General features: G+C 38.7%; 3 protein-coding genes, 2 long non-coding RNA genes and 2 pseudogenes across 7 annotated transcripts; 3 read left to right on the plus strand and 4 right to left on the minus strand.

Moving 5' to 3' along the window:
* Positions 1-34,909: 34,909 nt before the first annotated feature.
* Positions 34,910-36,122, plus strand: LOC149397969 (uncharacterized). Of its 2 annotated transcripts, none has more exons than XM_089613965.1 (2): positions 34,910-35,196; positions 35,597-36,122. In XM_089613965.1, the coding sequence occupies exon 2, from the start codon at positions 35,606-35,608 to the stop codon at positions 35,879-35,881; it is 276 nt and encodes a 91-aa protein (XP_089470091.1). In that variant the 5' UTR covers positions 34,910-35,196; positions 35,597-35,605; the 3' UTR covers positions 35,882-36,122. The 2 variants fall into 2 exon arrangements, with proteins under 2 accessions (XP_089470091.1, XP_089470092.1); XM_089613966.1 differs by having other exon boundaries at positions 35,602-36,122.
* A 2,872-nt stretch (positions 36,123-38,994) lies between these two features.
* Positions 38,995-39,944, minus strand: LOC149397970 (uncharacterized). The gene is made up of 2 exons (XR_016296921.1): positions 39,553-39,944; positions 38,995-39,468 (listed from the first exon to the last, which is right to left on the minus strand). It is a non-coding gene; the product is annotated as an uncharacterized LOC149397970 (long non-coding RNA).
* A 1,688-nt stretch (positions 39,945-41,632) lies between these two features.
* Positions 41,633-41,981, plus strand: LOC149397971 (uncharacterized). Its single transcript, XR_016297226.1, has 2 exons — positions 41,633-41,704; positions 41,806-41,981. It is a non-coding gene; the product is annotated as an uncharacterized LOC149397971 (long non-coding RNA).
* Positions 41,982-48,628: 6,647 nt separating this feature from the next.
* LOC149397972 (uncharacterized) lies at positions 48,629-50,182 on the minus strand. The gene is made up of 2 exons (XM_089614415.1): positions 50,178-50,182; positions 48,629-49,007 (listed from the first exon to the last, which is right to left on the minus strand). The coding sequence occupies exons 1-2, from the start codon at positions 50,180-50,182 to the stop codon at positions 48,629-48,631; spliced, it is 384 nt and encodes a 127-aa protein (XP_089470541.1).
* Positions 49,345-63,135, minus strand: LOC149397973 (protein RECOGNITION OF PERONOSPORA PARASITICA 7-like; annotated as a pseudogene). The gene is made up of 13 exons (XR_016296969.1): positions 61,698-63,135; positions 56,080-56,803; positions 54,937-55,105; positions 54,502-54,642; positions 54,320-54,401; positions 54,119-54,138; positions 53,585-53,645; positions 52,296-52,357; positions 52,162-52,184; positions 51,520-51,813; positions 50,299-51,125; positions 50,178-50,214; positions 49,345-49,888 (listed from the first exon to the last, which is right to left on the minus strand). The product of XR_016296969.1 is annotated as a protein RECOGNITION OF PERONOSPORA PARASITICA 7-like (transcript).
* Positions 63,136-65,267: 2,132 nt separating this feature from the next.
* Positions 65,268-86,676, minus strand: LOC149397974 (disease resistance protein RPM1-like). The gene is made up of 3 exons (XM_089613963.1): positions 83,834-86,676; positions 83,715-83,751; positions 65,268-65,330 (listed from the first exon to the last, which is right to left on the minus strand). Exon 1 carries the CDS (start codon positions 86,622-86,624, stop codon positions 83,835-83,837), a length of 2,790 nt encoding a protein of 929 aa, XP_089470089.1. The 5' UTR covers positions 86,625-86,676; the 3' UTR covers positions 65,268-65,330; positions 83,715-83,751; position 83,834.
* Positions 86,677-86,980: 304 nt separating this feature from the next.
* On the plus strand, positions 86,981-89,651 carry LOC149397975 (putative sugar phosphate/phosphate translocator At2g25520 pseudogene; annotated as a pseudogene).
* The last annotated feature ends 54,528 nt before the right edge of the window (positions 89,652-144,179 follow it).

Here is a 144,179-nt window from a genome sequence, read left to right on the forward strand (position 1 = left end):
TTAAGTTTTGTTTTTCATTTTTAAATAGATTTAACTCAAATTTTGTTGAAATTTTTTGCATATTTGAAATTAGTATATGAATATCTTTCAGATCCCCAACTTTTTTTTAAGTTCCGGCGAGTTTTTCATTTTTCCGGCCACCCGAAAAAATGGTGGTGGTGGTAGTACTGCTAGTGGTAGTACTCACAGGGGTAGTACTTATGGTGGTAGTACTCACGGGGGTAGTACTTATGGTGGTAGTTCACATGGCGGAGGTGTCGAATATGCTGGTGGTGGATATGGATTCAGTAGTGATTACTGGGGAAGTGATTACGGGGATGGATATGGTCGGGGTAGTGTTGACCCAAGGGGCCAAAGAGATGGACATGACTTTGGTACTCGAGGTGATGTCGGCGGTTTTGGCCGAGGAGGTGAAGATACTGGTCCAACTGACAGGTCAGATCAGCTATCCACATTTGATTATTTTTTTGGCACTCAGCCGGCTTATCCAGTTCCCATGTCTCGTGCGTCAACTACTGATATTGATCAAATTTCTTCTCAATTTGATTCAATGTCGGTCTCGGGATCTGAGGCTCAAGCTCAACCTCAATTCTCAACAACCAGAATGGAAAATATTTATGAACAGTTTCCTGTCCTCAACTTATTCATCGGTCTGGATCAGTACAACTATGAAATGCACATCAAAACCTACATCGACTATTATTCATCATACATGTCGTGGCCCGAATACTGTCAAGGTCAGATGGTACAACCCCACACATTTCAACCTCCTCGACACTCAACCTACAACTGATTCGGACTTTCAAAGGTTGTAGTCTTCTACTCTTCTTTCATTTTAAGCATTTGAGAAAAGTTTCTTATGTTTTGCAATGTCTACTTTGTGTTTAGTTGTTGTCATGAACTTTGTAGTATTTGATTTTGTATTTTCATAATTTGGATTCCAAGACATATATATATATATATATATATATATATATATATATATATATATATAGTTGTTTAAAAATATTTATTTGTTATAGGATTTCTGGCGATATATCTGTCGGTAACCGATATATCACCGATATAATCGGTAGTCGGTATTTAAATTGTTATAGAATATCCGTCGATATATCCGTCGATACTCGATATATCCGTAAAATCAGAACCTCGGTATGGATATCGGTAACGAGATTTTATTTTCAAAGTTCAGGTGATAATAGTTATTTTCAAAATCCCAAAAATTTGATTGAATATTCGTTTTAACATTTGATACAAATTATTATTGAGAATTCTTTTCAAAATCAATTAGATAACTTTATAAGTTATTGTTAGTTCTTATTGAAAACTAATAAATAATAACTTAATGCCATATAATGTTTTACCAACGAGATAATATAATAAGAAATTAGAGATATAAAAATGAAAATAAATGGCACCGAATAACAATCTTAATATTAGGGGTGGCAATTTGGGTTACGTGTCGTATTCGTGCCGTGTCTTATTCGTTTTCATGTATTTTTTGACAAACCCAGACATGACCCATTTATTAATCGTGTCTAGGAGCAAAACCCAAACACGATCCACTATTTTTTTGTCAAACCCAGACCCAAACCACTAAAATCCATTTATTAATCGTGTCTCAATGGACCATGTAACCCACGAACCCACTTAGACCCACAGACCCATTTAGACCACTAAACCCATTTGAACACGCGAATCGGTTTAGGCCCTTAGACATGTTTACTTCAAAATAGTGAAATTCTCTAAATCAAATCAAATAACAAATTAGTCAGAATAAGTAATTAATAAAAATACTCCATATAAGCAACTAAGCCACCAACATAATATTTTTACTACAAAAAAGAAGTTCAAACACAATCCATTGGGTCATTATGGATCTTTATCGTGTTTACCCATTAACAACTCATTTAATATTCGTGTCTAATTGGGTCCCAATGAGTTGTCGTGTTCGTGTCGTGTTCACCTGTTATTTAATCGTGTTAATCGTGTTCGACACGGATGGACCCAGATCTATTTTAGGTCGACCCAAACTCATTTACACCGTGTCGTAACCTTGTCGTGTGTCGTGTACGGTCCCAAATTGTCACCCCTACTTAATATGCATCGTGATTACCATTTCTCATATCGACCAATGTCTGAATTAAACTTAACAAAAAATCGTGGATACAAGTCCAATTTTTAACGTGTACTAAAGTAAATAATCACAGATTTATATATTAAGTAAATGTGTAATTCGTGATTTGAACCTTTATTTTTTTTTTATTGAATTTAGTACAAATGTGAATATTTAGACGAGATGATTATTTTGACACCGATAAAAATCTATGTATAATATACTGTATATTTTTAATTGATCATGATTGATAAAAATAAAAAAATAAAAAATAAAAAAAAATCAACTACATACAAATTTTAAAAGAATAAAAACAAGTTATTTATTCAATTTTTAAAACGAGCCCCTAATTTTTTGAATCCTTAAATTAAACATATATCCAACTAGTGCGTGACATTCAATGTGCTCCTTAGAAAATCATCGATGAGTACCTAAACATGTGCCATTAAATAGGGTTATCAAATGAGATGAATTGGTGGTAAAATACTTTTGGTAGCATGTTTTAGAATTGAATAAATGATATTGTTGCCCTAAACTATGACTCTTTAAGTGACTCTTAAAATTTTCTTATTACTCATTTTGTTAGTATTGTCGTAAAAAAATAGCCAGAAAAAGGTCACGTGCATGTCATGTGATGGCTAAAAGAAAGGAAATTAGTATAAGGGTCTATCAGGAAAATAACTAATTAAACGTTTGATAATTTTAAGCACTCAACGTTTGGTAAATCTTAGATAAATAACTATTTTCATGTATTTACAAACGTAAATCTTAGATAAGTAGTCACCTCATTTATTAAGTCACGTCATTATTTACGGCTATTTATCTAAGATTTACCAAACGTTGGCTATTTAGCAATATCAAACGTTTATGTTGGCTATTTTTTTTTAATTTTTATATTATTATAATGCCCTCTCTCTCAATTATGCAATATAGAAGGCTTGGAAGTTGGTGTCCTCCGTCGACGAGAAAAATTGCAAACGAGTCACGGAATTTTCCGATCGATTTCCTCTCCTCATGCTAATGCGGTGATTGACGAGCTTGGAATCCGAGTCGCAGAGCATTGAGTCTGTTTCGTCGGCCATTGCGGAATATTTGGGCTCGAGTCTTATAAAAAAACGAAGTTGGAAGAATAAGGGAATCAGTGATTGTTTTATTTTTGTTTTATAATGGGCTTTTCCTTCGCTGCCGATGAATGTTTGTATGTGGAGAGAGAGAGAGAGAGGGCTCATTTTGAATTTTTTATTTTTTTTATTTTTTTAGCATGAGAGATAAAATATTTACTTATAATCATTTTTCTTTTTTAATATAAGATTACGATTTTGTCCTTGTTTAATTCAGCACGTGATCAACACATACTAATAGAAGGAGTAAAAGAAAATTGGGTCTAACTTAAAGGGGCGAAATGGTAACTTTTAAAATTTCAAGAGTAACTTGTTAAAATCGCCATAGCTTAGAGGGTCAAAATGTCATTAATTTTTTAAAATTATATATGGAATAAATAAATACAGTCTAATCATTTCCCCTAATCTAGTTTTAAATTTCCTTTAAATAGAAAATGCAATAATGACAAAGTTGAGAAACTGTCACATCTCGGAAGAAGAAATCTGTATACAGCCTAAATCAAGGGAAATATTTGACAGCTCAAAAATCTCTGATTTCAGAAAGTCCACATGGCACATGGTTAGAGCCTAGAGGGGACAATACATTTTAGGGTAGCTCTAACTCTACTACTCTTTTGTACTATTTTGCTTTTCTGATATCAGAGATATTTTTCTTTTGTCACCAGTGGTTAATTTAATTTTTTTTTTTTTAAGACAGTTTAGCTGTAGTGGGGATTGAACTCACAACCTCCACACAGGAGGTGCTGTGAAATTATCACTAGGCTATCTTAGGTACCACAGTGGTTAATTTAATTGTCAATCAATATACATCACACTCTTACCTTATTTTTATATTTTAATTAATTCTATATACGCGGATTTTAAGATATATAAATTAAGGTTCGAAATGTCGTTGTAAATGCCGTTTCGAGCATCTTAAATTACGAAAAATCGGTATGTCTATGAAAAAATTAAATGAAAAAAATGTGAAAAAGAGCAATCGATATGTTATTTTCAAATACCATTTTTCATGAAAACTGACATACCGATGAAAACTGACATACCGATGAAAATCGAACATAAATAATGTTATATAATATGTTATGTATATCTTTTAATTTTTAAACATGAGATTTATTCCAATTATATTTGATAATCTTCAATACCTAATTCTTTTTGCATCAATATAATATCAAATACTCTCGTTCATTTCAATTTCAACGTATTTATACCTAATACATATATATAGTTGTATAAATGTCTATATACATTTGCATATATATATATATATATATATATATCTGTATAATTTATATGTGACTCATTTTTAATAACTTAATTCATAATATTTATAAATTTAATATCTTATTTTTCTTTTATATTAATTTTTATTTTAAATTCTTCATTTACATCTTATATTAAAACTGTATAAAATATAACAAGTTTGCAACTTGGTCTAGTGGTAAGCTCTTGCGCGCTAAATTTCTCAGGTACATCAACTTCTCTCTAATTTTTAACAGAACGACATATTTTAGAAGAAGAAAAAAGACTAAAATTTGAAGAATGAAAACAGTCGGCGAAAAATGACGACAAAAAATCGATAAGCGACAACATTCGGTAAAAAGCGACAAAAAAATAAAAAATGATGATGAAACAAAAATATGCTCTTCGTCAGCCGTTGAGGATCCAGCAGAAGTACCACCCCCAAATTCCGACGAAAATCCCCAATATTTAGAACCTTGATATAAGTAAACGGGGATTATACAGTTATGGAAAAGGCAAATAATTGTGTAAATACGTGGATGATAATGTAATAAGAAATAAATGAGGAGATCTATATATACTCTATAAAAAATTTCATATTAATATAAAAAAAAATTAGAAAAATAGCCAACTTAAACGTTTGATATTGCTAAATAGTCAATGTTTGGTAAATATTAAGTAAATAGCTATAAATGATGACGTGGCTTAATATGACAGTGGCTATTTACTTGATATTTACGTTTGTAAATATATAAAAATGGCTATTTACCTACTATTTACAAAACCTTGGCTATTTAACAATTCTCAACGTTTAAGTTGGCTATTTTGCTAAATTACCCTTAATATAATTTAACGCGTGGAAGCTAAATAAACGTTTAAAATACTGAAAATAATCATTAAAAGCTTCGCACATAATATTATTGTCAATTTATAGACTCAATTATTTAAAAACTGGAACTTTTCTTTTTATATCATCACACTACTTTAAGTTTTGTTATATTCAACATTTTAACAGTATACTTAAAATTCTACATTTATGACTAATAGATCGGGAAAACAAAAGTATACTTAAAATTCTACATGTATGACTAATAGAAGGGAAAACAAAAGTATACATAAAATTCTACATGCTAATAGAAGGAAAAAAAAAATAAATAAATAAAACGAATTATACATGAAGTATGAATTTCTGAGATATCCTATGTATTCTGTAGTGTAAAAAACTGCACGGGATTTACGTATAAAAAGTAGTTTTTAGAGAAATCTGTTTCATATATCACTAAGAAATCAGGATTTAACTGTTTGAATATAATCTAAAAATGGATTCTTAAAAGAGCTTGCTTAAAAATAAAAATAAAATAAATAAATAAAACTATTTCGGTTAATTGAATGCAGTTAAATAAGAAATCAGTAAGAGTTAATCATTTATATTTACATTCTTAAGTGAAAAATATAGCTCAACTAATATGAAAAAAAAAAAATATGAAAACTATTGCCTAGAGAATCCGTAACGTATATCATATTATTCGCTCCGTCTCATGCATTTGTTTGTTTCAGAATTATGTATGGCCTATAGTGATCTCTCTCTTACCTAGAAATCGTAACACTATCCCTTCAAAAAATAAAAATTAAATCGTAACACTATTTTTGTTCTGGAAATGCAGAAGTTATAATGTCGTTTTGTAAAAAACAAAAAAATGATTTATCACGCGAGACGAGACATGGAGAGGTCATTCCACGTTTGATTATAAACACTGGTTTCAGCAATTCACATTCTTTCTAACAACTCCAATCTTTTCACCTGAAATCTGCATAGTTGACTAATCTTTTTTATATTCTGTTTTTGAATGGAAGAAAAAAAAAAATGGAAATCAAAATACAATTTTACCGAAAGTACACAAATCATTAAAATAATATATATTACGTATAATAATACCCAAGATCCAGCAGCTTGGAGGGGTAGCAATTCGGGTCACGTGTCGTGTTCGTGCCGTGTCTTATTCGTTTTCATGTATTTTTTGACGGACCCAGACACGACCCATTTATTAATCGTGTCTAAGAGCAAAACCCAAACACGACCCACTACTTTTTTGACAAACCCAGACCCAACCCACTGAGACCCATTTATTGATCGTGTCTTAATGGACTATGTAACACACGTACCCATTTAGACCAATAAACTCATTTGAACGCGCGAATCAGTTTAGACCCTTAGACATGTTTACTTCAAAATATTGAAATTCTCTATATCAAATTAAATAACAAATTAGTCAGAATAAGTAATTAATAAAAAAATACTCCATATAATCTAGCCACCAACATAATATTTTTAATACAAAAGAGAAGTTCAAACACAATCCATTGGGTCATTATGGGTCTTGATCGTGTTTACCCATTAACAACTCATTTAATATTCGTGTCTAATTGGGTCCCAATGGGTTGTCGTGTTCGTGTCGTGTTCACCCGTTATTTAATCGTGTTAATCGTGTTCAACACGGATGGACCCAGATCCATTTAAGGTCGACTCAAACATATTTACACCGTGTCGTTATCGTGCCGTGTCTCGTGTACGGCCCCAAATTGCCACCCCTAAGCTTGGTAATAAGTCGAGTTTGAAGTTTAATGTTTAAATTTTCATTCATCATTTGTAATTAGTAAAATATGGTCAAATCACAGATCCAGCTTTGCATATATAAGAAATTTATTATCAATATTAAAAAAAATCCGACATAGATGGTCAACTATAGAAAGAAAAAAAAAGAACTTGGAGACCAAGTATATATATGGTTAAAGATCAGTTGTAAATGTCCGGAATAATAAGGATTTATAGATACATAATATATATATATATATATATATATATATATATATATATGAGATTAATTAAATAATTTTAAAAAAAGAAAAGGGATTGATTGTGAATGATGTTTTATTCATTCATCTTTTATACACATACGGTTGAAAACAAAAAAGAAACCTGGCTATGACATATATTCATCATAATATGGTGATATTATAATTAGCAATATTTATGATTGATTATACGGTTTGGTGACAACTTTATTTTGCTGATTTGGTGCTGATATAGTAGACTTTGCTGATTTAGTGGGATCAATATTTATTTCTTTCTATGTCAAATGTGGAAGCCGCTCATACCCCCTGTCAAGTTGGAGCTGGGGTTGAGAGATCAAGCACACCCAACTTGCTAAAAAATCGTCGAAAAATATATGCTCCAAGTGGTTTAGTAAAAAAGTCCGCTAATTGGTCGTGGGAGCATATAAATGATGGTGCAAGAAGACCAACTTGTATCTTTTCATGAATAAAGTGACAATCAAGTTTAATGTGTTTGGTACGTTCATGAAAGACCGGATTAAAAGCAATATGGAGTGCGACTTGATTGTCACAATGGATAGGAATTGGATGTGAATGAGCCATACCAAGGTTATGGAGAATGTAACGAAGCCATTATAATTTTGACGTTAAAGCCGCAAGAGCTCGATACTACGTTTCGGTAGATGATCGAGAAACAGTAGGTTGTTTCTTGGATTTCCATGAGATTGGACTCGAGCCGAGGATGACAAAATAACCGGTGGTTGATCGTCGAGTTGTGAGACAACCAGTCTAATCCGAGTCAGCATAGCCAACGAGAGAGAGAGAGAGAGAGAGAGAGAGAGAGAGAGAGAGAGAGAGAGAGAGAACTAGATGCAGAAAGGTAAAGGCCATGACCGACGGTGCCTTTAAGATAACAAAGAACACGATGAGTAGCATCCAAGTGTGTGGAATGTGGATTATGCACGAATTGACTTAAAGTATTGACCGAGTAATGAATATCAAGATGTGTGACTGTCAAGTATAGAATACGTCCAACTAGACGACAATAAATAGATGGGTCTGGTAGGGGAGTCTTGTCAAAGGGACCAAGACTAAGGTGTTGCTCCATAGGAAACGCAGATGAGCGAGAACCAAGCAATCCCGAGTTAGAAAAAATGTCAAGAATGTATTTCCTTTGACATAAAAAAATTTCACGCTTGAAACGAGAGACTTCAATACCTAAAAAATATCAGAGAGCTCCAAGGTCCTTGATAGAAAATGATTGAGCTAAGAATTCTTTTACTTTTGAAATAATAGCATCATCGTTGCCTGTGATAATAATATCATCAACATAAACGAGTATGAATATTGAAATAGGATTGTGTACATATGTGAAAGGACTGTAATAAGAAATTAGTTGATGGAATCCTTTTTGTATAAGAATTGAAGAGAACTTGGAGAACCATTAACGAGAAGCTTGTTTCAAGCTATATATGGATTTTTTTTAGTTTGCAGACAAGTTAACCACCTTTGATTGAAAATCTTGGAGGAAGTTTCATGTAAACCTCTTCATCAAAGTCTCCTTGTAAGAATGCATTATTTACATGAAGTTGGTGTAAAGACCAGTTATGAATGGCAGCCAAGGAAAGAAGAAGCGTAACATTGACAAATTTGGCCACATGAGCAAATGCGATGTGATAATCAATGCCTTCAACTTGAGTATAACCTTTGGCAACTAAACGTGCTTTATAACATTCAATTGAACCATCAGATTGATATTTAATTTTATATACCCATGTACAACCGATAGGTGCTTTGTTAAGGAGAATTGAGCAAAGAGACCAAGTATTATTGGATTGAAGTGCCTTGATTTCATTCTCCATATCGTCATGCCAGTGTGCATGTTTCATAGCCTAGGAAAAAGAATGAGGCTCCTCATTTGTAATGATTTTGGTAAGAAATGTGGAATGAGACAGACTAAAATGTGATAAGGAAAAATAACAACCAAGAGGAAAATTAATGCAAGTAGAAACTTGGTTGCAAATGTAATCCTTAAGATAAGTTGGTGGACAGAGATTACGGTGAGGGTGACTAGATGATGGCGTGGCACTCTCAAATAAGAGGAAATACATCAACTTTAGGATTTTCTGGAATGAGAAATGAATTTGAGACAGATGTTGGTGTAATATCTGTAATAGAGGTATTATCCTCATGTTGGGTTAAATTTTCCATATTGTCACTGTTGTTACGTTGTGTGTTGGCTTATTTTTTAGACTGCAAGTTGTTAAGGAAAGATGTCAAACAACATGCTTCAGGATCTGTAGAGACATCTTTCTCTTTGTGCGCAGACTGTATTTCTGGCAAGTTTCTTGTTTTGCCTGATCGTTTCGCTGAAGACTTTCCTTGATGATCTTCACGTGTTTATGGGTAAGGAAACCCTAGCTCGACTTCTAGACTTGTACGACTGCTATAAAAGCCAATTGCTTCCACCTTAGCAGTTCTTGAAGCTTTATCAAAATACTTAGGGTTCCTAGACGTGCACGACTGGCGGACTGGGAAAATATTTGTTTTGAGAAAAGCAGTGTAATTCTACAAACACTATTCCAGAAGTCTGAGTGTCTGTGAGATTGAGTTTTGTGTCTACGTGATTGAAGGTTTTCACGTGCGTTGATTTTGAAGCTAACCAAGCATTGAAGCGTGCTTGAAGAGTGAAATTGAGATGAGTCTCAAATTCAGGGGAGTCCATGTTTTGGTAATCACTTGTAGTAATAGTTTTTAGAGCATTGATGTTTGTGTTGTTCATATAAGTCCTTGTTTGTACTATTGAATACTTGATAGTGAAATCCTTTCCACTGGCTGAGAGCCCCGAGATGTAGGTGACGTTGCACCGAACTGGGTAATCATATTGTGTGTCTTTACTTTTACGCACTACTTATTTCATTATCCATTATATGTGTTAGAGAAAGTTGTCGGGCACATTGATTCTAGCCACTCTTAGAGTAGATGATGGATCTAAATTTTGAGTATCATTAAGTGGTGTGATAGAGATAGATTGTATGAGTGATGATGAAGTGTCAACATCACGATAAGGAAATATAGATTCGTGGAATATGATATCACGTGAGACATAAATTTAATGATAATATAAATCATATATGCGATATCCCTTTTGTCCAAAGGGATACCAATGAAGATGCCAGGCTTTGCACGCTGATCAAATTTGTGTCGAATGTGCATATTTTTGGCGAAGCACAAGAAACCAAAGACATGAAGCGAAGAATAACATGGAATTGTCCCAATGAGGAGGTCATGTTGAGTTTTGAAATTTAGCAGCGGCATGGGCATTTTATTGATAAAATAGGCTGCGGTGAGAACACATTCTCCCCAAAAGCACTACCACAAAAACGTTTATCAACTATAGCATTCGACAGTAGTCTTTAGACTACGACTATGATTTTCTTTCTGACATCTATCACACCGGAGTCTTTTCACTTAACATTTTACTTCAATTTTTTTCGTAGTTTTTTTAACTTATAAAACGGTAGTTAAACTATATTACTACGATATGTACATGTAGTATATACAGATTTGATGTATAAAAAGTACAGTGTTGGACCGTAATTTTGTTTTATTCAAATAATTTATATATTAGACTAACAATTTTTGTTGTAGTCATACTATATGATTACTTTAATTTTATGGAGTGCTTACGTATCTAGTTATTTAAGACTACTGTTGTAAATAGTAGTAAAACATTGCAATTCCATTAGACTACATCTAATAATTGCAATCTTTGATTATTAATATTTTTTGTTAATTTTAAAATACACAATTTTATATAAATTTAAATAAGATTTTAAAAAAATGAAAATACTAGTTACTTGATATCATTAGTACAAAATCATAATAAGCAATTCTAAAAATTCGGTGGACAAAATATAAATGTATATAGTATATACGCATGATTTAGATCATTATTGAACGTTTCATAGAGCCTTTATTTCAGCAAAGCTAACGGTGCTTATATGTATATATACATACGTATTAAATAAATAAAAATATATAATAATTTTCATGTTAGGATATTTCTAAGGCGGTTATAAATAGTTTCTTGTAACCGCGTTGAAACATTTTTTTTGCCTCTGACGCAAAGTTCTCACGCCTCACTCTTTGCTCTCCATCCCCATCATCCCGTCTCTTCTCTTTCCTTTCCGTGATCACAAATACGAAACTGTAGACACCAAATTTCAATTCATCTGAGTTTTCACTATCCTAGAAAGCTTATTAAAGATCTATTCTTCATCTCTAGCAAGGTAATTCGTGATTTCTCAGTAATTTATCATATAATAATTTTGTTTTTCTCTCTTCTATGAACAACAAATTTTAAAAAGGTTTCTGGTTCGGATTTATTCCATGACGCTTGTTGTGGTTTCGAAAATAATTCTTTTGCGTTGATTCTTTTTGAAAAAGTTAGTTTTACATGTCTTCTGTTTGAAAGTTCAATCGAATAATATATATATATATATATATATATATATATATATATATATATATTTTATCAAATCAATAATATGAAATTTTATGTTTTGAGCTATTTTTTAAACGATGCGTAGCCAATTTATATATGTAAACCCTAATTTGTTTTAGTATTATTAATTTGCATTGTTTCTGGATTTTCAAAATTGATTATGACTTTGTTAATTCATAACTTTTTGTTCAAAATTTTATGTATGAATTACTGGAATATTTATAGATTTTTTCTTAGACGTTATGTTATTCTCTACCCTAAGGGTATTTTCGTTATTCTACACCTTCAATCGGAATTATGAAATTTGCATAACTGAGTTGTATTTAGAACTTCTTTGACAAAAGCTTAATAATATTTTCCATCGATTAGGTTCCGAGCCACTTAACTTTCCCGAGCCGTTTAGTTTTCCCGAGCCATCCACGACCAACGGTCGTAATTTCCGAAACAAAGGTGAGAATAATCTCACTACAACATGGATTAGTTCAAAAATAAATTTAATGACAATGTGATCTGAAGTAGTTGCGCGATATGCGAATTTTTTTTTTCTGTGTGATTGATTGAAATGTGTTTGATATGATATGATGTGACGAAATGTGAGTTTATGTTATGATATGCTATATATTAGAATATCTATAGCACATCTTATTCTTCTAGGTATGTTATCATGTATGTTTATATCTTATGTCTTTCATGCATTTAACGTAACGAATAATAAGATAAGTAAACAAGAGAGTCGTACCGCTTCGAAATACGAAAGTAATTAGAGGAATTTCTCTAGCCGAATTACGGCCTCACATAGATGTTGGAATAGATCTAGGATTAAAAAAAGTTTAACGCTTCTTCAAGCGGCGAAACAACTAAAAACGATTTTTACTAACCTAGACAAAGAGCAAGCACATGTTATTTTAAATTAAAACTATTGAAGAGCAATTACTCGTTTACTAACCTTAACGTAGCTTGATCGTTGAGAAGATTGTAGAGGTTGAATTGCTCGTCTCCCCACGTAGCTCGCCTTTCTTCGTTCTTTAGGCATTCGAGTAACCACGAAAGTTTCTATCACATGAATCACTCAAGAGAAGAAGGATTTAGTGTGTGGACATTTTTAAACGCGACGGCTCAAGAACAAGTCCTAGAGTCGAAGAGCTAAAACTAAACGCTAGGTCAAATGTTAACCTAGCTGCCAAAACAAAAATGAAAAGGGAATTCTAGAGAGAGAAAGGGGGCGACCACAAAGAAGAGAGAGAGGCTCTTAATCTCCAAATTGTGTGTTGTGAGTTGTGAATGAGGTGGGGTATTTATAGGAGGAGGATTACCTTCAAAAGGTAGTTTCCTCTTTTCTATAGAATATCACATATTCATGAGCAAATATTTTATTCCTCTTTCCCACTTGCACGTCAAGCATGCCTCATTGCCACATAGAATTTGTTTCCTCTTTTGTTTTCCTCTCCCTTGGCCGTGTGGAAGGTTTCCTTCTAGAGGAAATTTGTTTCCTCTTTTTCTTTTGGCAAGTATTTTCATACATCAATGCACAAAATAATCTCTTATTCTCTCCTTAGGTTGGATGGTCAAGGGCTTCTAGAAGGAGCTCCTAGATGTTTCTTCATTTGTTCATAACAACATAAGAAAAGCCCATTAAGAATTTTCAAGTAAAATTCCATGAAATGAAATTAATCCTCAAGGCCCAAATGCATCATTATGGCCGACTGAATCAAATTCATTATCATCATATGACAATGTCAAAAAACTTATTTATTGACATTTATACCATCCCATGTCCAAAAAGACAAAATTATCCTTTAGACAATTTTCGTAAAACTTGTCTAGTTCTTGTTTTGACTTAGCTTCTAGTTTAACTAATCCTACTTTAAATGACTTGTGGTAGTGACCTCATGGATCCAAATGAACAAAGCTTGAGCTAACATACTTGGACTCAAAAGTTCACAAACCTTTTCCAAGTTTAGCTTAATGTCAACTGACTCCACTAAAGAGTTGACACTGAGAATCTAATGAATTTATTTTCTACTCAAGAATTCAACTTAATAGTGATGAGGGGATCCACTGAATATTATCTATGTTTAACCTTCATGAATATCATCAACTAGATGAGATTTACAAAATTACCATTTTACCCTTCTAGCTGTTATTTCCTCAACATCGTTGTCGCTTGTGAAGAAGTTAGAAACAATGTATTGACGAGGAGCTAACAAGTCACATTGTTTCATCCAAATAAGTCATGACTTAAATTGGACACTGGCTAGTTCATTTATTCACAATCCAAGGAACAAAGCATGAGGTGACATACATGTTGTCAATGGTGCCCACTAGAAGAGTAGTAGTCTTTAATTATGTACATTTGATGTAATAAAGTCTCACGAAGACTCTTGTTTGTAACTGTTGAATCATTAATAAAAGTTGAAACGTTCATTCATTCTTCCTTATCTGTTTGAAGCTTTATGATAATCTATAGTCTTTAGTCCTTAAACAAACCTAACAACATATGAAGAGACAAATGTAGATTTGCATGAACAAACTCTTTATGGTTTGCTTAAAATTGTATATTCGCAATCTAAGGGTCAAAGGGCTATTGAACCCAGTATGATTGTTAGGAGAATCTATGATGCTGGTTATGGGACATTGAGAGTTGGAGACTCTATAGTTCTTCTAGGTATCTTCTGAAGGTACGGAATTGACCAGTGCACTTCTAGAGACATAATAAGAACAAACCATTTAACCTCTTATGTCTCGAAGTCACTATGTATTAATTGCATCATGCTTACCTCAATCCTGAAATGAGACATGTCATTTCATAGCTTACGTATTCTCATTTGAGAAAGTCAGAGTTCTAGATTCACTATGTGATATAGACAGGACCTATTGGTGAAGTACTAAGTTATGAAGATGTCATGAGTAACTTTGTGAAGATCTCATAGATATGGAATTCATGTACAAGATTGCTTAAATGCAATGTATATCACCTCATGCTTTGTTCCTTGGAATGTGAATAAATAAAGTGTCCAAATTGAGTCATGACTCTTTTGGATGAATCAATGTGACTTGTTAGCTCCTCGTCAATACATTGTTTCTAACTTATTCACAAGCGACAAAGGAGTTGAGGAAATAACAGCTAGAAGGGTAAAATGGTAATATTGTAAATCCCATCTAGCTGATGATATTCATGAAGGGTAAACATAGATAACATTCAGTGGGTCCACTCATCACAATTAAGTTGAATTCTTGAGTAGAAAATAAATTCATTTGAACCGAGAGATTCTCAGTGTCAACTCTTTAGTCGAGTCAGTTGACATTAAACTAAACTTGGAAAAGGTTTGTGAACTTTTGAGTCCAAGTATGTTAGCTCAAGCTTTGTTTATTTGGATCCATGAGGTCACAGTCACAAGTCATTTCGAGTAGGATTAGTTAAACTAGAAGCTAAGGCAAAACAAGAACTAGACAAGTTTTACGAAAATTGTCTAAAAGGTAATTTTTGTCCTTTTGGACATAGGATGGTATGAATGTCAATAAATAAGTTTTTTGACATTGTCATATGATGACAATGAATCTAGTCCACACGGCCACATTAAAGAATTGGGCCTTGAGGATTGATTTTTATTTCATGGAATTTTATGTGAAAATTCTACATGGGTTTTTCTTATGTTGTCATGAACAAATAAAGAAACATCTAGAAGCATGTTCTAGAAGCCTCAAAACCGTCCAATATAGCAAGAGAAAGAGAGTTTATTTTATGCTTTAATGTATGACGATACTTGTCAAAAGAAAAAAGAGGAAACAATTTGCTCCATAGAGGAATGAAGTGGGCGGCCAAGAGTGAGAAAAACAAATGAGTAAACAAATCCAAGGACTTTGAATGCAAGGGAGGTGAAGAGGAAACTAGGATTTGCTCATGAATATGTGATATTCAATGGAAAAGAGGAAACTACATTTTCAAGGCAAAACATCCTCCTATAAATACCTCACCTCATTCACAATTCATGACACACATTTTTAGAGATTGAGAGCTTCTCTCTCTAGACTTGTTAGCCGCCCACCCTCTCTCTCTCTCTATCTCTTCTTGTCCTTTTTATTTTGGCACCCTAGGTCCTCATTAGACCTATCATTTGTTTTAGCTCTTTGGCTCAAAAACTTGTTCTTGAGTCATAGTGTTTAAAAGTGCCCACACACTAAATACAACCTAAAATCTACATACTCTAGTGGGAGAGGCGAGTTGAGTGGGGAGACGAGCGTTTCAACCTTTCTAAGGCTTCTCAATGTTCAAGCTCCATTCAAGGTTGGTACCGATTAAAAACTATAAGTATTTTTAAAATTTTAAATTATATGTTCATGCACTTTGTCTAAGTTGTAAAAATGTTTTACGAGTTTTTAAAGAAATTTTTTATATTCACCCGCTTGCTAGAAGCGATAAATATTTTCTTAATCCTGGATCTATTCCAACAAATGGTATCAGAGCTATGGTCAAAGTATAAGCATGTGCATATAATTTGAAATATGAGTTTGAAAATCGTTTTCATAATTTTACTCGAGTAATGGTTTTGCTAGAATTTTTATTTTAGATTTTTTTTAATTTATTGCTCGTGTCTTTAAATTAAAAAGCATGTTGATTTTCTACACCTTTGGGATGATATAAAAACACATTAGAATCAGTTCTAAAAGTTTTTATTTTATTTTTCATAATCAAAGTCATGTTTTGATAAGTTTGAGAAATTTCGGGTAATTTTGTGACAAGTAATATAGTCTTGCTTGTTTTGCTTATTTACTCGCACGTTTTATTTTAGTTGTTAATAATCTTTTGTGATATACTATTACCATGTTGATAAGACACATTTAAAAGACATAACAACTCAATAAAACGTTCAGTTACACTTAAATCTTTTGCACTTAAGTCCCGACCGAATTTCTGTCCAGATTTCCTTGAGCTTAAGAATACCTACTGTTATACCGTCATTTTTCTTATGGTAAAAACGACGTCTCAATTGCTAAAACGACGTTACAATATAAAAGGACAATTTAGTCAAACGGGCTAAAAATACGCATGACAAAGCCAAGCGCAAGCGCCAAGCGACAAGGGACAAGCGACAAGGGACGAGCGACAAGGGACGAGCGACAAGCGCCAATCGCCAAGCGATAAGCGACGAGCGCCAAGCGCCAAACGCCAAGCGACAAGCGACAAGCGTCAAGATTAATACTCTATAAATAGCTCAACTCAGAACTCATTCTAAACTCAAGTCATTCTCTCGACTCAAAATCTTCTCTCAACTCAGAATTCTCTCAACCTAGAATTCTCTCAACTCATAAGAAAAGACCGATGATCCGACTCGACGAAAAACAGAAAGAGAAGCATTGAAGATCTGATTACCCAACAAAGACAGCGAATAGAAGATGAAGAATCCAACAAAAACAACCAAGAAGGCAACGAGAAGATATTCTCTAATCCAAAGGACTCTCAGGAGGACAGCAAGTCGTCACGATCCTTTTAAAGAATCGAGGAAACGTGACTCTGACAACACAAGATCGAGACACGTCGCAAGCTCGCACTCTCGCGGAGTCGAGACCTCTAAAAAAAAAAATAGAGAGCTCGCGGCGTCGAGACCTCTCACAAAAAAAATATAGAGAGCTCGCGGCGTCGAGACCTCTCACAAAAAAAATATAGAGAGCTTCCGGCGTCGAGACCTCTCACAAAAAAATATAGAGAGCTCGCGGCGTCGAGACCTCTCACAAAAAAAATATAGAGAGCTCTCGGCGCCGAGACCTCTCACAAAAAAAATATATAGAGAAATCGCGGCGTCGAGACCTCTCACAAAAAAAATAGAGAGCTCGCGGCGTCGAGACCTCTCACCAAAAAAATATAAAGAGCTCGCGGCATCGAGACCTCTCACAAAAAAAAATATATAGAGAGCTCTCGGCGTCGAGACCTCTCACAAAAAAAAATATATAGAGAGCTCGCGGTGTCGAGACCTCTCACAAAAAAAATATAGAAAACTTGCGGCGTCGAGACCTCTCACAACAAAGAGTAAGAAAGCTCGCCTCGTCGAGACCTCTCATAAAAAAGAGAAGAATGGCCTACAAGATGCATTGACGACCCACCGGAAGCCCGCATCAGCAAAACTCTAAAAACAAAAGCCCAACGCTCGAACAAAGAAACATTCTTAAGATGCGGACGAGACGGAGATCATAGAGCACTCGTACAAAGGTCCATACACGTGCGCAAGGATGGTCCAAAGCAATTAAATTTTCGGCGCAAGGGATCTAAACTTGCGTGAAAGCAAGCAACATAAGAACGGCAAAGACAGTCCTCATCAAGCGACCACACGGCAAAGGCAAATCACAGCGTGAAATAAAGTAGAGATTGCACATACGATCTGATAGCCCATACAACCTATAGTACAAAAAGAGAAAACACCCATTTGTTAGAGTTGTACCCAAAACTAGTGCCCGCAAAAACACAACGGGTCATGAAAGACGCACAACAGACCGCGCCATCAAAAAGAAAAATCCTGCAAATGACAGTTTTCCCAAATGCACATACAAAAATGGGGACGCGAAAATCATCTATTGCAAAAGAAAAAAAGGGACTCGAGCTTCTAAGATGAGTCACTATCATCCAAGGCGGCCAGGCGCTCCGCACCTTCCGGAGGAACCTCCCCACGCGTTCCGCTCCAGTATGCAATCAAGTCACGATGCGCCCGGTCGGTAATTAAACTCCGCTCCGCCCTTAGAGCCTCTAGCTGAAGACGCAAACGCCGGATCTCAGCCTCTTGCTCACATATCTTCGATGCGTCCACCTTAGCGCTGTTCTTAAGCCTCGCAATCTCAGCCTCAAGGCCCTTCATGCGGCCCTCGTTGTCTACCCGTGCCAGATGATGGGCTTCGGTCTCTTGTCCTAATTTCCTCACCAACTCGCAAACATTGCGCTTAGTAGCTACAGAAGCGATGTAGGACTACAAAAATGTATATATAATGATATGATAAAATAAAATGAAAAGATAATGAATAAAGAAAATACAAAGACATGCGGGAAGAAGAAACCTGTCGGGAGAATCGAGTCAGAAGCTCGGCGAGGGCAATCGCGGACATCCGATCCACCTTAGTCACCTCTGATACATGAGTCAACTTGATGCCATTGATGGCTTTAAGCGCTAAAGGGGTCAGCGCCTGGGAGCTAGATGGCATCGTTACATCGGATGGTGAGCGAAGATGCGCTCTTAGCTTATTTCCGAAACCGGCATGCAAAGAAACCACTAACGGAACCTCACCCCGCGCTCTCTTTGAACTAGTACTTGCTGCCTTCGGGATAGACATGGTGGCTTTAGTGGCGCGAGAAGTTAAGGCTGCCTCGGAAAGTGGCGGAGGAAACCTTGCGAAACGAGACTGGGATCCTTCCGAGCCAAAAAACGGGATCGGTAACGACCGCCCTGCGGAAGACTCTGGCCCTAGAGTACCTCGACTCCCGTGGGTCACCATACCTGAAAGGAAATGCAAAAAAAAAAAAAGTGTAAACAGATGCATATATATACATATAAATTTAACCAAGATAGTAGAGGGTCAAAGACGTATAAACCCTTCTACTAATACTATCGGATGCTGCCAGCAAATATGAAGGAGCTCGGGGGAACGAGTGTGCCATGCTAGGAGTTTTAATCCCCTCAGAAGCCAGAAATGGAGATGGAAGTGAGCGTAAAGACGGCGACGAGGTCTCGTTGAGCGAAAGACAAGGGAACCACCCAACCTCTGCCCACAAGTTGTCATCAAGGAACAAGCTAGCCCGACGGTCGCTCAAAGATGTCCCCTCAATAAAAGAAGCGAACTCGGATCGTTGGTCAGGGGGTTTAGGGCAATCAACCGATGTACGGAAAACTCGGGGAATATCCCCAAAGAACCCGACACGCGTGTAAAAAACTCTTCGACCCACTCGCGTCCCGTGCCAGGTAGTGTATGGAGCACTTTTTTTGATTTGTTGTTACGAATAAAGAATGACCCGTTCGTCCTATAATTCGGAATCACGGAACACAAACTCAAAAATTCGCTGAACGTCATCCCACGACGTTTCTTCTGGAACCACATGATATAACAAGCAACTATAACCCAATAACTTCTGGGGTTTAGTTGGCCAGGTGGTAGTTTAATCCTTTTAAGCAAAGCACGTACGAATGGATGTGGAGGGAACCTCAAACCATACCCGAGACTCTCTACGTAGACTGTTGTATAGCCATCGGGTGGTTGACTGGCTAGATCATCAATCGTAGGAACAATGATGGAAATGTCTGGCGGGATCCCATACTTCCCGCGAAAAAACCTGACCCTCTCTGCTGTCGTCAAACTCACCGCATCAAGACCGGCGAAGTCTCCGTCTCCTGATCGCCTTGGTCCGTACCTCGACCTCTTTGGGGGCTCAAATATGATCGGGTCGTCTCGATAAGACTGCACCTCTTCCTCGGAAGATTCCACCATAGAAGCCCTGTCATCACCATCAGAGTCCACATCAAGAAATGGAGAACTCACCTCGCCCCCAAGCGAAAAGTTAATGCCGGGATGAATATCACCCCCCTTCCGAGTCTGATGCACCGGAGTTTTAACTTCGACCGAATGACCAATCACATCGAGCAATAAAGACATCTTCTTCCCGCTCGCCGGAGAACGACGATGAAGTTCGTTCGCTAAAATCTCTCTACCCTCCGTCACGGTCGACGAGAACTCTTTCGGTGGAGCATCTCCATCGCCCTCTACCAAGATCGGCGAAGGTCCGCCAATGACCGAAACTCGGTCGGAACCTATCTCGCCGCCTACCAGCACCGGCAAAAACCCGCTTGACAGTGCTCCAACATTCGCTGAGACCGACGAGGACCCATTTATCAAAAACCGCAGCAGCGCCGATGTCAGACAAGTCTCGCTCGCCGAACGCTGGATAACACCCGCCGTGACGCCCTCGCCATTCGTAGAACCCCCACCGACATCCGCTGCGACCAACAGGGACAAGGAAGACTCGCCGTGCACCACCGATCGATCGACCGTCTCTTTCCCATTGGAACATTGACCCGACGTGAACGGAGCTTGTTCCTGTCCGAGGATCACACCGAGAATGGCGTCTAGATCGTCATCGAAACCCTTAGGAAGATCCGTGAAGTCAGCATCTTCATTGAAATCGCCTGAAAAACCTTCAAATGTCCAAGAACCACCAAGATGAAAGGAAGTATCGAAAACTCCAGGGAGGTCGGGTGGGACCACTAGATCGTTGGGACCACGCAGAGAATCAAGCCCACCACTGACGTGGTTGTGAAAAGTCATCAGAGTAAAAAGAAAAAAAAAAGATGTAGAAACAGGGAAAGGGAAAGAAAACGAAATAAAGAGAAAGAGCAACAAAAGAGAAGAAGACTACATATAGAATCAAGAGAAAACTCACCTCAAGAGGAAAGCAATAGTATTGGAGAGGTTGGATAAATGTCACTTCACTCTGCTCTGAGGAACGTGCGCGAATTTGCAATCCATCATATCCCAAACGGAAATGATTTTAGGCACGAGTTACGACTCACGATCATTTTCCACAAAGTGATAAACACTGTTTAAAATTGTATACTTGTCAATCCCTGAGTGGATCGTTCGAACTCGTGAATCGGGACGAATAGCAGTGTTCTATCCCAAAATATTTCAGCCCTCCCCCTTTTTTTAAAAATAAAAAAAATAAAAAATAAAAAAAGGAGAAAAGGAAAGGAAGCAATATGGGGGCTGACGTTTGATATAAAGCAAGAAATATATATAATTTAAAAAAAAACGGGAACAGATAAGAGAGGGGCAACAGATCAAAAAGCAAGGGAAAATAAGTACATGCTTCATTCAAAAAATATATATAATATTTATATATAAAGCAATAATGAGCAAAAACCAGGCACGTACGCAAGTACCACTCATATATATATATATATATATATATATATATATATATATATATAAAGAATAAAGGAAGAAATAAAACAAAACAAAAAGAAAGAGTGCCGACAAGACTACAAAGTTTCTCGCACGACAAGTCGCACGCGAAACTGGGGGGTTAATGTTATACCGTCATTTTTCTTATGGTAAAAACGACGTCTCAATTGCTAAAATGACGTTACAATATAAAAGGACAATTTAGTCAAACGGGCTAAAAATACGCATGACTAAGCCAAGCGCAAGCGCAAAGTGACAAGCGCCAAGCGCCAAGCGCAACCAACAACCGCCAAGCGCCAAGCGACAAAGGACAAGAGACAAGCGACGAGCGACAAGCGCCAAGCGCTAAGCGACAAGCGACGAGCGCCAAGCGCCAAGCGACAAGCGACAAGTGTCAAGATTAATACTCTATAAATAGCTCAACTCAGAACTCATTCTAAACTCAAGTCATTCTCTCGACTCAAAATCTTCTCTCAACTCAGAATTCTCTCAACCTAGAATTCTCTCAACTCATAAGAAAAGACCGATGATCCGACTCGACGAAAAACAGAAAGAGAAGCATTGAAGATCTGATTACCCAACAAAGACAGCGAATAGAAGACGAAGAATCCAACAAAAACAACCAAGAAGGCAACGAGAAGATATTCTCTAATCCAAAGGACTCTCAGGAGGACAGCAAGTCGTCACGATCCTTTTAAAGAATCGAGGAAACGTGACTCTGACAACACAAGATCGAGACACGTCGCAAGCTCGCACTCTCGCGGAGTCGAGACCTCTAAAAAAAAAATAGAGAGCTCGCGGGGTCGAGACCTCTCTCACAAAAAAAGAGAGCTCGCGGCGTCGAGACCTCTCACAAAAAAAATATAGAGAGCTCGCGGCGTCGAGACCTCTCACAAAAAAAATATAGAGAGCTTCCGGCGTCGAGACCTCTCACAAAAAAATATAGAGAGCTCGCGGCGTCGAGACCTCTCACAAAAAAAATATAGAGAGCTCTCGGCGCCGAGACCTCTCACAAAAAAAATATATAGAGAAATCGCGGCGTCGAGACCTCTCACAAAAAAAATAGAGAGCTCGCGGCGTCGAGACCTCTCACCAAAAAAATATAAAGAGCTCGCGGCATCGAGACCTCTCACAAAAAAAAATATATAGAGAGCTCTCGGCGTCGAGACCTCTCACAAAAAAAAATATATAGAGAGCTCGCGGTGTCGAGACCTCTCACAAAAAAAATATAGAAAACTTGCGGCGTCGAGACCTCTCACAACAAAGAGTAAGAAAGCTCGCCTCGTCGAGACCTCTCATAAAAAAGAGAAGAATGGCCTACAAGATGCATTGACGACCCACCGGAAGCCCGCATCAGCAAAACTCTAAAAACAAAAGCCCAACGCTCGAACAAAGAAACATTCTTAAGATGCGGACGAGACGGAGATCATAGAGCACTCGTACAAAGGTCCATACACGTGCGCAAGGATGGTCCAAAGCAATTAAATTTTCGGCGCAAGGGATCTAAACTTGCGTGAAAGCAAGCAACATAAGAACGGCAAAGACAGTCCTCATCAAGCGACCACACGGCAAAGGCAAATCACAGCGTGAAATAAAGTAGAGATTGCACATACGATCTGATAGCCCATACAACCTATAGTACAAAAAGAGAAAACACCCATTTGTTAGAGTTGTACCCAAAACTAGTGCCCGCAAAAACACAACGGGTCATGAAAGACGCACAACAGACCGCGCCATCAAAAAGAAAAATCCTGCAAATGACAGTTTTCCCAAATGCACATACAAAAATGGGGACGCGAAAATCATCTATTGCAAAAGAAAAAAAGGGACTCGAGCTTCTAAGATGAGTCACTATCATCCAAGGCGGCCAGGCGCTCCGCACCTTCCGGAGGAACCTCCCCACGCGTTCCGCTCCAGTATGCAATCAAGTCACGATGCGCCCGGTCGGTAATTAAACTCCGCTCCGCCCTTAGAGCCTCTAGCTGAAGACGCAAACGCCGGATCTCAGCCTCTTGCTCACATATCTTCGATGCGTCCACCTTAGCGCTGTTCTTAAGCCTCGCAATCTCAGCCTCAAGGCCCTTCATGCGGCCCTCGTTGTCTACCCGTGCCAGATGATGGGCTTCGGTCTCTTGTCCTAATTTCCTCACCAACTCGCAAACATTGCGCTTAGTAGCTACAGAAGCGATGTAGGACTACAAAAATGTATATATAATGATATGATAAAATAAAATGAAAAGATAATGAATAAAGAAAATACAAAGACATGCGGGAAGAAGAAACCTGTCGGGAGAATCGAGTCAGAAGCTCGGCGAGGGCAATCGCGGACATCCGATCCACCATAGTCACCTCTGATACATGAGTCAACTTGATGCCACTGATGGCTTTAAGCGCTAAAGGGGTCAGCGCCTGGGAGCTAGATGGCATCGTTACATCGGATGGTGAGCGAAGATGCGCTCTTAGCTTATTTCCGAAACCGGCATGCGAAGAAACCACTAACGGAACCTCATCCCGCGCTCTCTTTGAACTAGTACTTGCTGCCTTCGGGATAGACATGGTGGCTTTAGTGGCGCGAGAAGTTAAGGCTGCCTCGGAAAGTGGCGGAGGAAACCTTGCGAAACGAGACTGGGATCCTTCCGAGCCAAAAAACGGGATCGGTAACGACCGCCCTGCGGAAGACTCTGGCCCTAGAGTACCTCGACTCCCGTGGGTCACCATACCTGAAAGGAAATGCAAAAAAAAAAAAGTGTAAACAGATGCATATATATACATATAAATTTAACCAAGATAGTAGAGGGTCAAAGACGTATAAACCCTTCTACTAATACTATCGGATGCTGCCAGCAAATATGAAGGAGCTCGGGGGAACGAGTGTGCCATGCTAGGAGTTTTAATCCCCTCAGAAGCCAGAAATGGAGATGGAAGTGAGCGTAAAGACGGCGACGAGGTCTCGTTGAGCGAAAGACAAGGGAACCACCCAACCTCTGCCCACAAGTTGTCATCAAGGAACAAGCTAGCCCGACGGTCGCTCAAAGATGTCCCCTCAATAAAAGAAGCGAACTCGGATCGTTGGTCAGGGGGTTTAGGGCAATCAACCGATGTACGGAAAACTCGGGGAATATCCCCAAAGAACCCGACACGCGTGTAAAAAACTCTTCGACCCACTCGCGTCCCGTGCCAGGTAGTGTATGGAGCACTTTTTTTGATTTGTTGTTACGAATAAAGAATGACCCGTTCGTCCTATAATTCGGAATCACGGAACACAAACTCAAAAATTCGCTGAACGTCATCCCACGACGTTTCTTCTGGAACCACATGATATAACAAGCAACTATAACCCAATAACTTCTGGGGTTTAGTTGGCCAGGTGGTAGTTTAATCCTTTTAAGCAAAGCACGTACGAATGGATGTGGAGGGAACCTCAAACCATACCCGAGACTCTCTACGTAGACTGTTGTATAGCCATCGGGTGGTTGACTGGCTAGATCATCAATCGTAGGAACAATGATGGAAATGTCTGGCGGGATCCCATACTTCCCGCGAAAAAACCTGACCCTCTCTGCTGTCGTCAAACTCACCGCATCAAGACCGGCGAAGTCTCCGTCTCCTGATCGCCTTGGTCCGTACCTCGACCTCTTTGGGGGCTCAAATATGATCGGGTCGTCTCGATAAGACTGCACCTCTTCCTCGGAAGATTCCACCATAGAAGCCCTGTCATCACCATCAGAGTCCACATCAAGAAATGGAGAACTCACCTCGCCCCCAAGCGAAAAGTTAATGCCGGGATGAATATCACCCCCCCTCCGAGTCTGATGCACCGGAGTTTTAACTTCGACCGAATGACCAATCACATCGAGCAATAAAGACATCTTCTTCCCGCTCGCCGGAGAACGACGATGAAGTTCGTTCGCTAAAATCTCTCTACCCTCCGTCACGGTCGACGAGAACTCTTTCGGTGGAGCATCTCCATCGCCCTCTACCAAGATCGGCGAAGGTCCGCCAATGACCGAAACTCGGTCGGAACCTATCTCGCCGCCTACCAGCACCGGCAAAAACCCGCTTGACAGTGCTCCAACATTCGCTGAGACCGACGAGGACCCATTTATCAAAAACCGCAGCAGCGCCGATGTCAGACAAGTCTCGCTCGCCGAACGCTGGATAACACCCGCCGTGACGCCCTCGCCATTCGTAGAACCCCCACCGACATCCGCTGCGACCAACAGGGACAAGGAAGACTCGCCGTGCACCACCGATCGATCGACCGTCTCTTTCCCATTGGAACATTGACCCGACGTGAACGGAGCTTGTTCCTGTCCGAGGATCACACCGAGAATGGCGTCTAGATCGTCATCGAAACCCTTAGGAAGATCCGTGAAGTCAGCATCTTCATTGAAATCGCCTGAAAAACCTTCAAATGTCCAAGAACCACCAAGATGAAAGGAAGTATCGAAAACTCCAGGGAGGTCGGGTGGGACCACTAGATCGTTGGGACCACGCAGAGAATCAAGCCCACCACTGACGTGGTTGTGAAAAGTCATCAGAGTAAAAAGAAAAAAAAAAGATGTAGAAACAGGGAAAGGGAAAGAAAACGAAATAAAGAGAAAGAGCAACAAAAGAGAAGAAGACTACATATAGAATCAAGAGAAAACTCACCCCAAGAGGAAAGCAATAGTATTGGAGAGGTTGGATAAATGTCACTTCACTCTGCTCTGAGGAACGTGCGCGAATTTGCAATCCATCATATCCCAAACGGAAATGATTTTAGGCACGAGTTACGACTCACGATCATTTTCCACAAAGTGATAAACACTGTTTAAAATTGTATACTTGTCAATCCCTGAGTGGATCGTTCGAACTCGTGAATCGGGACGAATAGCAGTGTTCTATCCCAAAATATTTCAGCCCTCCCCCTTTTTTTAAAAATAAAAAAAATAAAAAATAAAAAAAGGAGAAAAGGAAAGGAAGCAATATGGGGGCTGACGTTTGATATAAAGCAAGAAATATATATAATTTAAAAAAAAAACGGGAACAGATAAGAGAGGGGCAACAGATCAAAAAGCAAGGGAAAATAAGTACATGCTTCATTCATAAAATATATATAATATTTATATATAAAGCAATAATGAGCAAAAACCAAGCACGTACGCAAGTACCACTCATATATATATATATATATATATATATATATATATATATATATATATAAAGAATAAAGGAAGAAATAAAACAAAACAAAAAGAAAGAGTGCCGACAAGACTACAAAGTTTCTCGCACGACAAGTCGCACGCGAAACTGGGGGGTTAATGTTATACCATCATTTTTCTTATGGTAAAAACGACGTCTCAATTGCTAAAATGACGTTACAATATAAAAGGACAATTTAGTCAAACGGGCTAAAAATACGTATGACTAAGCCAAGCGCAAGCGCAAAGTGACAAGCGCCAAGCGCCAAGCGCAACCAACAACCGCCAAGCGCCAAGCGACAAGGGACAAGAGACAAGCGACGAGCGACAAGCGCCAAGCGCTAAGCGACAAGCGACGAGCGCCAAGCGCCAAGCGACAAGCGACAAGTGTCAAGATTAATACTCTATAAATAGCTCAACTCAGAACTCATTCTAAACTCAAGTCATTCTCTCGACTCAAAATCTTCTCTCAACTCAGAATTCTTTCAACCTAGAATTCTCTCAACTCATAAGAAAAGACCGATGATCCGACTCGATGAAAAAGAGAAAGAGAAGCATTGAAGATCTGATTACCCAACAAAGACAGCGAATAGAAGACGAAGAATCCAACAAAAACAACCAAGAAGGCAACGAGAAGATATTCTCTAATCCGAAGGGCTATCAGGAGGACAACAAGTCGTCACGATCCTTTTTAAGAATCGAGGAAACGTGACTCTGACAACACAAGATCGAGACACATCGCAAGCTCGCACCCCGACACGTGTCCCGCAAATGTTATCCGAGAAATCGCATTAACACCTACTGTAAAAAGGGACGTATCTCTCTACTCGAAACTTGGATTTGAATGGTTCTTGAAGAAATTAAAGTTCTATGAGTCTACTTTCCAAAAATTTGGAATTAGCTCAATTGGACATCGGAGTCGCCGTTTACGGCATTTTTACTCCGAGGTGTTCGCTGTCCGGGATTCCAGGATTTCTTGAAAATTTAATTTTGAATTCCGAATCCCGGCTCCGACTCCAAGAGTTCAAAAACTCAAATGGAAAAACTTTCTTGAGCAAAAAGTTTTTCTAAATGTTATAAACATAATATGTAAGATTGAAAAGTTTTGATTTTTGAATATTTTATTGAAATTGAGTATTTACAAAAACTAGTTTGAATTTTGAAAAACCGTTTGCACTTTCAAACTTGAAAATATTTTGTCTTCCAAATCAAATAAGTCTTTAAAATGTTTTCAAAACTATATTTATATCACTTATGTTCAAAATCTATTTGCTCTTGAAAATTTAAGTGGGAGGTCTCCTCGTAGACTAGTCGAAAAACTGCAAGAAGATGTGTAATCTCAAACTTCAAGTGTTCAAATGAGTTAGAAGTTCACACTTTCCTTATACACCTTCCCTAGTAGAAAAACTGCAAGAAGATGTGTAATTCTAAGATTCAATTTCTAGAATTCCACTCTATCTCTCTATACGCTAGGAAATGTGTTTCCGAAACTTATTAGAGACGATGTGCCAACTCTAAAAACTAAGTGAGAGGATTATACTTGTTGTTTGCAACCCACGATCCCCATCACTAATGAAAAGTGCAATTGTCGCCAGACTAAGAGTCACGCTCGTGGCCCTCTCTTAAATGAGAGTACTCAATGGCGCTTTGCTCTGATCATTGCTAAAAGAGCTACATCTGAGAGTGAGACAATGAGACAAGGCCTCCCATCGGTGGATTGTTTTTTTCAAAGTTGATCTCTTGGATTAAGTGGTTGGTTACACACTTAGACTCAATCCCTAGTAATCCTCAATCGAGGCCCTGCGAAAGGATGTGAGTGATCAAACTTTTTTACAAGGTGGCTAGTCAAGCTCGATGTATTGACATCTTGGCTATGCACAAGAAGAGTAGTAGTCTTTACTTATGTACATTTGATGTAATAAAGTCTCACGAAGACTCTTGTTTGTAACTGTTGAATCATTAATAAAAGTTGAAACGTTCATTCATTCTTCCTTGTCTGTTTGAAGCTTTATCATAATATATAGTCTTTAGCCCTCAAACAAACCTAACAATATATGAAGAGACAAATGTAGATTTGCATGAACAAACTCTTATGGTTTGCTTAAAACTGTATATTCGCAATCTAAGGGTCAAAGGGCTATTGATCACAGTATGATTGTTAGGAGAATCTATGATGCTAGTTATGGGACATTGAGAGTTGGAGATTCTATAGTTCTTCTAGGTATCTTCTGAAGGTACTGAATTGACCAGTGCACTTCTAGAGACAGAATAAGAATAAACCATTTAACCTCTTATGTCTCGAAGTCACTACGTATGAATTGCATCGTGCTTACCTCAATCGTGAAATGAGACATGTCATTTCATAGCTTACGTATTCTCATTTGAGAAAGTCAGAGTTCTAGATTCACTATGTGATATAGACAGGACCTATTGGTGAAGTACTAAGTTATGAAGATGTCATGAGTAACTTTGTGAAGATCTCATAGATATGGAATTCATGTACAAGATTGCTTAAATGCAATGTATATCACCTCATGCTTTGTTCCTTGGAATGTAAATAAATGAACTGGCCAGTGTCCAAATTGAGTCATGACTCTTTTGGATGAATCAATGTGACTTGTTAGCTCCTCGTCAATACATTGTTTCTAACTTATTCACAAGCGACAAAAGAATTGAGGAAATAACAGCTAGAAGGGTAAAATGGTAATATTGTAAATCCTATCTAGCTGATGATATTCATGAAGGGTAAACATAGATAACATTCAGTGGGTCCACTCATCACAGTTAAGTTGAATTCTTGAGTAGAAAATAAATTCATTTGAACCGAGAGATTCTCAGTGTCAACTCTTTAGTGGAGTTAGTTGACATTAAGCTAAACTTGGAAAAGGTTTGTGAACTTTTGAGTCCAAGTATGTTAGCTCCATGAGGTCACAGTCACAAGTCATTTCGAGTAGGATTAGTTAAACTAGAAGCTAAGTCAAAACAAGAACTAGACAAGTTTTACGAAAATTGTTTAAAGGGTAATTTAGTCTTTTTGGACATTGGATGGTATAAATGTGAATAAATAAGTTTTTTGACATTGTCATATCATGACAAGAAATTTAAACCACACGGCCAAGATTAAGAGAATTGAGCCTTGATGATTGAATTTCATTTCATGGAGTTTTATGAAAATTCTTAGTGGGCTTTTCTTATGTTGTCATGAACAAATAAAGAAACATCTAGAAGCTCCTTCTAGAAGCCTTAAAACCGTCCAACATAGCTAGAGAAAGAGAGTTTATTTTGTGTATTAATGTATGAAGATACTTGCCAAAAGAAAAAGAGGAAACAAATTTCCTCTAAAAGGAAACACAATGGGCGGCCAAGGGAGAGAAGAACAAAAGAGGAAACAAATCCAAGGACTTCTAGAAGCCATCTTGGACGTGTGAACTAAGGCAAGGGGAAGCAAATATTTGCTCATGAATATATGATATTCTATAGAAATGAGGAAACTACCTTTTGAAGGTAATCCTCCTCCTACAAATACCCCAACTCATTCACAACTCACATCCCAACAATTTAGAGATTGAGAGCTTCTCTCTCTAGACTTTGTGCCCCCCTCCCCCCCCCCCCTCTCTCTCACCCTTTTTTGTTTTTGTTTTTGGCACCTAGGTCCACATTTGACCTAGCGTTTCGTTTTGTCTCTTCGACTCTAAGACTTGTTATTGAGTCGTCGTGTTTAAAAGTGCCCACACACTAAATCCTTCTTACCTCAAGTGATTCATGTGATAGAAACTTTCGTGGTTACTTGAATTCCCGAAGAACGAAGAAAGGCGAGCTACGTGGGGAGACGAGCGATTCAACTTCCACAAGCTTCTCAACGATCAAGCTACGTAAAGGTTAGTAAACGAGTAACTGCTCTTCAATATTTTTAATTTAAAATAACATGTGCTTGCTCTTTGTCTAGGTTAGTAAAAAAATCGTTTTTACTTGTTTAAAGAAATTTTTAAATTCCGCGGCTTGAAGAAGCGTTAAACTTTTCTTAATCCTTGATCTATTCCAACAATACATTGCATCTCAGCAATCTTGTACATGAATTCCATATATACGAGATCTTCACAAAGTTGTTCATGACATCTTCATAACTTAGTACCTCACCAATAGGTCCTGTTCAGAATCACGTAGTGAGTCTGAACTCTGACTTTCTCAAATGAGAATACGTAAGCTATGAAATGACATGTCTCATTTCAAGATTGATAGACTTATAATAGGGTATCTTATAATAGGGTATCTTATGCCATGATTTAGTTTAAAACACTAAAATCTAGTTTATGCATTTTATTACTTATGTTTTGTGAGTTATAGTTATTACCGATGAGCGTTAACTCACTCTATGTATATCCGTTCGTGTTGTAGGTAAACAACATATGAACAAGTGAGGAATGTGTGCCAGCGGCGACGATAGCGAGATGGTTAGGTTATGGTTTCCGTTTATGAAAATAAAAGACTTTCGCTTTGCTTTTAGTTTTTAAATAATACAAACCCAATGTTTCATTTTCATGGTTTTAAGTTATGCATTTCAGTACCGTAACATGTTATGACTTTATTTATGGTATTATCTACAATCGTATTCTTTTGTTTTTAAATTTCGTTTACGCAATAGCGATTTTTTGGTTGTTTTCTTTCATCAAGTTTTTAAATGAAAATTTATGTTTAGGTCATGAGTTTTCAAACTTTATATTCTAAGTTATGTTTTTTTTAAGCATTTACCTCAATTTTTCTAAAGTTTTAAAAAGTAAGATAAGTAAGACGGTCCGAAAACACACACACAAAAAGACCCAAAATCCAAATTCAGAAAAATAAAGCACGTTATTCAACAATTCTAAAATAAATAACTTCTAGAGGGTGTGATCGCGTGCGTTGCTTAACTCACAGAACAGAACACTGTTGCATAGTGTTATCGCTGCTTTGTAACGTTATTTTGCAGTGTTGACAACTGGACATGTGGATACTCTATGTCATAAACCAGCCAATGAACTACTAAAAAAGGAAATAGTTGTGCCCTGGCAACGAGAGCAGGAGAGGCACGTGTTTTTACCCTGGAAACGAGCAGCTATGAAGACACATGTTTTTGTTAACTTGGCAACGAGCAACGATGTCAAAGTGGTGAGCCACGATGTCGACTAGCTTGCCTTTTCCCTCGTCGCCGCATTGGCAACCCAACACACCCAAGACCTGACTCACGACTCGATGCACACTCACTGAAGTGGGCTTCAGAGAACACACAACCACGATTCTTGGGAGCACCCAGCTCCGACGTGTCCGAGGGATTGGGACTAACTCCAGACTCACATATGAGAGCTTCTTTCTAAATTGCCTTCTCATATACACACCAAGAAAAAAACCGTCGCAATGAATCCAAGAAAACGCACATAGATCAGGATATACCATAGGGAGATATAATCCAAACTCAAATCACTTTAATGCCAATTTGATAGTGAGATCGAGAGAGAGTACTTGTTCATTGAGGTTGCATTACGAACATTTGAGCATTCACGAACCACAACTGCGTAAAAACAACCCCTAACACAGCACGACCCATCTTTGCCATCGTCGCTGCTCGGTTAGCAGCTCCGCCATCTCCTATTAGCACCGTCGTAAGAGAAGTACCAGCTAGGATAGCAGTAGGAGTGACAACACATAGAGCACACGGGCATGAAACTACCTGAACAGAGAACCTAATAAATCGCACAACTTTTTTTTTTCAAATATGTCCAAATCATTTAGAAAAATACAAGTTTGCTAGAAAAAAATATGAAGGTAAGGAAACATAACATCGAACATAGTTACCACAGAGTTGTAGTAATATTTCCAGCCATCCTGATGGAAACCGAAATAGAAGTAATCGATTATATCAGCTCCAAAATTCCTCATGATTTTTCCTCAAATGCATCATTGTTTCATCAACAATATGTCTACAAAACATAGGAAAAAAATACATTTGTTAGCTGGTTTTTAACTGTTACCAATAAAATATTGAATCCATGCAAAAATTGAAATTTTTTACTACTAATCATTTTTTGGAGATCAACACACTCAAAACCATAAGCATTCACCTTCGTACTATCATGAGCTACAATAGAAAAGAAAAAAGAAATTTTTTTTTATCATGCTTTCTTATAATTGGTTTTCGACTTTAACGAATGAAAACTTGAATCTATACAAAAGAAAAATTCTTTTTATTATCAATTAGAATATATTATTGTGGATTTGAAATTGTGATTGTTAAATTGTGATTAAGAAATTTCTAATTATAAATCGTGATTGTTATGTTTCGAATTGAAAATTATTATTTTGATATTGTGATCATGAATTTTTTATTTACCAAATGACCGACGAAGGGGCAAGAAAGTACTGTACGCCTATCAAAAGGAGTGCGAACGGGTTCACGTGCCACTTTTGTGATTGGAAAATGAAAGGTGGCGGGATAACTTGAATGATATACCACTTGAGTGGTAACGATCCTGAGAAAAATGCGAGGCCATTCCAAAAGAGTTCCTCCCAAAGTTCAAACCGAAATCCGAGAAATGCTTATAGAAAGCACTCAAAAGAGGCAGAAGAAGAAGAGTTATGATATTAACGTGAGTCGAAGGTTGACACAAACTCTTGATGATTTAGATGAAGAAGCCGAGGCTGAAAGAGAGTTATACATACAATTCAAAAAGAACCATCAAGAAGAAACTACCTCGGAAAGATTTGCTAGTTGGTTTGAGGGTCCTGGTGGAGGCTCGGGCACAGTGCCCCCGGCTCCGTCTCTTTATAGATATGAGAGTGCAAAGCAGAAAAGGATTCTGGAGATGGTGAATCTGGGTAAGGAAAAAAAATTAGGCCGTCTAATTAGTAAGTTTTTCATCCACGCGAATATCGCGTTCAACGAAGTAAAATCCAATTATTTCAAGAACATGATAGCTGGAGTCGCCGAAGCAGGTAAGAAGTTATTTTTAAATGCTGAAATATAGAACTAGTTATGTTATAGAAGTTTAAATATAAATTTGTTCATTATTCATGTATAGGTCCCGAGTTATGCGAGACGATGTTGGACACGATGATGATAATATTGATGATGATAGTACTCATGTGGGTAGTACTTATGGTGGTAGTTCACATGACGGAGGTATCGAATATGCTGGTGGTGGATATGAATATGGTAGTGATTACGGGGGTGAATATGATTAGGGTAGTGGTGATCCAAGGGACCAAAGAGATGTACATGAATTTGGCAGCCGGGCGATGTTAGCGATTTTGGCCGAGGTGATGGTGATACTGGTACAAATGACAGGTTAGATCAATTATCCACATTTGATTATGTTTTGGCGCTCCCCCGATATATGCACCTCTCATGTCTGGTGCTTCGAGTACTGATATTGATCAAATTTCTTCCCATTTTGATTCAATGTCGGTCTCGGGATCCACGGCTAATACCTCTCATTGCAAAATTCATCCTCACTACGAACAGTTTCCTATCTTCAACCTATTCGTTGGCCTGGATCAGTACAACTACGAAATTCACATCTAAACCTACATGGAATATTATTCGTCATACATGTTGTGGCCCGTATACTTTTAAGGTCAGTTGGTGTAACCTCGTACGTTTCAACCTCTTCGACATTCAACCTACAACTGATTCGAAATTTAAAAGCTTGTAGTCTTCTTTACTTTGTAGCATTTGAGAACTATTTTATGTTTTGAACGGTGTATTTAAGTTTATTTTTTGTCATGAACTTTGTAATATTTGATTTATATTTTCATAATTTAGATTTGATATTATATATATATATATATATATATATATTTTGGGTTGTTTAAAAATATCTATTTGTTATAAGATTTTTATTGTTATATCATTCAGTAATCGATATTTAATCGATAATCGATATTGAAATTATTATAAAATATCCTTTGATATTCATGTATCCATATTTGAAATCTTGATCCATTGTGTTATTCATTACTTCTTTCTCCCTCTCTTCTTAATACCTTTCTTTTTAGTTCATTCTCAGAAAAAGTTAGCCCAAAATTCAATCACCGATTTCCCTACTTAAAAAAAAAGGAAAAAAAACCCCACCGATTTCTCGTAGCTTGAGTTTTCAGAAAACGGCCAGAACAAAGGGTTAGTAGATCCGAGCTTCGCGTGGTCTCAGCTATTCGAGTTTCCTTTCCTTTTCCGTCCGAATCTTTCTCACCAACAAGTCCATCGTCATCATCTCAAGCATTAATTGCCTGGTAATACATATTACTGTTTTTTATTTTATTTTTATTTTTAATTTTGCTCTTTGTTATTCTATTAAGTTGGGAACTTTACATTTTTAAGGGAATGAAACATATAGTGAATGATAATTGTTTACCATGCTGTGATGTTGGGCGTGAGAAGTGTGTAGTTGCTAGCTTTTCAAAGCTCAAAGGTTCTAAATTTGAGCATGTTATTAAACCTCAGTTCTTCGATCATATATATATATAATAAACACCAGAGTATATGGATTAGTAAGATTTGCTTACCCACGGTTATAAAAACTTTCATTTCTATGTTAACTAGAATTTTAGAAAATGGATTTTTTTTTTATTATAAATAAATATATTAACAAATTCGTCTTATGTTTATTGTGACTCAATTGCTTGATTGCAGTTCAGTAAAATGGAGGTTCAAGCTCAAGAGGCAAGTGGTTGCAAGCCTGATCGGGTTAAAGTGGCGTTTTGCCTTGGCTCCGAAAAGCACTCTGTGAGCTCGAACAGAGGAAAAACTCTTTCCGAGCAGCTAAATGGGTTAAAACAGGAAAGCATGGCGATACTGAAGGAGTACATCACCAAAAACAATGTCCCTATCGAAGTTCCCGATGAGCCACTCGAGATGAGCTCCTCCGAAGACGACGATGAGGTTCTCGAGAAGCCGAAGAAGACCAAAAGAAACTGAAATTGAAATCTCTTCTATTTTTTAATTGGAGACCTGACTTTGAGTATATTGTTGTTGTTAATTAGGAAGCTCTAGGTTTTTGATTCAAGAACTGTTATGGGCAAGCTTTTGGTTTACATGAGATTAAGCACTGATTGAGATCATGAGATTGGTGGCGTGTGTCACGAATTTAGCATCAAGGCAATCAATTTTAGGCTTAAAAAATCTGTCCTTCGGAAATACAGTTATGCCTTTCTGTGTATGTGATTGTAACAATTACCTACCCTTTTGGCATTTTGATTAATATCTTCTCCAGTACTTTCCTTCGACGTATAAAGCTCAAATGCTTTCTGTGATTTGTCCTTGACTTTTCTCAAGATCGGCACTAAGTCTTCTGGGCTTCGCACATTGCGACCGTTGGCAATAAAATTACGGCTTTCTCAAAACCCAGGTATATCTTCAATTCTCTAATCCTAAAACTTTACCCGTTTTTTCTTGGTGGCATTATGGGATGCAGCCGAGTTAAAAAAACTCAGGTATATCTTCGTATAATGGGATGCATTGCAGTTCGAAATTCTAAATACCTTTTGAGCGAATTATTTGAAAGAAAATATTTTTATCCACGACCGTATGTTTGATAGACTTTTGATTGAATCAGTTTTTTTTTCTTTTTTTCTTTTCAGTTTGCGACTCTAATTCACAGGTGGAATTTCCCTTATTTCATGCCAGCACTGAAGTATGGTCGAAGGTAATATATACTATTTGGCTGCTATAATTTGCCTGTTTGTAATACCATAAATTTATGCTTTATGGAACTTAGAGCATTGGGTTCTTATTTGGCTCATTGTTAATCGCATGAACAATGTTTTAGGATCTAAGAGCCTGTGGTAAGTAAATAATAAAGTGATATCAGCTTTATTGGCTAGGTATTTAAGAGAATCATTTACGAATGATCAGATTGACTGTCAACGAAGTGTAGGATTTTGGGAGTGTCGATGCTTTTTCCAAACTTGTTTTTTTAAATTATTATTAATTATATTATTTGTTCCTTAATTTTGGGTTTGTTTCATACTTCTTGGATCTAAGGGTCTCGTGGTTCTCTCTGATTCTCTTTGACCTGAAATGTTACGACCATCTTAAGCCCTTTACTTCAGAGCTCGTCTCCCTTGTCTTCTTGATTGCTACGATGTTAAACGAATAATTTCCTCGATATCTTTATTGCTTTGTATTTATCTATTTAATTATAATAATAAGTCACAATTCTTGTTGTAATACCTTTGAAACTTACCATCAAGAGGTCAGCTGTTAAACTATGTTGTACGAGCAATTAGAGTTTTCTTTTCTCGACATCTTCTATTCGGCACGTAATTGGTATTGTTTAATTGTTGGAGCACCAGCTTGTTACTGATATTATACATGTTTGTCAGTTAAAACCATTTTATTTTTGTTCAGATAGTTAATTCACCTTGAGCAAGCTCTCCATATCTCTCATGTGCGAAGCACGTTTGCTTCTTTGCATGTTATCGGTCTCAGAGCGTTACGTTTCAATTGCTATGTACTGTTTTGTCATCGCTGCTTATCATCATCAACTTCTCTCTTCCATTTCTTCTTTCTTACTCGAACTCTAACACAAGACCAACAAATCTGATGAACACTCTTCTTGTGGATTCTTCGGTCAGGTCGTGTCGGAGCTCGTTTGTGTCGTCGTCTCCGGCGGAAACCTCGTCGGCTGTCAAATAGGTTGTTGGCAGTCCTTGCTAAGCTTATTTCTCTCGTGTGGGATTCTTGTTCGAGGTAAATGTTGATTCTCTCTCTTATTTTCTTTTTTAGGTGGTACTCAAGTAGGGGTCACTTTTGTGAGAATCTGAATGTGCATGATCAAATAGTGAGAGAGCGAAAAATAAGCTACATCACAAAAGAACCAAGATCCCAAAACCCAGTACTAATCATCCGAATCAAAGTTTTGGTCTCATTTTATTTTTCATTTGGAGAAAAATGGTAGGGTTTACGTTTCAGGTAATTCGTCAAGGATTTCATCATGCTAAGCATGTTGAGCACAAGGCCAAGATTTTTTTGTACGTTTTGTTTTGTGCTCATGTAAATATGACAACTAAAATGACATTAATCTCTTGGGTACAATTTCAATTTTTCATGGTTTTTTATAATTATTATTGTGGGTGGAATTAGTTACTGTAAGTAAGAAACGCATGCGAAGATCTTATTTCTCTTAATATCTTTGAGAAGCAGTCTTGTTTTTTGTTGGATAAATATATAAAGTAACTAATAATTAGCAAACTAGTCATATTTACATTTTCAGATTGTTATTTAGCCAACTGATAAATATTAAGTAAATAGTTAAATATTTGCTATTTACAAGTATTTCAACTATTATTTACAATTATTTATAACTAATTACACAAAAGTTTGGTTATTTACCAAATTTTACCAAACGTTAACTAAATGGAAAATTATATATATAAATATTATTATATATCTACTGGACCCAATCATTTATTATGATTTTTTTTAACCAACAAAATTGCATTGAAAGTTCTGGTCAAACCATTCTCAAGTAAACAATCACTTTCAATTCAATTTTGTTTGTTAAAAAAAAAATCATAATTAATGATCATAGTACTCTTTGGTTACAAGTTTTTTTTTATTTCTTTTGGTAGCAATCTCTGGTAACAACTTACAAGGGCTGTTTGTTCTACATGCGATTGTCCGTTTTTCTTCTCAATTGATACCGTATTTAATTCATCAATTGTATCTTATCTGTCCAAGGTAGGTTGGTTTTTATAATATAGAATTGAGGTTAAATTTGTTTTTATGTATAATTTGTTTGTTCATTGACTGATTTTTCTTCTACTATTATTTTGACAAGAATTTTTCTTCTACTATTATGAGAGAAACCAATTTGCAGGTGATCTCCATTTTTCCATGTTGATTTATATCTGTATACTTGTATATTTTTCAGGTCCTAAAAACCAAAGTAGAATGAGTAAAAAAAAAAAAAAACCATTGTAAAAAAAAGGTCTCATTAATACCTCTCAAGAGCAAACCCAATGGGAAAATCTCGATAGAGGAAAGAGTACCTTGAAAAATCATTACTGAAAAATCATTTAATCTTCAAGTTCATCTTGGCATCACAAAGAATATAGACAAAAACCATCTCAAGCTACAACACTGGTGGAATAAATAAAACACATTGTTTCAATTTGGGAATAAATAATCAAACACGCATTATTCAGAAACGCCCTAACGTTCAGCATTCCATGCTCCTTGGTGAAAAAAGGTTTGAGGAAAATTAAAACAAGTTCCAAAAGAAGTAATGTCAAGTGAAAGAATCTATTACAACGAAAAATTGAGTATGAAGTTAACTTAATCACGCAGCTGAATAAATATTTACAAGAAAAGAAACAAATGCAAATGGAAGCAGTGTTGAATGTTAATTCTTTTCGTTGGGGTCTTGAATCTTGCTTTTATTTGATTTGTTATTATGCAAGCGCTTGAATCGTGAAATGTAAATAATTAAGACATATATGAAGTTGGTGAAAAAATATTTGGATACCTCATAACGCTGTGATCTACGATGACGTCCAATTTCCCTGAAAAAAAAATAAATATATTGAATATAACATCAAGTTCATTTCAAGCAAATTGAAATTGCAGTATATTGAAACATTGCTTACATCATTGTTGTTCCTCTAGAAGTTGCAAAAGCTCTGTGCTACCAAGTTTGTAATAATCATAATCAAACCCCTTGCCTTTGTAGTAACAAAAAAAGACGAAAGATATGTGCTGAATCTTGCAGTACTCAGAGCCTCCGTCGGGTTGTAGAGCCTTCACAAATTCCTTTGGCATATCAATTTTTTTTGTGATCGGAAACTTTCAGGGAATGTTAAATTAATTATCTTAAACTTGCACCATTGCTTATACAATATCTCCAACTCCTTCTCTTGCTTCTCGATCACAGGTCTCAGATCGTCGTCTCTGCCATTGCCTACTTACAAAGTTTCAATTTTTTTTTGCGATTGGAAACTTTCAATTTTTTTTTTTTACACCAATTGCAATTGACTATCTTTATTGGTTTTGGTTTTACTTATATATTTTATTTTTTATTCAGTATTTGCAGAGTATTAGCAATCACATGGGCACTGACATTAGAGCATCTTCAATGCAAACCACCAAAATTGCTTTGTTGTTTATGTGTAATTTTCACATCATTTTTTATGCTTATGTATAATTGTCACATACAAAGTTTCAATTTTTTTTGTGATCGGAAACTTTCAATTTTTTTTACACCAATTGCAATTGACTATCTTTATTGGTTTTGGTTTTACTTATATATAATTTATTTTTTATTCAGTATTTGCAGAGTATGTCTACGCTAGCAAGCACATGGGCAGTGACATTAGAGCATCTCCAATACAAACAATCAAAGTTGTTTTGTTGCTTATGTGTAATTATCACATCATTTTTTATGCTTATGTGTATAGTAATGATTACGGCATTGTAGCCACTTTTGGCACCGATGTTTTTCATTTTTCTCATAAAAAATTAATAAAATATTAAATCAACCACTACTTTAGTTTAAGTGGGACCCAACTCAATTATAAATATTATTTTTTAGAACATGTAAAGCAACTTAAAATGCTTGCATTGAAGATGCTCTAATGAATTCAGCTTGTCGAATATTTAGTTTATTCTCATATTTTCATTGTCTTTCACTTTCTTCAACGTTACTGTTTCTACCATCAAGTATAAAAATTCACCACTGCTTACATTGCATCCTTTGATATACAGTGACATGAAAAATAGATATTGACTTTAAGAACTCGAAGCAGAGAAGAAGAAAATTGGGGAAGAAGAAGAATAACAGAAAAAACTAAAAAAATTATATTCTTCCGAGGATCGAAGATCCTATTTATACAAATATAAGTGACAAAAACGACAAGCTATTTTACACTAAAGGAAAGAAATAAAAGCGAAAAAAAACTGCTGAAAAGTTACAAAACAATTTAAACAAACCAGATTACTTAGACGACAAGTAATCCAGAAACTCAACCAAAATTCTAACTACAAAGCTCCAATAATCCTCCTCAAGTTGAAGTGAAAATACTCTCCAGGTTCATCTTGGAAGTAAGATGTTGCAGTGCCGGTGAGGCCATAGGCTTAGTGAAAGCATCTGCAATTTGGTACTGAGTCCGAATTGGGAGTAATTTGACTAAGCCACGTTGAAAATGATCTCTAACAAAATGTAGATCATTTTCAATGTGCTTTGTCCTATCGTGATATATAGGATTCGAGGCTATGTGTACAGAAGCATGATTGTCACAATATATCACAACTAAGTTCTCTTACTGCACTTGGAAATCCTTCATCAATTGCTGAATCCAAACCACCTCACTCATTGCCGCTGTAAGTGACCGGTATTCAACTTCTACTGAGCTCCGAGATGCAGTAGTTTGCTTCTTGGACTTCCAAGCCACCAAAGCATCACCTATAGAAATACAATACCCTATTATGGATCTTCTAGTGTCTGAGGATTAGTCCAGTCTGCATCAATAAAGGCTCTAATATGAGTAGTTATAGGGATAGAACAATCCAAAGCCTAGATTGGACTTCACATAATGAAGTAAATGATGTGCAGCTTGTACATGTGGAGTCCTCGGAGTCTGCACAAATTGACTAAGGGAATGTACAACATAAGTAATATCTGGCCTAGTAATGGTCAAATACAAAAGCATGGCGATACTGAAGGAGTACATCACCAAAAACAATGTCCCTATCGAAGTTCCCGATGAGCCACTTGAGATGAGCTCCTCCGAAGACGACGATGAGGTTCTCGAGAAGCCGAAGAAGACCAAAAGAAACTGAAATTGAAATCTCTTCTATTTTTTAATTGGAGACCTGACTTTGAGTATATTGTTGTTGTTAATTAGGAAGCTCTGGGTTTTTGATTCAAGAACCGTTATGGGCAAGCTTTTGGTTTACATGAGATTAAGCAGTGATTGAGATCATGAGATTGGTGGTGTGTGTCACGAATTTAGCATCAAGGCAATCAATTTTAGGCTTAAAAAATCTGTTCTTTGGAAATACAGTTATGCCTTTCTGTGTATGTGATTGTAACAATTACCTACCCTTTTGGCATTTTGATTAATATCTTCTCCAGTACTTTCCTTCGACGTTATAAAGCTCAAATGCTTTCTGTGATTTGTCCTTGACTTTTCTCAGAATCGGCACTAAGTCTTCTGGGCTTCGCACATTGCGACAATTGGCAATAAAATTACGGCTTTCTCAAAACCCAGGTATATCTTCAATTCTCTAATCCTAAAACTTTACCCGTTTTTTCTTGGTGGCATTATGGGATGGAGCGGAGTTAAAAAAACCCAGGCATATTTTCGTATAATGGGATGCAGCGCAGTTCGAAATTCTAAATACCTTTTAAGCGAATTATTTGAAATAAGATATTTTTATCCACGACCCTGTGTTTGATGGACTTTTGATTGAATCAGTTTTCTTTTCTTTTCTTTTCAGTTTGCAACTCTAATTCACAACTGGAATTTCCCTTATTTGCATGCCAGCACTGAAGTATGGTTGAAGGTAATATATACTATTTGGCTGCTATAATTTACCTGTTTGTAATACCATAAATTTATGCTTTATGGAACTTAGAGCATTGGGTTCTTATTTGGCTCATTGTTAATCGCATGAACATTGTTAATCGCATGAACAATGACTTAGAGCCTATTGTAAGTAAATAATTAAGTGATATCAACTTTATTGGCTAGGTGTTTAAGAGAATCATTTACGAATGATCAGATTGACTGTCAACGAAGTGTAGGATTTTGGGAGTGTCAATGCTTTTTCCAAACGTGTTTTTTTTTTTTTTAAATTATTATTAATTATATTATTTGTTCCTTAATTTTGGGTTTGTTTACTACTTCTTGGATCAAAGTGTCTCGTGGTTCTCTCTCATTCTCTTTGACCTGAAATGTTACGACCATCTTAAGCCCTTTACTTCAGAGCTCGTCTCCCTTGTCTTCTTGATTGCTACGATGTTAAACGAATAATTTCCTCGATATCTTTATTGCTTTGTATTTATCTATTTAATTATAATAATAAGTCACAATTCTTGTTGTAATACCTTTGAAACTTACCATCAAGAGGTCAGCTGTTAAACTATTTCGTTCTACGAGCAATTAGAGTTTTCTTTTCTCGACATCTTCTATTCGGCATGTAATTGGTGTTGTTTAATTGTTGGAGCACCAGCTTGTTACTGATATTATACATGTTTGTCAGTTAAAACCATTTTATTTTTGTTCAAATAGTTAATTCACCTTGAGCAAGCTCTCCATATCTCAGAGCGTTACGTTCAATTGCTATGTACACTGTTTTGTCATCGCTGCTTATCATCATCAACTTCTCTCTTCCATTTCTTCTTTCTTACTCGAACTCTAACACAAGACCAACAAATCTGATGAACACTCTTCTTGTGGATTCTTCGGTCAGGTCGTGTCGGAGCTCGTTTGTGTCGTCGTCTCCGGCGGAAACCTCGTCGGCTGTCAAATAGGTTGTAGGCAGTCCTTGCTAAGCTTATTTCTCTCGTGTGGGATTCTTGTTCGAGGTAAATGTTGATTCTCTCTTTTATTTTCTTTTTTTTAGGTGGTACTCAATCACTACTACAAATTAACATATTGGGTGCGGAAGGGTATTAGGTGCGACATGTCGCACCTAAATGTCGCACCTAAGAACATATTAGGTGCGACATGTCGCACCCGATAGTCTTCTAAGCGCCTAAAAATTTCGCTGATGATTATGGCTATCCGGTGCGACTTTGTCGCACCTGATATGCAATTGTCGCACCGGATACTATTGGGTGCGACTTGTGTCGCACCTAATGGGTTTAAAAATTTAAAACGGTCAGAAATTCCCCCCGAATATTTTGGGTTCTGGAATTTCACATTGGGTGCGACAGTGTCGCACCTAATAGTCATATTAGGTGCGACACTTATGACTATTAGGTGCGACTGTGTCGCACCTAATAGGTTTAGGGTATGTTAAATACCCGAACGTCTTCTTCTTCGCCCAAACCGCCTCTCTCACTCTCTAACTCTCTCTTCTCTCTCTAACTCTCACTGTCTCTCTCCGACGCTCGTCCCCGGCGCCACCAGCCCCGCCTCCAGCCCGACGCTCGTCCCCGGCGCGACCAGCCCCGCCTCCAGCGCCCGACGCTCGTCCCCGGCGCGACCAGCCCCGCCTCCAGCCCGACGCTCGTCTCCGGCGCGACCAGCCCCGCCTCCATTCCCCGGCGCCGTCCTCCAGGTACGCCTCACACTCTCTCTCTCTCTCTCTCTCTCTCTCTCTCTGTCTCACTCTCTCTCCGTCAATCTCACTCTGTCTCTCTCCGACCAGGCCCGACCAACTCACTCTCTCACTCTCTAACTCTCTCTTCTCTCTCTAACTCTCTCTCTCTCGCTTCACCGGAGACGAGCCGAGTCGTCGTCACCCTTCACCATTCACGCGTTCCAGCTGAAGATCGAGACCGAGTCACAGTCTCCACGACCCAGCTCCGGCCGGTAATCTCTCTCTCTCTCTCTCTTTCTCTCTCTCTCAGTGTACCTCTCAATCTCACTCTCGCTGTCTCTGCGAGCCTCGCTGCCCAAAACAGGCTCTCGCTGCGAGACAGTCCCTTCGTCCGAGGACGTCTCAACACAACCCCGAGCTTTTGTCCGTTGCTCCGTCGCTCACAGCCTCAAGCCACCGTCTTTGCTCGTCGACTCTTCAAGAGGTTAGTTCATTTATTTATATTCTTATATGTGGTCTAATTAATTAGAAAGTTAATTAGATAGCTAGTTTAGTTTAGTTAGGTTAGTTTTATATGTAAATTATAATTTGAATTGTTAATTTACACATTTTAGTTTGTTAGTAATGTTATATTGTAAATGTTATGTTAATTTTAGTAATGTTAATTTGAATTAATTTAATAACATGTTTAGATTGTATAGTCAAATGCTTAGGTTTGCGATTTAGTAAATGATATATTTGATTGAATTAACAAATGTTATGTTGATTTTAGTAATGTTAATTTGAACTAATTTAATAACATGTTTAGATTGTATAATAAAATGCTTAGGTTTGTGATTTAGTAAGTGATATGTTTGGATTGAATTAACAAATGTTATGTTGATTTTAGTAATGTTAATTTGAATTAATTTAATAATATGTTTAGATTGTATAGTAACATGTTAAATTTAATTTAAACTTATTGAAAATTTATTGCAATGGAGCTACGAAAGTTCAATTTAGTATTTAGTATGTTAATAAGATAGTCTTGGTTGGTTATATATGTGTTTTTTTTTTAATTGCTACATTCGTCGCACCGGATAACGTCTTTTGTCCTAGTGAATTAGGTCACTTTTGTGAGAATCTGAATGTGCATATGATCATCACAAAAGAACCAAGATCCCAAATCCCAGTACTAATCAACCGAATCAAAGTTTTGGTCTCATTTTATTTTTCATTTGGAGAAAAATGGTAGGGTTTAAGTTTCAGGTAATTCGTCAAGGATTTCATCATGCTAAGCATGTTGAGCACAAGGCCAAGATTTTTTTGTACGTTTTGTAATGCGAGAATTTTTGGGTACTTTTTTTTTTGGCGTACTTGAATAATTAAATACATACAGGCATCACGATCTATTATATTCATTTTCTATGCAAAATAAAAATGCCGGCAATATTGGAGGTCGTTTATATGTAATTTGAGAATATGTTCATTATAATTTCTCAAAAAAAAAAAAAGAAAAAAGAAAAAAAAGAATATGTTCATCATATTTGATTTGCTTTGAGAAATTGCATGAAGTAATAAAACGGTTGTGACGTCCACTCCATATTAAAATAAATTATATGTAAAATAACACATTGACAGCAGCAGAAAGAAATTGTTATTAGTATCGTAGACACATGAGAATGCGGATGAATCTGAATGCAGTTCCCTCTGACAGCTTCACCTAAGCTTGAATTTTTATCATTAATTTTTGGGTTTGTGCATAAAATGATTTATATTTTAACGTGATTGTAAAGAAATCACCGACGTGAAGGGAAATCTTACTATCATTTTCATGTTTTGTTTTGTGCTCATGTAAAGATGACAACTAAAATGACATTAATCTCTTGGGTACAATTTCAATTTTTCATGGTTTTTTATAATTATTATTGTGGGTGGAATTAGTTACTGTAAGTAAGAAACGCATGCGAAGATCTTATTTCTCTTAGTATCTTTGAGAAGTAGTCTTGTTTTTTGTTGGATAAATATATAAAGTAACAAATAATTAGCAAACTAGTCATAGTTACATTTTCAGATTGCTATTTAAACTATTATTTACAGAGCCTTCACAAATTCCTTTGGCATATAAAAAACTCTCAAGGGATTTAAGTTTTGTTAGGTGTTGAAGACCACCTGGAATTTTCTTCATCAGTGGGTAAGGTCCGACTTCTAACTCCCTGAGAAGAGGCAGTGCTCCTCTTTCAATTTTAATCACCTTGAGCCCTTTTAAACACATTAAACAAAGTGTCTTCAGCTTTGGAAAACTGCCTTCCTCAAACTGCAATTCCTCTCCGTCGTATGTCTTATACATATTAAGGTATTCCAAATTGGGCAAACCTTTGAGGCATTTCAGCGGCTCGTCTACTAACCTCGAGAAACGTAACACAATACCCTGCTGATTCTGAAGCTCAGAAATCCAACTCGGCATCTGCTCTAGTCGACAATTCAGTTCGAAATATCGCAAAGCCAGAGGAGGCGGTAAAAGACAATTTAAATCTAAGACCTCTTTATTGGTGACTGAGATTATAAATAACTCTTCAAGGTCTTTCATTTTCTCAATACATTCCCAAAGGATTTTATACATCTCTGCACTCACTTTTGAAATTCCAAAATATTTGCCTTTGTAGCTCTTTCATGAAACCAACATCAGCTTCCACTCTAGATAGTGTTTGTAACTCTTCCAAATTTCCAACCCTTCATGCGTCCTCACACCAACAGCTGATTTGACACTATTTTATTTCTCTGTCCACAAAGCCACAATAAAGATGACGCAATTTACGCAGTTTGTTGATCTCACGTGGCAGCTCCCGTAATAAAGTATCCCTGACATCCAGTGTTTGCAGATTATGTAGCTTTCCAATGGACTTCGGGAGAGTCTTGACTTTTGAGCCACTCAGATTTAGGTATTTAAGGTGTAACAAATACCCTATATTTGACACATTATCAACTGGAGTATCTTTAAAATCAACAACCTTCAACAATTTATATTTTTTGAATAGACCAACCACAAAAGAATCTGATATGTCACTAGTGTTAACAAGAACAGCCGAGCGAATCTTCATATCACAATCACTTTCCAAAACATTCTCTGTAGTGTAGTGAATTATCAAACGCCGACCCTTCTTTTCAAAACTCGGCTTCTTTTTGTCGAATAATTGATAAAAACCCAAATCACTAGCTCTCTTTTGGATTACGTCTCGTATCAAATCATGCACTTTGCAACGCCTTTCAGATCCAAATCGTAATTCAAATGAAACCAAGTTTCTACTGATAAGCTCTATTATGTACTCGCCAGCGATTTGTTCCAACGATTTGTCTTTTCTCGACTCAATGAAGCCTTCGGAAATCCAAATTTTGCATATTCTTCCTTCCTTAAAGAAAAAGTCTTCCGGAAAAACACCAAAGTATAAGAAGCACAATTTAAGATGGTATGGCAAATCATGATAACTTAGCGAGAGAACTTTTGAAACACTTGAGAGCACATGTTTTTTTTTTCAAATTCACAATTGAGATTGTCGAGTACTCTTTTCAATTCTACTTTGCAAAGCTTCTTTTTCGACAACAAACCAGTGATGGCAACAACAGCAAGTGGCAATCCTTGGCATTTACTTAATATTTCTAGAGACAAATTTTCCAACTCAGGTGGACAACCTGAGAGTGGAAATGCTTTTCTACAAAATAGCTCCCATGCTTGCTCTGTAGACCAAATCTTCATCGCTTTGACAAACATTTCCCATGATTCTGACTTAAAGGATTCTATGACTTTAGGATATTGATAGTAGTTACCAGCTTGAGCCGTGGAAACAATCAACGTGCCTTTGTACTTGGTCTTCAAAAAACAATCAACTAATTTAAAACGTCAACGCCATTTACGTCAAACCCTCAATGCATGCCCCCAACGCCATGAAAAAAAATACTTGAACACATGATTATCGTCTAAAACCTTGATCCTTTGCCTTTAGTCTTTTTTTTCACTTCATCTTCTTAGCATGCAACAATTAGACCATAAAACCTTCTGAAATTATAATTAATTATGTGCCACATGATGAAAACTCACAAATGTAGTAGTTAAACATGAGCATCTCGGTTAGCTTGCTTAACCGATAACCAAGGTACACGATTAATGGTCAACTATTAACCGTGTGTCTTATTTGCTGTTAAATTGGTTAACAGAGACACATTTAATAAGAACTTATCAAGAGAAATTTCATAAGGAATATGAAATGTCTTATTTGCTGTTAAATTTGTTAACAGAGACCCCAATTTTTACAACGAAAAGATCCAAAAAATATTAAACACAAAAACTTCATGCAATAAAAAATAGGAAAAATAGTATGAACTAGCCAATCCCAAACTATGGTTTTCGCAAAATAGCCATAGTTTCATTTGTTTGGTAAAATAGCCATTTCTCAAAAACACGTTAGGAATATGCGATTAAATTTAGTTATATTCTGTCTTTAACAAGCGAATGTCGAGGAAACCTCCTTCGACGGCGAGTAACAGCGGGGACTCTCTGGCGAGGTTCCGAAGGCAGAGCTGATCGTCCATGTGGCGCCCAAGAAGCAGCTCAGCCACGGCGGAGAAGCTGTGCCGGACCGCCACGTGCAGGGCCGTGTCGCGTGCGTCAGCATCGCGGGCCCGCTGCATCGCCCCGCTGTCCTCCACGTCATCGCTCGCCGCCAGGATGAGCCCGACCATCTCGGCTTCGCCGGTCGTCGCCGCCGCGTGCAGAGGCGTTTCGCCGCCGGAGTTGGGCGTGGTTACAAGCTTCGGGCAGTGACCGATGACCTCAGATCCTCGTTTCGGTTCTGCTTCAGATCTGTTGGATTTCCAGATTGTCATTAAATTTAATCCTGCCTCGATTAATTTTAATCCAGCCATCATAAACCTTACATTCTGTCTTTATAGTTCGTAGGGATTAAATTTAATCCAACCTAGATTAAGTTGGCTAATTTACTTATAGTTGACAAACTATGACTATTTTGCAAAAGCTTAAGTTCTATTTGGCTATATACCCGCTTCACCCTAAAAAATAAATAAAGTAAAACTAACTTACATGATGTCTATTTTTCGGGGTATGAAGATGATCAATTTTTAAACTCATTTAAACATATATGTTATGATCTATAATTTCTAGAAACATTTGAAGAGTTATCAACTATTCTCATCTCATCTGTCATTTCTTCACAAACATCAAATCTATTTTTTTAACATCTCATCTCATCTCTCAGAATATATATACTCAAGTTCTGTTTATTGTTAATGAGAAACTTGAATGAAAAAGCACACAAGAAGTACAAATTATTATGAACTTCATGAGCTTCAGAGGAACATAAATATCTAATGCTCTCCTTTCAAGCGAAATGGTATACGACGGAAGTTTTAATCAAAGACATATATCAATATGAGAGAAACCAATTTGCAGGATTTTATTTTATTTTATTTTATTTATTTATTTATTTTTTATTTTTTTTTTACAGACGTCTCGTTAAAACCTCTCAAGAGCAAACCCAATGGGAAAATCTCGAGAGAGGAAAGAGTACCTTGAAATATCATTACTAAAAAATTACTTAATCTTCAAGTTCATCTTGGCATCACAAAAAACATAGACAAATATCATCTCAAGCTACAACACTGATAGAATAAATAATCAAACACGCATTGATCAGAAACGCCCTAACGTCCAGCATTCCATGCTCCCTGGTGAAATTGTTTGAGGAAAATTAAAAACAAGTTCCAAAAAGAAGTAGTGTCAAGTGAAAGAATCTATTACAACGAAAAATTGAGTATGAAATTTACTTAATCACGCAGCTGAATAAATATTTACAAGAAAATAAATAAATACAAATGAAAGCAGTGTTAAATGTTAATTCTTTTCGTTGGGGTCTTGAAACTGGCTTTTATCCGCTCTGTTATTATGCAAGAGCTTGAATCGTGAAATGTAAATAATTAAGACAAATATGAAGTTGGTGAAAAAATATTTGGATACCTCATAACGCTGTGATCTGCTACGACGACCAATTTCCCTGAAAAAAAATTAAATATATTGAATATAACATAAAGTTCATTTCAAGCAAATTGAAACTGCAGTATATTGAAACATTGCTTACATCATTGTTGTTCCTCTAGAAGTTGCAAAAGCTCTGTGCTACCAAGTTTGTAAAAATCATAAATAGACCCTTTGCCTCGGTAGTAACAAAACTTGATCGAAGATATGTGCTGAATCTTGCAGTACTCAGAGCCTCCGTCGGGTTGTAGAGCCTTCACAAATTCCTTTGACATATCATTAACTTCAAGGGATTTAAGTTTTGTTAGGTGTTGAAGACTGCCTGGAATTTCCTTCATCAGTGGGTAAGGTCCGATGTATAACTCCTCGAGAAGAGGAAGTGCTCCTCTTTCAAACTTAATCACCTTTAGCCCTTTTAAACACATTAACTTAAGTGTCTTCAGCTTTGGAAAACCGCCTTCCTCAAACAGCAATTCCTCTCCGTCGTATGTCTTATACATATGAAGGTATTCCAAATTGGGCAAACCTTTGAGGCATTTCAGCGGCTCGTCGACTAACCTCGAGAAAGTTAACACAAGACCCTGCAAATTCCGAAGCTCAGAAATCCAAGTCGGCAGTTGCTGTAGTCGACAATTCAGTCGGAGATATCACAAACGAAGAGGAGTAGACGAAATGCAATTCAAATTTAACACCTCTTTATTGTTGATTGAGGTTAGAAATAATTCTTCAAGATCTTTCATTTTTTCAATAGACTCCCAAAGGACTTTACACATCTCTGCACCCACTTTTGAAATGCCAAAATGTTTCAGTTTAGTCAGCCTTTGTAGCTCTTTCATGAAACCAACATCACCTTCCACTGCAGTTAGTGTTTGTAACTCTTCCAAATTTCCAATCCGTTCATGCATCCTCATACCAATAAATGATTTGACACTTATTGGGAGATTTACTCTTGTATATGACGACGTGTCGTTTGTTAGTGTTGTCGCACTTAGTCTTTATTTTGACTTTGTATACGTGTCTTTTGATTATTGGTAGATGAGTTAGTTTAGTTTGTTTTTACTGTTTTGATCTCGCTTATATACGAATCAATTCAGAAACAGAGCTTTTTGATCAATGAGAATTATTCTTTTCAGTTCTTTCTCGTTCTCTTTCTCTCTATCTCCAAACCCTAGTTTCGCCATTATCGTTCTTCGTAGCTCGGACTTAATATGGTATCAGAGCACAAATCCCCTCAGTTCCGATCCTAGCTACGCATCTCTCTCCATTCTCGGTCGCACGCCTCACTGAAGATCATCTCCAATGGATCCTAAGATTGAAGCAACACCGACTGGAGATTTCTCCAATAAGGCGATCTCTCAACGATCGATCGAAGATGATCTTCTCGATCCTTACTACCTTCATCACTCCGACACTACTAGTTCGATCCTCGTATCGCAAGCTCTCACTGGAGATAACTACATCTCCTGGAGTAGATCCATGAAGATAGCGCTGGATGTGAAGAACAAGCTCAGATTCATCGACGGAACGCTTCCAAGACCTTCGCCAGAGGAAGTGAAGTCTCACCGCCAATGGAATCGCAACAACAAGATTGTGCTTTCTTGGATCCTTAATTGCGTTTCTAAAGAGATCTCATCGAGTTTGATGTTCACAGAAACCGCCATGGAAGTCTGGAAAGATCTTGAAGAGAGGTTTTCTCAAAGCAATGCTCCAAGAATCTTTGAATTACGCCGAGAATTTGCGCATTGCATTCAAGATCAGAAATCTGTTGGCCTCTACTACACCAAACTCAAGGCAATTTGGGAAGAGTTAAGCAATTTCAGACCATGCTGCAAATGTGAATGCAAGTGTGGTGGAGCTAAGGAACTGGCAGCCTTCCTTCACTCAGAATATGTGATGCAGTTTCTGATGGGGCTCAATGAGAGCTTCGCTCAAGCCAGAGGTCAAGTGCTGCTGATGGATCCAGTACCTCCAATCAACAGGGTCTTTGCACTGATCACTCAAGAAGAGAAGCAGAAATCAGTTCAGAATGACATGATTGGGAATGTGGATCAATCAAGCACAATGGCTCTAAGCGCTGTTCAAGATCAGAAGAGGGCAAACAACAGGAAGGAGAGGCCTACCTGCACTCACTGCAAGATGGTTGGCCACACGGCGGACAAGTGCTACAAGTTGCACGGTTATCCACCAGGTTACAAGCCAAAGGTTAGAGGACAAGCGAATGCATCTGAAGGTGTGATTGAGGAGACTGGCAACAAGAATGAGGCACTGAATGTCATGGAGAATTTCACGACTGATCAATGCCATCAACTCATCAGTCTCCTGTCAAATCGAATCACCACCTCAGCAGCTCCTCAAACCAGAACTGGTGAAGTCAACATGACATCCTATACCACAGGTTCTTTATGTTATAGTTGTTCTGATATTCCGTCAAACAAATATAATAGAATGTGGATTCTTGATACTGGTCCAACTAAGCACATATGTTCTGATCATTCTTTGTTCTTGAGTCTTAAGCCTTTACAGAATTCAAAAGTTACCCTGCCAGACCACACATCTATCCCAGTGCATTTTTTTGGTGATATTAGAGTCAACAACAGTCTTATTCTGAGAGATGTTCTTCTTGTTCCTAGCTTCAAGTTTAATCTCATTTCTATCAGTACCTTAACACGCAAGACAAATCTGGTTATTTCTTTCACTGATCATGGTTTTACCATACAGGATACATTTCACAAGAAGATGATTGGCAGGGGTAAAAATCACCAAGACCTCTATGTCCTCACTGATCAAGATGAATCCATTGCTCACATCAACAAAGTGGCTGATCATGTGTGGCATAGACGTCTAGGTCACCCTTCTCATAAATGTCTTGACGTTTTGAAATCTGATCTTGATTTTACTGTTAGTAGTAAAGATGTTCCTTGTTATGTTTGTCCTCAAGCCAAGCAAAAAAGGCTTCCTTTTCTTTCTCAGAATAAACATAGTGACACTGCTTTTGACTTGATACATTGTGATGTATGGGGACCCTATTCAGTGAGTTCTAGAACAGGTCATCGTTTCTTTTTAACTCTTGTTGATGACTGTACAAGATTCTGCTGGATTTACCTAATGAGAAGCAAAGCAGATGTTCACCATATTTTACCTCGTTTTTGTGCGTTAATACATAATCTTTTCTCTGTCAAGATTAAGCATTTCAGGTCTGATAATGCAAAGGAATTAGTATTTGCAGATTACTTCTCTAAGCAGGGCATTTTTCATCAGTTCTCATGTGTTGAAGCACCACAACAGAACTCGGTGGTTGAGAGAAAGCACCAGCATATCCTTAATGTTTCTCGTGCATTATTTTTTCAATCACAACTGCCTATTATCTATTGGTCAGATTGTGTTCTTACTTCTGTTTATCTCATAAACAGAACCCCTACACCTGTTCTCAATAACAAGACTCCTTTTGAGCTGTTATATAAGAAAAAGGTTGATTATGAGACCATGAGAGTTTTTGGTTGTTTGGCCTTTGCATCAACTTTGAAAAATCATAGAACTAAGTTTGCCCCTAGAGCAAAGGAATGTGTTTTCCTAGGCTATCCTCCTGATTATAAAGGGTATAGGTTGCTTGATGTCAAGACTAGAGATGTTTTCATTTCCAGGGATGTAGTATTCCATGAAAATGTTTTTCCTTTTCATAGAATCTCTGATAATTTGAATCATATAGATCCTTTTCCTGGTCTAGTTCTGCCTACAAGTACTGCTCTTGAAGATTTTGTTTCAGATCATACTCATGAGATCAATCATGAGTATGACAAGGTTGCTGTTCCAGATCATGGAGACAACAATGACAACCATGAGATCAATGATATTCCTGGTCCCTATGATGATGATGAGGACATTGGAGAACAATACAATGGAATGAATGATGGTTTGACAATTACACAATCAGACAAAGCTCCTTCTGATTGTGAGAATCAACATGTTCAACCTGAGTCTACTATGAGACCACAAAGAATTAAGACAGCCCCCAGTTCCTAAAGGATTATCATTGTGGGTTGATAGTGGACAAACCAGGTTGTTTTCCTACAACTAAGCATCATCTGTCTCAGGTTCTCAACTATGATCAACTATCTCCTTCATACTTGGCTGTTTGCTTGTCAATTTCAGATCAACCAGAACCAAAGTACTATCATCAAGCAGTTCCCCATGAGCATTGGAGAGCAGCTATGAATGAGGAATTGCAAGCTATGAAGGAGAACAAGACATGGAGCATAGTACATCTGCCACCTGATAAGAAACCAATTGGATGTCGTTGGGTTTATACCAACAAATTCAATTCCGATGGATCTCTTGCAAGACACAAGGCAAGGTTGGTGGCCAAGGGATACAACCAGAAGGCAGGAGTGGACTTCATCAACACTTTCTCTCCAGTGGCTAAACTGGTCACAGTAAAGCTGTTGATAGCCTTGGCAGCATCTCAGAAATGGCATCTTACACAGTTGGATATAAACAATGCATTTCTCAATGGAGATTTACATGAAGAAGTTTATATGGAGCTGCCTCTAGGATATCATCCTCAGGGGGAGTTTAGTGAGGATCTCACAGGGAAAAGGCTGGTGTGCAAGCTACATAAGTCGATATACGGATTGAAGCAAGCCTCGAGGCAGTGGAATTTGAAGTTTACAGAGTCAATAGTCTCAGCTGGGTTCTCACAATCAAAGTCAGATTACTCCTTGTTTACTAAGGGAGTTGGTCAAACCTTTGTTGCCTTACTACTATACGTGGATGACATAATCCTAGCAGGTCCTAATATGGACGCTATAGAAGAGGTTAAAGAGTATCTGGCAGCTGCTTTCAAGCTGAAAGATTTGGGACAACTCAGATTTTTTCTGGGATTGGAGATTGCTAGGTCTTCAACAGGAATAGTACTGAATCAAAGGCAATATGCTCTTCAGCTATTGGAAGATTATGGTTTCCTGGAGTCAAAGCCGGTCCACACTCCAATGGTTCCTAGGCAAGCGTTGACCTCGAGTAATGGAGTTGTTCTAGCTGATACAAAACACTACAGGAGTCTGGTGGGAAGGCTTTTGTATCTAACCATTACAAGACCAGACATTTCCTTTGCAGTACATGTTATGAGTCAGTTTCTCCATTCTCCAACTGATCTCCATCTCAAGGCTGCTCATCACTTGCTCAGATATATAAAGTCAAGTCCTGGCCTTGGATTATTCTTTCCAGAGAATTCTTCTACACAAATTAGAGGGTTTGTGGATGCTGATTGGGGAAATTGTGAAGACACGAGACGGTCTGTTACTGGATTTTGTGTGTTCATCGGAGAATCTCTAGTCTCTTGGAAGTCAAAGAAGCAGTCGACTGTGTCAAGGTCTTCAGCGGAAGCAGAATACAGGGCTATGGGATCAGCGGCTAGTGAAATAACTTGGTTGCATCAGTTATTGAAAGATTTCAAGGTTGTTCCTTCATCAGCTTCGGTTCTCTACTGTGATAACCAAGCGGCAATTCATATTGCTACTAATCCCTCATTCCATGAACGGACAAAGCATTTGGAGATTGATTTGCATTTTGTTCGAGACCTGGTTAATAAGGGAACGTTCAAGCTTTTGCCTATCAGAACACAGCATCAGCTTGCAGATGTGTTCACTAAGCCACTTCCGGCACCGACGTTGAAGAGTATTTTATCCAAGCTCAGTTTGCAGAACTTATTCGCTTGAGGGGGAGTATTGGGAGATTTACTCTTGTATATGACGACGTGTCGTTTGTTAGTGTTGTCGCACTTAGTCTTTATTTTGACTTTGTATACGTGTCTTTTGATTATTGGTAGATGAGTTAGTTTAGTTTGTTTTTACTGTTTTGATCTCGCTTATATACGAATCAATTCAGAAACAGAGATTTTTGATCAATGAGAATTATTCTTTTCAGTTCTTTCTCGTTCTCTTTCTCTCTATCTCCAAACCCTAGTTTCGCCATTATCGTTCTTCGTAGCTCGGACTTAATAACACTTTTTTTTATTTCACTGTCCACAAAGCCACAATAAAGGTGACACAATTTATGCAGTTTGTTGATCTCACGTGGCAGCTCCCGCACTAAAGTATGACTAACATCCAGTGTTTGCAGATTATGTAGCTTTCCGATGGACTTCGGGAGAGTCTTGACTTTTGAGCCTCTCAGATTTAGGTATTTAAGGTGTAACAAATACCCTATATCTGACACATTATCAACCGGAGTATCTTCAAAATCAACAACCTTCAACAATTTACATTTCTTGAATAGACCAACTACGAAAGAATCTGATACGTCACTAGTGTTAACAAGAACAGCCGAGCGAATCTTCATATCACAAACACTTTCCAAAACATTCGCTGCAGTGTTGTGAAATATCAAACGCCGACCCTTCTTTTCAAAACTCGGCTTATTTTTGTCAAATAATTGATAAAAACCCAAATCACTAGCTCTCTTTTGGATTACGTCTAGTATCAAATCATGCACTTTACAATATCTAACAGATCCATATCGCAACTCAAATGAAACCAAGTTTCTACTGATAAGCTCTGTCATGTACTCGCCAGCGATTTGTTCCAACGATTTGTCTTTTCTCAGCTCAATGAAGCCTTTGTTGGAAGGAAGTTTTGGGTTGGTGGAGAAGGTGTTTAGATATTTTGGGTGTTTAGGGAAGAGGTTTAGAAATTTGGAGGTTTGGGTAAAAACTAGAGAGGTAGGAAATTTTTTTGTAGAAAGGAGAACTTTTTATTTGGCTTGATACAAAAGTGTAGGATTACATCCCTATTTATACTAGTCTATGGAATTCTCTAGATACAACATTTTCTAGAGAATTCTCCTAATTAATGACTATCCTAGATATTTCAAGATTATTCTAGAATTTGTTCTCTCTAAGCTCTCTAGACATATCAAGAATATTCTAGATAATAAAACTACTTAACTAGGCCCAAAATACTAAAGGCCCAAATTACAATTAGAAATAATTAGGCCCAAATACTATAACCCAAAATCAAGTTTAATTATTCAACACCCCCTCTTAAACTTGATTTTGCTACTCCAAGTAAAGTTCTTAACTTGACAAAGTCTTCGCGCTTGAGGGGCTTGGTGAAGATATCGGCTACTTGGTCATGGGTCTTCACGTACTCCAATTGCACCTCTTTTTGGGTAACACACTCTCTAATGTAGTGATAGCGTGTGTCAATGTGCTTACTCCGATCATGGAAGACTGGGTTCTTCGCTAAGGCTATTGCTGACTTGTTGTCCACGAAGATCTTAGTCGGCTCCTCTTGTGGCAAACTCAACTCCTTCAATAAGTTTCGTAGCCAAATTGCGTGACAGACACATGAAGTGGCAGCTACGTACTCCGCCTCGCAAGTAGAAAGAGTGACAATCGGTTGTTTCTTCGACATCCACGTGAAGGCTGTGTCTCCAATGTAGAACACGAAGCCACTTGTGCTTTTTCGATCGTCTATGTCTCCACCCCAGTCGCTATCGCTATATCCAAGAAGCTTGTAATAATTAGAAACAGTGTAGTACAAGCCAAAGTTTGTCGTACCTTTGATATAGCGAAGAATCCTCTTTGCTGCCTTCAAGTGAGTGGTAGTTGGATGCTCCATATGTCGACTGACGACTCCGACTGCATACAAGATGTCAGGCCTCGTACACGTCAAGTATCGCAGGCTTCCAACCAAACTCTTGAAGAGTGTTGGATCCACTTTTTCTCCTTCCACGTGGTTTGACAACTTGATTCCACATTCCATTGGCGTGCTGACTGGGTTTGAGTCATCCATCTTGAACTTCTTGAGCACTTCTTTGGCATAGCCTTCTTGACTGATTAGGATTCCGTGGTCTTCTTGTTTTACTTCAATGCCGAGGTAGTAAGACATGAATCCAATGTCAGTCATCTCAAACTCCTTCGTCATCTCTTTCTTGAATTCCTCGAACATGCTTGGATTGCTACCTGTGAAGATCAAGTCGTCTACATACAAGCATACAATCAATATATCATCGTTTTGAATTTTGATATAAAGTGCATGCTCGTATGGACACTTGATGAAGCCTCTTCCTCTGAAGTACTTATCGATTCGAGCATTCCAAGCTCTTGGGGCTTGCTTCAGCCCATAGAGCGCCTTCTTCAGCCTCAAGACTTTGTCTTCTTCTCCTTTAACTTCATAGCCTTGTGGTTTCTCAATGTAGACTTCTTCTTCAAGAACTCCATTTAAGAATGCCGATTTGACATCCATCTGATGTATCCTCCATTTGTTTTGAGCTGCTAGAGATATGATTAGTCTAACAGTCTCTAATCGAGCAACAGGAGCAAATACCTCGTCATAGTCGATGCCGACTCTTTGGCTGTATCCTTTCGTCACCAATCTCGCCTTGTATCTTTCAACTTCTCCTTTGGAATTCTTCTTTGCCTTGTAGACCCACTTCACACCGATCGCCTTCTGCCCTTTTGGAAGTGAGGCTAACTCCCAGGTATCATTCTTCTTTATTGCCTTGATCTCTTCATCCATGGCGTTTCTCCAAGTCTTCTTTTTCTAAGGCTTCTTGAAAGTTCATAGGCTCGCAGTCCGCAAATAGACAAAAGAGGGTAAGGTTGTCTTGATTTTCTGTTACCTCGTATAACTCTTGCAAGCTTCTAAAGTGGGGAGTCCTTTCACTTGAACTTTCGCCTTCTTGAGAACTCGGAGTTGGTGAAGTCGGTGGGGTAGCCGCATCTTCTCTTGGTTGCTCTGGCTGCTCCACATCATCTTCTTCAAATTGTGGAAAGAAGTTAAGATTTTCATTGCTCGATCTCCAATCCCATTCTCTTTCTTCATCGAAGACGACATTTCGGCTGATGATTGTCTTCCCCGTATCTGGATTGTAGAGCTTGTAGCCTTTGGAGTTGGTGTCGTAGCCGATGAAGATGTACTTCTCGCTCTTGTCATCTAGTTTGCTTCGCTTCTCGTCTGGTACATGAGCGTGAGCTATGCTTCCAAAGACTCTGAGATGAGAAATTCCGGGCTTTCTTCCACTCCATGCTTCTTGTGGAGTTTTTCCCAGTACGCTTCTCGTCGGGGATCGGTTTGATAGATAAACCGCGCATGCTACTGCTTCCGCCCATAACTCCTTTGGTAGTCTCTTGCTCTTGAGCATGCTCCTCGCCATCTCAAGGATTGTTCTATTCTTCCTCTCCGCCACTCCGTTTTGTTGGGGGGTTCTTGGCACCGTTAGCTGTCGCCGAATACCGTTGTCTTCGCAATACTTCTGGAACTCGTTTGAAGTGAACTCTCCTCCTCGGTCGGATCTCATGGCTTTGATCACAAGGCCACTTTCCTTCTCAACATGGGCTTTGAACTTTTTGAAGTTCTCAAACACTTCGGATTTCTCCTTCAAGAAGTATACCCATGTTTTTCTTGAATAATCATCAATAAAGAGAAGGAAGTAGTTACTCTTACCAAGTGATCTTGGCTTGATCGGACCGCACACATCTGTGTGTATGAGTTCCAACGGCTTCTGAGCTCTTGAGCTTGACTCCTTTGGAAAGCTCATTTTGAATTGCTTTCCGAGTAGACATCCTTCACAGACTTGATTTGGGTGGCTGATGGAGGGCAATCCTTTGACCATTTCCTTCTTGGAGAGCAGCTCCAATCCTCCAAAGTTGAGGTGCCCAAATCGAAGATGCCAAAGCCACGACTCCTCCTTGTAGCACATCTTGAGACATTGTGCGACGTCATTTTGAATGTTGAGGATGAACATCCTGTTTCTTGTCATTGGCGCCTTAGCAATGAATTTGTTCGCATTGTCTCTTATAGAAAGGTTACTATCTTTCAATCGAATATTATAACCTTTCTCTAAGAGTTGTCCTAGGCTCAAGATGTTGCTCTTCATGCTTGGCACGTAGTAGACATTGGAAATGAATTGATGATCGCCATTCTTTAATCGAATGAGAATGTTTCCTTTACCTTTCACCGCCACCTTTGATTAATCTCCGAAAGCAACGTTCCCCTTCACCGATTCATCAAGCTCTACGAACATGCTTTTCCGCCCGCACATATGGTTGCTCGCACCACTATCAAGGTACCATTGTGTATCTCCTCCCCTTTCGTTGTCCTTGTGAGCCAATAGTAACGTCGCGTCTTCTTGAGTTCTTTCTTCAACGTAGTTGGCCTTCTCTTCAACTCTGTTGTTGCGCGGAGCTCTACATTCGGAAGCATAATGCCCAAACTTCTCACAGTTGTAGCATTTGATCTGTGACTTGTTATACCTTGGTTTTGTGGCTCCTCTCCCACGACCTCTGGATGAGCTTTCTCCTCTTTGGTTGTTGTTGTCGTCATTGGGCCTCCAACCTCGTCCACGTCCTCGTCCTTGACCGCCACCTCTTCTTTGTTGGCTTCCACCGCGATCTTCATTTGTTGAATCGACTCGTGTCTTGAGTGCTTGCTCCACGATATCTTCCTTCTTCTTTTTCTTTTCTTCATAAGCTTGAAGCGACCCGATGAGTTGCTCCATTGTCATGGCCTCCAAGTCTTTCGTCTCTTCGATGACAGTGACGATATGCTCGAACTTCGAATCCATGGATCTAAGAACCTTCTCCATGATTCTCACGTCATCTATCTTCTCGCCGTTTCTTTTGAGGTTATTGGTGACCATCAAGACTCTCGAGAAATAATCGGAGACGAGTTCACCTTCTCTCATGTGCAAGGCTTCAAACTCTCCTCTTAAAGTTTGAAGACGTACCTTCTTGACTTGATCCGCTCCGTTGTAAGAGGTTCGAAGCTTCTCCCAAGCTTCTTTGGCCGACTTTGCTCCCGAGATCTTCTCAAACGTGTCTTCATCTAACCCTTGGTAGATTAGACAGAGAGCCTTCTTGTCTCTCTTCCTTGAGTCTCTCAAACTATCCTTTTGAGTTTGCGATAGACTACCTTCGTTCTCCGGATCGGCGTGACCTTTCTCAACTATCTCCCACACGTCGTGTGCACCAAGGAGAGCCACCATTCTAAGACTCCAGTTGTCGTAGTTGCTCTTTGTGAGCATAGGGACTTGGAAGGGAACACCAGTATTTGCCATCTTTAGGAGGATCTTGTAGCTCTGATACCACTTTGTTGGAAGGAAGTTTTGGGTTGGTGGAGAAGGTGTTTAGATATTTTGGGTGTTTAGGGAAGAGGTTTAGAAATTTGGAGGTTTGGGTAAAAACTAGAGAGGTAGGAAATTTTTTTGTAGAAAGGAGAACTTTTTATTTGGCTTGATACAAAAGTGTAGGATTACATCCCTATTTATACTAGTCTATGGAATTCTCTAGATACAACATTTTCTAGAGAATTCTCCTAATTAATGACTATCCTAGATATTTCAAGATTATTCTAGAATTTGTTCTCTCTAAGCTCTCTAGACATATCAAGAATATTCTAGATAATAAGACTACTTAACTAGGCCCAAAATACTAAAGGCCCAAATTACAATTAGAAATAATTAGGCCCAAATACTATAACCCAAAATCAAGTTTAATTATTCAACAGCCTTCAGCAACCCAAATTCTATATAATCTTTTTTCGCCAATGAAAAAGTCTTCCGGGAAAACACCAAAGTACAAGAAGCACAATTTAATATGGTATGGCAAATCATGATAGCTGAGCGAGAGAACTTTTGAAACACTTGAGAGCTCACGTTGTTCTTCAAATTCACAACTGAGATTGTCGAGTACTCTTTTCCATTCTTCTTTGCAAAGCTTCTTTTTCGACAACAAACCAGCGACGGCAACAACAGCAAGTGGCAATCCTCGGCATTTACTTGATATTTCAAGAGACAAATTTTCCAATTCGGGTGGACAACCTGAGAGTGGAAATGCTTTTCTACAAAATAGCTCCCATGCTAGCTCTGTAGACCAAGTCTTCATTATTTTGACATACATTTCCCACGATTGCGACTTAAAGGAATCTACGACTTCAGAATTACGAGTCGTGACGAGAATCCTACTACCATTGCTATTACAAGGAAAAACATGCTTTATGACACTCCAGAAATCAGTTTGCCAAACATCGTCAAATACGATCACGTACCTCTTTGCCTCTAGAGAGCTTCTCAAGAGAGTGAGCGCTCGTTCAACGCTGGCCATTTCTCCCCCAGATGAGCAGATCTCAGCCATTAGCATCTTGAGAATCTTGTCGATGTCGTAGGATTGGGACACAGTGACCCAAACATGAATGTCAAAACATCCTTTTTCTTTAACATCGTTGTACACTTTCCTGGCGAGAGTAGTTTTTCCGATCCCACCTTCTCCCACAAATGAAACCACCGTACGCTCAGACGAACCTTCCACCAAAGTAGTGACCAGCTCTGCCGACACAGATCCAATGCCAACAAGCTCATTGTCTTCAAGAAAGAGCGAACCAATGCGAGGGTCGACGCGTGAATTCCCTTCCCCGCCACTTGATCCGCCTTGCTCGAAGGGTCTCAGCCCGTACTTCAGACCACTGTCTTTGATTTTTTGCAATGAATCTTCGATTTCTTGAATCTCAGAGGCTAAGTGATGCCGTGTTTTCAGGGTCTTAAAGATGTGATCTGGCTTGCGCAGAGAGCCGATGAAACCGACTTCACTTTGACGGCGCTGCTCGGCGTAATAAGAGTATTCGTCGACGACGTCTTCGATGCGCTCGGCTTCCTCTCTGAGCTGTCTTGGCTTTCCTTTGGAGGCGTCGCTGAGCTCTCCTTTGGCTGACTTGGCTTCGGCGTCACGGAGAAGAGGCTCCAAGATCTCCAACTCTTTTTTAAGGCCGTTGACTTGCTTGTGAACTCCTTTCAACGACTTTGCTTCTTCGATCAGAAACTCAATCAGTTTCTCAATCACAGGACTAAGAAACGTCTCTACCATTGTTGCTTATGATTTTTTTTTTTTTTTTTTTCAAATTGGTTTGTGATCTGAATCTTAACACTTTCAGAGTTTGTAGCCCAGGTTATATATTTTACTATTATTATTAAACGACTTGTGCATCAGAAGCCGTGTTTTCTACTGACTAACTTTATTGATTTTTTATTTTTAGTATTTCGATGTTCTCTTTTTTATTTAGGATTTAAAAAAAAAAAAAAAAATCATATGTGTACACCAATAAAAAATTTCCCCACAAAACAATCTCCTCATTGGCAAATGCTCTTTTTTATATCATTTCATTTTTTTACAGTATGGCAAATGCTCAAGAATTATTTACAATCCTGTAAATAATTAATCTATATTGCTAATGAGCTACAGGATTAAGATTTCAGGAAATGTTAAATTAATTATCTTAAACTTGCACCATTGCTTATACAATATCTCCAACTCCTTCTCTTGCTTCTCGATCACAGGTCTCAGGATCGTCTCTGCCATAGCCTCCTTACAAAGTTTCAAATTTTTTTGCGATTCGGAAACTTTCAATTTTTTTTTTTACACCAATTGCAATTGACTATCTTTATTGGTTTTGGTTTTACTTATATATTTTATTTTTTATTCAGTATTTGCAAAGTATGATTACGCTAGCAAGCACATGGGCAGTGACATTAGAGCATCTCCAATGCAAACCACCAAAGTTGCTTTGTTGCTTACGTGTAATTGTCACATCATTTTTTATGCTTATGTATAATTGTTACATATTAAGTTTCAAATTTTTTTGCGATTGGAAACTTTCAATTTTTACTTATTCTTTGCCTCAAGTTGTTAAAATTGATGTAGCAAGAAAAAAGAAAACGAAACTGAGTGGAATTAGAGGAAACCGGTGTCACATTTGTATTAACCAGAATGTCTCAATGTGTTTTTTTATAAGTATTCAAAAATCCTTGATTTTACATTATTAAAAAACAAAACCTTGATCCTTTGCCTTTAGTCTTTTTTCACTTCATCTTCTTAGCATGCAATATGATTAGACCATAAAACCTTCTGATATTATAATTAATTATGTACCTCTTGATGAAAACTCACCAATGTAGTAGTTAAACACGAGCGTCTCGGTTAGCTTGCTTAACCCATAACCAAGGTACACGATTAATGGTCAACTATTAACCGTGTGTCTTATTTGCTATTAAATTTATTAACAGAGACGTATTTAGTAAGAACTTATTCACCGAAATTTCATAAGGAATATGCAATGTTGCATGGAATTATTTTTTGAGTGGATTGTGTTGAATTTCGATTTCAATATGTATCTTTATTGACTAGGACAAATATGCTCTCAATACACATCGATTTCAATTCGGAAAACGATGGGCTGTTGGGGAGAAACGCAGTGAGGCATCGGTGAACTGCAAAGCCCCAATTTTTACAACGAAAATATTTTAAAAATATAAAACACAAAAACTTCATGCAATAACATATAAATGACGTAAAACTAACTTGCGTGATGTCTATTTTTCGGGGTATGAAGACTCGATCAATTTTTAAACTCATTCAAGCATATATGTTATGATCTATAATTTCTAGAAACATTTGAAGAGCTGTCAACTAGTCTCATCTCATCTTTCTTTCTTCACAAACATCAAATCTATTTTTTTTAACATCTCGTCTCATCTCTCAGAATATATATACTCAAGCTCTGCTTATTGTTAATGAGAAAGTTGAATGAAAAAACACCCAAGTACAAATTATTATGAACTTCATATAACATGTTTTTTTTTACCAAGTATATATATATTCTGGTGCACTATTGATATAGTAAAAAAAAAAAAAAAAAGAACAATTCTGTGAGCTTCAGAGGAACATAAAATATCTAATGCTTTCCTTTCAAGCGAAAAGGTATACGACTGAAGTTTTAATCTAGACATATCAATATGAGAGAAACCAATTTGCAGGTGATCCCCATTTTTTCGTGTTGATTTATATCTGTCTATTTGTATATTTTCAAGTCTTAAAACCTAAGTAGAATGAGTAGAAAAAAAAAACATTAAAAAGTCTCATTAAATCCTCTCAAGATCAAACGCAATGGGGAAATCTCGATAGAGCTTTGAGTACTTTGAAAAAATTACTTAATCTTCAAGTTCATCTTGGCGTCACAAAGAACATAGATAAATACCATCTCAAGCTACAACACTGATAAAATAAATAAAACACGCATCGTTTCAAGCTGAGAATAAATAATCAAACACGCATTGATCAGAAACGCCCTAACGTTCAGCATTCCATGCTCCCTGGTGAAAAACGTTTGAGGAAAATTAAAAACAAGTTAAAAAAAGAAGCAGTGTCAAGTGAAAGAATCTATTACAACCAAAAATTGAGTATGAAATTAACTTGCATGGGAAGTTATATGTTACTTTATTTGCTGCACTGCTTTAGATTAGGAATATTGAAGTGTTAATATGGATGGTTGCTGGTAAGCTATATATAGAGCTGATTAAGGTTACTGGAAGAAGTGGAGGATTCATGGACATAACTTTGGGGGATATGGAATAAATAAGCTACTATGGAATTAGTTGTTTGTATTCCGGTAATTACACATGTGCTATGTAAGCTTCTTTTTCTTCGGTGAATCTGTGGGAGATATATCTACAACTTTTCTTGATAATGAATTATTCAAATAATATGAATACTGCATAATCAACTGAATTATAGCATGGCAAAAACAAAATCTGGCATTTGTGTTTAGCCACAAAAAGCTGAAAATGAACACACAGTATAAATTACGTACACACAGTATAACTTGAACGCCAAAGGAATCAGCTTGAATCCGATCACGTCTCTCTACTACGTCGCTCCGTCCTGCCTCGCATTCCTGACCGTTCCGTGGCTCTTTGTCGAAGCTCCGGTGCTGAAAGCGACCTCGAGCTTCCACATCGACTGGTTCGTCTTCGGCACGAATTCTCTTTGCGCGTTCGCGCTCAACTTTGCTGTGTTCCTCCTCGTCGGAAAGACCTCGGCTTTGACGATGACGTCGTCGGAGTCGTGAAAGACTGGCTTCTCATAGCCTTCTCGTGGTCGGTGATCAAGGACACGGTCACGGAGATGAACTTGTTGGCTACGGCTTGGCTTTCATCGGAATCGGGTATTACAACCACTCGAAGCTCAAGAGCTTGTTGGAAATTAAATAAATAAAGAGTATTTATTTACATGTGTATGGCTGATTTGTGGTAACAATTTGAGTAGGTTCCACTCATCGGAATTGAATAATTACAAGTGATACGGATTCCTCGTAACGAGGGCTATAAATTTGAATATTTGTTTGCCAAAATCGGACCTAAGATGAATGAGAAATTGATGCTCAAAGTAGGCTAAAGAAACACAATTGGTGTTGTGTTGTGGAAACACAATTGTTGTTGTGTTGTGGAAGTGAATACCAAGAGTCCCACATTGGTTGGGGATGTGTGTTGTGGTAGTGTTTAAATACTATCCTCTTTCTTTAGTGGTCAAGCAAGTGCAAGAGAGGAGCGTGTGGGTAGGTTATCTCTTAACCCCTCGCGCGTGCACACACACGCGCGCCGCCGCCGGGCCGGGCTTGGGCTTTCTTTTATTGCAAAGTTCACTTCCAAATTTGTTTTAATTCCATAAATAAGGTTTTGGTTACGTTGGGAATTAAAGCCATGAAGGCTGAATGTTTGAGCAGGTGAGTTACTCGTGAGATTTAAAGCCATGAAGGCTGAACGTTTGAGCAGGTGAGCAGGTGTGTTAATGGCCGATGATAACAGCCTCATCATGAGTGTTAAATGCCTTTAAGGCTGGGCGTGTTTTGGCTGGTTTAAAATTGCTTGGCCGCCTATATAAAGAAGGCTTAGCTCTCTCATTCGAAGACACATACGAAATCCAATTATCTCCCAACTGTTCCCGAGCTCCCTTATTCCCAGAATTTTTTTTTTTTTTGGTTTGTCGTGGTGATAGTTTTTGCATAGGTTCTAGTTCGCCGAGAGTCAAGCCTATTGGTGCTTAGCTTGCCTCTGTAGTCGTTGTATCCTGGGAGGCTTTCGTTCAAATAATCCAGCATCCGTAGGAGGGCGATAAAAAGCTTCAAGGAAACCGTCCAACGGGCCTCGACTATTTTCCGATTTGTTTTTTCCGGTTATAAGGTTTAGCCGGTTTATTTGTAATTGTTTTACGTTTATTTTTCTTCCTTGCAAACTGTTTTGTAATTCCGTCAACATTAATATAATATTGCTAACAATCTTGAAGCTTTTTATTGTTCTAAGATAGGTTGCGAGGAAGGAAAAATAATTTGTTTTCTCCATTATTTCTTTTTTCGGATTTGTTTTGGAGATTCTAATTTGTGGATTTCTTTTGTAGAAATATGACTAACGTGAACGACTCCATGAACATGAATATTGAAGGGAACGTCAATGACAATCCCTCCTTGGTGAACACCCCGACGAACGTGATCAACGTTGGCCAAATCTCCGTGGCTTTGGGACAAGGCTCGATGGCGGCTACGGCCGGGAACGGACCCGCGGGTCTCGTTCAACCGATGGCGGGTTTGGGCCTAGATGCTCCAAACATGGGTGTGGCTCGAGGGCCTCCCACGGTGATGCCGGCCGAGAGGCCGGGGAAGTTTGACGGGCTCAACTTCAAACGTTGGCAACAAAAGATGGTCTTCTTCCTGACGACCATAGGACTTGCTCGGTTTTTGACCGAAGATCCTCCAGCCACTCCTCGTGAGGGTGAAGCCGACCCACAAGTGCTTCGGGCCTATGTGGGGTGGAACGAATCCGACTACCTATGTCGAAACCACGTGTTAAATTGTCTCGCCGACTCTTTATACAACGTGTATAGCTCAAAAGCCTCGTCTAAAGAGCTTTGGGATTCGTTGGATCGAAAGTACAAAACCGAGGATGCGGGCTCTAAGAAGTACATTGTGGGTCGCTTCCTCGAGTACAAAATGGTGGACACGAAGACCGTTGTGAGTCAAGTGCAAGAGCTTCAACTCATTTTCCATGAGGTTCAAGCCGAGGGAATGACCATTAACGAGTCTTTCCAAGTTGCCTCCGTAATAGAGAAATTGCCACTGGGGTGGAAGGAGTTCAAGAACTACCTCAAGCACAAGCGAAATGAGATGAGTCTTGAAGTCTTGGTTGTTCGCCTCCGAATCGAGGAAGACAATCGTGGCTCCGATAAAAGACTGAGAACCGTCTCCGAGCGAGCCAATGTCGTCGAACATGGCGAGAACTCGAAGGGGAAGAAGCACGCCCACAAGCTTGGAGTCAAGGGAGAGACGTTGGCTGGACACTGGAGCAACCCTCCACATCTGCGCTGACAAGAACTCCTTCTCCACCCTTGAGTTGCTAGGAGATGGAGAAAAGTTGTTCATGGGAAACTCTGCTACCTCTGAAGTCAAGGGGGAAGGTGAAGTCTTTCTGAAGATGACTTCTGGGAAGGAGATGAAGCTCACCAAAGTTCTCTACGTGCCTGATATGCGGAAGAATCTTATCTCTGGGACTGTGCTGGATAACTATGGATTTAGGATGGTTTTAGAGTCTCAAAAACTTGTATTGTCTAAAAATGGAATGTATGTGGGCAAGGGCTATGTCAAGAATGGCATGGTCAAAATGAATGTAATGGCCATCAAGGCAAAAGAAATGAATAAAACTTCTTCTTCCGCTTATATGATTGAGTCGTCTAATTTATGGCATGGTAGACTAGGTCATGTAAATTATGACACACTGAGAAAATCGATTAATTTGGAGTGTATTCCAAAGTTTAATATTGACTCAAATCATAAATGTGAAATTTGTGTTGAAGCAAAACTAACGAGAACATCCTTTCATAGTGTTGAAAGAAGTAATGAATCTCTCGACTTAATCTATACCGATCTATGTGATTTAAAGTTCATGCCCACGAGAGGTGGTAATAAATATTTTGTGACTTTTATTGACGATTGTACAAAATATTGTTATGTATATTTGCTTAAAAGCAAAGATGAAGCAATTGAGAAATTTGCCATATACAAATTAGAAGTTGAGAATCAACTTAATAAGAAGACGTTCAAGAAGAACTACCAACAAAAGATTGTTGGTAAATGCTACAATTGCGACAAAGTTGGTCACTGAGCTGCCGATTGTAGAAAGCCAAAGAAGAAGAAGAAGGCCAATGTCGTGGAGGATGATAATGACCTCCTCGTCGCTGTGGTCTCCGAGGTCAACATGATTGACTCAAACCCGAAGGAGTGGTGGCTGGACACTGGAGCAACCCGCCACATCTGCGCTGACAAGAACTCCTTCTCCACCCTTGAGTTGCTAGGAGATGGAGAAAAGTTGTTCATGGGCAACTCTACTACCTCTGAAGTCAAGGGGGAAGGTGAAGTCTTTCTGAAGATGACTTCTGGGAAGGAGATGAAGCTCACCAAAGTTCTCTACGTGCCTGATATGCGGAAGAATCTTATCTCTGGGACTGTGCTGGATAACCATGGATTTAGGATGGTTTTAGAGTCTCAAAAACTTGTATTGTCTAAAAATGGAATGTATGTGGGCAAGGGCTATGTTAAGAATGGCATGGTCAAAATGAATGTAATGACCATCAAGGCAAAAGAAATGAATAAAACTTCTTCTTCCGCTTATATGATTGAGTCGTCTAATTTATGGCAAGGTAGACTAGGTTATGTAAATTATGACACACTGAGAAAATCGATTAATTTGGAGTGTATTCCAAATTTTAATATTGACTCAAATCATAAATGTGAAATTTGTGTTGAAGCAAAACTAACGAGAACATCCTTTCATAGTGTTGAAAGAAGTAATGAATCTCTCGACTTAATCCATACCGATCTATGTGATTTAAAGTTCATGCCCACGAGAGGTGGTAATAAATATTTTGTGACTTTTATTGACGATTGTACAAAATATTGTTATGTATATTTGCTTAAAAGCAAAGATGAAGCAATTGGGAAATTTGCCATATACAAATTAGAAGTTGAGAATCAACTTAATAAGAAGATTAAGAAAGTGCGAAGTGATCGAGGAGGTGAATATGTTGAACCATTTGGTGCCTTTTGTGCACAACATGGAATTATTCACGAAGTCACTCCACCTTATTCTCCTCAATCAAACGGCGTTGCCGAACGTAAGAATCGCACTCTCAAGGAGATGATGAATGCGATGTTGTTAAGTTCTGGGTTACCCCAAGATATGTGGGGGGAAGCGATCTTGTCTGCAAATTACCTTCTGAACAAGATACCACAGAAGAAGGAGGATAAGTCTCCGTCTGAGCTATTTATAGGAAAGAGACATTCCTATAAATACTTGCGAATGTGGGGGTGCTTGGCCAAAGTAATGGCTCCCGCTCCAAAGAAATGAAGATAGGGCCAAAAGCTGTAGATGTATCTTCATTGGGTACTCACATCATAGTAATGCATATAGATTCCTTGTGTAAGACTCGAAAAACCCCGATATACACAACGATTCAGTTATGGAATCTAAAAATGCTTCGTTCTTTGAACATGTATTTCCTTATAAGTCTAAAGAAGTTGAACCGAGTTCATCAAACCAATTTCTTGAGGATATTGAGGAAATAACTCAAGATAATGATGAAGAGTCCGAAGAAGAGATAGAGTCTGAGGGACTTAGACGAAACAAGCGAGCGAGGGTAGAAAAATATTTTGGTTATGATTTTTTCACCTATATGTTGGAGGCTCCACCTCTAAATTATATAGAGGCAGTGAACTCTGTTGAGGGTCACTTATGGAAAGAAGCCATAAGAAGTGAAATAGACTCTATCATGCAAAACCACACTTGGGAGTTGGTTGATCTTCCTCTTGGAAGTAAAACGCTTGGTTCTAAGTGGATTTTTACGAGGAAGATGAAAGTCGATGGCTCAATTGATAAGTATAAGGCACGACTGGTAATCAAATGGTATAAACAACAAGAGGGTGTTGATTACTTTGATACTTATTCTCCCGTGACGAGAATAACTTCTATTAGATTGATAATTGCAATTGCTGCATTACGCAATCTTGAAATTCATCAAATGGATGTAAAAACAGACTTTCTTAATGGAGATCTCGAAGAAGACATCTATATGAATCAACCTGAGGGTTGTATTGCACCCGGACAAGAAAAGAAAGTCTGTAAACTAGTCAAGTCGCTTTATGGCCTTAAACAAGCCCCAAAGCAATGGCATGAGAAATTCGACAACGTTATGATGTCAAATGGATTTAAGATCAATGAGTGTGACAAATGTGTGTACATTAAAACCACTGAACATGGATGTGATTATGTGTTTATATGTAGATGACATGCTCATAGTGGGGAGTAATGATCGTATGGTCCAATCCACAAAAGATATATTGAACTCAAGGTTCGATATGAAAGATCTGGGAATTGCTGATGTAATTCTGGGGATCAAGATTACCCGAACACCCAATGGGATTGTACTCGATCAAACACACTATGTTGATAAAATCCTAAACAAGTTTGGAAAGGACGATTCTGGAGTCTCGAGAACTCCCATAGACATTAGTCAAAACTTGTCTAAGAATAAAGGTGAAAGCATATCTCAAATTGAATATGCGAGGGTGATAGGCAGTCTCATGTACTTGATGAGTTGCACGAGACCAGATTTAGCCTACACCGTGAGTAGACTAGCTCGATATACGAGTAATCCAAGTGCTGAACACTGGAAAGCAATCATAAGGGTAATGAGATACCTACGATTCACTCGTGATTATGGTCTACACTACACTAGATATCCTGAAGTAATTGAAGGTTTCACTGATGCAAGTTGGATATCTGATATTCAAGATTCGAAAGCCACGAGTGGATATGTATTCACTCTGGGAGGTGCGGCCATATCTTGGAAATCCTCCAAACAAACTGTGATAACGAGATCCACGATGGAATCTGAGTTTGTTGCATTGGATAAATGTGGAGAAGAAGCTGAATGGCTAAGGAACTTTGTGGAGGATATTCCTAATTGGACAAAACCTATGCCTGCAATATGTGTATATTGTGATAACCAATCTGCTATTGGTAGGGCACATAATGTGATGTATAATGGTAAATCTAGACATATCCGTCGACGACATAATACCTTTAGACAACTTCTCTCATCTGGAGTCATTAGTATTGACTATGTTAGGTCCAAAGAGAATATTGCGGATCCGCTAACCAAATGGTTAAATAGGGACCAAGTAGAGAAGACATCCAAAGGAATGGGGCTAAAGCCCATGGCAAATAAAGCCAAGGCAAAGGAAACCCAACCATGATGACTAGAGATCCCAAGATCTTGGTTCAAAGGGACAACCTAATTGTCAAAGGCTATGTGAGGTCACTGTGGGGGAAAACCCCTAGTCTTATTCCTATATTAAACAGTGACACCCATACGAGGTTAAACTTTGAGTTTTTAATGATTCTATGAGATCGGATATCTGAGATTCCAAATGAGTAATGCAAAAAAGAATCACCTATGTGAGAGAGAAGTGGGGCCGCTTCGAAAGAGAATTAATTGGGCTTAATTCTTTAGAAACTCTTGTAGAACCAGGCGAATGTTCAGGGCCAAAATGAACATAACCATGAGAACTGAACCTGTGTCTGGGAAATATCAGTGGGGGATATGTTTATCGTTTATACAAAACGGCTAACAGTTCAAGGACAACGCGTCTACTGAGTAGTCAGTAAAGATGACATATCTTTCCGAGGGAAGGTTCAAAGGCTTTTCCTACCTATCCTATACTAGTACTGACCGTAGAATTTATCACCACATCGAGTCTTGTCTTTATAATTGTCGTCTCAATTTCATTCATGTGGGGGTTTGTTGGAAATTAAATAAATAAAGAGTATTTATTTACATGTGTATGGCTGATTTGTGGCAACAATTTGAGTGGGTTCCACTCATCGGAATTGAATAATTCCAAGTGATACGGATTCCTCGTAACGAGGGGCTATAAATTTGAATATTTGTTTGCCAAAATCGGACCTAAGATGAATGAGAAATTGATGCTCAAAGTAGGCTAAAGAAACACAATTGGTGTTGTGTTGTGGAAACACAATTGTTGTTGTGTTGTGGAAGTGAATACCAAGAGTCCCACATTAGTTGGGGATGTGTGTTGTGGTAGTGTTTAAATACTATCATCTTTCTTTAGTGGTCAAGCGAGTGCAAGAGAGGAGAGTGTGGGTGGGTTATCTCTTAACCCCTCGCGCGTGCACACACACACACACACACGTGCATGTTCACTTCCAAATTTGTTTTAATTCCATAAATAAGGTTTACGTTGGGAATTAAAGCCATGAAGGCTGAACGTTTGAGCATGTGAGTTACTCGTGAGATTTAAAGCCACGAAGGCTGAACGTTTGAGCTGGTGAGCAGGTGTGTTAATGGCCGATGATAACAGCCTCATCATGAGTGTTAAATGCCTTTAAGGCTGGGCGTTTTTTGGCTGGTTTAAAATTGCTTGGCCGCCTATATAAAGAAGGCTTAGCTCTCTCATTCGAAGACACATACGAAATCCAATTATCTCCCCACTATTCCCGAGCTCCCTTATTCCCAGATTTTTTTTTTGGTTTGTCGTGATGATAGTTTTTGCACAGGTTCTAGTTCGCCGAGAGTCAAGCCTATTGGTGCTTAGCTTGCCTCTGTAGTCGTTGTATCCTGGGAGGCTTTCGCTCAAATAATCCAGCATCCGTGAGAGGACGATAAGAAGTTTCAAGGAAACTGTCCAACGGGCCTCGACTATTTTCCGATTTGTTTTTTCCGGTTCTAAGGTTTAGCCGGTTTATTTGTAATTGTTTTACGTTTATTTTTCTTCCATGCAAACTGTTTTGTAATTCCGTCAATATTAATATAATATTGCTAATAGAGCTTGAAGGCCGCGGAGGCTCAGAAGAAGGAGCAGAACGATGAGGAAGAAGAAGCAGGAAAGTTGCTCGAGGAACATGACGCCGGTGTAGAAATCGGAGCTGCTAAGAAGAGTGAGACCCAAGATTGATCAATTCTGTTATCCCCGTTGTTTTAATTATTATTAATTTTTGAATTTTTATTTATTTATATTTTTCTTGTTGGTCATGATGTTGATTTGTGTCTCTTATTATGGCCAGTCTTTACATTTACCGTATTTACGAGCGACTGAATTAGAGATCATTATTGTGAACTTTAGTACTATGATATATGAATGAATTAGAAGATTAATGTTTCCGTTGCTTTCTTCAAGTCTTTTTTATGGTCTTTTTGGTTCTGAAATGTTACTGAAGAACTTGTAGAACAATGGTAGCTCTATGTTTGGCGTTATTATTCGAGTATAAAAGTAATATCACATAGTTCTATCAATCTACGTTACATTTTTCTTTATACTTATAATTTACGTTCCTCTTTACTTGCAATCAATTTCTGGCTTTCGAATCATTGTCCACAAAGTTAGTCCTCAGATGGAAACACATGGTAATGGCTTATTCTGCTCCATAAATTTCTCTTAGATCCATGAGTTACGGACTCTTATTATTATTATTATTATTATTGCATTGCTCTGATGATTTCTACATTATTCTATTCATTAAATATTTAAGTATCCAATGAGTGATTTATTGATTAGAGTTTGCAATATGCTGTGTCGTGGTATTATTTTAGAAACTTCATGTACGTGTGTCTAAAACTTCATGTACGTGCAATAAGCTCAATATGCTGTGGTCGTGACTTTTGCTCTGAAATTTCCTACGTGTGACTCTGGCGACTTTGTTATCTAGTAATACATTTTTTTATTTTTTATTTTAATTATTTTATGGTTGGGATCAATTTTTTCATTTTAACTCCACTCAAATTCATCTAATTATTTGGGGTGTGTGTGTGCTTATCACCAAACTAGTTTTACTTCTTCGTTGCCTCAAGTTGTTAAAATTGATGTAGCAAGAAAAAAGAAAACGAAACTGAGTGTGAATAAACGAAACTAGTTTTACTTCTTCGTTGTCTCAATGTGCTTTTTATAAGTATTCGAAAATCCTTGATCTTTCATTATTAAAAAAAAAAAAAAGGACACCTTGATCCTTTGCCCTTAGTCTTTTTTTTCACAACATCTTCTTAGCATGAAACATGATTAGACCATAAAACCTTCTGAAATTATAATTAATTATCCCCCACTTAATGAAAACTCACCAATGTAGTAGTTAAACATGAGTGTCTCGGTTAGCTTGCTTAACCGATAACCAAGGCACACGATTAATGGTCAACTATTAACCGTGTGTCTTATTTGCTGTTAAATTGGTTAACAGAGACGCATTTAGTAAGAACTTATCAAGAGAAATTTCATAAGGAATATGAAATGTTGCATGAAATTATTTTTTGAGTCGATAGCGTTGGATTTCAATTGATAAAACCACCAAAAAGAGTAACGTCTAGACAGAGAAGAGAGTGAGGCATTTGTCCTTTTGTGAGTTTTAGTTTTCTCTCTAGCGAAGAGAAGAGTGTTGGGGTTTCCGAGGGTTTTGTGGTGTATCTGGGGAAATACAAGTGCCGGTGAGAACAGAGGGTTGGGAAACACGGGAAGGATGAGTACAGGGGACAACATAAACAGGGTAACATTATTGATGGGCACAGGTGTTGCAGCTGAGGAACTGAACAGGGAAGAGAATGAGGAGGAAGACTTGGAGATGGCGACTTCATTCCTCATAAGCAATCTGCATATTTCGACCAGGACGACGACGGAGGTAGTCAGAGGGAACGCATCTTTTCTGGCAGGAAAAATGCTTTCCACAAGGCCGGTGAGGGTCAAGCAAATTTATGACGTTTTCTCGGTGGTTTGGAGATGTAAACGGCCCTGGAATGTAAGGGAAATCAGACCTGACATATTCCAGCTGAGATTCGATCTAAAGGAAGATGCGAATAGGATCTTGGATGGCAGACTTTGGACGTGCAAGGGGGCTCAATTTCTGATTCAAAACTGGCCGGAGATGCTGATGGTTGAGGAACTGACTTTTGAGACGTCGCCGTACTGGATTGGAATGCTAGGACTTCCACCAGGCTACCTGAATGAGCGGAATGGGAGACAACTGGCGGCATTGGCGGGCAGGGTGATAGGGTTCACTGGAAGGGATGCTACCTTGGTCCGTTTGAAGGTGGTAGCAGACATAGGGAAACCTTTAATGGCAGGTCTATTTCTGGAAAGAGATGGTTTGGCTCCGCTGTGGATACAGTTTAAATTCGAGAAGTTGGGGAGGTTCTGTTTTAAATGCGGGATAGTGGGCCACGAGGAGGATGAATGTAGTCGCCGGAGCTGGGCCATGGTGAGGTCCACGCACTCACCACTGGTTAAAAAATACGGCGGGTGGATTTACGCTGAATCACCGGTGAAGTCGTGCTTTATCGGGGTGGAGGACCTCATCGGGAAACTAACACTGGAGGAAGCTTTGTCCCCGCCCAACCGAAGCAGAGATGAAAGGCTTCACCGAGAGAGGAAGGGTGGCCGTGGCACGGTGGAGACGGCGGCGACTGGAGAAGATAACGAGATACAGGGAAGCGGGGAGCTGAGCAGGAGCCGCATAGGTCAGCAGGTACAGCAAGAGTGGCGCACCCAGAGGGGAGAGGACAAACCTAGGAACCAGTGGACAGTGAGCAGGTGCCAGGAAATGGTGGTGCAAACACTACCCGCGCAGGAAATGCCAGGGAATGTCAGCAGGAGGGACCACAGTACGGAAATAATATCAAAAGCGAGAGATGGGAAAAAGGCAGAGGAGGAAGTGGCTGGGGGTAACGTGGAAAGAAGTAATGGGCCAAATTGGAATGGGCTGGGGAGGAGTGCACAAAGTGTAGTAGGGGCCCAGGAAAACCGTGCAAGAAAGGAAACAAAGAGGGAAGGAAATAATTGTGGATCTGGGCCTGGATTGGTGGGAAGTGAGCAGGATATACCAATTGGGATTATTGAAGAACTAGAGATGAGATTAGATATCTCAAGTAAAAGGAAGGCTAATGAACAGGGAGAGAGCGGCAAGAAAAAAAAGATAGAGGAGAGGAAGGATGAGGGAAAGTCAGGAGGAGCAAGTGGCAAGAAGGAAGTTGAGAATTTTGCTAAGAATCTACAATTGGAGTTTAATATGGGGCTTAATGAGGAAGCAGGGGAGAAGATTTATGCGAGACGTGTTATCAAACCCCGGAAGAAGACGGCTGGGAGCAAGGGCACCAAGGGAGCTGCGAATCCGTCCAAGGGTGAGGTCCTTGGTGCGGAGAAGGATGTTGCGGAAACCTCACTATCATTGGCCGAGGAGGCGGGCCTTAACAACCCCCTACCTCGTCAATGTCAGTGCTATCTTGGAATTGCTTCGGTCTCAACGGAGACCAAATGAATGAGATTTTCCGGAGTCTCATTCGTAGTCATAATCCGGATATTGTAATTTTGTCAGAAACAAAAATGGGGGAGAGGAGAATGCAAAGGTTAAGGGAAAAGTACGGGTTTTGGGGTGGTGTAGGGAGCGGTGCTAGGGGGGCCTCGGGGGGTCTTTGTATATGGTGGAGAAGGGGAGTCAATTTGGATGTGTGGAAGGTTACAAAAAATTTTGTTTGGGGAATTGTGCGAGGAGATACGAGAGATTTGGATTGGGACTTGTGGGGGGTTTATGGGCCACCGGAGGCGAGGAATAGGGAGGGCTTTTGGGAAGAGATTGGAGGACTTGTAGGATCCTATGGAAGAGAGTGGGTGCTTATAGGGGATCTAAATCTCATTGGGGTGGCGGGGGATAAGGAAGGGGGAGAAAAGGTTACTTGGAGCTCCGGGAGAACCCTTCAGAAGTTTCTTAGCGTGTCCGGGGGGATCAACTTAGGAGCGGAAGGGGGGAGGTTTACATGGTCAAATGGGAGAGAGGCGGAGCATAGGATCTTGGAGCGTCTTGACCGCGCCGTGGTGTGCCCGGGGTGGCTTAGGAGGTTTGGAATGGCGGGGGTAAGGAATCTCGCGATTATTGGTTCGGATCATGCACCCATCTTGTTGGATTGCTACTTGAAGGAGTAGAGAGGGAAAAGACCGTTCCGTTTCTATGAAGCTTGGGCGGACGAGCCATTTTGTAGAGAAACGGTGGAAGGCGTGTGGAAGAAGGAGATTTCTGGGTTTGATAGTTGGAAGTTACATGTCAAGACAAAAGAGGTGGCTAGGGAGCTAAAAGGGTGGCAAGCAGGACGTTGGAATGTGGAGAGAGCGAGGCTTAAGGATTGTGAGGCGAGGCTAATAGAGGTGCAAAGCGGGGGTATCTCTAGAGAGAGCTTGGAGGAGGAGGCTGCCTTGAGCTTCAAAATCCACGACATGCATCGGAAAGTAGAGGCGGTGTGGAGGCAAAAATCTCGAGAGACGTGGCTAAAGGAGGGAGGTAAGAACACACGCTTTTTCCATACTTCTACCTTGGTGCGGAGGAAGAGGAATCACATTGGGAGAATGCTTGATGATGACGGGTCGTATCTTCATAGTCGTGAGGATATTGGAAGATACCTAAACCACAAGTATTCCGAGCTTTTCATGTCTTCGAATCCGTCTTTTCCGGAGGATTTGGAAAGATTGATAACTCCTATACTTGGGAGTGAAGACAATGAAAGGCTCACGGCGATTCCAATGGGAGAGGAACTGAAGGAAACAGTGTGGTTTATGAACGCTATGAAAGCTCCGGGGCCGGATAGGCTTCAAGGCGCGTTCTATCGAAAATTTTGGGATGTGGTGAGGGACTCGTTAATCAAGTTTGTGCAAGAATTCTTTAGGAATGGGAAACTCCTAAAGATTGTTAACCTTGCACACGTAGTGCTCATCCCTAAGGTCGATGGAGCCGAGACCGTTGGGAATTTCCGGCCCATAAGCTTATGTAACTTTAGCTTCAAAGTTATCACTCGCATTATCACCGCAAGGCTTAGAAGACATTTAGATGGGATGATCTCCCCCTATCAATCCGCGTTCGTTCTGGGAAGATGGATCGCGGAAAACACGATAGTTGCGAGAGAAGTAGTAACTAAATTGAAGAAGAAGAAAGGTCTAGGAGGGCTTCTCGGCATTAAAATTGACATGAGCAAAGCTTACGATAGGTTGGAGTGGAGCTTCATCCTACAAGTGCTCCGGTGCTTTGGAGCGTCGGAGAAGTTTGTGGGGCTCGTTGCTCAATGCATCACTACGGCATCGTACGCTATTCTCCTTAATGGATCCCCTCTTGAGAAGAAGACGCCAAGCCGCGGGCTCCGTCAAGGTGACCCACTTTCTCCGTATCTTTTCATTTTGGCCAACGAAGTCTTGAGTAGATTGCTTGTGAGAGAAGAAGGTCAATGGGGTTTTCACGGCATCACTATGGGAAGTAATGGGGTAAGCATTAACCACTTGATGTTTGCCGATGATACCATTCTATTTTGCCGGGCTAGGAGGGTTGAGGTGGAGGCGATGTGGGGATGCCTTCAAAAATACGAAGCGTGGTCCGGGCAACGAGTGAATATCTAAAAATCCGGACTCATTTTCTCAAGGAATACCTCGGAGTTCCACCGGAGAGAGATCATGGAGTGGTTGGGAATGGAGGAGTGTGATACGGACATTCATTATCTTGGAAACCCCCTAATTCTCGGCCGCAATCGGGGGAGAAGTTTTACACATCTAAAGGAAAAAGTCTATGGAAGATTAGAAGGTTGGATGGCGAAGACAATCTCGAAGGCGGGCCGTAGCACCCTCATTAAATCGGTCGTTCAAAGCATCCCGGTCTACGCCATGGCGACCTTTCGGCTTCCAAAGTGTTTTTGTCATTCGTTGGATAAGGCAACAAGAAGTTTTCGGTGGACCAGTAGAAATGATGATGAGAGATTCCTTGCGCTTGTGAGTTGGGATGCCGTTTGCCAACCAAAAAATTGTGGAGGTTTGGGGTTCCGCAAATTTGAAGATATTAATTCGGCCCTGCTTTGTAAATTGGGGTGGCACGTAGCGGCGAACTCTAGACTCCTTTGGGTCTCGATCCTAAAGGATATTTATTGCGTGAATGACAACTTCCTCACGTGCCAAAGGAAATCCGGGGACTCCGGGGGATGGAGAGACATCCTGTCTACTCAAAGCATTATTCGGAGCAATACTTGCTTTCTCGTGGGGAGTGGTAACTCGGTGCCGATAGTTGGAGTGAATTGGCTTCGGGGGGCGGAAGTGAGGACATTGGGAGACGGGCCGAGGCTGAAACCAAAGACCGTAAGAGATTTTTTTATTCCTGGTTCGTGTCAGTGGGATAGAGGCAAGTTTTTGGCGTGGCTGGGAAAGGATTTGTGCGAGATGGCGGAGGAGCTTCGAGTCTCGGCGGAACCCAAGGAGGACCGACTCATGTGGTTGGGTACGGCATCGGGGAAGTTCGACCTCAAGTCGGCATACGGGGAAATTGCGAGAGCAACCTTCAATCCGAAGACGGAGATGTGGCGGAGTTTGTGGAACTCGAAGCTACCGGAAAACCTGAAGTTTTTGATGTGGCGGGTGGCGAAGAATGGTATCCCGACGAGGGAGAGGCTGAGCAAGATCTTTTCGGTTCGAGAAATGGCGTGTATTTTCTGTGAAGGAGAGACCGAGACCACTCAACACTTGTTCCTTGAGTGCCCTTTCGCGAGGGGATGGTGGTGGGCGGAGGCGAATGGCTGCCGGTGGGATGGGGAGAGGGAGAGGAGCGGCGCAGAGTGGGTGGAAGAGATTCTTAATCGCAGTTGTATTGCAGAAGGGCTGGGCTATGGTAAACAGGAATTTCTCACCAAGGCGGCTGTCATTCTAGACTCGGTGTGGCGGTGGCGAAACAAGGCCATCTTCGGGAGCCTAGAAAACACGGCGGAGAGGCAGCTATTGGAAATAAGGCGGAGGGTAAGTGAGGTTCGGTCTATGTGTTTCCCGGACCAGGGAGGAGCTGCTGCTGACGAGAAGCGCGACATCAGGGGTACAGGAAGCCTCAGGTGGCAGAAACCTCTACCGGGCGAGACCAAGATAAATGCTGATGCAAGCTTCGGGCCACTTGGAGCTGCGGTGGGAGTGGTAGCCAGGAGAGAGGGTGGTCATGTCCGATGGATGTGGAGAAATGTTGTGGCTGCGAAGTCTGCCCAGGAAGCAGAGATGTTGGGGATTTATTTAGCCGTGCTAGTGGCGAAGTTTCGGAATGAGCAGCGGGTAGTAGTTGAGGGGGATAACAAGCAAATTATGGATAGCTTGCAGAAGGGGTTTGGCTGTCCGAATTGGAGCTTGGAACCTCTCTTTGATCAAATTATGTGTGCTGCTCAATCTTTTGTTTCTGTAAAGTTTTGTTGGATTCCAAGGACGGGGAACGCGGTTGCTCATTTGCTTTGTAAGAGTACCGTCGTGAACCAATTGCCTGGGTTTTGTAACAAGACTGATGTAAACCAGGAGGTGCTTACAGCAATCCTCTTCGATTCCAGTTAATGAAATTTCTGGGTTTTAAAAAAAAAAAGCGTTGGATTTCAATTTCAATGTGTATCTTTATTGACTAGGACATATATGCTCTCAATACACATCGAATATTCAATGCTAGAAAACGATGGGCTGTTGGGGACAAATGCAGTGAGGCATCGGCGAACTGCAAAACCCCAATTTTTACAACGAAAAGATCCAAAAAATATAAAACACAAAAACTTCATGCAATAAAAAATAAATAACGTAAAACTAACTTACATGATGCCTATATTTCGGGGTATGAAGACTCGATCAATTTTTAAACTTATTCAAACATATATGTTATGATCTATAAACATTTGAAGAGTTATCAACTTTTCTCATCTCATCTCTCATTTCTTCACAAACATCAAATCTATTTTTTAACGTCTCATCTCATCTCTCAGAATATATGTACTCAAGTTCTGTTTATTGTTAAGAGGAAATGGCGGCATAAGTGCCCAAAGTTTTCGGGTTTTTACACTTATGTACCCAAACTTTTTTTTTTTCGCGGCATAAGTATCCAATGTCGCTTCTCCGTCACGCTTTTAGTGTTTTGGACGTTAAATGTTGTTTTGGACGTTAAATGTAAACCCCGAACCACGTGTCTTCATCCTACAATGTCTGAGTTAATATATGTGACTGATTTGCTTAAATAAAATAATTTTGAAATGAAAAAAACAACGGCGGCGAATCTCCAGGTACGTCGTCCCGCCTCCGCCGAAGTACGTCGTCCTCACCAGGTACCGCCGCCCCGCCTCCGCCGGCACCTGATCGAACACCGGCGGCGAATCTCCGCCGTCGAACCCGCCGTAGAAGTAAGTCGTCCTCACCAGGTACCGCCGCCCCGCCTCTGCGGCACCGCGAAGCAGTACTTCCGCGCCGCCGCCTCCGGGAAGTACCGCAGCGTCGCTAAGACGGGGACGGCCACAGATGCGTTGTCGAGGGCCGCTTTCTTTCCGACAGATACGAAGCCCTCGTCGGAGACGTACCGGAGGCCGTTCAAGGCCACGATAAATCCCGCCGGGAATAAAGAAACCGTCGTCGCGATCATGATGGACGCGAGGGCGAGGATGATGACGTGGCGGCGGCGGAGGGGAAGAGTAACGACGGTGGCGGCGAGGGAGTGGTGGGATTCGGTGGCGTTCGATCACGCGGCGACGTTTGAGACGGTGGCGATGGAGGCGGCGGCGAAGGAGGCGGTGGTGGAGGATCTGCAGAGGTTTGTGGGGAGCCGGGAGAGGTACCGGAGAGCCGGGAGGGCGTGGCGGCGGGGTTACCTTCTGGTGGGCCCGGCGGGGACGGGGAAGTCGAGCTTGATCGCGGCCATGGCGATGCGCGGCGGCCGGTCAGGGAGACGATCCGAGGTAAAATGCTATTTTTTTTTTACAAAAGATAAAAATGTATAAATCCAGCGATGAAGACACGTGGCTCGGGGTTTACATTTAACGTCCAAAACAACATTTAACGTCCAAAACACTAAAAGCGTGACGGAGAAGCGACATTGGATACTTATGCCGCGAAAAAAAAAGTTTGGGTACATAAGTGTAAAAACCCGAAAACTTTGGGCACTTATGCCGCCATTTCCTCTATTGTTAATGAGAAACTTGAATGAAAAAGCACACAAGAAGTACAAATTATTATGAACTTCATATAACATTTTTTTTTACCAAGTATATATATAAGAAGGAAAAAAAAACATTTTTTTTAAAAGAGGTCTCGTTAAAACCTCTCAAGAGCAAACCGCAATGGGAAAATCTCGAGAGAGGAAAGAGTATCTTGAAATATCATTACTGAAAAATTACTTAATCTTCAAGTTCATCTTGGAATAACAAAAAAAAAATAGACAAATACCATCTCAAGCTACAACACTGATAGAATAAATAATCAAACACACATTGTTTGAATTTGAGAATAATTAATTAAACACGCATTAATCAGAAATGCCCTAACGTTCAGCATTCCATGCTCCCTGGTGAAAAAAGTTTGAGGAAAAAATTAAAAACAAGTTCCAAAAAGAAGTAGTGTCAAGTGAAAGAATATATTAAAACGAAAAAAATTGAGTATGAAATTAACTTAATCATGCAGCTGTCTAAATATTTACAAGAAAAGAAACAAATACAAATGAGAGCAGTGTCAAATGTTAATTCTTTTCATTGGGGTGTTGAAACTGGCTTTTATTCTATCTGTTATTATGCAAGTGCTTGAATCGTGAAATGTAAAGAATTAAGGCATACATGAAGTTGAGGAAAAATAATTTGGATACCTCATAACGCTGTGATATGCGATGACGTCCAATTTCCCTGAAAAAATTAAATAAATTGAATAAAACATCAAGTTCATTTCAAGCAAATTGAAATTTAAATTTATTGAAACGTTGCTTACATCATTGTTGTTCCTCTAGAAGTTGCATAAGCTCTGTGCTACCAAGTTTGTAAGAATCATAATAAAACCCTTTGCCTCGGTAGTAACAAAACTTGATCGAAGATATGTGCTGAATCTTGCAGTACTCAGAGCCTCCGTGGGGTTGTAGAGCCTTCACAAATTCCTTTGGCATACCAAAAACTCTAAGGGATTTAAGTTTTGTTAGGTGTTGAAGACTGCCTGGAATTTCCTTCATCAGTGGGGAAGGTCCGATGCCTAACTCCTCGAGAAGAGGAAGTGCTCCTCTTTCAAACTTAATCACCTTTAGCCCTTTGAAACTCATTAAATGAAGTGCCTTCAGCTTTGGAAAACCGCCTTCCTCAAACAGCAATTCCTCTCCGTCGTATGTCTTATACATATTAAGGTATTCCAAATTGGGCAAACCTTTGAGGCATTTCAGCGGCTCGTCGACTAACCTCGAGAAACGTAACTCAAGACCCTGCAAATTCTGAAGCTCGGGAATCCAAGTCGGCAGTTGATGTAGTCGACAATTCAGTTGGAGAAATCGCAAACGAAGAGGAGGAGACGAAATGAAATTCAAATTTAACACCTCTTTATTGTTGATTGAGGTTAGAAATACTAACCCTTCAAGATCTTTCATTTTTTCAATAGACTCCCAAAGGACTTTACACATCTCTGCACCCACTTTTGAAATGCCAAAATGTTTCAGTTTACTCAGCCTTTGTAGCTCTTTCATGAAACCAACATCACCTTCCACTCTAGATAGTGTTTGTAACTCTTCCAAATTTCCAATCCCTTCATGCATCCTCACACCAACATCTGATTTGACACTAAATTTTATTTCTGTGTCGTAAAAGCCACAATAAAGATGACGCAATTTATGCAGTTTGTTGATCTCACGTGGCAGCTCCTGCACTAAAGTAAATCTGACATCCAGTGTTTGCAGATTATGTAGCTTTCCGATGGACTTCGGGAGAGTCTTGACTTTTGAGCCTCTCAGATTTAGGTATTTAAGGTGTAACAAATACCCTATATCTGACACATTATCAACCGGAGTATCTTCAAAATCAACAACCTTCAACAATTTACATTTCTTGAATAGACCAACTACGAAAGAATCTGAGACGTCATTAGTGTTAACAAGAACAGCCGAGCGAATCTTCATATCACAAACACTTTCCAAAACATTCGCTGCAGTGTTGTGAAATATCAAACGCCGACCCTTCTTTACAAAACTCGGCTTATTTTTGTCAAATAATTGATAAAAACCCAAATCACTAGCTCTCTTTTGGATTACGTCTAGTATCAAATCATGCACTTTACAATATCTAACAGATCCATATCGCAACTCAAATGAAACCAAGTTTCTACTGATAAGCTCTGTCATGTACTCGCCAGCGATTTGTTCCAACGATTTGTCTTTTCTCAGCTCAATGAAGCCTTCAGCAACCCAAATTCTATATAATCTTTTTTCGCCAATGAAAAAGTCTTCCGGGAAAACACCAAAGTACAAGAAGCACAATTTAAGATGGTACGGCAAATCATGATAGCTGAGCGAGAGAACTTTTGAAACACTTGAGAGCTCACGTTGTTCTTCAAATTCACAACTGAGATTGTCGAGTACTCTTTTCCATTCTTCTTTGCAAAGCTTCTTTTTCGACAACAAACCAGCGACGGCAACAACAGCAAGTGGCAATCCTTGGCATTTACTTAATATTTCAAGAGACAAATTTTCCAATTCGGGTGGACAACCTGAGAGTGGAAATGCTTTTCTACAAAATAGCTCCCATGCTTGCTCTGTAGACCAAGACTTTATCTCTTTGACAATTATTTCCCATGATTGTGACTTAAAGGATTCTACAATTTCAGAATTACGAGTTGTGACGAGAATCCTACTACCATTGCTATTACAAGGAAAAACATGCTTTATGACACTCCAGAAATCAGTTTGCCAGACATCGTCAAATACGACCACGTACCTCTTTGCCTCTAGAGAGCTTCTCAAGAGAGTGAGCGCTTGTTCAACGCTGGCCATTTCTCCCCCAGATGAGCAGATCTCAGCCATTAGCATCTTGAGAATCTTGTCGATGTCGTAGGATTGGGACACAGTGACCCAAACATGAATGTCAAAACATCCTTTTTCTTTAACATCGTTGTACACTTTCCTGGCGAGAGTAGTTTTTCCGATCCCACCTTCTCCCACAAATGAAACCACCGTACGCTCAGACGAACCTTCCACCAAAGTAGTGACCAGCTCCGTCGACACCGATCCAATGCCAATGAGCTCATTGTCTTCAAGAAAGAGCGAACCGATGCGAGGGTCGACGCGTGAATTCCCTTCCCCGCCACTTGATCCGCCTTGCTCGAAGGGTCTCAGCCCGTACTTCAGACCACTGTCTTTGATTTTTTGCAATGAATCTTCAATTTCTTGAATCTCGGAGGCTAAGCGGTGTCGTGTTTTCAGGGTCTTAACGCCGTAACCAGCCTTGCGCAGAGAGCCGATGAAACCGACTTCACTTTGACGGCGCTGCTCGGCGTAATAAGAGTATTCGTCGACGACGTCTTCGATGCGCTCGGCTTCCTCTCTGAGCTGTCTCATCCACACTTTGGAGGCGTCGCTGAGCTCTCCTTTGGCTGACTTGGCTTCGGCGTCACGGAGAAGAGGCTCCAAGATCTCCAACTCTTTTTTAAGGCCGTTGACTTGCTTGTGAACTCCTTTCAACGACTTTACTTCTTCGATCAGAAACTCAATCAGTTTCTCAATCACAGGACTAAGAAACGTCTCTGCCATTGTTGCTTATGAATTTTTTTTTTTTTTTTTCAAATTGGTTTGTGATCTGAATCTTAACACTTTCAGAGTTTGTAGCCCAGGTTATATATTATTATTAAACGACTTGTGCATCAGAAGCCGTGTTTTCTACTGACTAACTTTATTGATTTTTTATTTTTAGTATTTCGATGTTCTCTTTTTTATTTAGGATTTCAAAAAAAAAAAAAAAAAAAAAATCATGTGTACACCAATAAAAAATTTCCCCACAAAACAATCTCCTCATTGGACCAAGCAGTTTATATCATTTCATTTTTTTACAGTATGGCAAATGCTCAAGAATTATTTACAACCCTGTAAATAATTAATCTATATTGCTAATGAGCTACAGGATTAAGATTTCAGGAAATGTTAAATTAATTATCTTAAACTTGCACCATTGCTTATACAATATCTCCAACTCCTTCTCTTGCTTCTCGATCACAGGTCTCAGGATCGTCTCTGCCATAGCCTCCTTACAAAGTTTCAAATTTTTTTGCGATTCGGAAACTTTCAATTTTTTTTTTTACACCAATTGCAATTGACTATCTTTATTGGTTTTGGTTTTACTTATATATTTTATTTTTTATTCAGTATTTGCAAAGTATGATTACGCTAGCAAGCACATGGGCAGTGACATTAGAGCATCTCCAATGCAAACCACCAAAGTTGCTTTGTTGCTTACGTGTAATTGTCACATCATTTTTTATGCTTATGTATAATTGTTACATATTAAGTTTCAAATTTTTTTGCGATTGGAAACTTTCAATTTTTACTTATTCTTTGCCTCAAGTTGTTAAAATTGATGTAGCAAGAAAAAAGAAAACGAAACTGAGTGGAATTAGAGGAAACCGGTGTCACATTTGTATTAACCAGAATGTCTCAATGTGCTTTTTTATAAGTATTAAAAAATCCTTGATTTTACATTATTAAAAAACAAAACCTTGATCCTTTGCCTTTAGTCTTTTTTCACTTCATCTTCTTAGCATGCAATATGATTAGACCATAAAACCTTCTGATATTATAATTAATTATGTACCTCTTGATGAAAACTCACCAATGTAGTAGTTAAACACGAGCGTCTCGGTTAGCTTGCTTAACCCATAACCAAGGTACACGATTAATGGTCAACTATTAACCGTGTGTCTTATTTGCTATTAAATTTATTAACAGAGACGTATTTAGTAAGAACTTATTCACCGAAATTTCATAAGGAATATGCAATGTTGCATGGAATTATTTTTTGAGTGGATTGTGTTGAATTTCGATTTCAATATGTATCTTTATTGACTAGGACAAATATGCTCTCAATACACATCGATTTCAATTCGGAAAACGATGGGCTGTTGGGGAGAAACGCAGTGAGGCATCGGTGAACTGCAAAGCCCCAATTTTTACAACGAAAATATTTTAACAATATAAAACACTAAAACTTCATGCAATAACATATAAATGACGTAAAACTAACTTGCGTGATGTCTATTTTTCGGGGTATGAAGACTCGATCAATTTTTAAACTCATTCAAGCATATATGTTATGATCTATAATTTCTAGAAACATTTGAAGAGCTGTCAACTAGTCTCATCTCATCTTTCTTTCTTCACAAACATCAAATCTATTTTTTTTAACATCTCGTCTCATCTCTCAGAATATATATACTCAAGCTCTGCTTATTGTTAATGAGAAAGTTGAATGAAAAAGCACCCAAGTACAAATTATTATGAACTTCATATAACATGTTTTTTTTTACCAAGTATATATATATTCTGGTGCACTATTGATATAGTAAAAAAAAAAAAAAAAGAACAATTCTGTGAGCTTCAGAGGAACATAAAATATCTAATGCTTTCCTTTCAAGCGAAAAGGTATACGACTGAAGTTTTAATCTAGACATATCAATATGAGAGAAACCAATTTGCAGGTGATCCCCATTTTTTCGTGTTGATTTATATCTGTCTATTTGTATATTTTCAAGTCTTAAAACCTAAGTAGAATGAGTAGAAAAAAAAAACATTAAAAAGTCTCATTAAATCCTCTCAAGATCAAACGCAATGGGGAAATCTCGATAGAGCTTTGAGTACTTTGAAAAAATTACTTAATCTTCAAGTTCATCTTGGCGTCACAAAGAACATAGATAAATACCATCTCAAGCTACAACACTGATAAAATAAATAAAACACGCATCGTTTCAAGCTGAGAATAAATAATCAAACACGCATTGATCAGAAACGCCCTAACGTTCAGCATTCCATGCTCCCTGGTGAAAAACGTTTGAGGAAAATTAAAAACAAGTTAAAAAAAGAAGCAGTGTCAAGTGAAAGAATCTATTACAACCAAAAATTGAGTATGAAATTAACTTGCATGGGAAGTTATATGTTACTTTATTTGCTGCACTGCTTTAGATTAGGAATATTGAAGTGTTAATATGGATGGTTGCTGGTAAGCTATATATAGAGCTGATTAAGGTTACTGGAAGAAGTGGAGGATTCATGGACATAACTTTGGGGGATATGGAATAAATAAGCTACTATGGAATTAGTTGTTTGTATTCCGGTAATTACACATGTGCTATGTAAGCTTCTTTTTCTTCGGTGAATCTGTGGGAGATATATCTACAACTTTTCTTGATAACGAATTATTCAAATAATATGAATACTGCATAATCAACTGAATTATAGCATGGCAAAAACAAAATCTGGCATTTGTGTTTAGCCACAAAAAGCTGAAAATGAACACACAGTATAAATTACGTACACACAGTTGACTTGAACGCCAAAGGAATCAGCTTGAATCCGATCACGTCTCTCTACTACGTCGCTCCGTGCTGCCTCGCATTCCTGACCGTTCCGTGGTTCTTTGTCGAAGCTCCGGTGCTGAAAGCGACCTCGAGCTTCCACATCGACTGGTTCGTCTACGGCACGAATTCTCTGTGCGCGTTCGCGCTCAACCTTGCTGTGTTCCTCCTCGTCGGAAAGACCTCGGCTTTGACGATGACGTCGCCGGAGTCGTGAAAGACTGGCTTCTCATAGCCTTCTCGTGGTCGGTGATCAAGGACACATTCACGGAGATGAACTTGTTGGCTACGGCTTGGCTTTCATCGGAATCGGGTATTACAAACACTCGAAGCTCAAGAGCTTGTTAAAAATTAAATAAATAAAGAGTATTTATTTACATGTGTATGGCTGATTTGTGGCAACAATTTGAGTGGGTTCCACTCATCGGAATTGAATAATTCAAAGTGATACGGATTCCTCGTAACGAGGGCTATAAATTTGAATATTTGTTTGCCAAAATCGGACCTAAGATGAATGAGAAATTGATGCTCAAAGTAGGCTAAAGAAACACAATTGGTGTTGTGTTGTGGAAACACAATTGTTGTTGTGTTGTGGAAGTGAATACCAAGAGTCCCACATTGGTTGGGGATGTGTGTTGTGGTAGTGTTTAAATACTATCCTCTTTCTTTAGTGGTCAAGCAAGTGCAAGAGAGGAGAGTGTGGGTGGGTTATCTCTTAACCCCTTGCGCACACACACGCGCCGCCAACGCCGAGCCGGGCCGGGCCAGGCTCGGGTTTCGAGAATTGTCTCGGTCTCAGGCTTTCTTTTTATTGCAAAGTTCACTTCCAAATTTGTTTTAATTCCATAAATAAGGTTTTGGTTACGTTGGGAATTAAAGCCATGAAGGCTGAACGTTTGAGCAGGTGAGTTACTCGTGAGATTTAAAACCATGAAGGCTGAACGTTTGAGCAGGTGTGTTAATGGCCAATGATAACAGCCTCATCATGAGTGTTAAATGCCTTTAAGACTGGGCGTTTTTTGGCGGGTTTAAAATTGCTTGGCCGCGTATATAAAGAAGGCTTAGCTCTCTCATTCGAAGACACATACGAAATCCAATTATCTCCCCCACTGTTCCCGAGCTCCCTTATTCCCAAATTTTTTTTTTTTTTTTGGTTTATCTTGGTGATAGTTTTTGCACAGGTTCTAGTTCGCCGAGAGTCAAGCCTATTCGTGCTTAGCTTGCCTCTGTAGTCGTTGTATCCTGGGAGGCTTTCGCTCAAATAATCCAGCATCCGTGGGAGGGCGATAAAAAGCTTCAAGGAAACCGTCCAACGGGCCTCGACTATTTTCCGATTTGTTTTTTTCGGTTCTAAGGTTTAGCCGGTTTATTTGTAATTGTTTTACGTTTATTTTTCTTCCATGCAAACTGTTTTGTAATTCCGTCAATATTAATATAATATTGCTAACAATCTTGAAGCTTTTTCTTGTTCTAAGATAGGTTGCGAGGAAGGAAAAATAATTTGTTTTCTCCATTATTTTTTTTTCGGATTTGTTTTGGAGATTCTAATTTGTGGATTTCTTTTGTAGAAATATGACTAACGTGAACGACTCCATGAACATGAATATTGAAGGGAACGTCAATGACAATCCCTCCTTGGTGAACACCCCGACGAACGTGATCAACGTTGGCCAAATCCCCGTGGCTTTGGGACAAGGCTCGATGGCGGCTACGGCCGGGAACGGACCCGCGGGTCTCGTTCAACCGATGGCGGGTTTGGGCCTAGATGCTCCAAACATGGGTGTGGCTCGAGGGCCTCCCACAGTGATGCCGGCGGAGAGGCCGGGGAAGTTTGACGGGCTCAACTTCAAACGTTGGCAACAAAAGATGGTATTCTTCCTGACGACCATAGGACTTGCTCGGTTTTTGACCGAAGATCCTCCGGCCACTCCTCGTGAGGGTGAAGCCGACCCACAAGTGCTTCGGGCCTATGTGGGGTGGAACGAATTCGACTACCTATGTCGAAACCACGTGTTAAATTGTCTCACCGACTCTACAACGTGTATAGCTCAAAAGCCTCGTCTAAAGAGCTTTGGGATTCGTTGGATCGAAAGTACAAAACCGAGGATGCGGGCTCTAAGAAGTACAAAACCGAAGGTTATATATTCTACTATTATTATTAAACGACTTGTGCATCAGAAGCCGTGTTTTCTACTGACTAACTTTATTATTTTTTATTTTTAGTATTTCGATGTTCTCTTTTTTATTTAGGATTTCAAAAAAAAAAAAAAAAAAAAATCATGTGTACACCAATAAAAAATTTCCCCACAAAACAATCTCCTCATTGGACCAAAGCAGTTTATATCATTTCATTTTTTTTACAGTTTGGCAAATGCTCAAGAATTATTTACAATCCTGTAAATCATAAATCTATATTGCTAATGAGCTACAGGATTAAGATTTCAGGAAATCTTAAATTAATTATCTTAAACTTGCACCATTGCTTATACAATATCTCCAACTCCTTCTCTTGCTTCTCGATCACAGGTCTCAGGATCGTCGTCTCTGCCATTGCCTACTTACGAAGTTTCAAATTTTTTTGCGATTGGAAACTTTCAATTTTTTTTTTTTTTACACCAATTGCAATTGACTATCTTTATTGGTTTTGGTTTTACTTATATATTTTATTTTTTATTCAGTATTTGCAGAGTATTATTAGAAAGCACATGGGCAGTGACATTAGAGCATCTCCAATGCAAACTACCAAAGTTGTTTTGTTGCTTATTTGTAATTGTCACATCATTTTTTATGCTTACGTATAATCGTCACATATTAAGTTTCAAATTTTTTTGCGATCGGAAACTTTCAATTTTTACTTATTCTTTGCCTCAAGTTGTTAAAATTGATGTAGCAAGAAAAAAGAAAACGAAACTGAGTGGAATTAGAGGAAACCGGTGTCACATTTGTATTAACCAAAATGTCTCAATGTGCTTTTTTATAAGTATTCAAAAATCCTTGATTTTACATTATTAAAAAACAAAACCTTGATCCTTTGCCTTTAGTCTTTTTTCAGTTCATCTTCTTAGCACGCAATATGATTAGACCATAAAACCTTCTGATATTATAATGAATTATGCACCTCTTGATGAAAACTCACCAATGTAGTAGTTAAACACGAGCGTCTCGGTTAGCTTGCTTAACCCATAACAAAGGTACACGATTAATGGTCAACTATTAACCGTGTGTCTTATTCGCTATTAAATTTATTAACAGAGACGTATTTAGTAAGAACTTATTCACCGAAATTTCATAAGGAATATGCAATGTTGCATGGAATTATTTTTTGAGTGGATTGTGTTGAATTTCGATTTCAATATGTATCTTTATTGACTAGGACAAATATGCTCTCAATACACATCGATTTCAATTCGGAAAACGATGGGCTGTTGGGGAGAAACGCAGTGAGGCATCGGTGAACTGCAAAGCCCCAATTTTTACAACGAAAATATTTTAACAATATAAAACACAAAAACTTCATGCAATAACATATAAATGACGTAAAACTAACTTGCGTGATGTCTATTTTTCGGGGTATGAAGACTCGATCAATTTTTAAACTCATTCAAACATATATGTTATGATCTATAATTTCTAGAAACATTTGAAGAGTTATCAACTAGTCTCATCTCATCTTTCTTTCTTCACAAACATCAAATCTATTTTTTTTAACATCTCGTCTCATCTCTCAGAATATATATACTCAAGCTCTGCTTATTGTTAATGAGAAAGTTGAATGAAAAAGCACCCAAGTACAAATTATTATGAACTTCATATAACATGTTTTTTTTACCAAGTATATATATATTCTGGTGCACTATTGACATAGTAAAAAAAAAAAAGAACAATTCTGTGAGCTTCAGAGGAACATAAAATATCTAATGCTTTCCTTTCAAGCGAAAAGGTATACGACTGAAGTTTTAATCTAGACATATCAATATGAGAGAAACCAATTTGCAGGTGATCCCCATTTTTTCGTGTTGATTTATATCTGTCTATTTATATATTTTCAAGTCTTAAAACCTAAGTAGAATGAGTAGAAAAAAAAAACATTAAAAAGTCTCATTAAATCCTCTCAAGATCAAACCCAATGGGGAAATCTCGATAGAGCTTTGAGTACTTTGAAATATCATTACTAAAAAATTACTTAATCTTCAAGTTCATCTTGGCGTCACAAAGAACATAGATAAATACCATCTCAAGCTACAACACTGATAAAATAAATAAAACACACATCGTTTCAAGCTGAGAATAAATAATCAAACACGCATTGATCAGAAACGCCCTAGCGTTCAGCATTCCATGCTCCCTGGTGAAAAACGTTTGAGGAAAATTAAAAACAAGTTCAAAAAAGAAGCAGTGTCAAGTGAAAGAATCTATTACAACCAAAAATTGAGTATGAAATTAACTTGCATGGGAAGTTATACTTATATGTTACTTTATTTGCTGCATTGCTTTAGGCTCCGTTTGGAACCCGAAAATAGGAGGGAAAGGAAAATGAAAATCCCTCCTATTTTACTTAGGTTGTTTGGATTGATGAAAATATGGTAGAAAAAAAATATGATGAAAATATGCGAGGGAAAGTGTATAACTAAAATGAGCATTTCATTTTCCTTCGAAAATCAAATGGAAAATGAGAATCTCTCCACATTTGTCTATGAGAGGATCACATTTGTCTAGGGTAAAAATGTAAAACTTTTTAAAAATGGGCAAAAAATGTAAATAAAAAAAATTTAGGGGGTCTAAATGAAAAAAATTCAGGGTAAAAATGAAATTTTTTTTTTAAAAAAGGGTTAAAAGTGTAAATTTTTTAGGTTAAAAATGTAATTTTCTAAAATGGGCAAAAAATGTAAATAAACTAGTCTCTTCGTTACTTTCCCGTTAATTTTCTCTCATATTTTCCATGACTTCCAAACACAATTAGAATTTTGACTTTTTCTATTATTTTCTCTCACATTTTCATTTTCTCTATTATTTTCACTTTCTCTCTTATTTTCCGGGTTCCAAACGGAGCCTTAGATTCGGAATATTGAAGTGTTAATATGGATGGTTGCTGATAAGCTATATATAGAGCTGATTAAGGTTACTGGAAGAAGTGGAGGATTCATGAACATAACTTTGGGGGATACGGAATAAATAAGCTACTATGGAATTAGTTGTTTGTATTCCGGTAATTACACATGTGCTATGTAAGCTTCTTTTTCTTCGGTGAATCTGTGGGAGATATATCTACAACTTTTCTTGATAATGAATTATTCAAATAATATGAATACTGCATAATCAACTGAATTATTGCTAATGAGCTACAGGATAATTTCAGGAAATCTTAAATTAATTATCTTAAACTTGCACCATTGCTTATACAATATCTCCAACTCCTTCTCTTGCTTCTCGATCACAGGTCTCAGGATCGTCTCTGCCATTGCCTACTTACAAAGTTTCAAATTTTTTTGCGATCGGAAACTTTCAACTTTTTTTTTTACACCAATTGCAATTGACTATCTTTATTGGTTTTGGTTTTACTTATATATTTTATTTTTTATTCAGTATTTGCAGAGTGGCTACGCTAGCAAGCACATGCAGTGACATACAATAAAAGTTGATTTGTTGCTTATGTTTAATTGTCACATCATTTTTTATGCTTATGTGTATAGTAATGATTATGGCATTGTAGCCACTTTTGGCCAAGGTCTGGCTTTCCGGGGGTTCCGGCCAAGTTCCCCTGAACCGGAGGAGACCGGGACGGGACATGCAAAAACCGTTCTCGTGAACTGAACCCGGTCGAATCTCGGTCGAACCGGACCGGAATCCTCTGGACCGGGTCCCGTTTTGTCTTTAAATATTTTGCTCCTCATTTCGCGAAACCCTACTATCTCAAGGAAGAAATCAACGAATCCCGTCCCGGCCGAATTCTGTTTCTTCGCTTCTTAATTTGCTCAAATTCCAGCCAGATCCCGTGAATTCCGTCGTCTCTGGTGTGCGTCCCGCTGGATCCCGTTCAGTGGAAGCCAGTTTTGTCCAGATCCCGGGGAACCCGAGAGGTATCATCCGAGTTTTTCATTTTTTAGGATTTTTTTTTCAATTTTTTCTTATGAATTGATGATTATTGTGATGATATAGTTGAATTTTAATTAATTCCGAGATTAGTTGATTATTGTCATGATGAAGTTGAATTAAAATGTTGATTACAATTAATTTGATGATTATTGTGATGGTTATGTTGATTTTTGTCATATGAATTGATGATTATTGTGATGATATTGTAGAATTTTAATTAATTCCGAGATTATTTGATTATTGTCATGATGATGGTCTTGAATGTTGAATTAGATTGATGAAAGTTGAATTAAAATGTTGAATTGAAATGATTATTATGAGGTATGGCGTCCGACCCGACATACAAGTATTGCGACCCCGTCGAAGGACAAGCACGTGCATACAAATGCATGTTTTGCGGGCATATCATTGGAGGTGGTGGAATCACACGTGTGAAGAACCACTTGGCGAACGTGGACAAGTCAAGAAGCGTTAGGTTTTGCCACAAAGTTCCTCCTGAAGTAAAATTGGAAATGCAAGAGTTACTCAACGGGAACTTTCAAAAGAAAAAGCAACGTAAGAGTTTGGGTGAGTTGATACGAGCAGACCTCCGAAAAAGTCTAGGGGGGGAGTCGAGACTCTGACGAAGATGTAGATGAAGAGCAGGAACTTCGTCGCGTAATGAAGAGGTCACGAGAAGCACAAGCTGCCGAACACTGGCGGAAAGAACGTGAAGGTCCCGGTGGATCCTCCGGAACTCTTGAGAACGGTTTCATATGACCCTTACGAGAATCAGTCTTACTCATCCTACACTTACGTCCCCGTCTCCGTCCCTGTCCCCGTCCCCGTAATACCCGTAATCGCAGTGGAAGACACACAAGAGTCGTACAATGGGTACGGTCAAACCCTTTTCACACATTGGGAGGACGGTTATCCTCCGCACTCGCGTCCTATTAGTCTTAGTCAGGAGTCCTACGATTATCACTTCCGTACGTGGATCAACACATATTCTAGTTCCATGACGTGGTACCAGTATAAGATGATGGTGGATGATCAACCATGGCGCAGATCTAGGCCGCGCAGATATCAACCCCCGAGACACTCCACTTATAATTAGTGTATTTTGTCGTACGTGTTGTAATAAATTTATACTCTACTTATGGTATTTTTTTGTTTAAGAACTCAGTTTATGTTTGGTATGAATCTTTGTTTGAAGTTTGAACTATGAATATTATTTTTATTATTGCAAAATATTTGTCTGAATACCCCTCGGGTTCCTACATTTTTTGTCGGTTTCCTCTACGGTAAACGGTTTCCTACCTGTACCGGTTTCCTTTTTTTATCTGAATCTCGATCGGTTTCCTCTCCGGTACGTGGTATCCCCTCAAAATTAGGGTCCCAGTACGGTAACAGTAACGGTACGGCGATCCTTGCTTTTGGCACCGATGCTTTTCATTTTTCTCATAAAAAATTAAAAAAATATTAAATCAACCACTACTTTAGTTTAAGTGGGACCCAACTCAATTATAAATATTATTTTTTAGAACATGTAAAGCAACTTAAAATGCTTGCATTGAAGATGCTCTAATGAATTCAGCTTGTCGAATATTTAGTTTATTCTCGCATTTTCATTGTCTTTCACTTTCTTCAACATTACTGTTTCTACCATCAAATATAAAAATTCACCACTGCTTACATTGCATCCTTTGATATACAGTAAAATGAAAAAGAGATATTGACTTTGAGAACTCGAAGCAGAGAAGAAGAAAATTGGGGAAGAAGAAGAATAACAGAAAAAACTAAAGAATTATATTATTCCGAGGATCGAAGATCCTATTTATACAAATATAAGTGACAAAAACGATAAGCCGTTTTACACTAAAGGAAATAAATAAAAGCGACAAAAAACTGCTAAAAAGTTACAAAACAATTTAAACAAACCAGATTACTTAGACAACAAGTAATCCATAAACTCAACCAAAATTCTAACTACAAAGCTCTAATACTCCTCCTCAAGTTGAACTGAAAATACTCTCCAAGTTCATCTTGGAAGTAAGATGTTGCAGTGCCGGTGAGGCCACTGGCTTAGTGAAAGCATCTGCAATTTGGTGCTGAGTCCGAATTGGGAGTAATTTGATAAGCCATGTTGAAGATGATCTCTAGCAAAATGTAGATCAATTTCAATGTGCTTCGTCCTCTCGTGATATATAGGATTCGAGGCTATGTGTACAGCAGCCTGATTGTCACAATATATCACAGTGTGTTCTCTTACTGCACTTGGAAATCCTTCATCAGTTGCTGAATCCAAACCACCTCACTCATTGCCGCTGCAAGTGATCGGTATTCAGCTTCTGCTGAGCTCCGAGAGACAGTAGTTTGCTTCTTGGACTTCCAAGCCACCAAAGCATCACTTATAGAAATACAATACCCTATTATGGATCTTCTAGTGTCTGAGGATGTAGCCCAGTCTGCATCAGAAAAGGCTCTAATATGAGTAGTTAGAGGGATAGAAAAATCCAAAGCCAGGATTGGACTTCACATAGTGAAGTAAATGATGTGCAGCTTGTAGATGTGGAGTCCTCGGAGTCTGAGGGAATGTACAACATAAGTAATATCTGGCCTAGTAATGGTATAATACAAAAGTATACCAATCAATCTCCTATAAGCAGTAGGATCCTCTAGAAGATCACCATCTTCAATATTGAGATGAACTTTAGGATCCATAGGAGTCTTGATGGGCTTAGAATGTTGTCAATGGTGCCCACAAGAAGAGTAGTAGTATCTATTTACGTACATTTGATGTAATATAGTCTCACGAAGACTCTTGCTTGTAACTGCTGAATAATTAATAAAAGTTGAAACGTTCATTCATTCTTCCTTGTTTGTTTGAAGCTTTATGATAATCTATAGTCTTTAGTCCTTAAACAAACCTAACAACATATGAAGAGACAAATGTAGATTTGCATGAACAAAGTCTTCATGGTTTGCTTAAAACAATATATTCGCAATCTAAGGATCAAAGGACTATTGATTTCAGTACGATTGTTAGGAGATCTATGATGTCTGGTTATGGGACATAGAGAGTTGGAGACTCTATAGTTCTTCTAGGTATCTTCTGAAGGTACTGAATTGACAAGTGTACTTCTAGAGACAGAATAAGAACAAACCATTTAACCTCTTATGTCTCGAAGTCACTACGTATGAATTGCAGCATGCTTACCTCAATCCTGAAATGAGACATATCATTTCATAGCTTACGTATTCTCATTTGAGAAAGTCATAGTCCAGATTCACTATATGATTCTGAACATGACCTATTGGTGAATTACTAAGTTATGAAGATGTCATGAGTAACTATGTGAAGTTCTCATAGATATGGAATTCATGTACAAGATTGCTGAAATGCAATGTACATCACCTCATGCTTTGTTCCTTGGAATGTGAATAAATGAACTGGCCAGTGTCCAAATTGAGTCATGACTCTTTTGGATGAATCAATGTGACTTGTTAGCTCTTCGTCAATACATTGTTTCTAACTTATTCACAAGCAACAAAGGAGTTGAAGAAATAATAGCTAGAAGGGTAAAATGGTAATATTGTTAATCCCGACTAGCTGATGATATTCATGAAGGGTAAACATAGATAATATTCAGTGGATCCACTCATTACAATTAAGTTGAATTCTTGAGTGGAAAATAAATTCATTTGAACTGAGAGATTCTCAGTGTCAACTCTTTAGTGTCAGTTGACATTGAGCTAAACTTGGAAAAGGTTTGTGAACTTTTGAGTCCAAGTTTGTTAGCTCAAGCTTTGTTCATTTGGATCCATGAGGTCACTGTCACAGATCATATCGAGTAGGAATAGTTAAACTAGAAGCTTAGTCAAAACAATAACGAGACAAGTTTTACGAAAATTGTCTAAAGGATAATTTTGTCTTTTTGGACATAGGACGAAATGAATGTCAATAAATAAGTTTTTTGACATTGTCATATGATGACAATAAATTCTATGTCACTCGGCCACATTAAGGAATTGGGCATTGAGAATTGAATTGAATTTCATGGAATTTTACTTGAAAATTCTTAATGGGCTTTTCTTATGTTGTCATGAACAAATGAAGAAACATCTAGAATGTCCTTCTAGAAGCCTCAAATTTCGTCCAACCTAAGAGAGAATAAGAGTTTATTTTGTGCATTGATGTATGAAGATACTTGCCAAAAGAAAAAGAGGAAACAAATTTTCTCTATGAGGAAACTATAATGGGTGGCCAACCAAGAGAGAGCAAAAGAGGAAACAAATCCAAAGGCTTCTAGAAGCTTGCCTTGGACGTCCAACTAAGAGAAGGAGAGGCAAATATTTGCTCATGAATATGTGTTATTCTATAGAAGAGTGAACTATCTTTATGAAGGTAATCTCTCTCCTATAAATAGAGGCATCATTCTCATTGTTTTCTCATCCCACATAAGTTAGAGATTGAGAGCTTCTCTCTCTAGACCTTGTGGCCGCCCAACTCCCTCTCTCTCTAGTTCTTTTCGTTTTTGTTTTGGCACCTAGGTCCACATTTGACCTAGTGTTTTAGCTCTTCGACTCTTAGACTTGTTCTTGAGTCGTCGTGTTTAAAAGTGCCCACACACTAATTCCTTCTTACCTCGAGTGATTTATGTGATAGAAACTTTCGTGGTTACTCGAGTTCCCGAAGAACGAAGAAAGACGAGCTGCTTGGGGAGACGAGCGATTCAACCTCCACAAGCTTCTCAATGATCAAGCTTCATAAAGGTTAGTAAACGTGTAATCACGTTTAGATAGTTTTAATAATAACATGTGCTTGCTCTTTGTCTAGGTTAGTAAAATCATTTTACTTGTTTAAAAGAAAACTTTTATTTTCCGCCGCTTGCTCGAAGCGTTAAATCTTTTCTTAACCCTAGATCAATTCCAACATAGAAAACCTGAATCATCTAATATCTGCAAGGCATATTGTCTTTGGTTTAAGACAATACCAGACTTAGACCTAACAATCTCTAAACCAAGAAAATATTTCAAATCACCTAGATCTTTCAATCTGAAAGAGGAGTTAAGAAAAGCCTTGACATCAGATATAATCTTATTATTTGGGCCAACAACAATAATGTCATCTACATAAAGTAGAATGACAGCAAAGCTATCACCTGTACCACGGGTATACATAGAATAATCACACCTGGATTGTGAGAAGCCTGCACTTAAAAGTAGCTCAATGAATTTAAGATCTTCAACCCATAGATGGACTTGTATAGTCTGCAAACCAACTTGGTATGATGACATGCAAACTCCTCATGTACATCATATCCCATAGGTAATTCCATGTATACTTCTTCATATACATCTCCATTAAGAAAAGCACTGCTTATGTCTAGTTGGGATAAGAACCAATTTTGTGTGGCAGCTAAGCTAAGTAAATTTTTTTACTGAAACTAACTTAGCCAAAGGAGAAAAGGTATCTAAATAATCAACTCCCTATTTTTGAGTGAACCCCTTTGCAACTAGCCGTGCCTTTCTTCTTGCTAAAGTCCCATCTAAATGTATCTTGTTGGTGTAAATCCACATGAAGCCTATTGGAGCTTTGTCTTTTGGTAATGGAATAACAGTCCATGTTTTGTTGTTGTGCATGGCCACAAGAGTATGTTTAGAAGAATAGAAACCACCTGATTTGATGAGGTTACATTGATATTCTTGCAGATACTTGGGAGGTAAGCTTAGCCTAGTAGACTTTCTTAAGGCCTGATCTTGCTGAATAATCTGAGTAGTGGTATCCTCTGAGGTTGTAACAGGAACATCTTGTTCAATGACATGATCAAGAGTAGGACTTGCTTCATTGTCATGACAAGTCACTCTATTATCCCTTGAATGACATTCAGAAGTTTTTACCAGTCCAATGTGCCGATTCCCTTTTTATTATTCAGGTTTTTATTTTTGTTTTCTTGCTCAATACTTGTTTCTTATTTTATAAATTCTGTCAAGTTTCTAACTTAGCTAGTGATGATTAAGTCTGGATTAGAATTATTACTTTTGTGAACCTGTTGAAAAACTGGGTTTGACATTTATGCAATAGTAGAAAAACTGGCTGTTGAGGACATTGTTTGCTAATTTTCTGATTCAGTATGACTTCTTTTTCAAAATGTACTTTGAGAATTAATATGGACAATTATGGTTGCAGTAAGTGGGTGATGATAAACCAAGACACGAGGCGATTTTCAACTATGTTTTGTGTACAGTTGGGTGCGATTTTGGGTGCGACAAGTCGCACCTGAAAGTCATGAATTTTGGGTGCGACGTTTCGCACCCAAGACCTTTAGGTGCGGACTTTAGGATGCGAAAAAGTCGCACCTAAAGTCGCACCCAAATGTATCATTGGGTGCGAAAATTGACTTCCAGGTGCGAAAAAAGCCGCACCTGTTGCTATTTTTTGTACTAGTGAACATGAATATGTTCATTTTCAAAAGGATCAATATCCACATTAGTATTGCAATTCTCATGAAAAGGGAAGAGGTTCTCATGAAACACCACATATCTTGACAAGAAAACTTCCTTGGTATTCAAGTCAAAAAGTCTGTAACCTATGACTCCCTGACGATACCCCAATAAAACACACTTCCTAGCTCTAGGATCAAATTTTGACCTGTGAGCTTTGAGAGTGGAAGCAAAACACAGACAACCAAAGCTTCTCATATGTTAGTAATCAACTACCTTTTGGTATAAAAGCTCATAAGGGCTCTTATTTCCCAAAATAGGAGAAGGAATACGGTTGATGATCTATGTGGCTGTAAGAACACAATCACTTCAGAACTTAATTGGTACCTGTGATTGGAAAAGAAGAGCTCTAGAAACATTGAGCAAATGTTGGTGTTTCTCTCTACAACTGAATTTTGTTGTGGAGTTTGTACACAAGAAAATTGATGAATAATGCCTTGCTTGGCAAAGAAATATGCAAACACAAACTCATGTGCATTATCAGATCTACCAACAGATTTTTGTTTCATAAGAAATATCCAACAGAATCTTAAGCAATCATCCACCAAAGTAAAAAAGAATCTATGTCTTAGACGAGAGGCAACTTTGTATGGACCCCAGATATCACAATGGATGAGATCAAAACATGAAACAGAAAAATTATTCTGAGAATGAAAGGCTAATCTGTATTGTTTAGCAAGGGGACAAATACAACAAGGATCCTTATCAATATCATGTTTATAAAAATCTAACCGATGACTACGAGAATTCAAACTCTTAGAAGACAAGTGTCCTAGTCGTTGGTGCCACACTTTTGCAGTCACTTTATTCACAAAGGCTGTATTATTGGTGAAGCTTTCCTCTGTCGGGATGTACACGTCTTGAGTACTTCTACCTTTGCTAATCGTCCTCAAGTCCCTGAAATCCTGAATGAGAAATCCATCATTTGAAAAAGATACAGTCAAGTTAGAATTGTGTATGGAAAAATCAGCACTCAATCTAACTGTTCCTATGAAATTAACAGGAATAACAGTGCGATTAGGGAGAGTGACTGTTGAATTGTATAATGGTATGAGTTCCGAGAAAGATGTTTCTTGGCACAAATGTGTTTGGAAGCACCTGAGTCCAGAACTCAAGATTCATTATCTAAATTCACATTTTGAGTTAGATTGACCAAACTGTATAAACCTTGGAATGAACTCATGTTAACTTCACCACTTGTGATTGGATTTGCAGAGGAGGACAGCTGGCTTGAGAGATGATGGATCAGCTGATGGTTCTGCTCACTCATGAGATTGGAGGATGAGTTCATCGGTGCAGAGTTGTCAAGACCACCATCATTGCTTGAGCCTTCCACAGTGTTGACTTGATTCTTGGATTTGAACTTATATCCAGAAGGATATCCATGAATCTTGTAACATTTGTCGACTGTGTGCCCTAACATCTTTCAATGAGTGCATGTAGATCTCTCTTTGCCTTTGAATTTCCTCTGATCTTTACGCGCCACCATAGCCAGTGAATTGGACTGATCATTGGAACCATTGGAATCCAATCCAACACTCCTCTGTGTCTCCTCCTGAGAAAACATTGCGTAGACCTTGCTGATTTGAGAAATAGGATCCATGAGCAAAAACTGTCCTCGAGCATGAGTGCATGAATCATTGAGCCCCATAAAAAATTGCATCACATATTCTGACTCCTCAAACTCGCTAATCTTGGACTTTCCTCCACAATTTCATGGACAAACACATTCCGACTTGAAATCACACAGATCTTGATGGATTGACTTCAACCTGGTGAAATAAACGCCAATAGTGTTCTGATCTTGAGAAAGATTGATACTCTCTTCTCAATTGGAAGATCCGCAGTCGATTGGATTGTTGGAAGTGATCCTTGAGGTCTTACCAGATGTCCTTTGCCGTTACTCCAAACAAGATGCTCGTTGCGATCTCCTTGGACATGGAGTTAATGATCCAAGCAATGATGGTGGAGTTTTTTTATGCTCCATAGGCGCAAGAGATCTGGATCTTCTGGCTTCACGATGGTCTCATCGATGAACCCTAGCTTGTTCTTGGCTTCAAGAACAATCAACATTGATCGACTCTACGCCTGGTAATTAGTTCCGATCAAGACATTGGAGACAAGGCTTCCTCCAGAAGAATCAGAATGATGAAGATAATACGGCGAGAGCTGGTCTTCGATTGACGATCTCGATCGTGAATATCCAGGAACACCAGTGATTGGAAGCTCCGTCGACTTCGCTTCAGGATTCGCCATTGACTTCGACAGCTACTGAATCAAGAAATCGAGAAATGGAGTGGAAGATGAGAGGAAATCGAGATTCTCATAAGCGGAATTGCGCTGATAACATATTGACTTTGAGATCTCGAAGCAGAGAAGAAGAAAATTGGGGAAGAAGAAGAATGACATAAAAAACTGAAGAATTGTATTATTCTGAGGATCGAAGATCCTATTTATACAAACATAAGTGACAAAAACGACAAGCCGTTTTACACTAAAGGAAATAAATAAAAACGACAATAAACTGCTGAAAAGTTACAAAACAATTTAAACAACAAAAATTTAGCGATATAAGCCACATAAACATAAGCTTTTGCGTTTTAGCCAACGTTTTTAAATTTTTCGTAAATAGCAAAAAACTATTGTAAATATTTCGTAAATAGTCATATTTACTAGAAATTTACTATGCATTTTTTTTTTTTGAGAAAAAGCCATTTTTGAATTAACTCTGCCCAGAATGGGTGAGGCCAAATCAGCCAACAAATGTTCGGTTATACAAGAAGGAGGTTCCTCATACCAAGTAGTGGAGGAGATAGCAGAAGATAAATTACAACGCGCAATGAAATGTGCCACTCTATTACCACTACGTTTGATAAAGCTAAACTTAGAGCCACTTTGAGCCGCCATGTTAATGATGTCTTCGATGGTGAATCCTTCCTCTGTCGCGACCGGGTCCTGAGACTTCAGGAGACTGATAGCTGTCATCGAGTCTGACTCTATTTCACAAGGAACAAAGCCCCATTTCGATGCAAAATCAAGTCCTTCTCGCAAAGCCTCCAGCTCCGCTCCCAGCACCGAAAACGCCTTCGGTCTGGCTTTACTAAAACCCGCAACAAAGCACCCCTTCATGTCTCTAATGCACCCTCCCAGGCTCATGGCTGATCCCTCTGGAGGATAAGCAGCATCAACATTCACTTTCCATCTAGTTTGCTTCGGCGGGGACCAGGAAATAGCAAAATAAGCACTGTGGCTCAATTGCTGTTTGTTAACCCGTTCGAAATCGTCCTGGATAGAGCTTGCTCGCTGGAAGACCTGGTAAAAATCACTCCTTTTCCCGTGGATTTGCTTGTTTCTTAGATTCCAGATTTCCCAAAGAAAAACTGCAAGAATGGAGGCTTCGTGCTCCGATAAAAGGCTCGCCATTGTCACAAAGATATCCCGGAGACGCATGTGCTCATTCCTTTCTCGAAGATGCTCGAATGGAGAGCGGGTCCACCCAACTTCAACCAGTGGACAAAAAATTATAGCATGAGCCGAGGATTCAAGCTGTCCCCCACAGAACTGACAAGAGCCCTCGATCGGAATATGGCGTTGGGCTAGGTTCCCTCTCGTGGGAAGAATCTCTTGACAAGCACGCCAGAGAAAAATTTTGACCTTTGGAAGAGTCTTCAGCGACCAAACCCTCCGCCATATGTCCTCTGTACCACGCCGGGAGGGGCCCGGATTGTCTTTCCCGTTGCTGATCTCGCGAGCCCTGTAATAACCGCTTCTTACAGTGTAGAGCCCTCGCTTATCAAAGTGCCACAAAATCGTGTCTTCTTTTCCAACCCGCGGTCTAGCCAGCGAAAGGATCTTCTCAGCTTCGAAGGGGAGGAACGACTCGTTGATGAGCTGAGTATTCCAGACCCCCGATTCGAGAATCAGATCTCCGACCATCGCATGCTCGCCAAGAATAGCCGGAGATTGGACTTTAAAGCTCGTCGGGGACGGGATCCACCTACCACCATAAATCGGGATTTTATTGCCATCACCCACTCTCCAGCGCCATCCTTCATTCAACAATTCAATGCCCCACAACAAACTCCGCCACACGTACGAGCTGCCCGCCTTCTCTTTCCCTTCGAGTATCGAGGAGTCAGGGTGATACTTTCCGGCCATAACTCTTGTCGCTAAGGACTGAGGTGCGCGTGCCAATCTCCAGACTTGATTAGCCAACAGAGCCTGGTTAAATTCTCGGAGGCTACGGAAACCCAGCCCTCCCTCATCTTTAGCCCGGCATAAACGCTCCCAACTCTGCCAGTGGAACCTCTTCTTATCTCCTTCCGCTCCCCACCAAAAGTCGGCACAAGCTCTTTCAATCTCCTCTCTGATTCCGACCGGGATCTTGAACGTGCTCATGGTGTAGGTGGGGATAGATTGGATTACGGACTTGATGAGCGTCTTTCTTCCTCCCATCGAAAACAGTTTCTCTTTCCACCCGCTGATCCTCTTTTTTTCTTTTGTCCGGAGATAGCCAAATTGGACATTCTTTGCGCGCGTTGAGAACGTCGGCAGCCCTAGGTATAGGTTTATGTCCTCCATGTGTTGCACACCTAGGATCCGAGTAACCTCCTCCACATAGGCCGGCGATGTATTCGGCGAGAAAGAAATCGCAGACTTCTCAAAATTCACCAATTGGCCCGACGCCCTCGAATAGTCGTTAATGCATTTAAGGAGGACTCTACACTCCGCTCCTTCAGCCCGACAGAAGACGAGGCTGTCATCGGCGAAGAACAGGTGAGACACCGGTGGGCTCCGCCTCGAGATTTGAATCCCGTGAAGCATACCATTGTGCACCTGGGAATGGATCATGGAAGAGAAGCCTTGAGCACACAAGATAAATAAATACGGAGATAGGGGGTCACCTTGACGGAGTCCTCGCGATGCCGTAAACTTCTCAGAGATAAGCCCATTAACAAGGACCGAGAAACTGGTAGTAGTGACGCAATTCATGACCCGTGAGATACATCTTGGGCCGAATCGCATAAAGAGATTTACGTAGCTATTTACAAAAAATTAACGAAATATTGGTTATTTCAAAATTTCTAACGTTTCATATGGCTAGATAACCAATGTACCCTTTAAACAAACCAGATTACTTAGACAACAAGTAATCTAGAAACTCAACCAAAATTATAACTACAAAGCTCTAATAGAGAACACTGATAAAAAAAAAAACTGAAAATGATAAAGAAGAGTTATTTTAGTTATTTTTTATAGACACACTTTTACTAATATATAGACACTCTCAAGTCTCGTCAAGTTTATCTGCACTTATTACTTAGGGTTGTCGGTGGTTAATTAACATCATATATCCCTGTACTTTTCTAAAATTTCTTGGAAGCATATGTATTTTATTATTTAATTGGGGCCACTGTACCGTTATTTATTATTTAATTGGCTAATCTTTTTTTTTTTTAAATAGCACATACAAATGAGAAAAAATGAAATTGAAATACTCTGAACCCTGAAGCTGAGAAAGGTCAATCATCCAATAATGTAAGTCTCAATCTCAATCTCAGTAAAAAAAAAAAAAAAATACCAAACTCTCTCCTCCTAATCATATCTTTGCCTGCTATAATCTTCCTCTTCCAATCCAACTCAATGTATAGTCAACTGTAGGCTAATCTAATAATTTAATGATGTGTATTGGAGCGGTAACAAAATATTTAACTAGTTTGTTATGAAAACCAAATGAATAACTTAAATCGAAAATTCTTTAAACACTAATAAAGTAGAAATTTTAGAAGAGAGAACGGAGGAGTAGAGAGAGTAAATTATAGAGAGAACATGAAAGAGTAAAAATGTAGAATTGGGGATCGATTTTCCCTTCATCATCCTCATGTATTTATAGTAAAATTTGTGTACATTAGTCAATAAGTTAGGTATAGGATAATTAATTATTTACCACATATTTTTTACTTTAATTTACCCTATTTTTTTTTACCTTTGAGCATACCAAATATTTACAACACTCCACCTTTGGAATGCTCATTGATACATTTACGTGTTCATGCTGCCTCGTTAAAAACCTTACTAAGAAAAACCCACTGGGATAAAAACCTCAGTAAGGAAAAAAAGAGTACAGTTATGCAAAGCTTCCCCTGATGCAGACATATGTGCGTCCTTTCTATAAATCTTGCAATTTACGCATTCCAATATCATGAACATGTTTTTTGAAAGTTGAAGTGGGGAGCACATTTGTGAGGAGATCATACGAGTTATCACAAGAACGAATATACTGGATGCTAATAACATTGTTCTTCTCTAGCTCTTGAGTGAAGGAAAAGAACTTCGGAGGGATGTGTTTTGTTATGTTGCTCTTGATGAATCATTCCTTCATTTGAGCAACACATGCGGCATTATCTTCATAAAGTGTGATGGGTTCCTCGATTGTTGGAAGACCACGGGTGGTTCTGATATGTTGCGTCATTGATCTCAGCCATACACATTCACGACTTGCTTCATGTAGTGCTATAATCTCCTCATGATTTGATGATGTGGCAACGAGCATTTTCTTTTGAGAACACCAAGAAATCACAGTCCCTCCATACGTTAACGCATATCCAGTCTGAGATCTTCCTTTGTGTCGATCTGATAAGTAACCTACATCTGCATAACTAATCAAAACTGGTTTTGTCTTGTTAGGATAAAATAATCCTAAATCAATCGTTCCTTGAAGTTACCAAAGCACATGTTTGACTCCATTCCTGTGCCTCTTGCTAATTGATTAACTAAAAAAGCTATATCTGGTTGAGTGCAATTAGCAAGGTACATAAGGGCTCCAATCGCACTGAAATATGGTACTTCAGGACCAAGAATCTGTTCAGATTCCTCACATGGACGAAATGGGTCTTTTACCACATCTAGGGATTTGACAACCATTGGAGTACTTAAAAGATTTGACTTATCCATATGGAAGCGTTTTTATCACTTTTTCGTGTAATTTGACTGATGCAAAAATATTCCATTTTTCACGTGCTCAACCTGTAAGCCAAGACAATATTTTATCTTCCCAAGATCTTTCATTTCAAATTCTTGCTTTAAGTAAGAGATTACTTCTTTGATCTATTCATCAGTCCCAATGATGTTAAAATCATTAACATAAACATCGATGATCACACACCCGGATGTTGTTTTCTTAATGAATACACATAAACAAAGAGAGTTATTGACATAACCTTTTTGTATTAAATATTCGCTTAAGCGATTAAACCACGTTCGTCTGGATTGCTTTAACCCATATAAAGATCTTTGTAATTTGATGGAAATTTTTTTTTTCTAGGCTTTGAACTAGTTGCTACAGGCATCTTGAATCCTTCAGGGATCTTCATACACTACTACAAATGTTGGATTATACAACCCACTTTCTACAATGCTTAAAATAAGTGTTGTAGAAACTAGGGATTCTACAACGCTTAACATAAGTGTTGTAGAAACTTAGTGTTTCTACAACGCTTATGGCTAAGCGTTGTAGAATTTGGGTGTTTCTACAACGCTTATGGCTAAGCGTTGTAGAAACTTGGTGTTTCTACAACGCTTGTGGTTCAGCGTTGTAGAATTAAATATATTTCAGATTCCCACAAGGCTTAGACTATCCGTTGTGAAATCCTCGCCGCGGCGCCACGTGTTTTATGCCGCGGCGAAAAATTTCTATAACGCATAGTCCAAGCGTTGTAGAAGGATGGACCTCACCGCGGCGAGACCTTCTACAAAACTTAATATAAGCGTTGTAGAAGCCATTCGCCACGGCGACGTTCACTTTTCGCCGCGGCGATAAAATCTCGCAGCGGCTAGAAATATTCACCGCCGCGGCGAGACAGATACCATGGCCACGAGTTTTTTAAGAAACTGATTCTCCTCGGCGATGAAGGATTCTTGCCGCGGCAAGATGCTCCTACAACAGATCTTATAACCATTGTAGGAGCCTCTCGCCGAGGCGAAGACAGATTCTCGCCGCATCGATACGTTTTAGGTTTTCACTATAAAAGACCGTTTTCAGTTTTATTTCTCATTTTTTTCCAAAACCCACATGCGATACAACCATTTTCAGCCGATTCTGTCCATATTTTTTCTTCCAAAAGCCCTCACCACGTCCTCGCCGCCCCTCTCTCTCACGCCTCTCTCTCTCTCTCTCTCTCTCTCTCTCTCTCTTGCCGCCTCTCTCTCTTTTAAACATTGTAAGGAATGATTTTCTAAGTTTTTTAAGGTGGTTATTGATTTAATTTTGCATTGTTGATATGGATTTCGTGTTGTTTATCCGAATTGCATGTTGTTTGATTTTCTTAAGTCACAAATTTAGGGTTTCGTTTGATTTTCTTTGTTTAGAACACGAAATTAGGATTTTGTTTGACATATTATGAATGAATTTGTGTTAGAATTTGTCTTAGAATGAATTTGAGTTAGGTTGAAATATTCGATTGTGTTTGACATATTGTGACATAGGTTAGTTGTTAAAATGGTTATGCTGATTAATGTTGAGATTGAATTGTTTATGAATTTGTGATTGTTGGAATTGTTTATGAATTTGAGATTGTCATGTTTAAATATAATTGGAATTGATATAGAATTTGTTATATGTGTGACATAGTTAGTATTTAAAATGGTTATCTTAATTGTAGAATTGTTTATGATTATGTTTTGTAGGAGCTTGAAAATGCGTCGAACCAAAAATACGGCGGGCTCCACAGCTCCGAGCTGTTCGAGAGGTCAGAGTAAAGGAAAAAGTAAGCGACCTCGTCAACAGTCTCCCGAAGAGGAATACAACTCGAGTATCTTTACTAGCAAAGTCGCGGAGGAACGCTACGACAAAATCTTGCCGCGTAACATGATCTTTGAGAGAAGATTCAATGTGAGCAATACGTCGGATATAGGAAAGCTAAAGAGACCGGCTTGTGTTTTGAAATTCTACACAAGTGTCATCGAAGAAGATTGGATAGCATTTGTTGAGTATAGACGAACCGAAAAAAGTGTGTACAAATCTCGAACGGGCCGAAATGGATATCGAAAACTTGATCAAGAAAAGGTTAGGTTCATTTATTTTTTAGTTATTCCAAATTTGCCATTGTTTTTTTAATTATATTATAATTACTTCTTACTAGCACGACGAAACGGGGGAATGGCCTACGAAAGAGGAACTTTGGATTGACTCGCGAATGAAAGACGTAGATAACTACAAGGATGAGAAAGACAAACTAATGGGAGAAAAAATCGTAAGTACTCTACGTTTGTTATAACAATTAATCTTTTAATTTTATTTTCAAATAATTTTGTATGTAGAAAACGTTATCACAACAAGCAACGCAAGAGACATGGGTGCCGGAATCGGGAAAGAGCATTTTGCAAGAAGCTTTGGGAACGTCACGAGTTTGCGGTCAATCCAAACACACTTCGCTTTTCAAGTACTTTGTTCCTCCAACCCCGAACGAAGAAGTAATTAAGATGCGTCGGGAGATGAGCGAGTTGAAATCTTTGGTGATGAAAGACTTCGGTGGAAATGGTAGCATTAATGTCGGAGATGCTAATATCGAGTTGCCTAGTGTCGAGCGTGTGGAAGAGAATCTCAACGACAAGGTTGTTGATGATGAAGAGATGGCAAATGTTGAAGAACACGACAATGAAGCGGTCTCTTTAGGTATGTTCATTCTTTTTTATTTTTATTTTTTTTTATCTAATTTATTAATAAAGCTAAATATTTTGGTATTAAATTATTGATATTTATTCGTGATTTGCTTAGAACACTACGATGTTGGGATCGTCTGAAGATCGATCCTATCATTGTTGATGATCGTCCGAAGATCGATCATATCGTTGTGAAAAAACCCAATAGTGTTTGTGCTAGTTGCTCATTGAATCCAACCACGCCGGTGACACCGAGTTCGGATGAAAGTGTCGAGTGTCTTCTTTTCATTGATGATGTTGTGAAAGAAGGCACAATTCATGTTGCGAATGGGCGGCGAGCGTACATGAATGAGAGCGTAGTTCACTTCTCACCTTTGGAGGAAGGAAATTTACGCGTGACCGTTTTAGGGGTTTTGATTAAAAAAGCAAAATTGTCAATTCCCACCGAAGAAGCTCAAACCATTGAAGATGCTATAATGGAGTTTGTCTCGTGGCCGAAGAGATTGATAGAAAATGGACACGGGAATAGAGAGCCGCGGTACGGTTGTCAAACAACTCTCAAAGCTCGGTTTTGAGAGTGAAGCTAGCATCGATGATGCTAAGAAGATTTCGTACAAGGTGATTAATCCCAAATATCGATTGCTCGCTCAACATGCCAACAAAGTAATGTTACCGCAAGCGGATGTGATTATGGTCAATGTTAGTCCAAGTCTCACGGCTATCCCGATTCCGGTGTCCTTTGAAGATGTTTCCGATTTTTTACAATACTTGAAAATTGGTGCGGGGAGCATAACGGTTTATATGGAGTAAGTGTTTTCTTTATATGGGTTTTTCAATATCAATATTCAATATTTAGAGTTTTATCAACTAAATACTTGTTTTTCATAGCTATCTACGCTCGAGGCTAGAAAATGCGAAGAAGACTCAAAACTATTGTTTTATAAATCCGAGCTTAAGTTCGTACATCGTAAACAACGACGAGGACGCTTATTTGTCAAAACGAGTCAAGGACGTTGGAAACGTGGTACAACAATGCAAATTTGGTGAACTAGTTTTGATACCGTATAACAAAGATAATCATTGGATGATTGTTGCCCTCGACCTTTGGAGAGATAGCGCTATGTTCTTCGACCCGTCGAGAACTAAAATCCCAATTGATTTAACTCGATTGATAAAAAGGTAATATTTTTATTTGTTAAATTATTTTTATTATAAATCGTTCTAGTGGTTTTTTCTCTTATAATCTCCGTGTTATTCAGGATTTTTGTGGATTTCAAGCTCGAGCACCAAAACGCCTATAGTAACGGGCAATCAACGTACATCAAGGCTTGGGACGCTCCGAGACAAACCAGAAACACGGAATGTGGGTATTTTGTGATTTCTTATATGCACGATATAGTCGTAGGAGGTGTAGGAAAATTAGAAAATAAGAAATCCTATAAGGATTTAGAGAGAGTTAGAGAAGAATGGGTAACTTATGTACAAACATTTATTAATTGTGATAATTAGTTAAATTTTTTTTATTGAATTTTGGATTGGTTTTAGATGTAAATATTTGCTTTTGAATGTTTAGAAGATGTAGATATTATTTTTTGGATTGAAGGTTATTTTCAGGTGCCAGTTTTTTAAAACTGGTTTCAGTACCGTGTAAAAACAGATTTTGGATTAAAAAAATGATTCTCGCCGCGGCCAGTAATTCGAGCCGCGGCGAGAAATATTATTCGCCGCGGCGAGAAAAGATACCGAGAGCAGGCAAATTAGAAATCTTACTCTCGCCGCGGCGAGATTTTTTCATCGCCGCGGCGAGTTTTAAAAAAAAATTCCTACCCTTTCTACAACGCATAGATATGTCGTCACCGCGGCGAGTGTTTTTTTAATTATTTGAAAATTTCACGATGGATGTCTACCATTGTAGGAGGTTCTACAACGCTTAGATGTCCGTTGTAGAATCTTGGATTCTACAACGGATATTTAAGCCTTGTAGAAAGCTCTTGGATTCTACAACGGATATTTAAGCGTTGTAGAAGCTTTTACAACGCAGGATTCTACAACGCTTGACAAGCGTTGTAAAATCATTCCATAACTGTTTTTAATCATTGTAGAATCCTAGTTTTGTAGTAGTGATATAGATATTTGAGTATCAAGCGATTCATATAAATAAGCTGTGACAACATCCATGAGATGCATATTTAGTTTCTCATGCACGGCTAGACTGGTCAAGTATCTGAATGTAATTCCATCTATTACAGGGGAATATGTTTCTTTAAAATTAATTCTGGACCTTTGAGAAAAACCTTGGGCAATAAGTCGAGCTTTGTATCTCACGATCTCGTTTTTCTCATTTCTCTTTCGTACAAATACTCATTTGTATCCAACAGGTCTCAAATCTACAAGTGTGAATACCATAGGTTCAAAGACCTTGCGTTTTTAAACGAGTCAAGTTCGGCTTGAATTGCGTTTTTCCATTCACCCCAATCGTGTCTATTTTTGCATTCAGTAACAGACCTTAGTTTCGGATCTCTATCATTTTCATCCATGACATCACATGCCAGACTATATGAGAATGCATCATTGATTTCATTATTTCAATTCCATTGTATATGTGTATTGGCAAAATTAATAGAAATTTCTTGATTTTCCTCGTTTTGTATTTCTGGAATACATTCCTCTATTTCAGGATCATTTTGTCTCTCTTCTCATTTTCTTTTCCGAGGTTCTTATCTTTGGAACCGAATGGTCTTCCACGCTTCAGGCGTGTTGTGACTTAATGAGTGAATTTATTTTCAAATTGTCATTTTGGGACATCAATTTGCGCATGAGCATTTGCAGCTGGAATGTATGATGTAGTCACTCTCTTAGTGTCTGTAAACGCACCAAGAAGCTGATTTGCAATACCTTGAAATTTAACAATCATTTCCACTTCTCATTCACAGTCTTTTGTGTAAGGGTCAAGATGCAATAATGTTGGTACATACCAAGTAATTCCCTTTCCAGCTGGTTTCTTTCTCCCCTTAATGCTAGGATAAATTTTTTCATCATAGTGGCAATCAACAAAATGTGTTGTAAAAACATCACCAGTTTGAGGTTCTAGATACCTAACAATATATTGACTTTCATAACCTACATAAATTTTAAGCCTTCTTTGAGGTCCCATCTTTGTTCTTTGAGGTGGTGCTATAGGCACATAAACAGCACATCCAAAAATTCTCAGATGAGATATATTTGGTACCTGGCCGAATGCAAGTTGCAGAGGGGAGTATTTATGATATGCACTTGGTCGGATGCGAATTAATGCAGCAGCATGCAATATTGCATGACCCCATATTGAAGGAGGGAGCTTTGTTCTCATTATCAATGGTCTAGCAATAAGCTGGAGGCGCTTGATTAGCGATTCAGCTTGGCCATTTTGTATATGTACATGAGCAATAGGATGCTCAACATCAATCCCAACCGACATACAATAATCATTGAATGTTTGGGATGTAAAAAAATTCACCGGCATTATCGAGCCTAATTTTCTTAATTTTATGATCGAAAAATTGAGCTCGTAATTTGATTATTTGAGCAAGTAATTTCGCAAATGTCATATTGCGAGTTGCTAACATATAAACATGCGACCATTTGCTAGAGGTATCTATCAATACCATGAAGTATCGAAATGGACCAGATGGTGGGTGAATAGGCCCACATATGTCACCTTGAATACGTTCAAGGAACGTAGATGATTTTGTTTCAACTTTTCCCGGTGAAGGCCTTATGATAAGCTTTCCGAGAGAACAAGCTTTACATGGAAAAGTATTGCCTTGATGGATCTTCCGGCCCTTCAATGGATGCCTACGTGTATTTTCAATAATTCTTTGCATCATAATAGAACCAGGATGACCCAAATTTCTGCCATGTAGCTAAAATTGAAGACTCAATGGCTACCGAATTTGATTATATCGCATTTATATACGTGTAGTGCAATCCAATAGGGAGCATAAGTAGTTTTTCTAAAATTTGTTTCTTTCGAAATTTGGATGTCATAAGACACATATATTTCATGGTACCTTCAGTTATAGATTGAGTATTAAATCCATGAGAATATATATCATTAAAACTCAACAAGTTTCGTTTGGATCTCGGTGAAAATACGACATTATTTATAGTGAATTATGTTCCATTCGGCAGTGTGAAATTTGCCTTACCAATACCTTCAATTAGATCTACAGGACCTGATATTATATTCAAAAAAGTTTTTGTTGGCTTTATCCTTGAGAAAAACTTTTTATCATTCAAAATAGTATACGTTGTTCCACTATCCGGTATGCAAATTTCTCTAGTACCAACCATTTGGTTCGCCTCACAATTAGCTTTTTCCATATGATAACTTCAAATTAAAAACAAAATAAAGTTAATGAGGAAGACATATTATACATATTTAGGTAGCCAGGTAAAACATTGGACCGCTTTGCTTCATTCCCAAGCATGGGAAAAACAGACATGCATCATTAATCTATATCATTGAAGTTTTCTGCGAAAACAGCAGAACTAGCAACAGTGTGCGCAAGATCACCATCGAAGTCGGAAGCATCAAGATGAGTGGAGTCATTTAAAGGTTTTTGGTCAATAAAGTTGACCTCCCTTTCTTTCCCCTTCAATGATGCTTTATATAGATTGCACAATATTGAGGAACACGGTAAAGTCTAGATCAGTGCCTTTTTGTGCCTCATCTATGACAAACATCTTCAATACCCTTGGAAGAACTTGGGTATTTTCCCTTTTTGTGGGGATAATCATATGATTCTTTTCATCTTACTGCTTCTTATGATAATCTTTTTTGGTATTGTATGAATGGTTATGATTATAACCCCTCGACCACGTCTGTATCGACGTCCACGACCACGACCACAACCACGACTACGACCATGACCTCGACCATGTCCTCGACCCGGAATATAGTTCCGTTGTTCAGGTTCCTCGGAGTTGACGGCATTTACTTCACGTAGCGCTTTTTAACCCATCGGACGAGATTGGTGATTCTTTATTAGCAGATCGTGATTCTTCTCTGCGATTAGAAGACAAGTGATTAGCTCATAATATTTCATAAATCCTCGAACGCAATATTGTTGTTGCAAGGTTACGTTCGATGCATGGAAAGTGGTGAACGTCATTTCTAGCATGTCATGATCTGTCACTTGGTGTCCACAAAATCTCAGATGAGATACTATTCGGAACATCGCAGAGTTATATTCGCTGACCTTTTTGAAATCATGGCACCATAAAGCGTTCCACTGATCACGGTATGCTGGAAGGATGATCTCTTTTTGGTGAAAATACCTGTCCCTCAACTCCTTATAGAGTAAACTTGGATCTCTAGTGGTGAGGAATTCATTTTTAAGTCTCTCGTCAAGATTTCGATGAAGAAAAATTAAATATTTTGCCTTGTTTATATTTGACGAGGCATTTTCCTCAGAAAGTGTTTCCAGTAGACCCAATGATTCCAAAACGAGCTTGACGAGATTTGTCATGATGATAACTATTATGAAATATAAAATTTCTTAGATTAATAATAAATGAAATATAAGTCTACCACAATTATTAGGAATAAAAAGTAATACATAAATCCAAACATTACTATAACGAAATAAAATTCATCCGGTGGAATTTCTATGGCAAAATTATAAACAGTAAACATAACAATAAGTATGACAATAAAGACTAGTATTAAGCGAGACATTTTGAGTTTGAACTGAAAAATGGTAGTTAGAGAGGAGAAAATATATATGAGGTAGAAGACAATTTGAGATTTTTGTATGGTTAAAATGAGTTGAATAGATATATATTTATAAGGTAAAATATAGCCATATTATTGTCGTTATATTACCGTTAGTATTTATTAATTTTGTGGAAAATTAATTGTATTTAAGTAAAAATAATGTGTAATAAACAAGATGTAGAGGTATGAGTATTGAAATGACATAGCTAATCAAAGTAAAATAGTAAGTAGAGAAGTTAAAATAAATTTGCAATTAATAGCATTTTTCTATAAAGTGGCAGAGCCTCCTGTATATAAAAAATTAACATTAATTACAAATAAGATTTAGTTCACATCACAAATAAGGTGGCAGAGCCTTCCATGTATATAGTATTATGATGTTATACATTAATTAAGTTAAAATATTGTAAATCACGTCATATTACCATAAGGTGGCAGAGCCTCCTGTGTATAGTAATCTAATGTTATACAATAAATAATAGTTATACAAGTTTTAGTGTTTAGAGTATTATTGTTGGAATCGATCTAGGGTTTAAGAAAATAATTAACACTTCGGGAAGCGGCGGAATTTTAAAAATTTTCTTTTACAAGTAAAAACGGTTTTTACTAACCTAGACAAAAGAGCAAGTACACGTAATTAAAAACTATTATGAGCTAAGAAGTTTACTAACCTTTCTTGAAGCTTGATCTTTGAGAAGCTCTTAGAAAGTTGCAACGCTCGTCTCCTCGGAGCACGTCTCTCTTGCTTTCCTCGCCAACTCGAGCAACCACGAAAGTTTCTATCACATGAATCACTCGAGAATAAAGGAATTAGTGAGTGGGCACTTTTAAACACGACGACTCGAGAACAAGTCCCAAAGTCGAAGAGCTAAAACCACTAGGTCAAATGAGGACCTAGGTGCCAAAACAAAAACAAAAATAACTAGAGAGAGAGAGAGGAGAAATCGGCCACAAGGTCTAGAGAGAGAGTCTCTCAATCTCTAACTTATGTGGAATGAATCAAATGAGAGGAATGAGGTGGGGTATTTATAGGAGGTGGATTACCTTCAAAAGGTAGTTTCCTCATACCCCTTGCACGTCCAAATGAGCTTCTAGAAGCCTTTGGATTTGTTTCCTCATTTGCTTTTTCTCTTAGTTGGCCGAAAAATGCACTTTCCTTCTAAAGGAAATTTGTTTCCTCTTTTTCTTTTGGCAAGTATCTTCATACATCAATGCACAAAATAAACTCTCTTTTTCTCTATGGGGCTGCACGAAATTAGTCTCCCATTCTCTTGGGTTGGACGGCCTAAGGGCTTCCAGAAAGCCTTTCTAGATTTTTCTTTACTTGTTCATGACAACATAAGAAAAGCCCATTGAGAATTTTCAAGTAAAATTCTATGAAATGAAATTAATCCACAAGGCCCAATGAACACATCATGGCCAAGTGATCTAGGCCATCATATGACCATGTCAAAAAAAATTATTGACATTCATTTCATGCTATGTCCAAAAAGACAAATTTACCCTTTTGACAATTTTCGTAAAACTTGTCTCGTTCTTGTTTTGACTTAGCTTCTAGTTTAACTATTCCTACTCGATATGATTTGTGACAGTGACCTCATGGATCCAAATGAACAAAGCTTGAGCTAAACACTTGGACTCAAAAGTTCACAAAACTTTTCCAAGTTTAGCTTAATGCCAACTGACTCCACTAAAGATTTGACACTGAAAATCTCTCGGTTCAAATGAATTTATTTTCTACTCAAGAATTCAACCAAATTATGATGAGTGGATCCACTGAATATTATCTATGTTTACCCTTCATGAATGTCATCAGCTAGTCGGGATTTACTAAATTACCATTTTACCCTTCTAGCTGTTATTTCCTCAACTCCTTTGTCGCTTGTGAATAAGTTAGAAACAATGTATTGACGAGGAGCTAACAAGTCACATTGTTTCATCCAAAAGAGTCAGGACTCAATTTGGACACTGGCCAGTTCATTTATTCACACTCCAAGGAACAAATCATGAGGTGACATACATTGCATTTCAGCAATCTTGTACATGAATTCCATATCTATGAGAACTTCACAAAGTTACTCATGACAGACTCACAACTTAGTACTTCACCAATAGGCCTTGTTCGGAATCACATAGTGAGTCCGAACTTTGATTTTCTCAAATGAGAATACTAAGGTGTGAAATGGCATGTCTCATTTCAGGATTAAGGTAAGCATGATGCAATTCATACATAGTGACTTCGAGACATAAGAGGTTAAATGGTTTGTTCTTATATTGTCTCTAGAAGTGCACTGGTCAATTCAGTACCTTCGGAAGATACCTAGAAGAACTATAGAGTCCCCAACTCTCAATGCCTCATAACCAGACATCATAGATTCTTCTAACAATCATACTGAGGTCAATAGTCCTTTGACCCTAAGATTGCGAATATATCGTTTTAAGCAAACTACGGAGAGTTTGTTCATGCAAATCTACATTTGTCTCTTCGTAAGTTGTTAAGTTTGTTTATGGACTAAAAGACTAAGGTTTTATCATAAAGCTTCAGACAAGGAAGATTGAATGAACGTTTCAACTTTTTATTAACGAATAAGCAATTACAAGCAAGAGTCTTCGTAAGACTATATGACATCAAATGTACATAAATAGACACTACTACTCTTCTTGTGGGCACCATTGACAACAAACTCCCACTTGACTCAAAGAAGATGTGAGTAGTCCTACACGCCTAATCCCTCTCGAAGTTGGCCGAAGACCATGTTCGCTAGGGCCTTGGTGAATAGATCTGCCAGAGATCTACTTCACCTCCACGTCTCTGCGTTGCGCGATCTCTCGAATCAAATGGTATTTCCTCTCAGTATGTTTAGAGCGCTTATGGCTTCTAGGTTCCTTTGAGTTAGCGACAGCCCCACTATTATCACAATAAAGGGTTATGGGCTCGTCGACGTTTGGAACAACTTCCAAATACTTAAGGAATTTTCTAAGCCATACAGCCTCTTTGGATGCTTCACAAGCAGCCACATATTCTACTTCCATTGTGGAGTCAGCAATGCAAGATTGCTTAATACTTCTCCACACAACAGCTCCACCATTAAGGATGAACACAGATCCCGAAGTGGATTTCCTGGAATCCTTATCCGCTTGAAAATCAGAGTCGGTATATCCCGTTATAGTCAGGTCAGTACCTGAGTATGTAAGCATCAAGTTCCTAGTTCTTCGAAGATACTTAAGAACATGCTTAACAGCAATCCAGTGCTCGGGTCCAGGGTTGATTGGAAACGACTAACTACGCCAATGGCGAAACAGATGTCAGGTCTAGTGCAAAGCATAGCATACACGAGGCTTCCTACGGTAGAGGTGTAAGGAATTTTCCTCATGTCTTCAATCTCTTGTGCAGTCTTGGGAGACTGGTCCTCAGAGAGTGAAACTCCATGCATAAAGGGTGTTTAGCCCTTCTTGGAGTCTTGCATCGAGAAGCGATCCATTATCTTATCAATATAAGATGCTTGAGAGAGCGACAGGGTCCGGTTTTTCCTATCTCGAAATATTTGGATCCCCAGAATGTACGCGGCTTCTCCTAGATCCTTCATATCGAATTGCTTTGCCAGCCAGACTTTAACCTCAGATAACTTACCCACGTCATTACCAATGAGTAGTATATCATCGACATATAGTACCAGAAACACAACTTTACCTTCGTGTATTAACTTGTAAACACAAGGCTCATCTATTGACTGTTCAAAGCCGAAGCTCTTTACAGTTTCATCGAATCTAATATTCCATGACCTAGATGCTTGCTTTAGTCCATAAATGGATTTAAGCAACTCACAAACCTTGGTCTCTTGACCTTTATCCACGAAACCGTCTGGTTGAGCCATGTAAATGCGCTCGTCAAGATTGCCATTCAGAAAGGCTGTCTTGACATCCATTTGCCAGATCTCATAGTCGAGAGCTACAGCTATGGATAGGAGTATGCGGATGAATTTAAGCATCGCGACTGGCGAGAAGGTTTCTTCATAGTCAATCCCTTCTTGTTGGGTATAACCCTTCGCCACAAGTCGTGCTTTGAACGTCTCGACGTTCCCATCAGGACCCATTTTCTTCTTGTATATCCACTTACACCCTACGGGTTTAATCCCTTCAGGAAGGTCTACAAGTTTCCAGACTTTGTTGACATACATCGAGTGCATTTCAACTTTCATGGCGTCAAGCCAAAGGTTTGATTCAGAACAAGCCATCGCTTGGCTATAGGAAACAGGGTCATCCATGTCGGAGACGGCTACAAGAGAGTCTCCATAAGACATGTACCTGTCAGGCTTTTGAGTAGCCCTCCCACTACGTCTAAGTACTACTTGACGAGATTCTGATGAGTTAGGTTGTGTTTCAGTTGGGGTAAGAACAGTTCTTACAGATGAGGTAGAAGCTTCCTCACCCAACTTTTCTTCAAGCACAATTTTGCTTCTAGGTTTCGCATCCTTCATGAAGTCCTCCTCAAGGAAACGAGCATTCGTGCTAACGAAAGTCTTATCGTCCTCGGGACTATAGAAAATGAAACCTTTGGTTTCCTTTGGATATCCCACAAACAGGCACAATTCTGACCTACTAGCCAACTTGCTAGTCTTTTGCCTTAGCACACGTGCAGGGCAACCCCAAATTCGGATGTGGCCCAAACTTACTTTACGGCCAGTCCATCTTTCATAAGGAGTACCAGGAACCGTTTTAGACGGAACTTGGTTCAGAATGTAAGCGGCTGTTTCGAGGGCATATCCCCAAAAGGAAGGAGGGAGTGATGAGTAACTCATCATTGATCTAACCATCTCCATTAGAGTTCGGTTCCTTCTCTCTGACACTCCGTTTTGTTGAGGTGTGCCAGGTGCGGTAAGCTGAGAAGCGATACCTTCTTCTTTAAGAAAGTCATCGAACTCTCCAGACATATACTCACCACCTCGATCGGATCGAAGGGTTTTGATCACTTTGCCAGTTTGCTTTTCCACTAAAGCCCTAAAGACCTTAAATACGTTAAAGATCTCGGATTTGTGTTTGAGCAAATAGACAAACTCATATCGTGAGTAATCATCGGTGAAGGTAACGAAGTATTCGTATCCTCCACGTGCCTGTTGGCTGAGCGGACCACATACATCAGAATGTATCAGTTCCAGCAACTCAGTGGCTCTTCGACCCTTATCGGAGAAAGGTCGCTTAGTCATTTTTCCTTCTATGCAGGATTCACAAGTAGGTAGTGAACCTATTGCAGAGGCTTGGAGTGGACCATCCCTCACAAGTCTCTTAATCCTTTCTAGACTGATATGACCAAGTCTTAAGTGCCATATGTGTGTTGATTTTGTTAGATCGGAGGATTCAGAAAGTTTGATCCTCTTTTGCTCCCTAATTAGATCATTATCTATTTCGGTGTCTAAAAGAGAAGGTTGAGTGGGATAGATGTAGAAAAGAGCATTCTTCATACATGCATCAGTGACAAAAGAATTATCAGGAAACGAAATACGAATTCCATTCTTAATAAACTTTAAACAATAATCTTGCTCACAAAGACGAGCAACGGATATTAAGTTCTTCCCAAAGGTAGGAACAAAATAAACATTATTCAAGTTTAAAGTGCGGTCTTCAAAAGACAGCGTCACGGATCCCACAGCCTTCGCAGACACCAGGCTCCCATCACCCCATTTGAAACAGAACTCGCCTTCCTCTAAGCTTTTGGTTTTCTTGAAACCATTTAAGGAACAACAAATATGGCTAGTAGCAGCGGAGTCAAGAATCCACGTTGATACATTATCAGCTACTAAGCATGCTTCAGTAACTAGTACAATACTATGTTCCTTTGCTTTGAGATTTGCAGGACAGTTCTTTTTATCGGCCTTGTGAGGTCTCTTCTTAGTTCTAGAGGCGGAGGCTTTTTGCTCAGTAGCATGTGCCTCTCCTTGATTCCTCTTTCTCTTAGTGAGACCTACAGCAGTGTGAAGTTCCTTCACAAGCTTGGTAACAGTGTACTCTAGCTTGTTTATGGAGTAGTTCATCTTGGAGGTATCAAGAGATGCGGGGAGAGTTTCTAAGATCATATCTATGACATTCTTCCCATCAGTCTCAGATCCTAGGATTTCCATTTTATTTAGAAAACTAATGATCAGTATCATAAAGTCTCTAACAGGAGTCCTAGCCTTCATATGACAGTTCATAAACTGTCGGACTGCTTTTTGCCTTGATTGACGCCTTTTCCCTCCAAATATCTCAAGGAGATTGTAGAGCATTTCGGCGGCAGTCTCGATGTCACGATGTTGCTCTTTCAGCATATTGTTCATAGATGCCAAGATATAGCACCTCACAATCTCATCGGATCGAAGCCAGGCCGCTAAGGCGTCATTGTCCTCTTGAGTCGAATCATCATTCGTCAGAGGAGGACACGGGGTGGTGAGTACCCATTTGTGCTTGGTAAGGATTATGTCGAGGTTAAGCTTCGAGTCTATGTAGTTTTCGTTTTCGAGTTTGTTCGAGGAAAGAATGAAAGATAGAGGGTTGGGAGACATATTGCCTATAAAAGTTAAAACAAGTTTATGATTAGTCATTGGTTTAGGATTTAAGTTTGTTTAAGACTTTATAAAATCCAAAGGTGTTATAAACGAAACGATAATTTACTCCTTCGAGGGAAGGCCGCAAAAAATCTCCTTTTATAAGTAAATGACACATCATTAATGCTTAGCCAAGATGTCAATACACCACTTTTTTGTTTACTAGCCACCTTGTAAATTAGTTTGATCACTCACATCCTTTCGCAGGGCCTCGAGGGAGGATTACTAGGGATTGAGTCTAAGTGTGTAACCAACCACTTAGTCCAAAAGATTGACTTTGAAAAACAATCCGCCGAGGGGAGGTCTTGTCATCATCGTCTCACTCTCGGACGTAGCTCATTGAGCAATGATCAGAGCAAAGCGCCCTTGAGTACTCTCATTTAAGAGAGGGCCACGAGGGTGACTCTTAGTCCGGTGACACTTGCACTTTTCATTAGTGTTGGGGATCGTGGGTTACAAACAACAAGTATAACCCTCCCACTTAGTTTTTGGAGTTGGTTCATCGACTCTTTTAAGTTCGGAAACAAATTTCCTAGTTAGAGAGCGACAGAGCGGACAACTAGAAGAGAATCCTAGATCGACATGTTCAGAGCAGTATTAGTGCATAAAGGCACAAGGTACATACTCGATCATTTCCTATTTTCTATTTCGGGAAAGTGCGTGAGGGAAGTGTGAACTTCAACTCACTCGAACACTTGAAAGTTTGAGATTACACATCTTTTTATTTTTCGGCTTGTCTACAAGGAGACCTCCCACTCAAATTTTCAAGAGCATATAGATTTTGAACATATGTGATATAGATATAGTTTTGAAAACATTTTGAAAACTTATTTGATTTGGGTGACAAAATATTTTCAAGTTTGAAAGTGAAAACGGTTTTTCAAAATTCAAACTAGTTTTGTAAAAACTCAATTTCAATTAATCTTTCAAAAATCAAAACTTTTAATCTTACACATCATGTTTATAATCATATGAAAAACATTTTTGCTCAAGAAAATTTTCTCATTAGAGTTCTATAACTCATAGTAGTGGGGTTTGAAAATCCGGATTTCTAAAAAACTAGAGTTTCAGACAGCCGCGCACCTCGGAGTAAAATCACCATATCTGGCGGCTCCGATTTCCTTTTGAGCCGAAACCGGTGGCATTGGACAGAGGACAGACAGAGCTTTAATTTGATTCAAGAATCATTAAATTTAGATTCCTGAGCAGAGAGTTATGCCACTTTTAATGCGGGTTTACTCCAGCTCGAAGAAAAAGAAATAAATTAAAGCTAGGTCCTACTTAGGTGCGAAAAAGAATCAAGTGTAACGGAACGTTTTAAGATGTTGTTTAAAGCTTTTATATGTGTTTTATTAGCAAGGTAATAACATAGAATAAAAGAAATAACAACATGCATAAAACGATTACGGTAAATAAAAGAAACTAGAAAGACAAAGTAACTAGTCACAAAATTTACCGAAATTTCTCAAACCTTTAAAACACGTTTTTCAATATAAAAAATTAAAAACTTTTAGAACTGATTCTAATGTGTTTTAAAAACATCCCGAACTCATAGAAAAACAACATGCTTTTTAATTTAAAGACATGAGCAATAAATTAAAAAAAATCTAAGATAACAATTCTAACTTGTCACAAAATTAGTAAACTTTCGAAAACGATTTTCAAGCTCATAATTTTAAAAGCATGTACATGTTAATCTTTGACCATAGCTCTGATACCATTTGTTGGAATCGATCTAGGGTTTAAGAAAATAATTAACACTTCGGGAAGCGGCAGAATTTTAAAAATTTTCTTTTACAAGTAAAAACGGTTTTTACTAACCTAGACAAAAGAGCAAGTACACGTAATTAAAAACTATTATGAGCTAAGAAGTTTACTAACCTTTCTTGAAGCTTGATCTTTGATAAGCTCTTAGAAAGTTGCAACGCTCGTCTCCTCGGAGCACGTCTCTCTTGCTTTCCTCGCCAACTCGAGCAACCACGAAAGTTTCTATCACATGAATCACTCGAGAATAAAGGAATTAGTGAGTGGGCACTTTTAAACACGACGACTCGAGAACAAGTCCCAAAGTCGAAGAGCTAAAACCACTAGGTCAAATGAGGACCTAGGTGCCAAAACAAAAACAAAAATAACTAGAGAGAGAGAGAGGAGAAATCGGCCACAAGGTCTAGAGAGAGAGTCTCTCAATCTCTAACTTATGTGGAATGAATCAAATGAGAGGAATGAGGTGGGGTATTTATAGGAGGTGGATTACCTTCAAAAGGTAGTTTCCTCATACCCCTTGCACGTCCAAATGAGCTTCTAGAAGCCTTTGGATTTGTTTCCTCATTTGCTTTCTCTCTTAGTTGGCCGAAAAATGCACTTTCCTTCTAAAGGAAATTTGTTTCCTCTTTTTCTTTTGGAAAGTATCTTCATACATCAATGCACAAAATAAACTCTCTTTTTCTCTATGGGGCTGCACGAAATTAGTCTCCCATTCTCTTGGGTTGGACGGCCAAAGGGCTTCCAGAAAGCCTTTCTAGATTTTTCTTTACTTGTTCATGACAACATAAGAAAAGCCCATTGAGAATTTTCAAGTAAAATTCTATGAAATGAAATTAATCCACAAGGCCCAATGAACACATCATGGCCAAGTGATCTAGGCCATCATATGACCATGTCAAAAAAAAATTATTGACATTCATTTCATGCTATGTCCAAAAAGACAAATTTACCCTTTTGACAATTTTCGTAAAACTTGTCTCGTTCTTGTTTTGACTTAGCTTCTAGTTTAACTATTCCTACTCGATATGATTTGTGACAGTGACCTCATGGATCCAAATGAACAAAGCTTGAGCTAAACACTTGGACTCAAAAGTTCACAAACCTTTTCCAAGTTTAGCTTAATGCCAACTGACTCCACTAAAGAGTTGACACTGAAAATCTCTCGGTTCAAATGAATTTATTTTCTACTCAAGAATTCAACCAAATTATGATGAGTGGATCCACTGAATATTATCTATGTTTACCCTTCATGAATGTCATCAGCTAGTCGGGATTTACTAAATTACCATTTTACCCTTCTAGCTATTATTTCCTCAACTCCTTTGTCGCTTGTGAATAAGTTAGAAACAATGTATTGACGAGGAGCTAACAAGTCACATTGTTTCATCCAAAAGAGTCAGGACTCAATTTGGACACTGGCCAGTTCATTTATTTACACTCCAAGGAACAAAGCATGAGGTGACATACATTGCATTTCAGCAATCTTGTACATGAATTCCATATCTATGAGAACTTCACAAAGTTACTCATGACAGACTCACAACTTAGTACTTCACCAATAGGCCTTGTTCGGAATCACATAGTGAGTCCGAACTTTGACTTTCTCAAATGAGAATACTAAGGTGTGAAATGGCATGTCTCATTTCAGGATTAAGGTAAGCATGATGCAATTCATACATAGTGACTTCGAGACATAAGAGGTTAAATGGTTTGTTCTTATATTGTCTCTAGAAGTGCACTGGTCAATTCAGTACCTTCGGAAGATACCTAGAAGAACTATAGAGTCCCCAACTCTCAATGCCTCATAACCAGACATCATAGATTCTTCTAACAATCATACTGAGGTCAATAGTCCTTTGACCCTAAGATTGCGAATATATCGTTTTAAGCAAACTACGGAGAGTTTGTTCATGCAAATCTACATTTGTCTCTTCGTAAGTTGTTAAGTTTGTTTATGGACTAAAAGACTATGGTTTTATCATAAAGCTTCAGACAAGGAAGATTGAATGAACGTTTCAACTTTTTATTAACGAATAAGCAATTACAAGCAAGAGTCTTCGTAAGACTATATGACATCAAATGTACATAAATAGACACTACTACTCTTCTTGTGGGCACCATTGACAACAATTATACCTTCGAGTTGATCTTGACTAGAGTAATCGTGCTGATAGCGTGTTATGAAAACCAAATGAATAACTTAAATCGATAACTCTTTAAACGTTAATAAGGTAGGAATTTTAGAAGAGAGAAGAGAGGAATAGGGAGAGTAAATTATAGAGAAAAAATGAAATAGTAAAATGTAGAATTGGGGATGGATTTTCCCTTCACCATCCTCATTTATTTATAGTAAAATTTGTGTACATTAGTCAATAAGTTAGATATAGGGTAATTAATTATTTACCCCGTATTTTTATGCTTTAATTTACCCTATATTTTTTACCTTTCAGCATACATATTATTTACAACATAGTTGATATTTTGTGGTTTCTTTGTGTGTGTTTTGATGTTTTGTGTGATTCCTCTTCCACATGTTTTTTAAAAGAAAAATGAGTCCGACTAAGCCACTTGAAACGTTGGTATTGCAATCTAACTAACGTTTCACTTTAATTTCAAATCTAGCCACAAATGATTACGTGACTTTATTATTCCTTTAGCAAACTACTAGATTATCCTATATTAAAATCGGCTAACATCAACATGTAGCCAACGTTTTGATCGGTCAAATAATGCAATTAATACACGTCAACTTTTTCCTTAAAAAAAAAATAAACGAAAACTTTTAATAGTCCATAATATTTTATTTCATTTTTTTATAGTTTAATTAGTTGATTTGAAAATGACATTTAAATCTGCGTAATCCATAATGTAAGGCAAGTTTTCTTGGGTTAATTTAAGTTAATTTCCGTTTTGTTAATTTCAATTAATTTTCGTTGGCTAGTAGTTGGTTTCAATGACTTATGTTATATAAGGGTATTTCTGATATTTTCTAAACGTTTATTTTTGTAAATTGTTAGATTATAAAATTTACCAAATGTTGACTGCATCATTAAAATTATTTTTGAAATTGGTTACGTCGCTAGATTACCTTTTATAAAAAGCTAAATGTTATGTTTTCTTCCAATATTTCAAAAAATTTATTCTTCCTTCTTAAATTTGAAAAATGGATAAGGATTGAAAGTTTTCTACATATTTTTTAAGATAATTAATTTTTTTTAATATGAATATAAATATTTTCATCATTTTTTTAATTAACATCTTGATTCGTTACGATTATTTTCTTGCACATTCAGTACAACCCTTAATTATTCAATATTATTAACTATAAACCGAAATAAATAAAGGGACTATGATATTCTTTTTCTCGAAAGAAAAACCATGATAGATTTTTTTTTTTTTAAAAGCAAGCCGTGATAGACGTTGCTCATGTTTGTGACACGTAAAGAATTTTTTTTTTTTTTTTTAAATTTCTATAAATTGTATTATATTCCTACTCAAGGACGAAGCTAGGAATTTACATTAAGAGACTAATATGCAAAAAAAAAAATCAAAGGGAGTTAATTTATAAATTTTTAGGATAAAAAAATGTAAAAATTTATAAAAATGGGAAAAAAATGCAAAAAAAAAAAAACAAAAAAAATTAAAATTTGAGGGAGCGCTTAAGCCCACCCTTAAACATTATACATAACGAAATTCGACTCCTTATGCTCAGTGATAAATAACCCGAATGGAGAAACTAGTTGGTTAGCGTGTACTATTTCCCTCTACCCAACTTAGTCCCTCCTTGACATTTATCGCCTTGGCAAGTGATTTGGAAAAACCGAGTTGATCTTCACGGCGCCGATCGGCCTAATAAGGGTGTTCATCTATAACGCCTTCGATGTGTTGCGCTTCCTTTTTGAGTTGTTCCATCCGCACATTGGAGTCATCATTCACTTTTATTGTATTCTTCAATCTTATTAATAGCTTCTTTGTCAAGTTATGAGACTTACCACTCAAACAAATATGCAGGGAATTGTTGGGATTTCACCACCGAAATCTCTCTCACAAACATAAAACGAAATCAACAAACGCTAAGAAATGGCACAATGATTTATAGTGGTCCAATCTCAACGTGAGATCTACGTCCACTGTGCCGCTGCAAATCTACTATAAACCCAATTCGGGGATGGTGTTTACACTCGTTCTCTTTTTTCCCTCTGTATCGGTTTTTTTTTATCTCTTTTCTTTTTCACACAATACAAGAGTGAAGGCTGCAACATATTTATAGAGAAACAACTAAGGCAACCGACAAGTTTGAAATATCCTAAATACCCTTTAACCTAATTTCTGACCAAAATGACATATAAATTGTCGTATGGTCTCAGCTCAACGCGGTCAACTAGTTGATTGATCAGCTCGACAATTGACCTCGGTCTTCAGCATTCCACCTCGTCAGCTCGCGCCGGTCATCAGCTCTTCAGCTCGGCAACCAGATTAGGCTCCACACACCAACAATCTCTCACTTAGAGACTAATCACATCACTTGTCTTCTATTTGCAGTGGCAACTCAATACATCAGGCGAGGAGTCCAACTGAGGTCGAGCACAACCTTAGCTTGTCATAAGGCACAGACTTCGTCAACATGTCAACTGGATTCTGACTTCCCGCGATCTTGTCAGGTACCAATACTCCATCTAACAGTGCTGATATGATGAAGTAGTATCTCAACTGTATATGCTTCGTCCTAGCATGATACACCGGGTTCTTTGCCAACTGAATGGCATGCTGGCTATCACTATACAGCACACTCCCATCATGGTCTTGATCCAGCTCGCGTAAAAATTTCTGCAGCCATATCATCTCCTTCGTGGCCTTGATGATAACCATGTACTCCGCCTCGCAGCTCGACAAGGCAACAATATTTTGAAACCTCGACACCCAGCAGATAGCCGTCCCTCCGAATGTGTAGACATACCCGGACGTGCTCTTCCTGTTATTGACGTCACCTCCATTATCTGCATCGACATAACCTTGAAGTCCTAGCTCGGAGTTCATGAATATTAACGTCGATTTCGAGCTTCCTCTTAGTTATCGGAGGATCCATTTCACATCATCTCAGTGCTCTTTCCTCGGGTTACTCATAAACCTGCTCACAACTACCACTACATGAGAAATGTCCGGCCTCGTACACACCATTGCGTACATCAAGCTTCCGATGGTCGAATCATAGGGCATCTTGTCCATGTACGCGAACTCGTCCTCTGTCACCAGCGATTGCTCCTTGGAAATTTTAAAGTGGCTAGCCAGCAGCGTATTGACTAACCTTGTATCCTCGATGTTGAAGTGCTGGAGTACCATTTTCACGTGCTTCTCCTATGAGAGCTCGAAGCCCTTTCTAGTCCTCTTGGTCCTCATCTTAAGGATCTGCTTCGCGGCTCCCAAGTCCTTCATCGCAAACTTTTTGGATAGTCTCTTTTTCAGCTCGTTGATCTCGTGTAAGTCGTCACCTACTATCAGCATGTCGTTGACATAGAGAATAAGAATCACGTAGGAGTCTTTAAGTCTCTTGAAGTAGCAACAATGGTCGCTCGCATATTCCAAACTCAGCTTGCTTCATGAAGTGGTCAAACTTCTTGTACAACTATCTTCGGGCCTGTTTCAGTCCGTAGAGACTTTTCTGGAGCTTGCACATGAGCTCTTCTTTGCCCTTCACCTTGAAGCCTTTGGGCTGCTTCATGTGTTGGAATTGATCTAGGGTTCAAGAAAAAGATTAAACGCTTCGGGAAGCGGCGGAATTTTAAAAAATTTCTTTTCAAGTAAAAATAGTTTTTACTAACCTAGACAAAGAGCAAGTACATGTAATTAAAACCTATTATGAGTATAGAAGTTTACTAACCTTTCTTGAAGCTTGAACTTTGTAGAAGCTTTTGGAAAGTTTGCAACGCTCGTCTCCTCGCAGCACGTCTCTCTTTCTTTCCTCGGCACCTCGAGCAACCACGATAGTTTCTATCACTAAATCACTCGAAATAAAAGGAATCAGTGAGTGGGCACTTTTAAACACTACGACTTAAGAACGAGTCTTGAAGTCGCAGAGCTAAACTCTAGGTCAAATGAGGACCTAGGTGCCAAAACAAAATCGAAAATAAACTAGAGAGAGAGAGAGGAGTTCGGCCAAAGTTCTAGAGAGAGAGTCTCTCAAATCTCTTAAACTTGGATGAATGAAATGTGAGGAATGAGGCTCCTATTTATAGGAGGAGGATTACCTTCAAAAGGTAGTTTCCTCTTTTCCTATTGCCTTGCACGTCCAACATGCCTCATGAAGGCTTAGGATTTGTTTCCTCATTTGATTTCCTCTTAGTTGGCCGAAAATGCACTTTCCTTCTTAAGGAAATTTGTTTCCCCTTTTTCTTTTGGCAAGTATCTTCATACATCAATGCACAAAATAAACTCTCTTTCCCACTATGGCATGAACGAAATTCAGCCTTATTTTCCTTGGGTTGGACGAAATTTGAGCTTCTAGAAGGAGCTTATAGATGTTTCTTCATTTGTTCATGACAACATAAGAAAAGCCCATTAAGAATTTTCAAGTAAAATTCTATGAAATGAAATTAATCCTCAAGGCCCAATTACACTAATATGGCTGAGTAATATTTATTTCATTTGTCATCATATGACAATGTCAAAAAAATTTATTGACATTTTTTTCGTCCTATGTCCAAAAAGACAAAAATACCCTTTTGACAATTTTCGTAAAACTGTCTCGTTCTTGTTTTGACTTAGCTTTCAGTTTAACTATTCCTACTCGATGTGATTCGTGACAGTGACCTCATGGACCCAAATGAACAAAGCTTGAGCTAAACACTTGGACTCAAAAGTTCACAAACCTTTTCCAAGTTTAGCTTAATGCCAACTGACTCCACTAAAGAGTTGACACTGAAAATCTCTCGGTTCAAATGAATTTATTTTCTACTCAAGAATTCACCTAATTATAATGAGCGGATCCACTGAATATTATCTATGTTTACCCTTCATGAATGTCATCAGCTAGTCGGGATTTACTAAATTACCATTTTACCCTTCTAGCTGTTATTTCCTCAACTCCTTTGTCGCTTGTGAATAAGTTAGAAACAATGTATTGACGAGGAGCTAACAAGTCACATTGTTTCATCCAAAAGAGTCAGGACTCAATTTGGACACTGGCCAGTTCATTTATTCACACTCCAAGGAACAAAGCATGAGGTGACATACATTGCATTTCAGCAATCTTGTACATGAATTCCATATCTATGAGAACTTCACAAAGTTACTCATGACAGACTCACAACTTAGTACTTCACCAATAGGCCTTGTTCAGAATCACATAGTGAGTCCGAACTTTGACTTTCTCAAATGAGAATACTAAGGTGTGAAATGGCATGTCTCATTTTAGGATTAAGGTAAGCATGATGCAATTCATACATAGTGACTTCGAGACATAAGAGGTTAAATGGTTTGTTCTTATATTGTCTCTAGAAGTGCACTGGTCAATTCAGTACCTTCGGAAGATACCTAGAAGAACTATAGAGTCCCCAACTCTCAATGCCTCATAACCAGACATCATAGATTCTTCTAACAATCATACTGAGGTCAATAGTCCTTTGACCCTAAGATTGCGAATATATCGTTTTAAGCAAACTACGAAGAGTTTGTTCATGCAAATCTACATTTGTCTCTTCGTAAGTTGTTAAGTTTGTTTATGGACTAAAAGACTAAGGTTTTATCATAAAGCTTCAGACAAGGAAGATTGAATGAACGTTTCAACCTTTTATTAATGAATAAGCAATTACAAGCAAGAGTCTTCATAAGACTATATTACATCAAATGTACACAAATAGACACTACTACTCTTCTTGTGGGCACCATTGACAACAAACTCCCACTTGACTCAAAGAAGATGTGAGTAGTCCTTTATGCCTAATCCCTCTCGATGTTGGTCGAAGACCATGTTCGCTAGGGCCTTGGTGAATGGATCTGCCAGAGATCTACTTCACCTCCACGTCTCCGCGTTGCGCGATCTCTCGAATCAAATGGTATTTCCTCTCAATATGCTTAGAGCGCTTATGGCTTCTAGGTTCCTTTGACTTAGCGACAGCCCCACTATTATCACAATAAAGGGTCATGGGCTCGTCGACGTTTGGAACAATTTCCAAATACTTAAGGAATTTTCTAAGCCATACAGCCTCTTTGGATGCTTCACAAGCAGCCACATATTCTGCTTCCATTGTGGAGTCAGCAATGCAAGATTGCTTAATACTTCTCCACACAACAGCTCCACCATTAAGGATGAACACAGATCCCGAAGTGGGTTTCCTGGAATCCTTATCCGCTTGAAAATCGGAGTCGGTATATCCCGTCATAGTCAGGTCAGTACCTGAGTATGTAAGCATTAAGTTCCTAGTTCTTCGAAGATACTTAAGAACATGCTTAACAGCATTCCAGTGCTCGGGTCCAGGGTTGGATTGGAAACGGCTAACTACGCCAACGGCGAAACAGATGTCAGGTCTAGTGCAAAGCATAGCATACATGAGGCTTCCTACGGCAGAGGCGTAAGGAATTTTCCTCATGTCTTCAATCTCTTGTGCAGTCTTGGGAGACTGGTCCTTAGAGAGTGAAACTCCATGCCTAAAGGGTGTTTGGCCCTTCTTGGAGTCTTGCATCGAGAAGCGATCCATTATCTTATCAATATAAGATGCTTGAGAGAGCGACAGAGTCCGGTTTTTCCTATCTCGAAAGATTTGGATCCCCAGAATGTACGCGGCTTCTCCTAGATCCTTCATATCGAATTGCTTTGCCAGCCAGACCTTAACCTCAGATAACTTACCTACGTCATTACCAATGAGTAGTATATCATCGACATATAGTACCAGAAACACAACTTTGCCTTCGTGTATTAACTTGTAAACACAAGGCTCACCTATTGACTGTTCAAAGCCAAAGCTTTTTACAGTTTCATAGAATCTAATATTCCATGACCTAGATGCTTGCTTTAGTCCATAAATGGATTAAGCAACTCACAAACCTTGGTCTCTTGACCTTTATCCACGAAACCGTCTGGTTGAGCCATGTAAATGCGCTCGTCAAGATTGCCATTCAGAAAGGCTGTCTTGACATCCATTTGCCAGATCTCATAGTCGAGAGCTGCAGCTATGGATATGAGTATGCGGATGGATTTAAGCATCGCGACTGGCGAGAAGGTTTCTTCATAATCAATCCCTTCTTGTTGGGTATAACCCTTCGCCACAAGTCGTGCTTTGAACGTCTCGACGTTCCCATCAGGACCCCTTTTCTTCTTGTATATCCACTTACACCCTACGGGTTTAATCCCTTCAGGAAGGTCTACAAGTTTCCAGACTTTGTTGACATACATCGAGTGCATTTCAACTTTCATGGCGTCAAGCCAAAGGTTTGATTCAGAACAAGCCATCGCTTGGCTATAGGAAACAGGGTCATCCATGTCGGAGACGGCTACAAGAGAGTCTCCATAAGACATGTACCTGTCAGGCTTTTGAGTAGCCCTCCCACTACGTCTAAGTACTACTTGACGAGATTCTGATGAGTTAGGTTGTGTTTCAGTTGGGGTAAGAACAGTTCTTACAGATGAGGTAGAAGCTTCCTCATCCAACTTTTCTTCAAGCACAATTTTGCTTCTAGGTTTCGCATCCTTCATGAAGTCCTCCTCAAGGAAACGAGCATTCGTGCTAACGAAAGTCTTATCGTCCTCGGGACTATAGAAAATGAAACCTTTGGTTTCCTTTGGATATCCCACAAACAGGCACAATTCTGACCTACTAGCCAACTTGCTAGTCTTTTGCCTTAGCACATGTGCAGGGCAACCCCAAATTCGGATGTGGCCCAAACTTACTTTACGGCCAGTCCATCTTTCAAAAGGAGTACCAGGAACCATCTTAGACGGAACTTGGTTCAGAATGTAAGCGGCTGTTTCGAGGGCATATCCCCAAAAGGAAAGCGGGAGTGATGAGTAACTCATCATCGATCTAACCATCTCCATAAGAGTTCGGTTTCTTCTCTCTGACACTCCGTTTTGTTGAGGTGTGCCAGGTGCGGTAAGCTGAGAAGCGATACCTTCTTCTTTAAGAAAGTCATCGAACTCTCCAGACATATACTCACCACCTCGATCAGATCGAAGGGTTTTGATCACTTTGCCAGTTTGCTTTTCCACTAAAGCCCTAAAGACCTTAAATACGTTAAAGGTCTCGGATTTGTGTTTGAGCAAATAGACAAACCCATATCGTGAGTAATCATCAGTGAAGGTAACAAAGTATTCGTATCCTCCACGTGCCTGTTGGCTGAGCGGACCACATACATCAGAATGTATTAGTTCCAGCAACTCAGTGGCTCTTCGACCCTTATCGGAGAAAGGTCGCTTAGTCATTTTTCCTTCTATGCAGGATTCACAAGTAGGTAGTGAACCTATTGCAGAGGCTTGGAGTGGACCATCCCTCACAAGTCTCTTAATCCTATCTAGACTGATATGACCAAGTCTCAAGTGCCATAGGTATGTTGATTTTGTTAGATCGGAGGATTCAGAAAGTTTGATCCTCTTTGGCTCCCTAATTAGATCATTATCTATTTCGGTGTCTAAAAGAGAAGGTTGAGTGGGATAGATGTAGAAAAGAGCATTCTTCATACATGCATCAGTGACAAAAGAATTGTCAGGAAACGAAATACGAATTCCATTCTTAATGAACTTTAAACAATAATCTTGCTCACGAAAACGAGCAACGGATATTAAGTTCTTCCCAAAGGTAGGAACAAAATATACATTATTCAAGTTTAAAGTGCGGTCTTCAAAAGACAGCGTCACGGATCCCACAACCTTTGCAGACACCAGGCTCCCATCACCCCATTTGAAACAGAACTCGCCTTCCTCTAAGCTTTTGGTTTTCTTGAAACCATTCAAGGAACAACAAATATGGTTAGTAGCAGCAGAGTCAAGAATCCACATTGATACATTATCAGCTACTAAGTATGCTTCGGTAACTAGTAAAATACTATGTTCCTTTGCTTTGAGATAGGCAGGACAGTTCTTTTTATCGGCCTTGTGAGGTCTCTTCTTAGTTCCAGAGGCGGAGGCTTTTTGCTCAGTAGCATGTGCCTCTCCTTGATTCCTCTTTCTCTTAGTGAGACCTACAGCAGTGTGAAGTTCCTCCATAAGCTTGGTAACAGTGTACTCTTGCTTGTTAATGGAGTAGTTCATCTTGGAGGTATCAAGAGATGCGGGGAGAGTTTCCAAGATCATATCTATGACATTCTTCCCTTTAATCTCAGATCCTAGGATTTCCTTTTTATTTAGAAAACTAATGATCTGTATCATAAAGTCTCCAACAGGAGTCCTAGTCTTCATGTGACAGTTCATAAACTGTTGGACTGCTTGTTGCCTTGTTTGACGTCCTTGCCCTCCAAACATCTCAAGGAGATTGTAGAGCATTTCGGCGGCAGTCTCGATGTCACGATGTTGCTCTTTCAGCATATTGTTCATAGATGCCAAGATATAGCACCTCACAATCTCATCGGATCGAAGCCAGGCCGCTAAGGCGTCATTGTCCTCTTGAGTTGAATCATCATTCGTCAGAGGAGGACACGGGATGGTGAGTACCCATTTGTGCTTGTTAACGATAGGTATTATGTCGAGGTTACGTTTCGAGTCTATGTAGTTTTCATTTTCGAGTTTGTTCGAGGAAAAATTGAAAGAGAGAGAGTTGGGAGACATATTGCCTATAAAAGTTGAAACAAGTTTATGATTAGTCTTTGGTTTAGGATTTAAGTTTGTTTAAGACTTTATAAAATCCAAAGGTGTTATGAACGTAATGACACTTTACTCCTTCGAGGGAAGGCCGCAACGAGTCTCCTTTCATAAGTAAATGACACATCATTAATGCTAAGCCAAGATGTCAATACATCAATTTTGACTAGCCACCTTGTAAATTGGTTTGATCACTCACATCCTTTCGCAGGGCCTCGAGGGAGGATTACTAGGGATTGAGCCTAAGTGTGCAACCAACCACTTAGTCCAAAAGGTCAACTTTGAAAAACAATCCCCCAAGGGGAGGCCTTGCCATCATCGTCTCACTCTCGGACGTAGCTCATTGAGCAATGATCAGAGCAAAGCGCCCTTGAGTACTCTCATTTAAGAGAGGGCCACGAGGGTGACTCTTAGTCCGGCGACACTTGCACTTTTCATTAGTGTTGGGGATCGTGGGTTACAAACAACAAGTATAACCCTCCCACTTAGTTTTTGGAGTTGGTTCATCGACTCTTATAAGTTCGGAAACAGATTTCCTAGTTAGAGAGCGACAGAGCGGACAACTAGAAGAGAATCCTAGATCGACATGTTCAGAGCAGTATTAGTGCATAAAGGCACAAGGTACATACTTGATCTTTTCCTATTTTCTATTTCGGGAAAGTGCGTGAGGGAAGTGTGAACTTCAACTCACTCGAACACTTGAAAGTTTGAGATTACACATCTTTTTATTTTTCGACTTGTCTACAAGGACACCTCCCACTCAAATTTTCAAGAGCATATAGATTTTGAACATATGTGATATAGATATAGTTTTGAAAACATTTTGAAAATTTATTTGATTTGGATGACAAAATATTTTCAAGTTTGAAAGTGAAAACGGTTTTTCAAAATTCAAACTAGTTTTGTAAAAATTCAATTTCAATTACACTTTCAAAAATCAAAACATTTTAATCTTACACATCATGTTTATAATCATATGAAAAACATTTTTGCTCAAGAAAATTTTCTCATTAGAGTTCTATAACTCATGGTAGTGGGGTTTGAAAATCCGGATTTCTAAAAAACTGGAGTTTCAGACAGCCGCGCACCTCGGAGTAAAATCGCCATATCTGGCGGCTCCGATGTCCTTTTGAGCCGAAACCGGTGGCATTGGACAGAGGACAGACAGAGCTTTAATTTGATTTAAGAATCAGTAAATTTCGATTTCTGAGCAGAGAGTTATGCCACTTTTAATGCGGGTTTACTCCAGCTCGAATAAAAAGAAATAAATTAAAGCTTGGTCCTTTTTAGGTGCGAAAAAGAATCGAGTGTAACGGAACGTTTTAAGATGTTGTTTAAAGCTTTTATTTTTGTTTTATTAGCAGGGTAATAACATAGAATTAAAGAAATAACAACATGCATAAAACGAGTCAAGTAAAAATAAGAAACTAGCAATATATCAAAAACTAGTCACCAAATTTTACTCGAAATTTCTCAAACCTTTAAAACACGTTTTTCAATATAAAAAATTAAAAACTTTTAGAACTGATTCTAATGTGTTTTAAAAACATCCCAAACTCATAGAAAATCAACATGCTTTTTAATTTAAAGGCAAGAGCAATAAATTAAAAAAAAAACTAAGATTACAATTCTAACTTGTCACAAAATTAGTAAACTTTCGAAAACGATTTTCAAGCTCATATTTTTAAAAACATGTACATGCATCTCTTTAACCTGGCTCTGATACCATTTGTTGGAATTGATCTAGGGTTCAAGAAAAAGATTAAACGCTTCGGGAAGCGGCGGAATTTTAAAAAATTTATTTTCAAGTAAAAACAGTTTTTACTAACCTAGACAAAGAGCAAGTACATGTAATTAAAACCTATTATGAGTATAGAAGTTTACTAACCTTTCTTGAAGCTTGAACTTTGTAGAAGCTTTTGGAAAGTTTGCAACGCTCGTCTCCTCGCAGCACGTCTCTCTTTCTTTCCTCGGCACCTCGAGCAACCACGATAGTTTCTATCACTAAATCACTCGAAATAAAAGGAATCAGTGAGTGGGCACTTTTAAACACTACGACTTAAGAACGAGTCTTGAAGTCACAGAGCTAAACTCTAGGTCAAATGAGGACCTAGGTGCCAAAACAAAATCGAAAATAAACTAGAGAGAGAGAGGAGTTCGGCCAAAGTTCTAGAGAGAGAGTCTCTCAAATCTCTTAAACTTGGATGAATGAAATGTGAGGAATGAGGCTCCTATTTATAGGAGGAGGATTACCTTCAAAAGGTAGTTTCCTCTTTTCCTATTGCCTTGCACGTCCAACATGCCTCATGAAGGCTTAGGATTTGTTTCCTCATTTGATTTCCTCTTAGTTGGCCGAAAATGCACTTTCCTTCTTAAGGAAATTTGTTTCCCCTTTTTCTTTTGGCAAGTATCTTCATACATCAATGCACAAAATAAACTCTCTTTCCCACTATGGCATGAACGAAATTCAGCCTTATTTTCCTTGGGTTGGACGAAATTTGAGCTTCTAGAAGGAGCTTCTAGATGTTTCTTCATTTGTTCATGACAACATAAGAAAAGCCCATTAAGAATTTTCAAGTAAAATTCTATGAAATGAAATTAATCCTCAAGGCCCAATTACACTAATATGGCTGAGTAATATTTATTTCATTTGTCATCATATGACAATGTCAAAAAAATTTATTGACATTTTTTTCGTCCTATGTCCAAAAAGACAAAAATACCCTTTTGACAATTTTCGTAAAACTGTCTCGTTCTTGTTTTGACTTAGCTTTCAGTTTAACTATTCCTACTCGATGTGATTCGTGACAGTGACCTCATGGACCCAAATGAACAAAGCTTGAGCTAAACACTTGGACTCAAAAGTTCACAAACATTTTCCAAGTTTAGCTTAATGCCAACTGACTCCACTAAAGAGTTGACACTGAAAATCTCTCGGTTCAAATGAATTTATTTTCTACTCAAGAATTCACCTAATTATAATGAGCGGATCCACTGAATATTATCTATGTTTACCCTTCATGAATGTCATCAGCTAGTCGGGATTTACTAAATTACCATTTTACCCTTCTAGCTGTTATTTCCTCAACTCCTTTGTCGCTTGTGAATAAGTTAGAAACAATGTATTGACGAGGAGCTAACAAGTCACATTGTTTCATCCAAAAGAGTCAGGACTCAATTTGGACACTGGCCAGTTCATTTATTCACACTCCAAGGAACAAAACATGAGGTGACATACATTGCATTTCAGCAATCTTGTACATGAATTCCATATCTATGAGAACTTCACAAAGTTACTCATGACAGACTCACAACTTAGTACTTCACCAATAGGCCTTGTTCGGAATCACATAGTGAGTCCGAAATTTGACTTTCTCAAATGAGAATACTAAGGTGTGAAATGGCATGTCTCATTTTAGGATTAAGGTAAGCATGATGCAATTCATACATAGTGACTTCGAGACATAAGAGGTTAAATGGTTTGTTCTTATATTGTCTCTAGAAGTGCACTGGTCAATTCAGTACCTTCAGAAGATACCTAGAAGAACTATAGAGTCCCCAACTCTCAATGCCTCATAACCAGACATCATAGATTCTTCTAACAATCATACTGAGGTCAATAGTCCTTTGACCCTAAGATTGCGAATATATCGTTTTAAGCAAACTACGAAGAGTTTGTTCATGCAAATCTACATTTGTCTCTTCGTAAGTTGTTAAGTTTGTTTATGGACTAAAAGACTAAGGTTTTATCATAAAGCTTCAGACAAGGAAGATTGAATGAACGTTTCAACCTTTTATTAATGAATAAGCAATTACAAGCAAGAGTCTTCATAAGACTATATTACATCAAATGTACACAAATAGACACTACTACTCTTCTTGTGGGCACCATTGACAACATCATGTAGATCTCTTCGTCGAGATTGCCGTGAAGGAAAGCTGTCTTCACATCCATCTACTGGAGATGTAGATTCTCCTTGGCCACCAGCCTAAGTACGGTTCTGATCGTCACGAGCTTGACTACGAGAGAGAAAATTTCCATGAAATTGATTCCCTCCTTTTGTTGAAAGCCTTTCACCACCAACCTTACTTTGAACTGTTGGCTTCTATCACTTTCTTCCTTGATATGGTACACCTACTTGTTGTGCATGACTTTCTTTCCTATTGGCAGCTCTCAAGTGTGATTTGTCAGCAATGAATCCATCTCGTCTCTCATCGAGAGCTCCCACTTGGTCGAGTCATCGACCTGTATTGCCTCTTCATAGCACTACGGCTCTCCTCTGTTATTCAGGAATATGTAGTTGAGAGATGGGGAGAACTTGTGCATCGATTTACTGACTCTAGTCAATCTCCGTAACTCGGTGACCGAAGTTTGGTGATTCACCTCGAGCTCGGTGTCCTCATCAGCCTCGTCTTCGCTCTCATGATAGCGTTCAGCTCGAGCTGATCTTTCATCAATCATCGAAGCGTCTTCGTTCAGCTTAGTTGGCGATAAGTCTCTCAGGTAGATCATCGAATGCTCTCTCTCGGGGACCCTTGCTCTCCGAGCTCCCCTTCAGCTTGTCCTTATACATTGTCCGCTCGTTGAAGACGACGTTTCTGCTCCAAACAATCTTCCTTGCTTTGGTATCCCAAAAACGATACCCAAGCACAATGTCACCATAGCCATTGAAATAAGAGTTCTTAGATTTCGTTTCAAGTTTACTTATAATAATATCACCAATATGAACGTAGGACAAGCAACCAAACACTTTAAAGTAAGAAAGGTTTACCTTCTTGTTACTCCAAGCCTATTATGGAATTCTGAAACCCAAGGGGACGGAGGGTCCTCAGTTAATCAGAAAGGTTGTCGTGTTGATCGGAGCTGCCCAGAATGTCTTAGGCAGTCCAGCGTGTATGCGCATGCTTTGAGCTCGCTCGTTCAAGGTCATGTTCATCCTCTTTGGTACTCCATTCTGTTGGGAAGGGGAGGGGGGTTAGGTTCTTGTAATAGTCTTTACCATATTGATCCGATTGTCGACATAGTGGGATACGAATGTCAACCAATTGTCATTGGTTGAAATTGAATTCGACGACGAAGTGAGAGCCCTAATTTTACTCGCATCCTTATTGAATAGAAGGGAGCCCATGAGTGTGACAGTGACCAATTCGGTTGGAAGTGCCAGGCTGAAGTTCAACGATCTACGAGATCGCATCCTTGCTGAAGAGGTGCGAATGATAGATTCCGGAGAGGTCGCATCAAGCTCGGCCTTAAACGTGAAGAACGGGGGCCTTACACGAGGAATAAGTAGAGGTGCAGCAACAAGAACAGGCTCAATGGTTTCTATGATGGAGTTAGGTGCTAAAAAAAGGTGACCGATGAATTCGAAGGCGTAGAGACTTCTCGTGACGTGATCAAATAGACTAAAAGGCCATCATCCTCGGGTCGCGGCGAGGTTGATTTCTCAAATGTAAAGTATGGAAAGTGTTCGAAGAAGGTGACATCAATGGACACAATATATTTGTGAAGACTATGACAATATCACCGATAACCTTTTTGAAGGCGAGTATAAAAAAACACACATTTTAAGAATTTATTAACTAATTTTGTGATACCGGGACGGACATCCCGAACAAAACATGTGCTACCAAATATCTTTGGACTAACCAAGAATAAGGGCTTGTTGGAAAATAAAGTTTGTATGGAATCGCACTTTGAAGAACAGGGGAGGGCATGCAGTTGACGAGGAAACAAGTGGTAGAGATGGTGTCAGCCTAAAAACAGTTTGGAACATGAGGAAATAGTAGGACACATGCGGTTTCGAGAAGATGTCTATTTTTACGTTCAGCAACTCCATTTTGGGACATAGTATCAACACAAGAGGTTTCGTGGAGAATACCATTTTTGGGCCATGTAATTTTGGAATTGACCAGATGTGTATTCTTTGGCATTATCACTATAGAGGGTGTGAACAAAGGCAGTAAATTGATTTTTGATCTCATAACAAAAAGAACAAAACAAGGAGAATAACTCAGCTCAATTTTTCATAAAAATATAATCAGGCTACCCGAGGATAATCATCCACGAAGGTGACAAAACATCTAAACCCTGGTTTGGGTGTTGTCGGTCGTTTTCGGAAAACCTGAGACGCCAAGAAGACACGCCGTTCAAAGGGCCGATGGTCAGGCCGGAGGTCCTAAAGAGCGGAAAGCCTTCTGTCACGAGTCGACTGACAAGTCCTCGTGCCAAATCCTCACGTTCTCCTCAAGTCGAGCCTCGAGTCGTTCCTCGAGTCGAGCCTTGAGTCGTTCCTCGAGTCGAGCCTCGGGTCGCTCCTCGAGTCGAGCCTTGAGTTGTTCCTCGAGTCGTTCTCCTCGAGTCGAGCCTCGAGTCGTTCCTCGAGTCGAGCCTTGAGTTGTTCCTCGAGTCGAGCCACTCTCGTCGAGTAGAAACCTTCATATTTTGCATGGCAAGAATGGTATTCGAAGACCCCTAAAGGCCCGCAAGAGTCCGGCAAGACGAACCATTCGCTGCGCGCACAGCAAGCTGCGTCGGCCAGCCGCGCAGCAAGCAGCGCGCGCCGCGCCAAGACGCGCCCGTGCCGCGCGCTCCATGCGCCGCGCACCCGCGCGCCGCGCCCC

This window comes from Urtica dioica, chromosome 5 (assembly GCF_054948205.1).
Source record: "Urtica dioica subsp. dioica isolate 48M chromosome 5, U.dioica_male_clone48M_v1_H2, whole genome shotgun sequence".
Classification (NCBI taxonomy): Eukaryota; Viridiplantae; Streptophyta; class Magnoliopsida; order Rosales; family Urticaceae; genus Urtica; species Urtica dioica.

Excerpts from the sequence above, each read along its gene's own strand:
- LOC149397969 (XM_089613965.1), top strand. The coding sequence starts at position 35,606 with ATGGAGGTTCAAGCTCAAGAGGCAAGTGGTTGCAAGCCTGATCGGGTT.
- LOC149397974 (XM_089613963.1), bottom strand. The coding sequence starts at position 86,624 with ATGGCAGAGACGTTTCTTAGTCCTGTGATTGAGAAACTGATTGAGTTT.